The sequence below is a fragment of the Salvelinus namaycush genome, chromosome 8, assembly GCF_016432855.1.
Source record: "Salvelinus namaycush isolate Seneca chromosome 8, SaNama_1.0, whole genome shotgun sequence".
NCBI classification, from domain to species: Eukaryota; Metazoa; Chordata; class Actinopteri; order Salmoniformes; family Salmonidae; genus Salvelinus; species Salvelinus namaycush.
This window is the reverse complement of record NC_052314.1, coordinates 5,119,991-5,264,169: the sequence shown is the minus strand read 5'-3', so window position 1 is coordinate 5,264,169 and position 144,179 is coordinate 5,119,991. Positions and strand designations below refer to the sequence as shown.

Here is a 144,179-nt window from a genome sequence, read left to right as displayed (position 1 = left end):
ATGTGTTCTGACATGCCATCTCTCTCCTCCTGGGGCACCTGCAGCCTCTCCCACAGCTCCTGGATCTTAGTGCGGTAGGAGCTACACACTAGCTCGTTCTCCGTCTTGCGATCCTCCAGCTGAGAATAACATAATAAGTGTGGTCAGGTGTTGTTTTGATGGACAAATGGGCTTCTGTGTTACATTTGTAAACATTTATCTGATTGTTATGTAGATGTATCAAATACCACCCAACGAGAGTGAAAACACCCCAAGAGAAAGTTTAAACTAAAACAGCGCAAGCCTAAAAACAGTCAGAAATTGCTCTTACAATATACAACTTTATTAGTCACATGCACCGAATACAGCAGGTGTAGACCTTACAGTGAAATGCTTACTTACAAACCCCTAAACAACAATGCAGTTTTAAAAAATACGGATAAGAAATAAAAGTAACAAGTAATTAAAGAGCAGCAGTAAAATAACAATAGTGAGACTACATACAGGGGGTACTGGTACAGAGTCAATGTGAGGGAACACCGGTTAGTTGAGGTAATATGTACGTGTAGGCAGAGTTATTAAAGTGACTATGCATAGATGATAACAATAGAGAGTAGCAGCGGTGTAAAACAGTGGAGGGGAGGGGGGGGGGGCAATGGAAATAGTTTGGGTAGCCATTTGATTAGATGTTCAGCAGTCTTATGGCTTGGGGGTAGAAGCTGTTTAGAACCCTCTTGGACCTAGACTTGGCGATCCGGTACCACTTGCCATGTTGTAGCAGAGAGAACAGTCTGAGTAGGGCGGCTGGAGTCTGACAATTTCTAGGGCCGTTCGCACTACCCTCTGTAGTGCCTTGCGGACGGAGACCAGGCAGTGATGCAACCAATCAGGATGCTCTCGATGATGCAGCTGTAGAACATTTTGAGGAGCTGAGGACCCATGCCAAATCTTTTCAGTCTCCTGAGGGGGAATAGGTTTAGTCATGCCCTCTTCACAACTGTCTTGGTGTGCTAAGACCATGTTAGTTTGTTGGTGATATGGACACCAAGGAACTTGAAGCTCTCAACCTGCTCCACTGCAGGCCCGTCGATGAGAATGGGGGCGTGCTCATTCCTCCTTTTCCTGTAGTACACAATCATCTCCTTTGTCTTGATCACGTTGAGGGAAAGGTTGTTGTCCTGGCACCACACGGCCAGGTCTCTGACCTCCTGCCTATAGGCTGTCTCGTCGTTGATCAGGCCTACCACTGTTGTGTCATCGGCAAACTTATATGATGGTGTTGGAGTCGTGCCTGGCCGTCCAGTCATGAATGAACAGGGAGTACAGGAGGGGACTGAGCACGCACCCCCGAGGGGCCGTGTTGAGGATCCCCTCGTCTTACCAGATGCCGCTGTTCCATCTTGCCGGTACAGCGTATAACCAGCCAGCTGTATGTTGATAGTGTCGTCATTCAGGCACGACTCCGTGAAGCATAAGATATTACAGTTTCTACCGTTGGTAGTTTAATCTCCGGCGTAGTTCATCGATTTTATTTTCCAAAGATTGCACATTTGCTAGCAGAATGGAAGGAAGTGGGGGTTTATTCGATCGCCTACGAATTCTCAGAAGGCAGCCCGCCCTCTGATTCTGCCAGTTCGAGGTGAGTAATCGCAGTCCTGATGTCCAGAAGTTATTTTGGTCATAAGAAACGGTAGCATCAAAATTATGTACAAAATAAGTTGCAAATAAACAAACAAAAAAACACAAATCGGTTGGGGACACTTTACTCAATATGGCACATCTTTAAATAAAATGAAGAATTCTGACACAAAATTATAGAAAATGGTGAATGTACATGAAAGCGCTGTATGCCCAGGTCTCACCTGTCCCAGCAGCAGTTGGAGAGCTGCGATGTTGTCGCTGGACAGACAGAAGGCCTCGTCGTCCTCACACACCACGTCCCTCTCAAAGCTGGTGTCTGGCAACTGGTCCAGCTCCTCCATACACACAATGATCTGACGCTTGATACCCACAAACTCACCGTGGCGACGATCCTGGAACATACAATGGAGAGCATAAATCTCAACTTACACAAAGATTGTCTGAATGAACATATAAAACGCAACATTTAAAGTGTTGGTCACGTGTTTCAAGATCCCAGAAATGTTCCATATGCACAAAAATCTTATTTCTCTCAAATTTTGTGCGCAAATGTATTTACATCCCTGTTAGTGAGCATTACTCCTTTGCCAAGATAATCCATCCACCTGACAGGTGTGGCATATCAAGAAGCTGATTAAATAGCATGATCATTACACAGGTGCACCTTGTGCTGGGGACAATAAAGGGCCACTCTTAACATGTTCAGTTTTGTCACACAACGCCACAGATGTCTAAAGTTGAGGGAGCGCGCAATTGGCATGCTGACTGCAGTAATGTCCACCAGAGCTGTTGCCAGATAATTTGATGTTAATTTCTCTACCATAAGCCACCTCCAACATCATTTTAGAGAATTTGGCAGTACGTCCAACCGGTCTCACAACCGAGGACCATTTGCAACCATGCCAACCAAGAAAAACTTTAAACTCATAGAAAAAAATATAACGAAATGGATTTCAAATAATTGAACCCATGTCAGTCAATTTGTTGTTTAAAAAACAAATAATTACATAAATGTTGGTTAATCGCTCAGCACTATTAAATATACATCCGAATTGTATCACTTCATGCCTCTTCAAACATACAGCGCTGCAATTCTCAAATTAATCTAAAATAAATCTGTGTATATTGGGTTTGCTGTGCTTAAGTGACATGCCCACTTTCCTATGTCTATTGTACATCATACCATTCTCAGGGCCCTTAAATTGTTAATTTTACATTTATATTTTAGTCATTTAGCAGACGCTCTTACAGGAGCAATTATGGTTAAGTGCCTTGCTCAAAAACACAGACAGATTTTTCACCTAGTCAGCTCGGGGATTCGAACCAGCGACCTTTCGGTTACTGGCCCAACGCCATTAACCACTAGGCTACCTGCCACGAACCATAAACTGACCCCCCCCCAAATGGATATGTATGAACACCATGAAGGACGATGCAGACATACCTTCTCTTTAGTAAGATCGTTCAGGTAGGAGTGGTAGCGGTCCAGCTGTTCCAGGGAAGGGACAGTGTCCATGTCGATACAGAAGGGAACTGAACACATGATGTCACACAGCTCCCGGTCCTGCTTGTACAGAGTCTTCAGCTCCTTAACTCTCTGACTCTTCTGTTTCATCATCACCTCCAGCCGTGACCGAATGTCCTTCTCCAGCTGCAGCATCGTCCTCCCCTCGTCCTCCTATAGACACATCAAGATGGTTGAAAAGGAACATTAACAAGATGAAACATTAGGATAATGAAGTAACACATGGCTCTACACTGAGCTTTTTCTACAAGGAGCACACGTGAGCCTAATTTGGAAGATGTAGGCGCACACAAAGAAATTCAGGAGCACAATGAAAAATATTTTAGGTAATAAAGCTAGCTTCATTTCTATAGTTTAAAAAAATCCAGGTCACAAAGCAAAAGATACAAGTAAAATATCTTTACTGTAACAATATTGCGTGTTCCAATTTGGATTCTAAAGACAGAAAAACGCATATTTTTCACAAGTTTGTTGCCTCAAAATACAAAAATCTGGAGATGCACTCCTTAGGCTCATTGCTCCATTAGTAGCTAGAAGTAATAAGCTTAACTCAAGTCAAGAGAGAAGTGGACCTCAAAGGGGGATAGTTGAAGCTCAGTGCACAGAACGTCCAGCTCTTTGCGACAGGACTCTATGCTGCTCATCAATCTCTTCCTTAAACTGTCCTCCTCAGTGATCATCATGTCCAGCAAGCCCTAGTAGAATAGAACACACACACAGGTCAAAATACATTCCACTGGTTAATAAGTGAATTATCATCCTGGCTCCAGCTCATTTTGTACTGTCTTGCCATTTGTCAACTACTATGTTCATTGCCATGCATTGTTGTGACAAGGGAGTTTAGTAAGCCACAAGACAGCACAAACAGATCTGGTAGCAGGCTAGCAAACTACCTTAATCATCTTTTGGAATGAACCCAAACTCACTTTGATATGTTTCTTGACTACATCAGTCCTCTGTAGTCGCTGGTCCTCTGGAATGCCTATTTCTTCCCAGATGTCCTTCAACCTGTTCAGAGCTTGATTCAGACATGCTACAGATTCTGCAGCATGGACTTCACTGTAGAGGAAAGTTTTAAGCAGGTGAAAGCATGTCACATAAATGTGTTATGAATGCTGCAGCCTGCAACTACAGGAAATAGTGCAGATCAGATTCACACTCTCCATGGATTATTATGGATTATTGTGTGTGCATTGCACAGCTTGTTGTTGATCAACAGAGTAACTGAGCTGAGTAGGTTCTCGAAAGTGTCAGATGCCACGTAGCTACTGTAGCCAAGTTGTCATGGACATTTTGTCTGATCAGTAGCTGGTTGATTGACATTCCTCTTGGCAGGCTAAACAGGTTAGTCGACTACGTTATTGAGTTGCCAAAACAATCCATCTAGTTAAGCTAGCCACTGTATTTAAAAACATGTTTAGCTAACGTTAGCTCCTCTTTACATACTTTACAGTAACGTCAGCTAGCTAGTTATGGCAGCTTATCATTTTAATATCAAGCGAAGGCGATCACCAAACGGTTAGTTAGCTAGCCAGTCGTGTAGCCCAATTTAGCTAGCCAGATAAAGCTATCTAGTTAGGTACTACAGTAGTAACGTTAGCGTAACTAATGTTAGTTATTACCGACAGGTAACGTTAGCTACTGCAGCATTGTGTGCCAATACTCATTTATTTAACGTTGCTTAGTATGCTATATTAGCTATCTCTCATTATTAGTTAGCTAGCTAAAGTTAACAACAAGCAATGACATCATCCAAACACAGCAACCCACACACAATTTTGGGGGACTAACCTCCTCCTCATGGTTACGTTCCACCGAAAATTTTACCCGTGTTGCCTTAACTAAATACGTCTCTTTTAACACAATACAACAAATGAAAGATTGTTATCTGTGTCCAAGCGTCGTTTGCCGTCTGCGACTCTGTTCAAATTCTGCACCGAAACAATGCCTCGCTTTCTATTGGCCGATATGGAGAACACGTCAAAAAACTGCTTTCTGTGGGCGTGGCCACAGCGTTTGACGACTTGAAGAGCTCACCTTTGATTTTTGTTATTGGGGACAGCAATCATAGCTGAATATTTTATTACCTGAAAATAACATATATTAGCTGCTATAGTTATAATATGAATAGTCATTTTTATTTGAATATATGTCTATAAGCCTCGGCATTACTGTTGAGGCACTAACTAACTACTGTACACTCTAAATAAAACTAAAAGGGATTATTATTATTTGACCCTGCTGGTCACCTATGAACATTTGAACATCTTGGCCATGTTCTGTTATAATCTCCACCCGGCACAGCCAGAAGAGGGCTGGCCACCCCCCATAGCCTGGTAACTCTCTAGGTTTCTTCCTAGGTTCTGGCCTTTCTAGGGAGTTTTTCCTAGCCACCGTGCTTCTACACATTGCTTGCTGTTTGGGGTTTTAGGCTGGGTTTCTGTACAGCACTTTGAGATATAAGCTGATGTAAGAAGGGCTTCATAAATACATTTGATTTGATTTTGATTTGATTAAGACCTGCCATACCCTTTGTTTCCCTGAGATTCGTTCCCTTTTTATCATCTATTGAAGTGATCAGACCGATGAGGAGGTTGAAGGTAGAACATGATAACAGAGGAAAATAATGATTGCTGCCACTCCTCTGCTCCTTCTTTACTCAGGATAGACTAGTGTTTCCATTGTCTTTACTCATGATAGACTAGTGTTTCCATTGTCTATACTCAGGATAGACTAGTGTTTCCATTGTCTTTACTCATGATATATTAGTGTTTCCATTGTCTATACTCATGATATATTAGTGTTTCCATTGTCTATACTCAGGATAGACTAGTGTTTCCATTGTCTATACTCATGATATATTAGTGTTTCCATTGTCTATACTCATGATATATTAGTGTTTCCATTGTCTTTACTCATGATATATTAGTGTTTCCATTGTCTATACTCAGGATAGACTAGTGTTTCCATTGTCTATACTCAGGATAGACTAGTGTTTCCATTGTCTATACTCATGATATATTAGTGTTTCCATTGTCTATACTCATGATATATTAGTGTTTCCATTGTCTTTACTCATGATATATTAGTGTTTCCATTGTCTTTACTCAGGATAGACTAGTGTTTCCATTGTCTTTACTCAGGATAGACTAGTGTTTCCATTGTCTATACTCATGATATATTAGTGTTTCCATTGTCTATACTCAGGATAGACTAGTGTTTCCATTGTCTATACTCATGATATATTAGTGTTTCCATTGTCTATACTCATGATATATTAGTGTTTCCATTGTCTTTACTCATGATATATTAGTGTTTCCATTGTCTATACTCAGGATAGACTAGTGTTTCCATTGTCTATACTCATGATATATTAGTGTTTCCATTGTCTATACTCAGGATAGACTAGTGTTTCCATTGTCTATACTCAGGATAGACTAGTGTTTCCATTGTCTATACTCATGATATATTAGTGTTTCCATTGTCTATACTCATGATATATTAGTGTTTCCATTGTCTTTACTCATGATAGACTAGTGTTTCCATTGTCTATACTCATGATAGACTAGTGTTTCCATTGTCTATACTCAGGATAGACTAGTGTTTCCATTGTCTATACTCATGATAGACTAGTGTTTCCATTGTCTATACTCAGGATAGACTAGTGTTTCCATTGTCTATACTCATGATATATTAGTGTTTCCATTGTCTATACTCATGATATATTAGTGTTTCCATTGTCTTTACTCAGAATAGACTAGTGTTTCCATTGTCTATACTCGTGATAGACTAGTGTTTCCATTGTCTATACTCATGATATATTAGTGTTTCCATTGTCTATACTCATGATATATTAGTGTTTCCATTGTCTATACTCATGATATATTAGTGTTTCCATTGTCTATACTCATGATAGACTAGTGTTTCCATTGTCTATACTCATGATATATTAGTGTTTCCATTGTCTTTACTCATGATATATTAGTGTTTCCATTGTCTATACTCATGATATATTAGTGTTTCCATTGTCTATACTCATGATATATTAGTGTTTCCATTGTCTATACTCATGATATATTAGTGTTTCCATTGTCTATACTCAGGATAGACTAGTGTTTCCATTGTCTATACTCAGGATATATTAGTGTTTCCATTGTCTATACTCATGATAGACTAGTGTTTCCATTGTCTATACTCATGATAGACTAGTGTTTCCATTGTCTATACTCGTGATAGACTAGTGTTTCCATTGTCTATACTCATGATAGACTAGTGTTTCCATTGTCTATACTCATGATATATTAGTGTTTCCATTGTCTTTACTCAGAATAGACTAGTGTTTCCATTGTCTATACTCGTGATAGACTAGTGTTTCCATTGTCTATACTCATGATATATTAGTGTTTCCATTGTCTATACTCATGATAGACTAGTGTTTCCATTGTCTATACTCGTGATAGACTAGTGTTTCCATTGTCTATACTCAGAATAGACTAGTGTTTCCATTGTCTATACTCGTGATAGACTAGTGTTTCCATTGTCTATACTCATGATATATTAGTGTTTCCATTGTCTTTACTCAGAATAGACTAGTGTTTCCATTGTCTATACTCGTGATAGACTAGTGTTTCCATTGTCTATACTCATGATAGACTAGTGTTTCCATTGTCTTTACTCAGAATAGACTAGTGTTTCCATTGTCTATACTCATGATAGACTAGTGTTTCCATTGTCTTTACTCAGAATAGACTAGTGTTTCCATTGTCTATACTCGTGATAGACTAGTGTTTCCATTGTCTATACTCATGATATATTAGTGTTTCCATTGTCTATACTCAGGATAGACTAGTGTTTCCATTGTCTTTACTAGGGATAGACTAGTGTTTCCATTGTCTTTACTCATGATAGACTAGTGTTTCCATTGTCTTTACTCATGATAGACTAGTGTTTCCATTGTCTTTACTCATGATAGACTAGTGTTTCCATTGTCTTTACTCATGATATATTAGTGTTTCCATTGTCTTTACTCAGGATAGACTAGTGTTTCCATTGTCTTTACTCAGGATAGACTAGTGTTTCCATTGTCTATACTAAGGATAGACTAGTGTTTCCATTGTCTTTACTCAGGATAGACTAGTGTTTCCATTGTCTATACTCAGGATATATTAGTGTTTCCATTGTCTTTACTCATGATAGACTAGTGTTTCCATTGTCTATACTCATTATAGACTAGTGTTTCCATTGTCTTTACTCATTATAGACTAGTGTTTCCATTGTCTTTACTCATTATAGACTAGTGTTTCCATTGTCTTTACTCAGGATAGACTAGTGTTTCCATTGTCTATACTCAGGATAGACTAGTGTTTCCATTGTCTATACTCAGGATAGACTAGTGTTTCCATTGTCTATACTCAGGATAGACTAGTGTTTCCATTGTCTATACTCAGGATAGACTAGTGTTTCCATTGTCTATACTCATGATATATTAGTGTTTCCATTGTCTTTACTCAGGATAGACTAGTGTTTCCATTGTCTTTACTCATGATAGACTAGTGTTTCCATTGTCTATACTCAGGATAGACTAGTGTTTCCATTGTCTTTACTCAGGATAGACTAGTGTTTCCATTGTCTATACTCAGGATAGACTAGTGTTTCCATTGTCTATACTCCTGATATATTAGTGTTTCCATTGTCTATACTCATGATATATTAGTGTTTCCATTGTCTATACTCAGGATAGACTAGTGTTTCCATTGTCTATACTCAGGATATATTAGTGTTTCCATTGTCTATACTCATGATAGACTAGTGTTTCCATTGTCTATACTCATGATAGACTAGTGTTTCCATTGTCTATACTCGTGATAGACTAGTGTTTCCATTGTCTATACTCATGATAGACTAGTGTTTCCATTGTCTATACTCATGATATATTAGTGTTTCCATTGTCTTTACTCAGAATAGACTAGTGTTTCCATTGTCTATACTCGTGATAGACTAGTGTTTCCATTGTCTATACTCAGGATAGACTAGTGTTTCCATTGTCTATACTCCTGATATATTAGTGTTTCCATTGTCTAAACTCAGGATAGACTAGTGTTTCCATTGTCTTTACTCATGATATATTAGTGTTTCCATTGTCTTTACTCATGATATATTAGTGTTTCCATTGTCTATACTCAGGATAGACTAGTGTTTCCATTGTCTTTACTCAGGATAGACTAGTGTTTCCATTGTCTATACTCATGATATATTAGTGTTTCCATTGTCTATACTCAGGATAGACTAGTGTTTCCATTGTCTTTACTCAGGATAGACTAGTGTTTCCATTGTCTATACTCAGGATAGACTAGTGTTTCCATTGTCTATACTCATGATATATTAGTGTTTCCATTGTCTTTACTCATGATATATTAGTGTTTCCATTGTCTATACTCATGATAGACTAGTGTTTCCATTGTCTATACTCATGATATATTAGTGTTTCCATTGTCTTTACTCATGATATATTAGTGTTTCCATTGTCTTTACTCATGATAGACTAGTGTTTCCATTGTCTATACTCAGGATAGACTAGTGTTTCCATTGTCTTTACTCATGATATATTAGTGTTTCCATTGTCTTTACTCAGGATAGACTAGTGTTTCCATTGTCTTTACTCATGATAGACTAGTGTTTCCATTGTCTATACTCAGGATAGACTAGTGTTTCCATTGTCTATACTCATGATATATTAGTGTTTCCATTGTCTTTACTCATGATAGACTAGTGTTTCCATTGTCTTTACTCATGATAGACTAGTGTTTCCATTGTCTATACTCATGATATATTAGTGTTTCCATTGTCTTTACTCAGGATAGACTAGTGTTTCCATTGTCTTTACTCATGATAGACTAGTGTTTCCATTGTCTTTACTCATGATATATTAGTGTTTCCATTGTCTTTACTCATGATAGACTAGTGTTTCCATTGTCTTTACTCATGATATATTAGTGTTTCCATTGTCTATACTCAGGATAGACTAGTGTTTCCATTGTCTTTACTCAGGATAGACTAGTATTTCCATTGTCTTTACTCATGATAGACTAGTGTTTCCATTGTCTATACTCATGATATATTAGTGTTTCCATTGTCTATACTCAGGATAGACTAGTGTTTCCATTGTCTTTACTCAGGATAGACTAGTGTTTCCATTGTCTTTACTCAGGATAGACTAGTGTTTCCATTGTCTTTACTCAGGATAGACTAGTGTTTCCATTGTTTGGGGTTTTGATGCATCTTCCATTCCACTCACTGATTTTCTAAGAAGTGCAGCATTTGCAAAGCATATCGTTTATTGTTTTTTTGCTTCACAGACACAAAGATAGAGAGTCAGGAGCAAGATGATGCAACGCAGAACGTGACGACATGTTCAATTAAGTCGAAACATAAACACGTTTAAGGCTACCTGATTTTCTCTGGAGTATCATTTTAAATGTGATTGACATAGAATTACAGTAGACAGTCAAATCAAATCAAATCAAACTTTATTTGCCACATGCGTCGAATACAACAAGTATAGACTTTACCGTGAAATGCTTACTTACAATCCCTTAACCAACAGTGCAGTTCAAGAAGAAGAAAATATTTACCAAGTAGGTTAAAATAAAAAGTAATAATAAAAAGTAACACAATAAGAATAACAATAACGAGGCTATGTACAGGGGCACCGGTACCGAGTCAGGGGGGGGGTCAATGTATGTTGTCCGGTGACGATTTTTATAAATTGTTCAGCAGTCTAATGGCTTGGGGGTAGAAGCTGTTGAGGAGACTTTTGGTCCTAGACTTGGTGCTCCGGTACCGCTTGCCGTGCGGTAGCAGAGAAAACAGTCTATAACTTGGGTGACTGGAGTCTCTGACAATTTTATGGGCTTTCCTCTGACACCGCCTATTATATAGGTCCTGGATGGCAGGAAGCGTGGCCCCAGTGATGTACTGGGCCGTTCGCACTACTACTCTGTAGCGCCTTACGGTCAGATGCCGAGCAGTTCCCATACCAGGCGGTGATGCAACCGGTCAGGATGCTCTCGATGGTGCAGCTTGTAGAACCTTTTGACGATCTGGGGGCCCATGCCAAATCTTTTCAGTCTCCTGAGGGGGAAAAGGTTTTGTCCTGCCCTCTTCACGACTGTCTTGGTATGTTTGGACCATGATAATTCGTTGGTGATGTGGACACCAAGGAACTTGAAACTCTTGACCCACTCCACTACAGCCCCATCGATGTTAATGGAGGCCTGTTCGGCCCGCCTTTTCCTGTAGTCCACGATCAGCTCCTTTGTCTTGCTCACATTGAGGGAGAGGTTGTTGTCCTGGCACAACACTGCCAGTTCTCTGACCTCCTCCCTATAGGCTGTCTCATCGTTGTCGGTGATCAGGCCTACCCCTGTTGTGTCGTCAGCAAACTTAATGATGGTGTTGGAGTCGTGTTTGGCCACGCAGTCGTGAGTGAACAGGGAAAAGTCATTATAACTTTTAGGTTGATGTGTATTGTGTGTATTTTTGTGTATTGTTAGATATTACTGCACTGTTGGAGCTAGAAACACAAGCATTTAGCTACACCCGCAATAACACCTGTTAAACATGTGTATGTGACCAATCAAATTAGATTTTTGATTTGATTGTCCTATTTGCAATGCATATCAGTGAGGGTAGACCTAAACCCAAAGCCTGTATAAAGAGGCATTACATAAACAATCTTTGGTATCCTTAGCGGGGGAAGGGCCTCCTCTCTGTAGTTGAGACTTTCCTCAGTACCTCTGAACTGAACTGGTAGGTCAGTTTCTTCTTGACTTTTTTGATTTCTCCCGTCTTGCCGTAGTTCCGCAGGGCCCTGGCCATCTTCTGGTATGTCATCTTCTTCCTGTTTCCTTTTTGCGTGCCCCATCGATTGGCCAGAGTCTCCTTGTGTTTAGAAGAGAACTGGAAGATTCCTTTCTCTCTTTCCACCCACCACACGCTGTCCTTCATGTCTCCTTTCTTCAGCAGATCCAGGAGGAACTGGTACAGACGGATCTTCCTCTTGCTACCTGGATAGGGAGATATCGTTGGGATATTGGAGATAAGGAATTCATATGGGATTCCATTTTCTCATAATTTCTCAATTTTCAACTAAGGGTAGCTGCACCCCGGAGTAGTGGGCGTGTAGAAAGGAGTGGGTGTGTCAAAAGCGCTCTGCTATAGGTTAGAGGTTTTGACTAGATGGTATACAGTTTATGTCAGAATTGACTTTTCGTAGCTGGTTAGGAGAATTTACGCAGCAGGTTAGGAGAATTAACGTAGCGGGTTATGATAATTAGGGTGAGGTTAGGAAAAGTTTTAGGGTTAGCTAAAAGGCAGAGCGGGTTAGGCAGCGCAGTAATATCTGACCAATTAGCTGCTTGCTTTCAAAACGCACACTCCTTTTGACACACCCACTTGTTTTCACATGCCCATACTCCGGTTAAAATGTATTGTTGGTTATTTTTGGATTATAATTATGATAGTAAATCTTTTGCATTGACAGTGATCCTTGTACGGAATAGGACACTACCCAGACAACAAAACTATTATGGCCCAAATCCAGCCCACATCTACCAGGTATTACGGCCCAGTCAGAATTATGGGCCAGAAGTGGGCCAGATTAGCCATATCAGTCAATCAATCAGTCAGCCAGATCAGTTAGCCAGTCAGTCAATCAGTCAGCCAGTCAGTCAATCAGTCAGTCAGACAATTAGTCAGTCAATCAGTCAGTCAGGCAATCAGTCAGCCAGTCAGTCAATCAGTCAGTCAGACAATTAGTCAGTCAATCAGTCAGTCAATCAATCAGTCAGCCAATCAGTCAGTCAGACAATTAGTCAGTCAGTCAATCAGTCAGTCAGACAATTAGTCAGTCAATCAGTCAGTCAATCAATCAGCCAATCAGTCAGTCAGACAATTAGTCAGTCAGTCAGTCAGTCAATCAGTCAGTCAATCAGTCAGTCAGTCAATCAGACAATCAGTCAGACAATCAGTCAGTCAATCAGTCAGTCAGACAATTAGTCAGACAATTAGTCAGTCAATCAGTCAATCAGTCAGCCAATCAGTCAGTCAGACAATTAGTCAGTCAGTCAATCAGTCAGTCAGCCAATCAGTCAGTCAATCAGTCAGTCAGCCAATCAGTCAATCAATCAGTCAGATCACTCAATCAGTCAGTCAGCCAATCAGTCAGTCAATCAGTCAGTCAGTCAGTCAGTCAATCAGTCAACCAGTCAGTCAGACAATCAGTCAATCAGTCAGTCAGACAATTAGTCAGTCAGTCAATCAGCCAATCAGTCAGTCAATCAGTCAGTCAGACAATTAGTCAGTCAATCAGTCAGTCAATCAGTCAGTCAATCAGTCAGTCAGACAATCAGTCAGACAATCAGTCAGTCAGTCAGACAACCAGTCAGTCAGTCAGCCAGACAATCAGTCAGTCAACCAGACAGTCAGTCAATCAGTCAGTCACTCCGTCAATCAGTCAGACAGTCAATCAATCAGTCAGTTGGTCAGAATTTACTGGAGTCTCCCCCAGAGGGGATATGGTCTCCGTAGTCCTCCTCTCCCTCAGACACCTCCAGGGTGGGGCTGTGGCCCCCAGGTCCCTCCTCCTCTGAGCAGTAGCGGCTAGGGGACACAGGAGCCTGCTGATGGTAATACACTGTACGGCTGCAATAAGGCATCTGTGGAGAAGAATGGACAGATCATTTGATGGATGGTTATACTCTATGTTTTATTTAGCATCTATATGACATATAACACACATTGGGGAGCCATTTTGAGCACAAGTTCTGGATGAAAGTATGGAAACACTCTTTATCTAGGCAGGCCCACTGAAATCGAAATATTTCAAATAAAATTGTATTTGTCAACATGCGCCAAACACAACGGATATTGACTTAACCTTGAAATGCTTGCTTACGAGCCCAACAATGCAGAGATAAAAAAAACAAGACCTTGATTCTGTAGACTTACTATTGTGTTTGCTTTGATTACTCTGTGATTTGGTGACCACCTACACATCTCCTGTATAAATAACCGTTGCTTAGTAGACTGGCCTGAGAGACTGTTGGATTGTGTTACTTTGAAAGTGACAAAATGGGCCGGCATCTCACTGAAAGAGGAAGTAGTGGAAGGTCAACTAAATATAATCTAAAAGCAATTGCCAATAGCACAATGGACAGACAGTCGTAAATGAGAAATACCCTTAAAAGTCCAGGCCAAATGCTTTAGAGACAGATTTTTTTTTTTTACATCGTTCTGTGGGGATTCACTTCTTATCACAAATGCAAAGCCATTCTTCTATAGCCTCCAAAGCCATTCTTCTATAGCCCCCAAAGCCATTCTCCTATAGCCCCCAAAGCATTATCATATAGTCTCCAAAGCATTATCCTATAGTCTCCAAAGCATTATCCTATAGCCTCCAAAGCCATTCTCCTATAGCCCCCAAAGCATTATCATATAGTCTCCAAAGCCATTCTCATATAGCCCCCAAAGCATTATCCTATAGTCTCCAAAGCATTATCATATAGTCTCCAAGTGCATTATCATATAGTCTCCAAAAGCATTATCATATAGTCTCCAAAGCATTACCCTATAGTCTCCAAAGCATTCTCCTATAGCCTCCAAAGCCATTATTCTATAGCCCCCAAAGCATTATCCTATAGCCTCCAAAGCCATTCTCCTATAGCCCCCAAAGCATTATCATATAGTCTCCAAATCATTCTCCTATGCCCCCAAAGCCATTCTCCTATAGCCTCCAAAGCCATTCTTCTATAGCCCCCAAAGCATTATCCTATAGCCTCCAAAGCCATTCTCCTATAGCCCCCAAAGCATTATCCTATAGTCTCCAAAGCCATTCTCCTATAGCCCCCAAAGCCATTCTCCTATAGCCCCCAAAGCATTATCCTATAGTCTCCAAAGCCATTCTCCTATAGCCTCCAAAGCTATTATCCTATAGTCTCAAACGCATTATCCTATAGCCCCCAAAGCATTCTCCTATAGCCCCCAAAGCTATTCTCCTATAGCCCCCAAAGCCATTCTCCTATAGCCCCCAAAGCATTCTCCTATAGCCCCCAAAGCCATTCTCCTATAGCCCCCAAAGCCATTCTCCTATAGCCCCAAAGCATTATCCTATAGTCTCCAAAGCCATTCTCCTATAGCCCCCAAAGCTATTATCCTATAGTCTCAAAAGCATTATCCTATAGCCCCCAAAGCGATTCTCCTATAGCCCCCAAAGCCATTCTCCTATAGCCCCCAAAGCATTATCCTATAGTCTCCAAAGCCATTCTCCTATAGCCCCCAAAGCTATTATCCTATAGTCTCAAAAGCATTATCCTATAGCCCCCAAAGCCATTCTCCTATAGCCCCCAAAGCTATTCTCCTATAGCCCCCAAAGCCATTCTCCTATAGCCCCCAAAGCATTCTCCTATAGCCTCCAAAGCATTCTCCTATAGCCTCCAAAGCCAATTCTCCTATAGCCTCCAAAGCATTCTCCTATAGCCCCCAAAGCCATTCTCCTATAGCCTCCAAAGCATTCTCCTATAGCCTCCAAAGCCAATTCTCCTATACATATTTGATTTAACAGTTGCATTGTACAGTTGGATATGATCAGGCTTTCCTCCCCCACTCACTGCAGTGCCTCAGATGATGTCTCACTATTCTGCTGCTCTTTCCCCTGCTAGGCTAGTGGTCGTGGCTAAACGTACCCTCGCTCAGAAAAAAAGCCCATCTTTGAGCAACCCACTCTCAGCACAGACAACTGTGTAGGCTATCACATAACATCCAGTCCCCTTTCTGTACTCCCTCTCAAATACAGAGAGTATTATCTCTAGATATTGTACATTGTTGATAGTAATCATGTATACCAATATACTATAAAAGGCCTTGGAATCTTTCATCATGGGTTACATGTTAGGCCATCTGTCAGAGTTGCTTTATGCCAATACGTATTTTATATTTTTCACAGCTTTAACACTGTTCTCCTCTGAAATGCCAATTTAATCATACAGTATAAGTTGTCAAGACAATCAGAGACAGAGTATGACTAACCTGTGGGGTTAGGGGTCCCAGTCCTGGGTCTACTAGAGTTGGACTAACCTGTGGGGTTAGGGGTCCCAGTCCTGGGTCTACTAGAGTTGGACTAACCTGTGGGGTTAGGGGTCCCAGTCCTGGGTCTACTAGAGTTGGACTAACCTGTGGGGAGATGGGTAAGTGTCCCAGTCCTGGGTCTACTAGAGTTGGACTAACCTGTGGGGTTAGGGTTAGGGGTCCCAGTCCTGGGTCTACTAGTGGCAGATGGAGGGTGTCGGTATCGGGGTAGCGATAGGGGTGGAGGAGTTGTTGGGAATGGACACTCTGGAGCTCTGTCAGGTGACTCTCTTGTGAGGAAGTTTCCAACAAGTCACTCTGGTGCATGCCCCTGTCAGAGTGGTAGTCCCAACCATGTTCTAAACCATGAGAGAGACATAACATATTATAAGCATTGATACAAGACATTATCAAGGCTCATACATGCTTACAACTAGTTAAAAAGCATTTTACTGTCAGGCTTTTACTGTCAGCATTTACTGTCAGCATTTACTGTCAGCATTTACTGTCAGGCAGTAACGTGTTACCGTAATTTATTTTCAATGAGGACAATTGGAATTTAAATTGTTTACTTGCTAAACTGACTGAATTGATCCCAACCTTATCGGATAGCTATTCAGTATTTAACAAGCTTTATCACCATATTCATAGTGTGTTTTTGCCACCCACCATCGTGAAGTTCTCCAACATTGGTGAGATATGAGTATATCTCTACTGGTGGTCGATAATTCTCGGGTTCATATGCGATTATTCCTTCGGATGCCTTTGGGAAAGAAAGATCTCATTCATGTCAAAAATTGAAGGTAGATTGCAAAAGATTATGTGTTTCAAAGAATGGGTAATTCTATATACTGTAGGCTGAGTACATATCTTACTAGTGAGATATATATAGATATATATACACTACCGTCACTTAGAAATGTCCTTATTTTAGATTTTTTTAAATAATTTTGTTCATTAAAATAACATCAAATTGATCAGAAATACAGTGTAAACATTGTTAATGTTGTAAATGACTATTGTAGCTGGAAACGGCTGATTTTTAATGGAATATCTACATAGGCGTACAGAGGCCCATTATCAGAAACCATCACTCCTGTGTTCCAATGGCACGTTGTGTTAGCTAATCCAAGTTTATCATTTTAAAAGGCTAATTGATCATTAGAAAGCCCTTTTGCAATTATGTTAGCACAGCTGGAAACTGTTTTACTGATTAAAGAAGCAATAAAACTGGCCTTCTTTAGACTAGTTGAGTATCTGGAGCATCAGCATTTGTGTTTTCAGCTTAAACTGGCAGCTTCATTAAATAGTACCCGCAAAACACCAGTCTCAACGTCAACAGTGAAGAGGCAACTCCGGGATGCTGTCCTTCTAGGCAGAGTTCTTCTGTCCAGTGTCTGTTCTTTTGCCCATCTTAATCTTTTCTTCTTACTGGCCAGTCCGAGATATGGCTTTTTCTTTGCTACTCTGCCTAGAAGGCCAGCATCCCGGAGTCGCCTCTTCACTGTTGACGTTGAGACTGGTGTTTTGCGGGTACTATTTAATGAAGCTGCCAGTTGAGCACTTGTGAGGCGTCTGTTTCTCAAACTAGACACCCTAATGTACTTGTCTTCTTTCTCAGTTGTGCACCGGGGCCTCCCACTCCTCTTTCTATTCTGGTTAGAGGCAGTTTGCGCTGTTCTGTGAAGGGAGTAGTACACAGCGTTGTACGAGATCTTCAGTTTCTTGGCAATTTCTCGCATGGAATAGCCTTCATTTCTCAGAACAAGAATAGACTGACGAGTTTCAGAAGAAAGTCCTTTGTTTCTGGCCATTTTGAGCCTGTAATCGAACCCTGTACTCAAGGCCAGTTTTATTGCTTCTTTAATCAGATCAACAGTTTTCAGCTGTGCTAACATAATTGCAAAAGGGTTTTCTAATGATAAATTTGCCTTTTAAAATGATAAACTAGGATTAGCTAACACAGTGTGCCATTGGAACACAGGAGTGATGGTTGCTGATAATCGGCCTCTGTACACCTATGTAGATATTCCATAAAAAAATCTGTTTCCAGCTACAATAGTCTGTTTCCAGTTTCCAGCTACAATAGTCATTTACAACATTAACAATGTCTACACTGTATTTCTGATGTGCTTTTCTTTCAAAAACAAGGACATTTCTAAGTGACCCCAAACTTTTGAACAGTAGTGTGTATATATATATATTTTTTTTTATTTAAACTTTATTTAACTAGGCAAGTCAGTTAAGAATAAATTTGTATTTACAATGACGGCCAAACACAGGCGACGCTGGGCCAATTGTACAATGTAATACACATCTCATTGGATATAAATACAAAGTTTATTATATATTTAACAAAATCATAAAGAACAGCTTGTACATTTTGACAATTTACCAATGTTTTGGTATATTTCACATGTACTTTTAACACATTTCTCAGCCACGTTTGCAACAAATAAAAGATCACACACAAAATACTTACAGATGAAATGATGTAGCTTTCCATCATATGAATGAAGATGACTTTAGAAAAACCTTGTGAGTTTAGCTCCTAAAAAGCACACAGTTACGATTCATGAAATAACTGAGAAATATCCTATGATTTAATTCCCTTGAATTTCTGATTGAATTTCTGATGGAAATCCTTTTTTAGTTTGAATACAATGTTACAGTTGACCACTATCAGATCAAACAGAGCTGAAAAACAATGCTGAGAGCATTAAAAAAACACCATTACTCTACTTCCACTTCTATCACCTTTATCTAATTCCTGACAGTTGCTGATTTGTCAGAGGATGTGAACCAATCATATTCACATTCATGGGTTTGGTCTCACTGTTTTTCTGACGAGATTTTAAACCATGAGTCAACCTATCTTTCAGGATTTTAACTATTATATCTGGTAAATGCACTAAAATAATTGAACATAAAACATGTTTTTACTTGTGGGAGAGTTATAGCAGAGCTACTGTATATAACAGTGATATTCTTTGTAACGGTATTGTCAGTAAATACTTTAAAGCATTGACTTAGATAAGAGGTTATTGTTGAAGAGTTTTGAGAGAAGTCTAAACCAAAAGTGAAGTTGGGAAAAGCGCTTGTTCCCTTTTTTTTAATTAAAGGTCCTGTCCTATATAATACATTGGAGGAAGTGACACGGTGACACAGTGACACATAGAGCTACAGAGAAATGGATTGTATTAACACAGTGAATAAAAGCATAAAGGTCTGCGTGTTATATTACCATTACTAGGCTGTATGTACACTACTGTTCAAAAGTTTGGGGTCATTTAGAAATGTCCTTGTTTTTGAAAGAAAACCACATTTTTTTGTCCATTAAAATAACATCAAATTGTTTAGAAATACAGTGTAGACATTGTTAATGTTGTAAATGACTATTGTAGCTGGAAACGGATGATTTTTAATATAATATCTACATAGGCATGCAGAGATCCATTATCAGCAACCATCACTCCTGTGTTCCAATGGCACGTTGTGTTAGCTAATCCAAGTTTATCATTTTAAATGGCTAATTGATCATTAGAAAACCATTTGGCAATTATGTTAGCACAGTTGACAACTATTGTACCGATTAAAGAAGCAATAAAACTGGCCTTCTTTAGACTAGTTGAGTATCAGCATTTGTGGGTTCGATTACAGGCTCAATATGGCCAGAAACAAAGAACTTTCTGCTGAAACTAGTCAGTCTAAAGAAGGCCAGTTTTATTGCTTCTTTAAGCAGAACAACAGTTTTCAGCTGTGCTAACATAATTGCAAAAGGTTTTTCTAATGATCAATTAGCCTTTTAAAATGATATACTAGGATTAGCTAACACAACGTGCCATTGGAACACAGGAGTGATGGTTGCTGACAATGACCCCAAACTTTTGAACAGTAACACACAAACACATACATACATACATACGAACACACACACACACAAACACATACATACACACACACACACACACACACACACACACACACACACACACACACACACACACACACACACACACACACACACACACACACACACACACACACACACACACACACACACACACACACACACACACACACACACATACACTTAAATGAGGAACTGTGATTGAACTAACAGATTCAATTCCTTATTAGATACATGAGTCATGACAATGAGAAAAACAACTGCAAGCCAACACAACACAAAGATGCCTGTGAACCAAGATGCATGGATTGAATTGTATAGTTACGTACGTGATGGTACAGAAAGACATCATTATTCTCATGATTGGTGGATACACAGTGTTTTGTTTTGAACAGTTGCATCATATTGCTGGCCTCAGGCCTGTTGTTATATTGGTTGTTTTTGGACCCCAGATTATTAAATTTTTTAAACTATATTTTTGTATAAATCTGCTTTATTAAACAAGAGGCTAGTAATCATCAGTAACAGAACCTCCTATTAATGCCAATGTGTGAAGATTCTTGTGTTTTTTCCCGACATGTTGGAGTGTATTTTCTTGTCACCGCAGGAAGTCTGTTAGATCTGCAGAGAACACTGTCTATCTCTTACACAACTCTTAAAGCATCTCCACAGCAACTGTCTCTCAGTACTCAATGGCACCCTATTCCATATACAGTGCACTACTTTTGACCAGAACCCATAGGCACTCTTAGAGGGCTACGTTTGACCAGGGCCCTGTCTCAGTCCCCAATGGCAACATTTTCCCTGTACAGATGTAGGATCTTAATTTCATCATGTTGCAGGACATTTTAAAACTTGTAGTGTATTTGAGGTTTAAAAAGGCTTCTGAAATTTGGGAATTTCCACTTTAAAAATTTCAGACTTGATTTTTCCTTACAAAAAATGCATCAACCCCTACAAATATGTCCAATAATTATAATTCACATAATAATTCACATTTCCTGTTGCTACAGGATTATTATCCTTTTGTAGCAAACTGGCTCAAATTAAGATCCTACATCTGTATAATGCACTACTTTTGACCACGAGCAAAGGGCATTGGTCAAAAGTAGTGCACTATAATAGGGAATAGGGTGCCATAGGGCTCTGGTCAAAAGTAGTGCACTATATAGGGAATAGGGTGCCATTTTGGATGAATAATTTGTCTCAGCTAAACTAATCTTAAATTATGGAAAAACACAGGATGAGGTCAGTTAGAGAAAACCCCTATATGTCTCTCTCTTTCTGTCATGACTCAAAGACACAAGGGTTGCAGGAGCCATGGCAACCAGACTCACCAACCACCAAACAAACACAACACAGCTCATCTCCAGCCATCCCCACAGAAACAAACATGGCTACCTGAAGGGTGGAGAGAAACAAACATGGCTACCTGAAGGTTGGAGAGAAACAAACATGGCTACCTGAAGGGTGGAGAGAAACAAACATGGCTACCTGAAGGGTGGAGAGAAACAAACATGGCTACCTGAAGGTTGGAGAGAAACAAACATGGCTACCTGACGGGTGGAGAGAAACAAACATGGCTACCTGAAGGTTGGAGAGAAACAAACATGGCTACCTGAAGGGTGGAGAGAAACAAACATGGCTACCTGACGGGTGGAGAGAAACAAACATGGCTACCTGAAGGTTGGAGAGAAACAAACATGGCTACCTGAAGGTTGGAGAGAAACAAACATGGCTACCTGAAGGGTGGAGAGAAACAAACATGGCTACCTGAAGGGTGGAGAGAAACAAACATGGCTACCTGAAGGGTGGAGAGAAACAAACATGGCTACCTGAAGGGTGGAGAGAAACAAACATGGCTACCTGAAGGGTGGAGAGAAACAAACATGGCTACCTGACGGGTGGAGAGAAACAAACATGGCTACCTGACGGGTGGAGAGAAACAAACATGGCTACCTGAAGGGTGGAGAGAAACAAACATGGCTACCTGACGGGTGGAGAGAAACAAACATGGCTACCTGACGGGTGGAGAGAAACAAACATGGCTACCTGAAGGGTGGAGAGAAACAAACATGGCTACCTGACGGGTGGCGATGTGCTGAGTTGTTTGGGTATCAATCCTAACGCTATTCTGTTAGAATGTACTGTAAACTCTATCTCGTACTTTATTTATTTGACTATATGGACAGTGAACATACAATTATATTGTGTTGGTTCATGCATTATTATCAAATGTTTGCTCTGTCTCCATCTGCTGGCATCGACTAGTGGACTCGCTAATAAATCCCTCGAGCAATATTGGACAGACCCACAGCAAGAGAGAAATGAACCAAAATACAGGCCCTTCCTGATATAAATCACCGAATGCTTTTTTACAATTTTATATAACGTAATGTTTACTGGTATTTGGTCGTGCTGGGACAATTAACGATAGTATTTGTGATCTGTTGTCAATAATGGCCTAGGATTATATCGTTACACGGTCATCACAGTATTATAATCTTGATGCTGCGGCAGAGAGCGACGACATCCCCCCTCACGAACCATTGATTGCTGTCCAGGGGAAGGAATTATTCAGGCAGCTGGAACCCTCCGGGCGTAGAACAGGAGGAATCTCTTCTAAACCGCACGCTGTGGAACATCATGTCTGCTATGAGGACATTGACGGTGGCGGGACTGTTTTTGTCTTTTTGCGCCTTGGGACTCATAGCAGTCGCAATATGTACTGACAATTGGTACGAGACGGATGCGAGGAGGCACAAGGAACGTTGTAAGAATTATTCCAACAAAAGAAACGACCCTGGATTCATCTATATCTCCAACCAGAATCTACCACTACGTATGCTACCGAAGGAGAATAACGTGGAGAGGAAGGGGTCGAGTGGGGGAGTCCTCCTCCGGGCTAAGCGGCACTTTTTGCCCCCTGCCCCGGCCATGGAGTCCCTCTGCAGTCGGCAGTACAACTCCACCATCTCCGGGCTGTGGAGGAAATGTCATCGAGAGGGATTCGACCTGGAGACAGAGGATCTCATCTTTAAAGGTGTCATCATTTGATCACGTCACACACAATATATTGTTTATATATATATAATGTCAGTGGCATTATAGTCTGTTTACAAGGCGTATTTATGCTCATTGATGTGGTGAATAGAGCGAATCATCATCGGAATTTGAGCTGAGGTGCTATCCGAGGAGCTGAGTGCTGATCTAGCGGTCCGCCCACATTCAAGGCCTACGCAGCAGCAACAACAAGGATTTTCATCCATCATTTCGTAACACAGTGACTTTAATACATTTTATTTTTTAACCTTTATTTAACTAGGCAAGTCAGTTAAGAACAAATTCTTATTTACAATGACGGCCTACCGGGGAACAGTGGGTTAACTGCCTTGTTCAGGGGCAGAACGACAGATGTTTACCTTGTCAGCTCGGGGATTCGAACCAGCAACCAACCTTTCGGTTACTGGCCCAACGTTCTAACCACTAGGCTACCTGCCGCCCCAAAACACACCAATGTGACACAAATGTTGACGTTTGATTTATTTGTGTCATCTCAACGTTGTGTCAGTGTGTTCATGGGGTCATATTGTACTAGAATAGGCCCCACTTGTCTGTATGGTATTCTTGGATTAAAACCTATAGGCTACAGAGCTGCAACTAAGACCATAGGCCAATGTGGGAAAAAACACTGCATATTATAACACTGTATGTGAATATATGTGGTGAAACTATGGTTCATGCTGCTAGTCATTAAAAAAAATGATCAGGTAGGCTACATATGCAAAAAAATATGTGTCATTTCAATATGGCCTCTCCATTTTTTATTTAACCTTTTATTTAAACAGGGAGTCACATTGAGATTTAAAAAATATATATATATTTTCCAAGCGGAGCCCTGTACACATTGAAACTATGTGTTGTTGTTTTTCTTCCTTGTCGGCAGGTTTGGTTCAACGCTGCACACCAATAAAATACTACTACTCTTCTTCAGCCCTGCCCAGACGTCTGAGCACCAATATAACCAAGACTATTGGTCAGGATGAGTGGCATGCACTCCGTAAGTTACCATAATAACCCCCTTTTCTATCTCCATCTGGGGAATTAGAAAGCGTCTACAAAATGGCGCCTGGTCGGTTGGAAATACAGAGGGGTTAATTAAGGGGTGGCTGGGTAAAAACCCCCGTAACACATCTGGGGCACACTTTATTTACATAGTATGGCTATCCGGGCTATCAACAAACTATCTGTTTACAAGCAACTGCTTACTAAGGTTAGGGTTCGGTTTAGAATAAGGGTTAAGGTTAGGGTTCGGTTTAGAATAAGGGTTAAGGTTAGGGTTCGGTTTAGAATAAGGGTTAAGGTTAGGGTTCGGTTTAGAATAAGGGTTAAGGTTAGGGTTCGGTTTAGAATAAGGGTTAAGGTTAGGGTTCGGTTTAGAATAAGGGTTAAGGTTAGGGTTCGGTTTAGAATAAGGGTTAAGGTTAGGGTTCGGTTTAGAATAAGGGTTAAGGTTAGGGTTCGGTTTAGAATAAGGGTTAAGGTTAGGGTTCGGTTTAGAATAAGGGTTAAGGTTAGGGTTCGGTTTAGAATAAGGGTTAAGGTTAGGGTTCGGTTTAGAATAAGGGTTAAGGTTAGGGTTCGGTTTAGAATAAGGGTTAAGGTTAGGGTTCGGTTTAGAATAAGGGTTAAGGTTAGGGTTCGGTTTAGAATAAGGGTTAAGGTTAGGGTTCGGTTTAGAATAAGGGTTAAGGTTAGGGTTCGGTTTAGAATAAGGGTTAAGGTTAGGGTTCGGTTTAGAATAAGGGTTAAGGTTAGGGTTCGGTTTAGAATAAGGGTTAAGGTTAGGGTTCGGTTTAGAATAAGGGTTAAGGTTAGGGTTCGGTTTAGAATAAGGGTTAAGGTTAGGGTTCGGTTTAGAATAAGGGTTAAGGTTAGGGTTCGGTTTAGAATAAGGGTTAAGGTTAGGGTTAGTAGATAGTTATTTGACATTTTACTGCTATTCTGTAGAGCATCTACAGATGGGACTATCCAAATAATGTGTTATCCAAATCAGCCCTTCCCCCGTCCATTAGAATTGAAATATCAATGTGGGCCCTCCCACAATTGTCAAAGATATTGACATCAATTACTCCCAAGAGACATTGAGCACCCTCGACAGTCAATGTGTAATTCCAACTCTTCAGTCGAACTAAAATTGGCACCAAAACAGCAAAATAAATGATTTTATACTATGTTGACGTCTTGATTTCTTCATCCCAAATTCCTCTCTCCCTGCGTAGACCTGCAGAGAATGACAGCCAGTTTCATCGGCATGGCTGTGTCCATCATCCTGTTTGGCTGGGTGATCGGAGCTCTGGGTTGCTGTAAGCAGCATGACCTGATGCAGTACGTAGCTGGACTCCTGTTTCTCATGGGAGGTAAGTTCTGAGAGCACACTATGGACTGCTCTTCTTCATAGGAGGTGAATGAGCAAAGGATGTACACAGAATACATAGCAATACCATAAAGTACCACTAGGGGGGGGGGGGGGGTACAGCATTTGTTATGGAGAGTGAGGCATCATCCTACTGGGCAGACATATGTTGAATCTACCTCTATTCTAGCCCCTATACTCACATCCGATAGGTGCAGTTAAATGTGTTGTTTTACAGCGTCAGCCATAGTAGTACGGCACCCCTGGAGCAAATTAGGATTAAGTGCCTTGCTCAAGGGCACATCGACAGACTTTTCACCTTGTCTGCTCAGGTATTTGAACTAGCAACATTTTGGTTACTTGCCCAACGCTCTAAATGCTAGGATAGGCTAGGCTACCTGCCCTCCCCTCTGATTGGCTAGGTGGGAATGTCACTATAGTGCTTCCACCTATCAAATCCTCTCAGATCTGCAAGAGTGGTTAGGGAGTAGGGACTAGGGACTAGGGTTCGATTTGGAATTCAGAAGTCATTCTAATACCATCGATAAATGCATGAAACAGTCTTGTATATACTCTCTCTCTGTCTCTCTTCCTCTCTCTCACCCTCTTCTCTCCCTCTCTCTCCCTGTCCCATCAGGAACATGCTGTATCATCTCTCTGTGTACATGTGTATCAGGGATCAACTTCCAACTGTCCCGTTATCCTCGCTATATGTATGGGATCCCAGAAGACATCAGTCACGGATACGGTTGGTCCATGTTCTGCGCATGGGGGGGCCTAGGTCTCACCCTATTGGCCGGCTTCCTGTGCACCCTGGCTCCTTCCCTATACCCCCCCGTCCCTCACACTATGGTAGAGAGGCCGCAACGCAAGCCTCGACATGAGAACGGCTGTGTGTGACACCATAGAAATCAAGTACTATTTGAGTTGAATACAGGAGTGTGTGTGACATTCAGTGTCTGCCAGAATTTCCAGTGACAGGACTCTCATCCCTCCTATAAGTCTTATTTCTTCTATGAAAAAGAGATGCTTTTGTGTTCTGACTGGACAGGAGACGTTACCCAGGGACTAAGATCTGTCAGTGCTGTGTGCCTGACTGCACAAAGAAAGAAACAGACAGAAAGACATTGGTTCTGGCTCTCCAGCTGGAGGGGAATATGTTGGGGTCGGATGGTGACTGTTTACTGTAGAGGAATTCAGTTCTTCTTTTCTTCGGTCCTCCTCTTCCTCCTTAAACCCAAAATGTCAACAGTTACAGAATGATCTTTTTTGTCCGATAATGAATTGTTCAGTGTTATTGCTTGCTATTAAAAGAGGAGAGAAGTTACTCTCCTAAAATATCTTCCTGTACCTTTGACCTTTTGATGCTGGTTCTAAAAAATTTAAAAAAGAACACAGAAGAACAATAATAGCCGAACTTTAAGGGACGAATTCTAACTTCTACTTAAGTCTAGTTTTCACTTACTCTCCCATTGATGTCAATGCATGGCCAAGTGAAAATTTGACGTAAGTCCCAAGTTAGGATATACCCCTAGCTAAGTTGTAATAATTTAAAATAATAAGGATGTGTATTATCACATTTTCAAAGGGCAATCGTGTAGTAGTTTTACTGTTTGTACCCATTGAAAACAAAATAATATGTAAATGTCGATTTAGAAAATGTATGTATGTATGCAGGTTTGCTTTTGTGTGTATTAAAAAAAAAAACATGAGCATTAAGATACAAGATTGTATTTGATGGGAAATGTTTTGATGTTCTTGAAGTTTACTGATCATGATAGTACCATCAAGATATTTTTGAAAAATAAAATGATGATACAAACCGTTGCTCTTGTGGTTGTGAATGTAACTATTATACAATAAAAGATAGCCGGTCCATTCAGACTCTGACCCTCTGTGAGAGGACACAGTGATACTGGCCGAGGCAGATCTATGCATCGTATAAATCTGGGCTCCCGAGCGGCGTAGCGGTCTAAAGGCACTGCGTCTCAGTGCTAGAGGCGTCACTATAGACTCTCTGGTTTGAATCCAGGCTGTATCACAGCCGGCTGTGATTGGGAGTCCCATAGGATGGAGCACAATTGGCCCATCGTCGCTAGGGTTGGCCGGTGTTATCACACCCTAATCTGTTTCACCTGTCTTTGTGATTGTCTCCACGCCCCTCCAGGTGTCACCCATCTTCCCCATCATCCACTGTGTATTTATACCTGTGTTGTCTGTTGCCAGTTCGTTTTGTTCGTCAGACCTACCTGTGTGTTTTTCCCTTTGATCCTGGCTTTGCTATAGTTCCTGTTTTCTAGTTTCCCGGTTTTGACCATTCCTGTTTGTCTTGAGCCTGCCGTCCTGCACCTTTTCCCCACCTATCTGGATTACTGACCTCTGCCTGCCCTTGACCTGTCATTTTGCCTACCCCTGTTTGTCACGTCCCTGACCTTATTTCCTTTGTTTAGTCTTTGTTTAGTTGGTCAGGACGTGAGCTGGGTGGGTATATTCTATGTTATGTGTTTCATTGGTTTAGGGTTGTCTAATTGGCCTGATATGGTTCTCAGAGGCAGGTGTTTTACGTTGTCTCTGATTGGGAACCATATTAAGGTAGGCTGTTCTCACTGTTTGTTTGTGGGTGATTGTTCCTGTTCGTTGCGTTCTTTGTTTTATAGGTTCACATGTTCAGGACTGTAGCGTCGTTGGTTTCGTATTGTTTTTGTTCGTGTTTAATAAGTGTTCGAATAAATATGGATACATACCACGCTGCGATTTGGTCCGATCCTTGCTCCTCCTCAGACGAGGAGGATTACGACGTTCGTTACACTGTTTGAATAATAAACTTTTCTACTTCGACACTGTCTGCACCTGGGTCTTACCTTAAACGTGATAGGGGTAGGATGTCGTCGTAAATAAGAATTTGTTCTAAACTGACTTGCCTTAGTTAAATAGAAAAATAATGTATTGGTCAGAGTTAATGTACTGTATACATCACATGGAAGGAGGAAACAGAACAGTTCTAGAGGACTTGTTAACAGCATATTTTAAATGTTTGCATTTTTTGCTCACAATACAATACTGGAGATTTGTGGCTGGCAGGCTGGTATTTCATGTGGCCAGTTCTAAAGTCTACCAGTGTTTCATAGGCCTGTAAATCATGAGGCGATAGATACACCAGTTTATTACTGTTGCGAACACAAGCTGAATGTATAAAAAATGGAAAAATAAATTGGCATATTATTCTCCATGTCCACTGACAGAGAATTTACACATGTATGCAGATTTATATACAAAGTATTTCCCTACAATGACCCCCCCCCCCCCCCCCCCATATTGACAAGAGACACAAGGAAAGTTCTACTTCGCTTGAGTTACAACGTAAACTTCCCATGAAATAAGCCAGATATCTACAGCTGTCTCACTCACTCTACCCCCCCCCCCTCTCTGTGTCTGTCTCTCAAACAGAAGGGGGAACTAACAGTCACTGACCACAACCAAAACAGGTAGGATTTTAGGAGGGGTTCTGAAAGACACTCATTAGCGTGTCCACTGAAAGTTAACTAGCAACAACTGATACCTAAAGACACCCACTAAATCTTCAAAAGAAAAACCCACACACAACTTAGACAGGAGGCAACAAAAAGAAGAAGAGTGGAACAAAACTAAAAACAGGGAAGATCAGATAAAGGATTGTTTTTCTAGAAATCAAATAGGTCCAGCTGTCTTAAGATGTGGCAGCTCCCTATCTTTTGGGGAAGAGGTCTCTGAGGGGTGAGCTGGGGGCCGTGAGTCATGATGTAACGGAAGCCGGAGAGGAAATCGTTCAGTTCTGCCTTAAGGACATGACTCATCCCAATAAACGTCAATCTGCACAGAAAACACAAAGCGCTTACAAGATATCTTTGTTTCGCCTGTCTGTCAAAGTTGTCAGACTATTGTAACGTGTCCACTAAGAATCGGGAAGCAAGTACCGGGAGTGTATTTAATAAATAACTGAACGTAGAACAATACAAACACGAGTAGCGTAACAAAACACAGGAACAGAACTAATAATGCCTGAGGAAATAACCAAAGGGAGTGACAGATAAGGGAGGTAATCAGGAAGGTGATGGTATCCTGAGTCTCATGAGGCGCGTAATAATGAGAACTGGCAGCAACGAGTGCCAGAGGGGTGAGCGGGAGAACTTTTCTCGTTGAGCACATAAAGATAGAGACATTTAAATCCCATGAAGATAGAGACATTTAAATCCCATAAAGATAGAGACATTTAAATCCCATAAAGATGTAACACATATAACATTATTACACCACTACATATCTACAATACAACATGTTTAATACCACCGAACGATCTAGGTCAAATGTTTAACATCACCAAACTATCTAGGTCAAATGTTTAACATCACCAAACTATCTAGGTCAAATGTTTAATACCACCAAACTATCTAGGTCAAATGTTTAATACCACCAAACTATCTAGGTCAAATGTTTAACACCACCAAACTATCTAGGTCAAATGTTTATTACCACCAAACTATCTAGGTCAAATGTTTAACACCACCAAACTATCTAGGTCAAATGTTTAACACCACCAAACTATCTAGGTCAAATGTTTAATACCACCAAACTATCTAGGTCAAATGTTTAACACCACCAAACTATCTAGGTCAAATGTTTAATACCACCAAACTATCTAGGTCAAATGTTTAATACCACCAAACTATCTAGGTCAAATGTTTAACACCACCAAACTATCTAGGTCAAATGTTTATTACCACCAAACTATCTAGGTCAAATGTTTAACACCACCAAACTATCTAGGTCAAATGTTTAACACCACCAAACTATCTAGGTCAAATGTTTAATACCACCAAACTATCTAGGTCAAATGTTTAACACCACCAAACTATCTAGGTCAAATGTTTAATACCACCAAACTATCTAGGTCAAATGTTTAACACCACCAAACTATCTAGGTCAAATGTTTATTACCACCAAACTATCTAGGTCAAATGTTTAACACCACCAAACTATCTAGGTCAAATGTTTATTACCACCAAACTATCTAGGTCAAATGTTTATTACCACCAAACTATCTAGGTCAAATGTTTAACACCACCAAACTATCTAGGTCAAATGTTTAACACCACCAAACTATCTAGGTCAAATATTTATTACCACCAAACTATCTAGGTCAAATGTTTAACACCACCAAACTATCTAGGTCAAATGTTTAACATCACCAAACTATCTAGGTCAAATGTTTAACACCACCAAACTATCTAGGTCAAATGTTTAACACCACCAAACTATCTAGGTCAAATGTTTAACATCACCAAACTATCTAGGTCAAATGTTTAATACCACCAAACTATCTAGGTCAAATGTTTAACACCACCAAACTATCTAGGTCAAATGTTTAACACCACCAAACTATCTAGGTCAAATGTTTAATACCACCAAACTATCTAGGTCAAATGTTTAACACCACCAAACTATCTAGGTCAAATGTTTAATACCACCAAACTATCTAGGTCAAATGTTTAACACCACCAAACTATCTAGGTCAAATGTTTATTACCACCAAACTATCTAGGTCAAATGTTTAACACCACCAAACTATCTAGGTCAAATGTTTATTACCACCAAACTATCTAGGTCAAATGTTTATTACCACCAAACTATCTAGGTCAAATGTTTAACACCACCAAACTATCTAGGTCAAATGTTTAACACCACCAAACTATCTAGGTCAAATATTTATTACCACCAAACTATCTAGGTCAAATGTTTAACACCACCAAACTATCTAGGTCAAATGTTTAACATCACCAAACTATCTAGGTCAAATGTTTAACACCACCAAACTATCTAGGTCAAATGTTTAACACCACCAAACTATCTAGGTCAAATGTTTAACACCACCAAACTATCTAGGTCAAATGTTTATTACCACCAAACTATCTAGGTCAAATGTTTAACACCACCAAACTATCTAGGTCAAATGTTTAACACCACCAAACTATCTAGGTCAAATGTTTAACACCACCAAACTATCTAGGTCAAATGTTTATTACCACCAAACTATCTAGGTCAAATGTTTAATACCACCAAACTATCTAGGTCAAATGTTTAATACCACCAAACTATCTAGGTCAAATGTTTAACACCACCAAACTATCTAGGTCAAATGTTTAACACCACCAAACTATCTAGGTCAAATGTTTAACACCACCAAACTATCTAGGTCAAACAGGGGAGAGGCATTGTGCAGTGAGATGTTTCTTTATCTGTTTTTTTAAACCAGGTTTGCTGTTCATTTGACAAATATGAGATGGAACGGAGGGAGTTCCATGCAATAATTGCTCTATATAATACTTTCTTGATTTGTGCTGGACCTGGGGGCTGTGAAAAGACCCCTGGTGGCATGTCTGGTGGGGTAAGTGTGTGTGTCAGCACTGTGTGTAAGTTGACTATGCAAACAATTTGGGATTTTCAACACATTAATGTTTCTTAGAAAAAGAAGTGATGCAGTCAGTCTCTCCTCAACTCTTAGCCAATAGAGACTGGCATGCATAGTATTCATATTAGCTCTCTGATTACAATGAAGAGCAAGATGTGCCGCTCTGTTCTGGGCCAGCTGCAGCTTAACTAGGTCTTTCCTTGCAGCACGCAACCACACGACTGGACAATAATAAAGATAAGACTAAACTAGAACCTGCAGGACTTGCTTTGTGTGGTGTCAAAAAAGCAGAGCATCTCTTTATTACGGACAGACCTCTCCCTATCTTTGTTAAATCTACAGTACCAGTCAAAAGTTTGGACACACCTACTCATTCAAAGGGTTTTTCTTTATTTTTTACTATTTTCTACATTGTAGAATAATAGTGAAGACACCAAAAATATGAAATAACACATATGGAATCATGTAGTAACCAAAAACGTGTGAAACAAATCAAAATATATTTATATTTTAGATTCTTCAAAGTAGCCACCTTTGCCTTGATGACAACTTTGCACGCTCTTGGCATTCTCCCGGCATTCTCTCAATCAGCTTCACCATAGTTGGCAACATCAAATGGTTTTGTGATGATAAATCAAATCAAATTGTATTTGTCACATACACATGGTTAGCAGATGTTAATGCGAGTGTAGCGAAATGCTTGTGCTTCTAGTTCCGACCGTGCAGTAATATCTAACAAGTAATATCTGGTCTAACCTAACAATTTCACAACAACTACCTTGTACACACAAGTGTAAAGGAATGAATAAGAATATGTACATAAAAATATATGGATGAGCGATGGCCGAACGGCATAGGCAAGATGCAGTAGATGGTATAGAATACAGTATATACATATGAGATGAGTAATGTAGGGTATGTAAACATTATATAAAGTTGCATTGTTTAAAGTGGCTAGTGATACATTTATTACATACATTTTTTCATTATGCCAGTCAGGAGCCGCCCGCCAGTCAGGAGCTGCCAGAGCCGCCCGCCAGTCAGGAGCTGCGAGAGCCGCCCGCCAGTCCGGAGCCGCCCCTCAGTCCGGAGCCGCCCCTCAGTCCGGAGCCGCCCATCAGTCCGGAGCCGCCCCTCAGTCCGGAGCTGCCCCTCCGTCCAGTGGCGCCCTCTAGGATGGTCTTCAGTCCGGGACTCGCTGTAAGGGTCCTCGCTCCAGAGGCGCCACCAAAGCGGGCAATGACTATGGTAGAGTGGGGTCTACGTCCCGCACCCGAGCCGCTGCCATGAATGAGGCCCACCCGGGCTCCCCTTTAGATTAGGTTTTTGCGGCCGGAGTCCGCACCTTTGGGGGGGGGGGGGTACTGTCACGCCCTGGCCTTAGTTATCTTTGTTATCTTTATTATTTTGGTTAGGTCAGGGTGTGACGAGGGTGGTTTGTGTGTTTTTGTCTCGTCTAGGGTGTTTGTACTGTCTAGGGGTTTTTGTAGATTTATGGGGTTGTGTTCATTCTAGGTGTTTATGTAAGTCTATGGTTGCCTAGATTGGTTCTCAATTAGAGGCAGGTGTTTATCGTTGTCTCTGATTGGGAACCATATTTAGGCAGCCATGTTCTTTGGGTATTTTGTGGGTGATTGTTTCCTGTGTCAGTGTTTGTGCCACACGGGACTGTTTCGGTTTGTTCATGTTTATTGTTTTTGTATTTGTGTTCATGTTCAGTTTTCCCTATTAAAACATGGACACCTACCACGCTGCGTATTGGTCCGATCCTTGCTACACCTCTTCAGAGGAAGAAGAGGACGACAGCCGTGACAACTGTGTAGATAGCCAGCCAGATCGCCACCTTAACTGCTGAAAATGCTCTACCTCCTGACGAGCATGAGGGGGCAGTTTAAGTACAATTCTTACGAGCTTGTTTTTCCTGATTTGTAGCTTAAACTTGAGATGTTTTGGGCTGCTGGCGAACTATCACACCTACCAGAGTCTATGGTGCCAATGTCAAGTCATTTTAACTTCTTATGGCTGCAAGGGGCAGTATTGAGTAGCCAGTTAAATCGTGCCCATTTCAAACGGCGTCGTACTCAATTCTTGCTCGTACAATATGCATATTATTATTACTATTGGATAGAAAACACTCTCTAGTTTCTAAAACCGTTTGAATTATTTCTCTGAGTGAAACAGAAGTCATTCTGCAGCACACTTCCTAACTTCATGCTTATACATGGGCAATGAACGTAAGAATCTACGTACACTTCATACACCTTCCCCTGGTTGTCAAGAGGCGGTGAGAGAAGAAATTTCGTGTCTATCTTGGTCTGAGGTGGAATTAAAGCTCTTTGTTTGACGTGACCGTCCATTTCCTGTTTCTGGAGCGTGCGAAAGAGGACATGAATTTGCCTTCTGTTTTGCTCTCGTTATGGACGACTAACATCTCCGTCTTAGATTTTATTTGATACATGTGACCATATCATCGTAACGTATGTTTTTTCAATATAGTTTAATCAGATTATTGAAATTTTTTCGGGAGTTTTGCCGTGTTCCGTTCTCTGACTTTGTTGACGTTGGAGTGATCCGTGCCACTTGGCAAGTGCCCATGCTAAATGAAGAGGGATATTTGCCGTTCCAGATCAAAACAACGACTGTTCTGGACAAAGGACACCTTGTCCAACATTCTGACGGAAGATCACCAAAAGTAAGAAACATTTTATGATGCTATTTCTAATATCTGTCGTGCATGTGAACTGGTCGTGTGCGCCCAAGTGTTTCTGGCTATTGTGGCTACGCTAATATAACGCTACATTTTGTTTTCGCTGTAAAACATTTAATAAATTGGAAATATTGTCTGGAATCACAAGATGCCTGTCTTTCAATTGCTGTACACTATGTATTTTTCAGAAATGTTTTATGATGAGTAATTAAGTATTTGACATTGGTGTCTGTAAATATTATGGCTGCTTTCGGTGCAATTTCTGACTGTAGCTGCAATGTAAACTATGATTTATACCTGAAATATGCACATTTTTCGAAAAAAACATATGCTATACAATAAATATGTTATCAGACTGTCATCTGATGAGGTTGTTTCTTGGTTAGTGGCTATTTATATCTTTATTTGGCCGAATTTGTGATAGCTACTGATGGAGTCAAAAACTGATGGAGTAATAAAAGTGGAGTCTTTTGCTAACGTGGTTAGCTAATAGATTTACATATTTTGTCTTCCCTGTAAAACATTTTAAAAATCGGACATGTTGGCTGGATTCACGAGATGTGTACCTTTCATATGCTGTATTGGACTTGTTAATGTGTGAAAGTTAAATATTTAAAAAAAAAAATCTTTTGAATTTCGCGCCCTGCACTTGAAGTGGCTGTTGTCATAAATGTACCGACGTCGGGCTTGCACGCCAAACAGGTTTAAGGCCCAAAAACAATCACATACAGAAAATGACTACCCAGACCAGGTCAACCCAGCCCTGCAACTGAGGTTACCTTGTAGGGTTGGTGACGTACATACACAGTTCTAGGATCCTGCATACGTTGCAGTGTGTTTACATTTTGTAACGTTATTGAGATGGAAGCAGATATGAAGGAGCGAAGGGAGACGTAGAGAGGAAGACTCTGGAATTGAACCCCTGCCACTAGGACCCGTCTCGAGGCAGCACTATGCTACCACTAGATCAAACTAAAACAAATCATGGAACAGATGAAGTCACTATTCTAGAACCTGCCCAGAGGAACACATGAAGGAAAATCAAGGTATTCAACTGAAGAGGCCATTTTTCCAGACTCAGATTAAGCCTAGTCTAAATCTACAATACCTTTAATTTAAATTCTCTTTTGAGAATTTGTGGAATGACATTTTTTGGGTACAAATGTAAACACACTGCAACATATCCAAGATCCTAGAATTATGTATGTACGTCACCAGCCCTACAAGGCAACCTCAGTTGTAGGGCTGGGTTGAGATGTTCCTGGTAGTGTTTTTCTGTATGTGATTGTTTTGGGGTAAACATAAATAAATACTGGGATTGATAGATACAAAACAACAGTGTTGGGGAAGCTACTCTGAAAATGTAGTTTACCAAGCTACCAATTACTTCCTACTGGAAGAAGTTAAGCTAAACTCAAGCTACCATTAATAAAAATACAGTTTACTGAACTAAAGTTACTTTGAAAAAGTAGTTCACTACATCCAATCTACTTAGCGAAAGATTATCATGTCTCAATCTGAAAGGTTACAGACTACAAATTGTAAGACAGATTCCTCTGGAGTCAGATGTTAACAGAAAGTATAACTTATTATATTAAAAAACAGTAGTGTGTAGTTCCAGTAGTTAGCTACACCGCTACATGGTAAAACAGTAGTGTGTAGTTCCAGTAGTTAGCTACATGGTAAAACAGTAGTGTGTAGTTCCAGTAGTTAGCTACACCGCTACATGGTAAACAGTAGTGTGTAGTTCCAGTAGTTAGCTACACCGCTACATGGTAAAACAGTAGTGTGTAGTTCCAGTAGTTAACTACACCGCTACATGGTAAAACAGTAGTGTGTAGTTCCAGTAGTTAGCTACACCGCTACATGGTAAAACAGTAGTGTGTAGTTCCAGTAGTTAGCTACACCGCTACATGGTAAAACAGTAGTGTGTAGTTCCAGTAGTTAGCTAAACCGCTACATGGTAAAACAGTAGTGTGTAGTTCCAGTAGTTAGCTACACCGCTACATGGTAAACAGTAGTGTGTAGTTCCAGTAGTTAGCTACACCGCTACATGGTAAAACAGTAGTGTGTAGTTCCAGTAGTTAGCTACATGGTAAAACAGTAGTGTGTAGTTCCAGTAGTTAGCTACACCGCTACATGGTAAACAGTAGTGTGTAGTTCCAGTAGTTAGCTACACCGCTACATGGTAAAACAGTAGTGTGTAGTTCCAGTAGTTAGCTACACCGCTACATGGTAAAACAGTAGTGTGTAGTTCCAGTAGTTAGCTACACCGCTACATGGTAAAACAGTAGTGTGTAGTTCCAGTAGTTAGCTACACCGCTACATGGTAAAACAGTAGTGTGTAGTTCCAGTAGTTAGCTAAACCGCTACATGGTAAAACAGTAGTGTGTAGTTCCAGTAGTTAGCTACACCGCTACATGGTAAACAGTAGTGTGTAGTTCCAGTAGTTAGCTACACCGCTACATGGTAAAACAGTAGTGTGTAGTTCCAGTAGTTAGCTACACCGCTACATGGTAAAACAGTAGTGTGTAGTTCCAGTAGTTAGCTACACCACTACATGGTAAAACAGTTATTAATGACTGAAAACACTACCAGGATTTGAATTTAGTTCAACTACCACCAAGCTACTGCAAAATGTAGTTAAATTACTAGTTAAACTACATATAGTTCACTACTCCCAAACACTGCAAAACAAAAATAAATAACACATGAATGTAAAAATATGCTAGTCTTGATAAGAATTGTATCAGTTGGCTTTAAACTGGGCGGTCCAAGCATGATGACGTTTCCTTTCTGAATGAGATCTGTTCAGGTAAACCTGCAACACAGGTAGTCTTGGGATACACCTATATATAGGTATCATTGTAAGGTACAGTCAGCATCTCTGTTTGCCCATATTGTCGGCAGTTAAGTACGTACCTGTTGCCAACTTGAGTTGTTTTCGATTTAATATATATTTTTTGTTGAACAGCTGGGAAATGGTTACCAATAAAGTAAGTATCTGTTGTAGACTAGAGGCATATAGTTGATCTTTCTGTGCTGTGAGGTGGTTTCCATCCTGGTACAGTTTGAGGTAGACTAGCCCGCTGACTAACCGTGCTTAGTCTCTGCTTCATGACAGATACTACTGAGGAATGTTGTACAGATATGTAACGTGGCTATTCAGTTGACATCCTAGCTACGGTACTCTGATCTGATGGTTCTTATATACATCTGAATATTTCAATGATTCAAATGTTTTTTTTTAAGGTTTGACAGAAGCATGCTTATATTGTTAAGCAGACCAGCTGACCAAACAGGGGCTAAAGGTTTTGTGATTCACTTTTTGAAAAATAAATGAACAGGTGTTTAGATTTGGACTTGTTTGATGTTCCTGTGAAGAGAATTGGGTGTTTCAGTCATCATTGTCAATCCCAGAAACAAACTCATAGCTGGGACTGACATAGATCCATGTTTTACAGAGTTTGTAGAGACAGTACAGGTCTATTGTTCTGACAACATGTGTTGAGGCTAGATAAGGCTGTTTTATAACAGCATTGTGTATGGTTGGTTCAATTCAGCCAATGTTACGTCTCCATTGCATGACATGCAGATGTATGTTACTGTGTATTATACTATATACAGCAGTGGAGGCGTCGGCAGTGGAGGCGTCGGCAGTGGAGGCGTCGGCCGCGGAGGCGTCAGCACCGGAGGCATCAGCACCGGAGGCATCAGCGCCAGCTGCGGAGGCGCCAGCCGCGGAGGGGTCAGCAACTGGAGTAGAGGCGTCAATGTGTTATGTGTTATGCCTTAAAGGGCCAATCTCTGATTGCTATAAAAAAATAAATAAAGAGAGCGACACACACTATATATAAAGGCTCCCAGTAATTTATTGGGTAAACCACCGTTTCAGCATCACTGTCTTCTTTAGGGTGATGTCATGAATGCTTGAACCAGGTTATGTAGACAAACAGTGCAATTAGTGCAACCAATGACAATAGTGAGGGGTGTGTCATAGTAATTAGGGTTGTAATTAGGGTGATGAGGATGATTAGGGTGATGAGGATGACAAAGTGAAACTGTTAAAAGACAATACAGCATGTTGAATTTCTGAGGCTATTGTTTTCAACATCATATTGCTACATATTGTACATAGTATTAACATCAACATATAATATTATTTAATTTAATATACAGTATTTCATTGTTTCCATTTCACTTAATCTTTGTAACACGTAATCTTTTGGTTTAAACATAATGCATAACAAGCATCATCAACGGAGGGAACATCTTGGGAGGACGCTGATAAACTGTGGAAATAATATGTTAATTTAGAAATGTATAAAACGAGCATGAGATCAAAGGCAATTTTCAGACCACTAGGGGGCAGTGTTTTTAGATGAGATGTGTTGTCTAGTATGATACACCGTAAGCACAAAACATTAGGAACACCTTCCTAATATTGAGTTGCACCCCCTTATTCTGCCCTCTGAACAGCCTCAATTCCTCAAGGCATGGACTCGACAAGGTGTCGAAAGCGTTCCACAGGGATGCTGGCCCTTGTTGACTCCAATGCTTCACACAGTTGTGTCAAGTTGGCTGAATGTCCTTTGGCTGGTGGACCATTCTTGATACACACGGGAAACTGTTGAGTGTGAAAAACCCAGCAGCGTTGCACTTCTTGAAACACTCAAACCGGTGTGCCTGGCACCTACTACCATACCCTGTTCAAAGACACTTAAATATTTTGCCTTGCCCATTCACCCTCTGAATGGCACACATACACAATCAATGTCTCAAGGCTTATAAACCTTTCTTTAACTTGTCTCCTCCCCCTTCATCTACAATGATTGAAGTGGATTTAACAGGTGACATCAATAAGGGATCATAGCTTTCACCTGAATTCACCTGTTCAGTCTGTTATGGAATGTTCCTCATGTTTTGTCCAGTCATTGTATCTCATTGGTCTGCAGAGCAGCACAGCCACCTTGGGAGAGACATTAGTCAACAGGATGAGATCAGAGATAGCAGGATCATTGGATGCCATCTGATAACAGGGAAAGTGGTCTAAACCTCTGGGTTATGACACACTGCGATTCCAGTACTCCCTAACCCCGTTTAAACCTGGTTCTAACATGCGTCCTGTGTCCAGATCATGTCCACATTCTGATTGTGCCCACCTTTTCAGACAGGTGTAGATGATGAAAAGACGTATTGTGATCCGATTTCGATCAGATCTTATAAGTGTAAACGGACAAGATGAGGAGGAAGGACAGAGCGTTTTAGTGGCAGGTATAAACAGGGTTTTTGTGTCATCACATTCCCTGTCTAGTTATGGTCCAACATATACTGATGGACAGATGGATTCAACTAGAACTGCCATTTAATATGACCCAATGCATGTGGTACTTTACAATCACACAAATGCCATTTAGAAAACCATTGATTATATGTACAGCTTCAGTGAGAAACACAATGTGATTAATTAACTCATTATTGAATGACCTGTTTGGCAGACATGGTATATGGTGTACCATGTATTTACTGCAGTGGATCTAACTTGTGGTTAGTATATCCAGCCCGGTCTCATAGACTAGAAGTAACCTAGTAAACGTACAGATGGTTATTTAATGCAACAATTAATATAGGATGGCTAGTCGTGGTGGATGGGTAGGCAGATAATACCAGCATCTGGCAAACCAAAAGTTGCGAGTTTGAACCTCATCACAGACAACATTTGAACAATTTGCTACTTTGCAACTACTTAGCATGCTAGCTAACCCAAACCCTGTTAGCTAACCCTTCCCCTAACCTTAAACCTTTTAGCTAACCCTTCTCCTAACCTTAACCCTGTTAGCTAACCCTTCCCCTAACCTTAAACCTTTTAGCTAACCCTTTCCCTTTCCCTAACCCTAACCCTAACCTTATTAAAACAAAGATGATTAATGACTACGTGATAAGAGCAGTAACTCCCGTCTCCTACTCACCACCAGTCTAGTTCACTCTATTAAAACAAAGATGATTAATGACTACGTGATAAGAGCAGTAACTCCCGTCTCCTACTCACCACCAGTCTAGTTCACTCTATTAAAACAAAGATGATGTATGACTACGTGATAAGAGCAGTAACTCCCGTCTCCTACTCACCACCAGTCTAGTGCACTCTGTAAAACAAAAAGTCATGAAGAATAACACAGAGCCGATATTTTTCATTTGTTTCGTTGACTTTGTATTCCAAGCACTCCGAGCACCTAGAGTGCAAAATGAGGTGTGTGAATATGAAGTAACATATAATAACATTCCGAGAAGCAGTTGATTTAAAAGAGCCATGATTTATTACAGAAAAAAGGGTGATATCCAAATCTGATTATGTTACATCATATGATCATTATCTTTTTGACATATTCTGGTATGCTTTTCCATAGGGGGGAAGTCATACGAGTGTTCGGTGTTGACATACCTCATGTTAGAAAAACGGATGACATCGTATAGATAGTAAATCTATGGTCTACTGTGCTTCCTCATCAAACACCTTTAGGGGCCGTTTCAGGGACACAGATTAAGACTAATCCTAATCCATTTTTTAATGGAGATTCTCCATTGATCTTGTTACTTAATCCAGGACTAGTCTTAATCTGTGTCTGGGAAACTGCCCCCTGAAGGTGCAAAAATATTTGTTTGTGTGCCGCGACAACTAAAATCATTCTAATTTCCATGTGACCCACCAGATTATTTAATCTTTTGTATTTATATATTTTTTATTCATCATTTTTAACCAGGTGAGTTCTAAAATAATATCAACAAAACAATATTACCACCCAGATTCCAATTTCCAGTCTTAGGACTCCGCATCGTGGAAATTCATCTTTAATTCAGCTTCATAGCGACAACTCCAAAACAACAGCTACAGACACGAATCATTGACTTATAGACTTAAAACAGGTAAGCTCTATTTAATGCAGACTCAACACTAAAAAACAACAAATAATAAATATCTCCTTTGGACACTGTTCAAGATGGATGCTGTAGTCATGGTTACGACATGCATAGATTTCAAATGACCATCCACATCGAAGGGAAGGTGTTTTCAGTCCAATCACATCAAAGGGACAATGTTTGACCATTCCTCAGCCAATCAGTCCCAAAACAAAACAATCCTCAAAAGAATGATCAAATGTGTAAATGTATGATGAGACTGTGTCTTGTATTTACAGCGCCTTCAGAAAGTATTCATACCCCTTGACTTATTCCACATGTTGTTGTGTTAGAGACTAAATTCAAAATGGATTACATATGTTTTTCTCACCCATCTACACACAATACATCATAATGACAAAGTGAAAACATGTTTTTTAGACATTTTTACAAATGTATTGAAAATGAAATACAGAAATATGTCATTTACATAAGTATTCACACCCCTGAGTTAATACATGTTAGAATCACCTTTGGCAGTGATTACAGCTGTGAGTCTTTCTGGGTAAGTCTCTAAGAGATTAATATTTGCACATTATTCTTTTAAAAATTATTCAAAGTTGGTTGTTAATCATTGCTATACAGCCATTTTCAAGTTTTGCCATAGATATTAAGGCAGATTTAAGTCAAAATTATAACTGGGCCACTCAGGAACATTCAATGTTGTCTTGGTAACCAACTCCAGTGTTTATTTGGCCTTGTGTTTTAGGTTATTGTCCTGCTGAAAAGTGCATTTGTCTCCACCGTCTGTTGAAAAGCAGACTGATCCAGGTTTTCCTCTGGGATTTTGCCTCTGCTTAGCTCTATTCTGCTTATTTTTATCCTAAAACACTCTCTAGACCTTAACGACCACAAGCATACCCATAACATGATGCAGCCACCACTCTGCTTGAAAATATGAAGAGTGCTACTCAGTGATGTGTTGTGTTGGATTTGCCCCAAACATAACGCTTTGTCAATTAAGGTGCCACCAACCTCCTGTGAACAGGATGTTTTGTAATATATTTATTCTGTATAGGCTTCCTTCTTTTCACTCTGTCATTTAGGTTAGTATTGTGGGGTAACTACAAGTTTGTTTTCTCTTATCCACATCCTTTAAACTCTGTAACTGTTTTTAAGTCACCATTGGCCTCATGGTGAAATCGCTGAGCAGTTTTCTTTCCTCTCCGGCAACTGAAGGACTCGTGGATATTTGTAGTGACTGGGTGTATTGATACACCATCCAAAGTGCAATTAATAACTTCACCATGCTCAAAGGGATATTCAATGTCTGCTTTTATAGTTTAACCAACTACCAATAGGTGCCCTTCTTTGCGAGGAATTGGAAAACCTCCCTGGTCTTTGTGGTTGAATCTGTGTTTGAAATGCACTGCTGGACTGAGGGACATTAGAGATAATTGTATGTGTGGGGTACAGAGATGAGGAAGTCATTCAAAAATCATCTGAAACACTATTATTGCACGCTGATGAATCAATTAAACTTATGTGACTTGTTAAGCAAATGTTTACCCATGAACTTATTTAGGCATGCCATAACAAAGGGGTTGAATACTTATTGACTCAAGACATTTCAGCATTTCAGCAATTCATTTGTAAAAAATTCTAAAAACAATTTCACTTTGACATTATGGGGTATTGAGTGTAGGCCAGAGACTTAAAATCTAAACTTGATCCATGTTTAATTCAGGCTGTAACACAACGAAATGTGGGAAAAGTCAATGGCTGTGAATACTTTCTGAAGGCTCTGTATATGAGGAAACAAATTAATATTTAGCAAATAATGTTTTTAACTGATATGTTGGACAGTTTATTCTGAGAATAGCAACAGTATAAAAAAAAGAGATAAAACATTCTTGACTATACATGGATGTACTGACTGTATTTGGTTATTTTTTTGATGATTATAATGATATCAACTCTGATTCTCTATATGTGTACCTTTGATACAATAAATTAACCAGCTTTTTAAAAACTTTAATTTAAGGTGCTTAAGCAACTGACCTATAAGTGTTGGTGCATCATAGTCATGCAAATACAGGAGTGCAAAAATATATATTTTTTAAAAGCAGATGAATGTCTATTGATAGCAGCTAAGAAAATATGATACAAAGTTAAATCACATGCCAAACATTCGGAGGACAGCTGAGGAAAAGTGGATTTTTTCTATTTAACGTTCATAGATATATGATTTGTAGATTTCTGGGGAAAAAGCCCATCAGAACAGGGGAGAATGAACAGGAATACTGTTCTTGTAATTATATTTCTATGGTTACATCGCCTTGATTGCAGGTACAGAGAGGTGAACGTCATGCTGGTCGATTGCATTCAGAATCGCTACAAAACATATTATACACAATCATAGATAATAATAATAGATTTGAAAAGAATATACATTGCAAAGTAAACTGGAAAAAAATAACATTTATAGAACGTAAACAGTATATACAATACATAGAAAATGATAACAGTTGAACAATAAAGTAATTTACAAAGTAAGAGTAAGAGTTATTAAAAGTAAGAATTATTAAAAGTAAGAGTTTAATAATTTACAATAAAATTAAAAGTTAAATAATTTACAAAAAAAGTACTACTTTAATAATAAAAGTACAAGTTAAACAATTTACAATAAAAGTGACTAAGTTCTCTAAGTTCAACTGTTGTTTATAATGAAATAGGGCTGGGTCACCTCTAAACAGAGTTTGTTCATAATGAAATAGGGCTGGGTCACCTCTAAACAGAGTTTGTTGATAATGAAATAGGGCTGGGTCACCTCTAAACAGAGTTTGTTGATAATGAAATAGGGCTGGGTCACCTCTAAACAGAGTTTGTTCATAATGAAATAGGGCTGGGTCACCTCTAAACAGAGGTTGTTGATAATGAAATAGGGCTGGGTCACCTCTAAACAGAGTTTGTTCATAATGAAATAGGGCTGGGTCACCTCTAAACAGAGTTTGTTCATAATGAAATAGGGCTGGGTCACCTCTAAACAGAGTTTGTTCATAATGAAATAGGGCTGGGTCACCTCTAAACAGAGGTTGTTGATAATGAAATAGGGCTGGGTCACCTCTAAACAGAGGTTGTTGATAATGAAATAGGGCTGGGTCACCTCTAAACAGAGTTATATTGTTGTTTGTAATGAAATAGGGCTGGGTCACCTCTAAACAGAGTTTGTTCATAATGAAATAGGGCTGGGTCATCTCTAAACAGAGGTTGTTTATAATGAAATAGGGCTGGGTCACCTCTAAACAGAGGTTGTTGATAATGAAATAGGGCTGGGTCACCTCTAAACAGAGGTTGTTGATAATGAAATAGGGCTGGGTCACCTCTAAACAGAGGTTGTTGATAATGAAATAGGGCTGGGTCACCTCTAAACAGAGTTATATTGTTGTTTGTAATGAAATAGGGCTGGGTCACCTCTAAACAGAGTTATATTGTTGTTTATAATGAAATAGGGCTGGGTCACCTCTAAACAGAGTTATATTGTTGTTTATAATGAAATAGGGCTAGGCCACCTCTAAACTACCAAACCAGAGTAATCAAAATCCCATTTCCTAAATCTATCATATTTTGTTCATCTCCAAAGTGCCGAATCCAAAAGGAAAGAGAACGTGTGATTGAATATCTTAACATGTTGGACAAGGGAATGTGATCTTGTGTTCCTGTATGACTCAGTTGGTAGATCACGGTTTTTGCAATGTCAGGAATTGTGGGTTCGTTTCCCTGCTAAATATTATTATATTATCTTAGCCTACTGGCACCTTCACAGATGGTATGTGTCTGTCATGCTCCTGAGATGCTTGTCCTGGAAATCCTCAGGGTTGAAACCATGCTGCTATATTCCAGATCTTTCAGAACATTTCAGAATATCAGAATCGACCACCAAGAAAGGCAGCATCACAAAAGTCAGTCTAGGGCAAGTCACATGGTGACGTCTTCATGATTTTCGCTAATGTTCAGTGGAACGTTCCCAGAACTTCATATTATTTGCTCGGGTACAACTAAACTAATTCCTCTAATTTATGTTGTTGTTTTTCAAACAAGAGATAATTTAATGATCTGACTGTATTTCATATTTGAGGTCAATTTAAGAATGAAAACCAAATGATATTTGGAGCGCTGTTAATGTATTTTGGCATGAAAGTATGACATATGCAGTATAGTGCCTGGATGTTCCTCTCTGATACCCACGACATCCAAGCCACTGGTATGTCTAATCTGACCCAGTTTCCCTATTCCCCATGGGTACTGTTCTAAAGTAGTGCACCCTATTCCCTATGGGCCCTGTTCTAAAGTAGTGCACACTATTCCCTATGGGCCCTGTTCTAAAGTAGTGCACCCTATTCCCTATGGGCCCTGTTCTAAAGTAGTGCACCCTATTCCCTATGGGCCCTGTTCTAAAGTAGTGCACCCTATTCCCTATGGGCCCTGTTCTAAAGTAGTGCACCCTATTCCCTATGGGCCCTGTTCTAAAGTAGTGCACCCTATTCCCTATGGGCCCTGTTCTAAAGTAGTGCACCCTATTCCCTATGGGCCCTGTTCTAAAGTAGTGCACCCTATTCCCTATGGGCCCTGTTCTAAAGTAGTGCACCCTATTCCCTATGGGCCCTGTTCTAAAGTAGTGCACCCTATTCCCTATGGGCCCTGTTCTAAAGTAGTGCACCCTATTCCCTATGGGCCCTGTTCTAAAGTAGTGCACCCTATTCCCTATGGGCCCTGTTCTAAAGTAGTGCACCCTATTCCCTATGGGCCCTGTTCTAAAGTAGTGCACCCTATTCCCTATGGGCCCTGTTCTAAAGTAGTGCACCCTATTCCCTATGGGCCCTGTTCTAAAGTAGTGCACCCTATTCCCTATGGGCCCTGTTCTAAAGTAGTGCACCCTATTCCCTATGGGCCCTGTTCTAAAGTAGTGCACCCTATTCCCTATGGGCCCTGTTCTAAAGTAGTGCACCCTATTCCCTATGGGCCCTGTTCTAAAGTAGTGCACCCTATTCCCCATGGGTACTGTTCTAAAGTAGTGCACCCTATTCCCTATGGGCCCTGTTCTAAAGTAGTGCACCCTATTCCCCATGGGTACTGTTCTAAAGTAGTGCACCCTATTCCCTATGGGCCCTGTTCTAAAGTAGTGCACACTATTCCCTATGGGCCCTGTTCTAAAGTAGTGCACACTATTCCCTATGGGCCCTGTTCTAAAGTAGTGCACCCTATTCCCTATGGGCCCTGTTCTAAAGTAGTGCACCCTATTCCCTATGGGCCCTGTTCTAAAGTAGTGCACCCTATTCCCTATGGGCCCTGTTCTAAAGTAGTGCACACTATTCCCTATGGGCCCTGTTCTAAAGTAGTGCACCCTATTCCCTATGGGCCCTGTTCTAAAGTAGTGCACCCTATTCCCTATGGGCCCTGTTCTAAAGTAGTGCACCCTATTCCCCATGGGCCCTGTTCTAAAGTAGTGCACCCTATTCCCTATGGGCCCTGTTCTAAAGTAGTGCACCCTATTCCCCATGGGTACTGTTCTAAAGTAGTGCACCCTATTCCCTATGGGCCCTGTTCTAAAGTAGTGCACCCTATTCCCCATGGGTACTGTTCTAAAGTAGTGCACCCTATTCCCTATGGGCCCTGTTCTAAAGTAGTGCACCATATTCCCCATGGGTACTGTTCTAAAGTAGTGCACCCTATTCCCTATGGGCTCTGGTCAAAAGTAGTGCACCCTATTCCCTATGGGCTCTGGTCAAAAGTAGTGCACCCTATTCCCTATGGGCTCTGGTCAAAAGTAGTGCACCCTATTCCCTATGGGCTCTGGTCAAAGTAGTGCACCCTAATCCCTATGGGCTCTGGTCAAAAGTAGTGCACCCTATTCCCTATGGGCTCTGGTCAAAAGTAGTGCACCCTATTCCCTATGTGCTCTGGTCAAAAGTAGTGCCCCCTATTCCCTATGAGTCCTGTTCTAAAATAGTGCACCCTATTCCCTATGGGTCCTGTTCTAAAGTAGTGCACCCTATTCCCTATGGGTCCTGTTCTAAAGTAGTGCACCCTATTCCCTATGGGTCCTGTTCTAAAGTAGTGCACCCTATTCCCTATGGGTCCTGTTCTAAAGTAGTGCACCCTATTCCCTATGGGCCCTGTTCTAAAGTAGTGCACCCTATTCCCTATGGGTCCTGGTCAAAAGTAGTGCACCCTATTCCCTATGAGTCCTGTTCTAAAGTAGTGCACCCTATTCCCTATGGGTCCTGTTCTAAAGTAGTGCACCCTATTCCCTATGGGTCCTGTTCTAAAGTAGTGCACCCTATTCCCTATGGGTCCTGGTCAAAAGTAGTGCACCCTCTTCCCTATGAGTCCTGTTCTAAAGTAGTGCACCCTATTCCCTATGGGTCCTGTTCTAAAGTAGTGCACCCTATTCCCTATGGGTCCTGTTCTAAAGTAGTGCACCCTATTCCCTATGGGTCCTGTTCTAAAGTAGTGCACCCTATTCCCCATGGGTACTGTTCTAAAGTAGTGCACCCTATTCCCTATGGGTCCTGTTCTAAAGTAGTGCACCCTATTCCCTATGGGCCCTGTTCTAAAGTAGTGCACCCTATTCCCTATGAGTCCTGTTCTAAAGTAGTGCACCCTATTCCCCATGGGTTCTGTTCTAAAGTAGTGCACCCTATTCCCTATGGGCCCTGTTCTAAAGTAGTGCACCCTATTCCCTATGAGTCCTGTTCTAAAGTAGTGCACCCTATTCCCTATGGGCCCTGTTCTAAAGTAGTGCACCCTATTCCCTATGAGTCCTGTTCTAAAGTAGTGCACCCTATTCCCTATGGGTCCTGTTCTAAAGTAGTGCACCCTATTCCCTATGGGCCCTGTTCTAAAGTAGTGCACCCTATTCCCCATGGGTACTGTTCTAAAGTAGTGCACCCTATTCCCTATGGGCCCTGTTCTAAAGTAGTGCACACTATTCCCTATGGGCCCTGTTCTAAAGTAGTGCACACTATTCCCTATGGGCCCTGTTCTAAAGTAGTGCACCCTATTCCCTATGGGCCCTGTTCTAAAGTAGTGCACCCTATTCCCTATGGGCCCTGTTCTAAAGTAGTGCACCCTATTCCCTATGGGCCCTGTTCTAAAGTAGTGCACACTATTCCCTATGGGCCCTGTTCTAAAGTAGTGCACCCTATTCCCTATGGGCCCTGTTCTAAAGTAGTGCACCCTATTCCCTATGGGCCCTGTTCTAAAGTAGTGCACCCTATTCCCCATGGGCCCTGTTCTAAAGTAGTGCACCCTATTCCCTATGGGCCCTGTTCTAAAGTAGTGCACCCTATTCCCCATGGGTACTGTTCTAAAGTAGTGCACCCTATTCCCTATGGGCCCTGTTCTAAAGTAGTGCACCCTATTCCCCATGGGTACTGTTCTAAAGTAGTGCACCCTATTCCCTATGGGCCCTGTTCTAAAGTAGTGCACCATATTCCCCATGGGTACTGTTCTAAAGTAGTGCACCCTATTCCCTATGGGCTCTGGTCAAAAGTAGTGCACCCTATTCCCTATGGGCTCTGGTCAAAAGTAGTGCACCCTATTCCCTATGGGCTCTGGTCAAAAGTAGTGCACCCTATTCCCTATGGGCTCTGGTCAAAGTAGTGCACCCTAATCCCTATGGGCTCTGGTCAAAAGTAGTGCACCCTATTCCCTATGGGCTCTGGTCAAAAGTAGTGCACCCTATTCCCTATGTGCTCTGGTCAAAAGTAGTGCCCCCTATTCCCTATGAGTCCTGTTCTAAAATAGTGCACCCTATTCCCTATGGGTCCTGTTCTAAAGTAGTGCACCCTATTCCCTATGGGTCCTGTTCTAAAGTAGTGCACCCTATTCCCTATGGGTCCTGTTCTAAAGTAGTGCACCCTATTCCCTATGGGTCCTGTTCTAAAGTAGTGCACCCTATTCCCTATGGGCCCTGTTCTAAAGTAGTGCACCCTATTCCCTATGGGTCCTGGTCAAAAGTAGTGCACCCTATTCCCTATGAGTCCTGTTCTAAAGTAGTGCACCCTATTCCCTATGGGTCCTGTTCTAAAGTAGTGCACCCTATTCCCTATGGGTCCTGTTCTAAAGTAGTGCACCCTATTCCCTATGGGTCCTGGTCAAAAGTAGTGCACCCTCTTCCCTATGAGTCCTGTTCTAAAGTAGTGCACCCTATTCCCTATGGGTCCTGTTCTAAAGTAGTGCACCCTATTCCCTATGGGTCCTGTTCTAAAGTAGTGCACCCTATTCCCTATGGGTCCTGTTCTAAAGTAGTGCACCCTATTCCCCATGGGTACTGTTCTAAAGTAGTGCACCCTATTCCCTATGGGTCCTGTTCTAAAGTAGTGCACCCTATTCCCTATGGGCCCTGTTCTAAAGTAGTGCACCCTATTCCCTATGAGTCCTGTTCTAAAGTAGTGCACCCTATTCCCCATGGGTTCTGTTCTAAAGTAGTGCACCCTATTCCCTATGGGCCCTGTTCTAAAGTAGTGCACCCTATTCCCTATGAGTCCTGTTCTAAAGTAGTGCACCCTATTCCCTATGGGCCCTGTTCTAAAGTAGTGCACCCTATTCCCTATGAGTCCTGTTCTAAAGTAGTGCACCCTATTCCCTATGGGTCCTGTTCTAAAGTAGTGCACCCTATTCCCTATGGGTCCTGTTCTAAAGTAGTGCACCCTATTCCCTATGAGTCCTGGTCAAAAGTAGTGCACCCTATTCCCTATGAGTCCCGTTCTAAAGTAGTGCACCCTATTCCCTATGAGTCCTGTTCTAAAGTAGTGCACCCTATTCCCTATGGGTCCTGTTCTAAAGTAGTGCACCCTATTCCCTATGGGTCCTGTTCTAAAGTAGTGCACCCTATTCCCTATGAGTCCTGGTCAAAAGTAGTGCACCCTATTCCCTATGAGTCCCGTTCTAAAGTAGTGCACCCTATTCCCTATGAGTCCTGTTCTAAAGTAGTGCACCCTATTCCCCATGGGTACTGTTCTAAAGTAGTGCACCCTATTCCCTATGAGTCCTGTTCTAAAGTAGTGCACCCTATTCCCTATGAGTCCTGTTCTAAAGTAGTGCACCCTATTTCCTATGGGTCCTGGTCAAAAGTAGTGCACCCTATTCCCTATGAGTCCTGTTCTAAAGTAGTGCACCTGTCACGTTCCTGACCTGTTTTCTGTTGTTTTGTATGTGTGTGATGGTCAGGGCGTGAGTTTTGGGTGGGCAGTCTATGTTTTCCGTTTCTATGTTGGTTTTGGGTTGCCTGGTATGGCTCTTGATTAGAGGCAGGTGTTTTGCGTTTTCCTCTAATTGAGAGTCATATTAAGGTAGGTTGTTCTCACTGTTTGTTGGTGGGTGATTGTCTCCTGTGTCCTTGTCGGTGTACCACACGAGACTGTAGCGTTTGTTCGGTATTTGTGTAGTCTGTTTTCCCTGTCCGTGCGTTCTTCGTGTTTTATGTAAGTACTCTCGTTCAGGTCTGTCTTCTTCGGTTTGTTGTTTTGTAAAATATTCAAGTGTTCTTCGTGTGTTTAGTTTTGTCTTGTAAATAAAGTTTCATGATGTATTCACAACCCGCTGCACGTTGGTCAAATCCATGCTACTCCTCTTCTGATGAGGAGAAGGAGGAAGCGCGTTACAGCACCCTATTCCCTATGAGTCCTGTTCTAAAGTAGTGCACCCTATTCCCTATGGGTCCTGGTCTAAAGTAGTGCACTACCAAGGGATTAGGGTGCCATTTGGGATGCATATACAGCCACATTCTGAGTGCTTCCAGTAGCCAGTGAGAAAACAGATTATCTGCTTCCAGTAGCCAGTAGCCAGTGAGAAAACAGATTCTCTGCTTCCAGTAGCCAATGAGAAAACAGATTCTCTGCTTCCAGTAGCCAATGAGAAAACAGATTCTCTGCTTCCATTAGCCAGTGAGAAAACAGATCCTCTGCTTCCAGTAGCCAGTGAGAAAACAGATTCTCTGCTTCCAGTAGCCAGTGAGAAAACAGATTCTCTGCTTCCAGTAGCCAGTGAGAAAACAGATTCTCTGCTTCCAGTAGCCAGTGAGAAAACAGATTCTCTGCTTCCAGTAGCCAGTGAGAAAACAGATTCTCTGCTTCCAGTAGCCAGTGAGAAAACAGATTCTCTGCTTCCAGTAGCCAATGAGAAACTGATTCTGTAAATGGAAGAACAGATTTTCCAGTGCGCTCACTGCCCTCCAGTGCCTGTACAGTATAGTTCACTACAGGACTCACATGTTGCTGATGGGTTGGTTTTCTCTACTTGCAGAGCTATCAACAGAGGAAAATAAATGCCAGAATTTGGCAGTTATATTTTCATATTTTTCTTATCACAACATTCCTCCAAATGAAATCCTTGGGGGACAGACAGTTCAGTTTGTTGTTGTAAATCATACTGGAGAAAAATTACAAGAAACATTTTTCTTGCACGTACAGTAAAGCATTTGCAGCAACAACAGGCACGAGTGATGTTTGTGACACATTTTGTGGTTGGTTAAAACTGTAGTAATATCAACACACCATATTCACATACTAGCATCCACAACTCAGGACACAGTCAAGCTCAGCAATATTATAAATACATGTCTAACATTCAGCTCACACAGAATAGAAACGGACTTTGCAGTAACCCAGGCATCAAGACAGGGACGTTGTCTATCCAAGAAAATACAAAAACGAAATGAACCATGCATTTTACATGATTTAAATAGAGATAATTAAACCTCTATCAAACTTCTGAACGGTAACATCTTCCCAGATATGCTGCAAGTTCAACAAATTAACCAAAATGCTTTTAACGAATCAGCATGCTTCGAGGGCAATATTACTTAGTCATTATGCATAAACAACATTATTATTGTCCATTGTTTTTTTTTGTTGGTAGACACGTACATACGTCAATAGAATCACTTAAGCAACAAGAGGAACCACTATCAGTACCACAGTACAGTAGCACAGTCAGGCAGCCACATAGGACAGTGACTGGCCCTTACCAAGTCCATGGAAGACAAACACAGAACACACAGCCGTGTTGTGAACTGCACCGGACCGGACCGGAGTGTCTTATGTCATAGCAGGCTGCTATAGGCTAGCTGCCACATAGAGAAGAGCGACGTAGAAATAGAATGACATAGAAAGGGACAAAGGCCCTCAGACCACAGCAATTTGACGGGTGCACTCAATATGGCCGCAAGTCTTGTCCACCCATTACGGACCGTTGACTTGAATGGGGATGTCCGTTCTAGTCATTCTGTGTCTATGGAGAGTGCTATGAGAGTGAGACGAGAAGAGAGCAGACAGTCAGTAGTGAACTGATCTGCAGCCCTTGTTCTGCATAGTAAACATTACAATTGGATAGGTAGGTCTCTCCCCCCATTCGTAGTCAGGACAACGACACAGGACAGGCGTGACAGGGAACAGACAGGGACTAGGCCTCCTGCTGGATGGAGAGCTGAAAGGAGAGGTGGGGGACAGTAACAGAGATGGGAGCAGGGGACAAGTACGGGGCACAGTAACAGAGATGGGAGCAGGAGACAAGTACGGGGTACAGTAACAGAGATGGGAGCAGGGGACAGGTACAGGGCACAGTAACAGAGATGGGAGCAGGGGACAAGTACAGGGCACAGTAACAGAGATGGGAGCAGGGGACAGGTACGGGGTACAGTAACAAAGATGGGAGCAGGGGACAAGTACGGGGCACAGTAACAGAGATGGGAGCAGGGGACAAGTACGGGGCACAGTAACAGAGATGGGAGCAGGGGACAAGTACGGGACACAGTAACAGAGATGGGAGCAGGGGACAAGTACGGGGTACAGGGAAGGATGGTGGGAGGGCCTCAGGTCTGGTGACAGAAGACGGCCTCTTTGGTGTGCAGAGGGGAACATGTGATCTGAGTGCATATGTTTGTGTGTGTGTGTGTGTTGGTGTGTGTATTAAGTGTACTGTGTGTGTGTGTGTGTGCGTGCGTGCGTGCGTGCGTGCGTGCGTGCGTGCGTGCGTGCGTGCGTGTATATGATTTAGGTGTGCAGACGAGGTACTGTATGTAGTACAGGGGGGACGTAACATAACATGACTAACACTAAGGCCACTCGTGGTGATATCTCCTGCCGTTCTTCTTCCTCTCCTTCTGCAGGTGCTCCAGCTCTGCTTCATACATCATCTCCTGCATCAGGTACTTCTCCCGCCGCATGCGGTCACACAGACTCTTGGGCATGTCTGGGATCAGGTACGCGATGAACGACTTAATGCCAAACACCAGGTGCTGAGGGTGGAAATGGAGAAAGAACAAGACTTTGTTGTCCATTGTCATTTTCAGATCACAGAAAATCAACACAGGCAAACATAAACTCCCTGATGGGTTTTAAGGGATAGGTTCCTTGCTTAAGGGAACATGGGCAGGACATAGCATCTGGGATATCTAGAATCCCCAGAGTACTGGTAAACCAGTTGCAAGCCAATCTCTCTAATCTCAGCAGTATGTGAAGGTACAGTGTCGGGGAAAAGTATTTGCCCACTTTCTGATTTTCAGGTCATTGAATCATACTGCCTGAAACACCTAATGAGTGATCAAGACAGACAGAGCATGGACGTGCTGACGTACCTCGAAGACGATGATAAAGGCTAGTCTTGCAGCCAGGACGTGCCAGAACTGCAGAGTGAAGTCGTATGGTACTGGGCTCCAGGGAGAGGCTCTGTAGTCTCTGTACCTGCAGTATCTATTCTGCTCCTCACTCACGTTCCAGTGCGCGCCCATGTCAAACACCGACAGACTGCTGTTCATGTAGCCTTGCAGACACCTGCCAGGGAGAGAGACGGGGCTCAGAAACCAAGACAAACTGGAAGACATGAACCAAGGAACCAAATCTTGTGTGTGCTAAATAGCTGTCACAAGAGACTAATGTTGCTGTAGAATGGTCTGCCCTTTTATGCAGGGTTGGGTAGGTCACTTTCTAAACGCAATCCATAACAGTTACTAGTTACTTGTCCAAAATTGTAATAATCTACGTAACTTTTTGGATTACCTAAACTCAGTAATGTAATTCCATTTTAGATTTATTTCACCTTAAGAGGCATTAGAAGAAGACACAAATGAATATCACCAATTGAACAACATCTAGTGCATGATAAATACATTTTAAGAGTTTACATAGCTGGCCATAAATGGATGTTCAATTTTACTTTATGGGTTGGTTATGTAGGCTTCTTCTAACACCTTTGCTTTCTACTACCGATAATAATGTGATTAGGCTAGATCTTTACGTTAAAAAACAAAGTCTGTCAGATTTACAGTCATTCCAATTAACTGAACACCCCCTTGATCTTCAATAATAATATGGTGGGAATTACAAACTCTGTTATGGACAGACAATGTATAATCCTTAAACCTGTACATTTCCACTGTCTGTTTCTGTCACGTAAAAAGAAGCAAGTGTTTTTTTCCACTCTTGCGTTTGTGTAACTTAGGAACGCAGCCAAAGACAAAGAGCCGTCTGAGAGTTGCTACAGTTTTCGAACCATCCTGTTCAAAGGGCACAGCTGTGTGGAGATATGAAGAGAACAGAGTCCAGCTTGAGATAGTAACACAACTGGTGTTGTCACTTGTTTGTACACTATGTTCCCACCATGATCTCACACACCTGCTAAACTGCCACGTAGACAAAATAGGTTGTATTTTCCTATAAAAGCTGAGACCCAACTCTTTCGTTCGTTGAGCCTTAACTCTGCACCATTGAGTAATTGTTCATTGCTCCAGATTTGCAAATCTTGTAAAACAATTGTTGTTAGAAGAATCTATAGTCTCTCTTCCTTTCTGGTTAGAATTTCCACGACAATTCTTGGCGACGAGGATGGGATGTCTAACTCCGCTTGCTGATCGTTCCCAGGGGCACTCAAGGTTAAATGCGCCGGGGCCACGTTAGGTGTGGCTCAGGGAGTCCACACTCCACTCAAAGGAGCAGAAGGGACCCGCCATGGACCCAGGAGGGAGCGTCAGTGGACTGATTCGCCATCCCAAACAGACAAAATTCATTAAGAGTGAGACTGTTCTGGGAACAGGTTGTGTACATTAGATCCTTTGTTTAAGAATTTCCATGACAATAGGACTTGGAAATATGGAAATATAGATTAGCCAAATAGCTTTACATGAGCATAACCCAAAATTAAGGATTTATTAGCCTACTCTGTTGTTTATGATTTTGTTGTCATGGAGGACTGATTCATCTCATTGCTTTGAGTTGAAGGGAGGAACTCCCTCAAATTTTTATTCCATAGTCTAGGATCCGCACAATGCAGCCATTGCAAGAGCGCATTTTTCACTGTCTTTCCACTGGTCGATGATTGATAGATAGGAGGCTTAAACTTGTTCAATTCAACCAGTATTGTGTTAAAATACACATATACATTTGTGAACAGCCACCCACAACAACCACAATCCGTAAGGCGCAAATATCTGAATGAGAGAGCAGCAGACCATTTTATGTCAATGATGTATTAAGTGCCTTGCAAAAATGTTATGTAAAACAAAATCCACAGGAGTTGATTATCTTGATCCCTTTCTACTGCAGCTTTCTGCCCCCCTTATTGTATAACTTTTGACCCCACATTTTTTATTGAAAAATTGCTTCTGGTGCTATCCCTAAGATCAGGAAGGCGGCATGTGTCCTCCACCTTCACAAAGGTGGGGACCCTTCTGACCTAGATAACTACTGCCCAATTTCGAAACTAGTGTATCTTGTTTTGAAAAAATATTAAAATCACAAACTCTAAGCTAAGTGTCACGTTCCTGACCTGTTTTCTGTTATTTTTGTATGTGTTTAGTTGGTCAGGGCGTGAGTTGGGGTGGGCATTCTATGTTTTGTGTTTCTATGTTTAGGTGGTTTGTAATTAGCCTTATATGGTTCTCAATCAGAGACAGGTGTTTGACTTTTCCTCTGATTGAGAATCATATAAAGGTAGGCTGTTCACACTGTTTGTTTGTGGGTGGTTGTCTTCTGTGTCTGTGTATGTTGCACCACACGGGACTGTTTCGGTTTGTTCGTTCGTTTGATGTAGTCTGTTCCTGTTCGTGAGTTCTTCGTGTCTTTATGTAAGTTCCATGTTCAGGTCTGTATACATCGTTCGTTTTCTTATTTTGTAGTTTGTTGAAGTGTGTTCGGTTTTCGTCTGTACTTTAATAAACTTCGTTATGTCCAAATATCACGCTGCACTTTGGTCCAATCCCTACTCCTCCTCTTCGTCTGAAGAGGAGGAGGACAGACGTTACAGAACCACCCACCAACCATGGAGCAAGCAGCGTGAGAGGAACCAACAGCAGCGGCCAAAGAACCAGGACTCGTGGACTTGGGAGGAGATATTGAATGGAGAAGGACCCTGGGCTAAGGCAGGAGAGAATCACCGCTCTCGGGAAGAGAAGTAGGCAGCTAAAGCCCAGGAGCGGTGGTATGAGGAGGCAGCAAGGAGACGTGGCTGGAAGCCTGTGAGTAAACCCCAAAAATTTCTTGATGGGGGGGGCTAGAAGGGAGAGTGGCGAAGTCAGGTAGGAGACCTGCGCCCACTCCCTGTACTTACCGTGGAGAGCGAGAGTACGGGCAGACACCATGTTACGCAGTAGAGCGCATGGTGTCTCCTGTACGTGTGCACAGCCCGGTGCGGTACATACCAGCTCCTCGTATCGGCCGGGCCAGATTGAGTATTGAGCCGGATGTCATGAAGCCGGCCCTACATATCTGGCCACCAGTACGACTCCTCGGGCCGGCTTACATGGCACCAGCCTTACGCATGGTGTCCCCGGTTCGCCTACATAGCCCGGTGCGGGTTATTCCACCTCCCCGCACTGGTCGGGCGACGGGGAGCATACAACCAGGTAAGGTTGGGCAGGCTCAGTGCTCAAGGGAGCCAGTACGCCTGCACGGTCAGGTATTTCCGGCGCCACCTTCCCGCTCCAGGTCAGTACCACCAGTGCCTACACCACGCACCAGGCTTCCTGTGCTTCTCCAGAGCCCTGTTCCTCCTCCACGCACTCTCCCTGTGGTGCGTGTCTCCAGCCCAGTGCCTCCAGTTCCGGCACCACGCATCAAGCGTCCTGTGCGTCTTCAGAGCCCTGTACGCACTGTTCTTTCTCCCCGTACTCGCCCTGATGTGCGTGCCCTCAGCCCGGTACCACCAGTGCCGGTACCACGCACCAGGCCTATAGTACGCTTTGAGAGTCCAGTGTGCCCTGTTGTTGTTCCCCGCACTAGCCTGAAGGTGCGTAGCTTTAGCCCAGTACCTCCAGTTCCGGCACCACGCACCAGGCCTACAGTGCCAGAGTCTGCCGTCTGCCCAACGGCGCCTGAACTGCCCGTCTGCCCAACACCATCTGAACTGCCCGTCTGCCCAACGCCGTCTGAACTGCCCGTCTGCCCAACGCCGTCTGAACTGTCCGTCTGCCAAGCGCCGCATGAACTGCCCGTCTGTACTGAGCCTTCAAAGCCGCCCGTCTGTACTGAGCCTGCAAAGCCGCCCGTCTGCCATGAGCCTTCAGAGCCGTCCGCCAGACAGGAGCCGCTAGAGCCTTCCGCCAGACAGGAGCCGCTAGAGCCTTCCGCCAGACAGGAGCAGCCAAAGCCTTCCGCCAGACAGGAGCAGCCAGAGCCTTCCGCCAGACAGGATCAGCCAGAGCCTTCCGCCAGACAGGATCAGCCAGAGCCTTCCGCCAGACAGGATCAGCCAGAGCCTTCCGCCAGACAGGATCAGCCAGAGCCTTCCGCCAGACAGGATCAGCCAGATCCTTCCGCCAGACAGGATCAGCCAGAGCCTTCCGCCAGACAGGATCAGCCAGAGCCGTCAGCGAGCCATGACCAGCCAGAGCCGTCAGCGAGCCATGACCAGCCAGAGCCGTCATCCAGCCATGACCAGCCAGAGCCGTCATCCAGCCATGACCAGCCAGAGCCGTCATCCAGCCAGGATCCGCCAGTCATTCTGGTGTTGCCCCTCATTCTGGTGTTGCCCCTCATTCTGGTGTTGCCCCTCATTCCGGTGCTGCCCCTCATTCCGGTGCTGCCCCTCATTCCGGTGCTGCCCCTTAATCCAGTAGGGTTAATTTGGAGGGTGGTCATTGGGAGGAGGTTAAAGAAGCGGGGATTTATTATGGTGGGATGGGGACCACGCCCAGAGCCTGAGCCGCCACCGTGAACAGATGCCCACCCAGACCCTCCCCTAGACTTTTGGTGGTGCGTCCGGAGTTCGCACCTTGAGGGGGGGGTTCTGTCACGTTCCTGACCTGTTTTCTGTTATTTTTGTATGTGTTTAGTTGGTCAGGGCGTGAGTTGGGGTGGGCATTCTATGTTTTGTGTTTCTATGTTTAGGTGGTTTGTAATTAGCTTTATATGGTTCTCAATCAGAGACAGGTGTTTGACTTTTCCTCTGATTGAGAATCATATAAAGGTAGGCTGTTCACACTGTTTGTTTGTGGGTGGTTGTCTTCTGTGTCTGTGTATGTTGCACCACACGGGACTGTTTCGGTTTGTTCGTTCGTTTGATGTAGTCTGTTCCTGTTCGTGAGTTCTTCGTGTCTTATGTAAGTTCCATGTTCAGGTCTGTATACATCGTTCGTTTTCTTATTTTGTAGTTTGTTGAAGTGTGTTCGGTTTTCGTCTGTACTTTAATAAACTTCGTTATGTCCAAATATCACGCTGCACTTTGGTCCAATCCCTACTCCTCCTCTTCGTCTGAAGAGGAGGAGGACAGCCGTTACACTAAGAGCTTTTTTTTTAAACTTAAAATTATAGGTTATCTGAAATCGGCCTCGACCAGGTGTCTTGCAAATGGTTTGGGAACTATCTGTCAGACAGGACACAAACGTGTGCATTCTGATGGTGTCATGTTACATCAATATAACTACAGGTGTCCCGCAGGGTTTGATTTGGGACCTGTCCTCCTTACCATTTACATACACCTTTCACAGATCATTATTTACACGGGAATCTGCACTGAACAAAAATATGAACACAACATGTAAAGTGTTGATCCCATATTTCATGAGCTGAAATAAAAGAACCCCGGAATTTTCCATACGCACAAAAATAGTATTTCTTTAAAATATTTTGCAAAAATTTGTTCACCTCCCTGTTAGTGAGCATTTTTCCTTTGCCAAGATAATACATCCACCTGACAGGTGTGGCATATCAATAAGCTGATTAAACATCATGATAATTACACAGGTGCACCTTGTGCTTTGGACAATAAAAGGCCACTCTAAAATGTGCAGTTTCTTCACACAACACAGATGCCTCAACTTTTGATGGAGCGTGCAATTGGCATGCTGACAGCGGGAATGTCCCCCAGAGCTGTTAACAGAGAATTTAATGTTAATTTCTCTACCATAAGCCGCCTCCAATGTAATTTTAGAAAATTTGGCAGTACGTCCAACCGGCTGACAGCCACAGACCACATGTATGGTGTTGTGTGGGCGAGTGGTTTGCTGATGTCCCATGGTGGCGGTGGGGTTATGGTATGGGCAGGCATGAGCTACGGACAACGAACACAATTGCATTTTATCAATGCCAATTTGAATGCACAGAGATACTGTGATGAGATCCTGAGGCCATTCATCCGCTGCCAACACCTCATTTTTCTGTATGATAATGCACCACTCCATGTCGCAAGGATCTGTACACAATTCCTGGAAGCTGAAAATATCCCAGTTCTTCCATGGCATACTCTCACCAGACATGTCACCCATTGAGCATGGTTGGGATGCTCTGAACGACGTGTACGACACCGTGTCCCAGGTCCCGCCAATATCCAGCAACTTCGCACAGCCATTGAAGAGGAGTGGAGTGGGACAACATTCCTCAGGCTACAATCAACTACCTGATCAACTCTATGCAAAGGAGATGTGTCGTGCTGCATGAGGCAAATTGTGGTCACACCCGATACTAACTGGTTTTCTGATCCACTCCCCAACAGATTAGGGTTTTATTATTTTATCGGTATTTTACAAATGTTACATCCTGAGAATAAATCACTTTTCTCCAGGGCAACCCGGTACTTCCCGCAAAAACCATAAGTGTCATTCAAAAGCAAATAAAGCATATAAATAATATAAATAGGCCTATGTCTGGATTTGATTAGAGCTTTGATCGAAAATTCAAGCCTGATGCAACCTGAGCCTGATGAGCCATACATTAAATACATTTTACGAGCCCTACATTAACAATATTTAATGAGCCCAAAGACCAAAAAAGTCCAAATGATTGTGCCGTTATCCAATACATATATGATATAAGCTACTGCACATTACACACGACAGAAACACATAAAAGCCTGTAAGTCTAGCTAGCTATATGCTCTCTTGGGTAAATACATTAAACTAGCTCCAGTAGGCTAATATTTTTGAGTGTGAACTGTATTACTGTACAGTATTGTATTATACTGTGTTATATGGACTGGAATTACTCACATCATTCAAACCATGATGAAGCAGAAGAGAACATGAGATTCTCGTCCAGTACATGCGGCCTACAAGGTTACAAGTATAGGCTAATGAATTTGATTTAATTTTGAAATACAATAGGGCCTATTTGTATAATTAGTAGGCTGAACCATATATAACTTTCAGAATATTTTCCTAATGTTATTAGCCTACCTCCCCTTTCTCTCTCCATTGTTGCTTCATTCCTTCCTTGCTTTCAACAGTTAAATGAAATAAGATTCGTTTTCCTTATCTTCATCATTCTAATGAAATCCTTGAATAATATGCTTATTTATGCTTATTTATAAAACCCTCTTATCTTAGGCCTCACTCCCCCCTATCTGAGGTATCTACTGCAGCCCTCATCCTTCACATACAACACCCGTTCTGCCAGTCACATACTGTTAAAGGTCCCCAAAGGACACACATTCCTGGGTCGCTCGTCTTTTCAGTTCGCTGCAGCTAGCGACTGGAAAGAGCTGTAACAAACACTCAAACTGGACAGTTCTCAATGTCTTCATTCAAAGACTCAATCATGGACACTCCTACTGACAGTTGTCGCTGCTTTGCGTGATGTATTGTTGTCTCAACCTTCTTGCCCTTTGTGCTGTTGTCTGTGCCCAATAATGTTTGTACCATGTTTTGTGCTGCTACCATGTTGTTGTCATGTTGTGTTACTACCATGCTGTGTTGTCATGTGTTGCTGCCTTGCTATGTTGTCGTCTTAGGTCTCTCTTTATGTAGTGTTGTGTTGTCTCTCTTGTCGTGATGTATGTTTTGTCCTATATTTTAATTTAAATTTGTTTAAATTTATTTGTAATCCCATCCCCCGTCCCCGCAGGAGGCCTTTTGCCTTTGGTAGGCCATTAATGTAAATAAGAACGTGTCCTCAACTGACTTGACTAGTTAAATAAAGGTTAAATAAAATAAAACATAGGACTATAATTAGATGCATAAGGCTTTCACTTCTCTTCACGAGGATTGAATGGTTATGGGTCTGAATAAATAACTGCTATATAAATATCCACCATCGCGAGTTCGCTCTTCTTTCAAACTACCCGAGATCTATTGGCCGCTGTATTTTGGTATTTGGTATTTTTTGTATTTTATTAGGATCCCCATTAGCTGCTGCTTCCTGGGGTTCACACAAAACATGAAACATGACATAATATACAGAACATTAATAGACAAGAACGGCTCAAGGACAGAACTACATCAATAAAAAATGTATAAAAAAAGGCACACGTAGCCTACATATCAATACCAATACACACACAAACTATCTAGGTCACATGGGGGAGAGGCGTTGTGCCAGGAGGTGTTGCTTTATCTGTTTTTTTAAACCAGGTTTGCTGTTCATTTGAGCAAAATGAGATGGAACGGAGTTCCATGGAATAATGGCTCTATATAATACAGTACACTTTCTTTAATTTGTTCTGGGGACTGTGAAAAGACCCCTGGTGGCATGTCTGGTGGGGTAAGTGTGTGTGTCAGAGCTGTGTGTAAGTTGATTAAACAATTAGGGATTTTCAACACATTAATGTTTCTTATAAAAAGAAGAAGTGATGTAATCAGTCTCTACTCAACTCTTAGCCAAGAGAGACTGGCATGCATAGTATTTATATCAGCTCTCTGATTACAATGAAGAGCAAGATGTGCCGCTCTGTTCTGGGCCAGCTGCAGTTTAACTAGGTCTTTCCTTGCAGCACTCGACAACACGACTGGACAATAATCAAGATAAGACTAAACTACAGCCTGCAGGACTTGCTTTGTGGGAATGTGGAGTCAAAAATGCAGAGCATCTCTTTTTTACGGACAGACCTCTCCCCATCTTTAAAACCATTGAATCTATATGTTTTGACAAAGACAGTTTACAATCTAAGGTAACACCAAGGAATTTCATTTTCTGAACTTGTTCAACAGCCACACCATTCATTACCAGATTCAGTTGAGGTTTAGAACATAGGGAATGATTTGTAAAAATAAAATGCTCTTAGTTTTAGACATGACCAGTTTATTACTAGCCACCCATTCCAAAAACGACTGCAACTCTTTGTTAACAGTTTCAGTGACTTCATTAGCTGTGGTTTCTGATGCGTATTTGGTTGAATCATCAGCATACATGGACACACATGCTTTGTTTAACCTCACTAGGGTAGGGGGCACTATTTTCCCCTCCGGATGAAAAGCGTGCCCAAAGTAAGCAGCCTGTTACTCAGGCCCAGAAGCTAGGATATGCATATAATTGGTAGATTTGGATATAAAACACTCTATAGTTTCCAAAACTGTTACAATAATGTCTGTGAGTATAACAGAACTGATATGGCAGGCGAAAACCTGAGAAAAATCCATCCAGGAAGTGGGATTTTTTTATGTTTGTAGTTTTCCATTGACTGCCTATTCAGTATCCAATTTAAAAAATATATATATATTTCACCTTTATTTAACCAGGTAGGCTAGTTGAGAACAAGTTCTCATTTGCAACTGCGACTTGGCCAAGATAAAGCATAGCAGTGTGAACAGACAACACAGAGTTACACATGGAGTAAACAATAAACAAGTCAATAACATAGTAGAAAAAAAAGAAAAAGAGAGAATCTATATACAATGTGTGCAAAAGGCATGAGGAGGTAGGCAATAAATAGGCCATAGGAGCGAATAATTACAATTTAGCAGATTAACACTGGAGTGATAAATCATCAGATGATCATGTGGAAGTAGAGATACTGGTGTGCAAAAGAGCAGAAAAGTAAATAAATAAAAACAGTATGGGGATGAGGTAGGTAAGTTGGGTGGGCTATATACCGATGGACTATGTACAGCTGCAGCGATCGGTTAGCTGTTCAGATAGCAGATGTTTAAAGTTGTTGAGGGAGATAAAAGTCTCCAACTTCAGAGATTTTTGCAATTCGTTCCAGTCGCAGGCAGCAGAGAACTGGAAGGAAAGGCGGCCAAATGAGTTTTGGCTATAGGGATGATCAGTGAGATACACCTGCTGGAGCGCGTGCTACGGGTGGGTGTTGCCATCGTGACCAGTGAACTGAGATAAGGCGGCGCTTTACCTAGCATAGCCTTGTAGATGACCTGGAGCCAGTGGGTCTGACGACGAACATGTAGCGAGGGCCAGCCGACTAGAGCATACAGGTCGCAGTGGTGGGTGGTATAAGGTGCTTTAGTAACAAAACGGATGGCACTGTGATAAACTGCATCCAGTTTGCTGAGTAGAGTATTGGAAGCTATTTTGTAGATGACATCGCCGAAGTCGAGGATCGGTAGGATAGTCAGTTTTACTAGGGTAAGTTTGGCGGCGTGAGTGAAGGAGGCTTTGTTGCGAAATAGAAATGACTTAGGACTCAGATTGCACTTCCTATGGCTTCCACTAGATGTCAACAGTCTTTAGAAATTGTTTCAGGCTTGTATTCTGAAAAATGAGGGAGTAAAACCACTCTGAATGAGTGGACCCTGGGAAGTCCCAGAGCTGGTCGCGTGCCTTTCTTGATTTTCTTTTATGTTGATGAAGCTATTGTCTGGTTAGTTGAAATATTATTGATTATTATGACTAAAAACAACCTGAGGATTGATTATAAACATCGTTTGACATGTTTCTACGAACTTTACTGATACTTTTGGGATTTTTCGTCTGCCTGTTGTGACTGCCTTTGAGCCAATGGATTACTGAACAAAACGCGCCAACAAAACTGAGGTTTTTGGATATAAAGAGGGACTTTATCGAACAAAACAAACATTTATTGTGTAACTGGGATTCTTGTGAGTGCAACCATATGAAGATCATCAACGGTAAGTGATTCATTTTATCGCTATTTCTGACTTTTGTTACTCCTCTACTTGGCTGGTAACTGTTTGTAATGTTTTGTGTGCTGGGCGCAGTCCTCAGATAATCGCATGGTGTGCTTTCGCCGTAAAGCCTTTTTGAAATCTGACACAACGGTTGGATTAACAAGAAGTTCATCTTTAAGTCGATGTATAACACTTGTATATCTTATGAATTTTTATTAGGAGTATTTCTGTTTTTGAATTTGGCGCTCTGCAATTTCCCCCGGATGTTGGCCAGGTGGGACGGTAGCATCCCACATACCCTCGACAGGTTGATGCCAGTGGCAGGCCATTGGTAAAAATAGAAAAGAATAAAGGACCTAGAGAGCTGCCCTGTGGTACACCACACTTTACATGTTTGACCTTAGAGAAGCTTCCATTAAAGAAAACCCTCTGAGTTCTACTAGATAGATAGCTCTGAATCCACGATATGGCAGAGGTTGAAAAGCCACAACACAAGTTCTCAACAACATGTATGGTTAATAATATCAAAGGCTGCATTGAAATCTAAAAGTACAGCTCCCACAATCTTCTTATTATCAATTTCTTTCAACCAATCAGCCATGTATGTCAGTGCAGTACATGTTGAGTGCCCTTCTCTATAAGCATGCTGATAGTCTGCTGTTAATTTGTTTACAGAGAAATAGCATTGTATTTGATCAAACACAATTATTTCCAACAGTTTTCTAAGAGCTGGCAGCAAGCTTATTAGTCTGGTGGTTGAACCAGTAAAGGCCGCTTTACCACTATTGGGTAGCGGAATTACTTTGGCTTCCCTCCAGGCCTGAGGACAAAGACTTTCCTCTAGGCTCAGATTAAATATATGACTGATAGGAGTGGCTATAGAGGCAGCTACCATCCTCAGTAGCTTTCCATCTAAGTTTTCAATGGCAGGAGGCTTGTCATTATTGATTGATAACAGTAATTTTCCCACCTCTCTCACACTAACTTTACAAAATTCAAACTTGCAATGCTTTTCTTTCATTATTTGTTTTTTTATGCATGAGTATGATGGCTCACTGTTCGTTGTTGGCATTTCCTGCATAAGTTTGCCCACTTTGCCAATGAAGTAATCATTAAAATAATTGTCAACGTCAAATGTTTTTGTGATGAATAAGCCATCTGATTTAACAAAAGATGGAGTTGAATTTGTCTTCTGCCCATTTCATATAAAGTACTCCACATTTTCCCACATCATTCTTCATATCATTGATCTTGGCTTCATAATACAGCTTATTCTTCTTTTTGTTGAGTTTAGTCACATCATTTCTCAATTTGCAATAAGTCAGATGTGCAGCAATACTTATTAGCCACTCCTTCTGACCCATCTCTTTCATCCATACAGTTTTTCAATTCCTCATCAATCCATGGAGCCTTAACAGTTCTAACAGTCAGTTTCTTAACAGGTGCATGTTTATCAATAATAACAATAATAATTTATCAATAATAATAATAATTGGAAGAAGCAATTTCATAGATTCAAGTGCAGCGTCTGGATGCTCCTCATTAATCACATCAGACCAATAAATATTTTTAACATCATCCACATAAGAGTCACTGTCACGTTCCTGACCTGTTTTCTGTTGTTTGGTATGTGTTTAATTGGTCAGGGCGTGAGTTTGGGTGGGTAGTCTATGTTATGTGTTTTCTATGTTGGGTTAATGGGTTGCCTGGTATGGCTCTCAATTAGAGGCAGGTGTTTGGCGTTTCCTCTGATTGAGAGTCATATTAAGGTAGGTGTTTTCACACTGTTTGTTTGTGGGTGGTTGTTTCCTGTGTCAGTGTTTGTTGCACCATACGGGACTGTATCGTGAGTTCGTTTTGTTTGTAGTCAGTACTTGTTCGTTCGTTCTTTGTTACGTGTAAGTTCGTAGTCCGGGTCTGTTGCCTTCGTTTCTTGTTTTGTAGTTTGTTCTAGTGTTTTGTCAGTGTTTCGTCTGTTTAATAAATTCAGTATGTCTTCATCACCCGCTGCGTCTTGGTCCGTTCAATCACCACAAGACGAACGTTACAGTCACAGCAAAATCTATTGTGTGATAGTGTTATACACTATTTTAGGCCCAACTTTTGGAACTTTGGCTTTCCTGGATATAACCACTATATTGTGATCACTACATCCAATGGGTACGGATACAGCTTTAGAACAAAGTTCTACAGTTTTAGTAAAAATGTGATTGATACATGTGGATGATCTTGTTCCTGTAGTGTTTGTAAACACCTGGTAGGTTGATTAGTAACCTGAACCAGATTACAGGCACTGGTTACAGTGAGAATCTTCCTCTTGATGAAAACCAGTCAATATTCAGGTCCCCAAGAAAGTAGACCTCTCTGTTTACATCACATACACTGTCAAGCATTTCACACATTATTTAGATACTGACTGTTAGCACTTGGTGGCCTATAGAAACACCACAAAATAAAATGCTATAGATGTGCCAAGTGAACCTGCAACCACAACACTTCATTAACACTTGACATAAGATCTTCTCTAAGCATTACAGGGATATGGCTCTGAATATATACAGCAACACCTCCCCCATTAGCATGTATGTCTCTTCTATAGATGTTATATCCTTGTATTGCTACTGCTGTATCATCAAATTAATTATCTAAGTGGGTCTCAGAAATGGCTAATATATGAATGTTATTTGATGTCAGCAAGTTATTGATTTCATGAACCTTATTTCTAAGGCTACATATATTAATATGGAATATTTTCAGCCCTTTCCTGGTTAGCTTATCAGAGATAGACATAATATGGAAAAGAGCAAAACAGCAAGATAAAAAAAATATATACATTCAGCAGTCCTTAATCAATTGGTGTGTGTGTGTGTGTGCTGGAGGGTTGAAGCTATGAACCCATAGGCGTGGCTCCCTCATCTATTCCAGGCTTCTGGGAGGGAGAGTGGGCAATAAGCCTGTCATAGCGTATGTAAGCAATGTCCCCGCGCCCTCTGGCAGCTTTCATGGCTCAGTTCTTTCCTCTTCTGGAGTACAGCTTCAGGATAGTCCTCGTTGAGGAAGATATACATTCCTCTCAAGTTCTTTAACATTTAGCAAACAAGAGCTTACAACCCTTTTCGAATAGTCTATTGGTAAACGGAATGATATAAAATTATGTCCAGCAAGCTATTCTAGTCTAACTTGTCCTGCATGGGACTCCAAGAGTTAAGGAGTGTTGTTTAATGAGAGAGGCCAGCGAAGCACAGGTGCTTGTGTATTGTGCAAAAGACAGAGTGTAACATCCTGACCAGAGTTCTTATGTGTTTTGCTTGTTTAGTGTTGGTCAGGACGTGAGCTGGGTGGGAATTCTATGTTGTGTGTCTAGTTCGTCTGTTTCTGTGTTCAGCCTAATATGGTTCTCAATCAGAGACAGCAGTCAATCGTTGTCCCTGATTGAGAATCATATATAGGTGGCTTGTTTTGTGTTGGGGATTGTGGGTGGTTGTTTCCTGTCTCTGTGTTTGTATTCTGCACCAGATAGGTCTGTATCGGTTTGCCACTTTTGTTATTTTGTATTTGTTTAGTGTTCACTGTAGTTTTTGTTAATTAAACATGTTGAGCACTGGCTACGCTGCGTGTTGGTCCGATCCCTGTTTCACCCCCTCTTTTAGTGAAGAGAGGGAAGGCTGCCGTGACAGAACCACCCACCAAACCCGGACCAAGCAGCGTAGCAACGGGCAGCAACGGCAGCAGCAGCAGCAGCGGGACCAGGAGAAATGGACTTGGGAGGACGTATTGGACGGAAAGGGTTGCTACACATGGGAGGAGATCCTGGCTGGTAAGGATCGCCTTCCATGGGAACAGGTGGAGGCAGCTAGGAAAGCGAAAGCAGCTGAGAAGGGGAACCGGTGTTATGAGGGAACACGGCTGGCCAGGAAGCCCGAGAGGAAATCCCAAAAATGTCTTGGGGGGGGGGGGGGGTTAAAGGGTAGAGTGGCGAAGTCAGGTAGGAGACCTGCGCCCACTTCCCATGCTTATCGTGGAGAGCGGGAGTACGGGCAGACACCGTGTTATGCGGAAGAGCGCACGGTGTCTCCTGTACGTGTGCATAGCCCGGTGCGGGTTATTCCACATCCCCGCACTGGCCGGGCTAAATTGAGCATTGAGCCAAGTGCCATGAAGCCGGCTCAACATATCTGGCCTCCAGTACGTCTCCTCGGGCCGGTGTACATGGCACCAGCCTTACGCATGGTGTCCCCGGTTCGCCTACACAGCCCAGTGCGGGTTATTCCACCTCTCCGCATTGGTCGGGCTACGGGGAGCATTCAACCAGGTAAGGTTGGGCAGGCTCAGTGCTCAAGGGAGCCAGTACGCCTGCACGGTCCGGTATATCCGGCGCCACCTTCCCGCCCCAGCCCAGTACCAACAGTGCCTACACCACGCACTAGGCTTCCTGTGCGTCTCCAGGGCCCTGTTCCTCCTCCACGCACTCTCCCTGTGGTGCGTGTCTCCAGCCCAGTACCACCAGTTCCGGCACCAGTTCCGGCACCACGCACCAAGCCTCCTGTGCGTCTCCAGAGCCCTGTACGCACTGTTCCTTCTCCCCGCACTCGCCCTGAGGTGCGTGCCCTCAGTCCGGTACCACCAGTTCCGGCACCACGCACCAGGCCTATAGTGCGCTTTGAGAAACCAGTGTGCCCTGTTCCTGCTCCCCGCACTAGCCTTGAGGTGCGTGTCTCCAGTCCGGGGCCACCAGTTCCGGCACCACGCACCAGGCCTACTGTGCGCCTCAGCAGGTCAGAGTCGGCCGTCTGCCCAACCCCGCCTGCACTGCTCGTCTGCTCAACGCCGTCTGCACTGCTCGTCTGCCCAGCGCCGTCTGAGCTGCCTGCCTGCCCAGCGCCGTCTGAGCCGTCCGTCTGCCCAGCGCCATCTGAGCCATCCGTCTGCCCAGCGCCATCTGAGCCATCCGTCTGCCCAGCGCCATCTGAGCCATCCGTCTGCCCAGCGCCATCTGAGCCATCCGTCTGCCCAGCGCCATCTGAGCCATCCGTCTGCCCAGCGCCGTCTGAGCCATCCGTCTGCCCAGCGCCGTCTGAGCCATCCATCTGCCCAGCGCCGTCTGAGGCATCCGTCTGTCCCGAGCCATTAGAGCCGCCCGTCTGTCCCGAGCTGTCAGAGCCGTTCGTCAGTCAGGAGCCGCTAGAGCCGTCAGTCAGGAGCCGCCAGAGCCGCCAGCCAGTCAGGAGCTGCCAGAGCCGCCAGCCAGTCAGGAGCTGCCAGAGCCGCCAGCCAGTCAGGAGCTGCCAGAGCCGCCCTCCAGTCATGAGCCGCCCTCCAGTCATGAGCTGCCTTCCAGTCATGAGCTGCCACTCAGTCATGAGCTGCCTTCCAGTCATGAGCTGCCTTCCAGTCATGAGCTGCACTCCAGTCATGAGCTGCACTCCAGTCATGAGCTGCACTCCAGTCATGAGCTGCACTCCAGTCATGAGCTGCACTCCAGTCATGAGCTGCACTCCAGTCATGAGCGGCCTTCCAGTCATGAGCGGCCTTCCAGTCATGAGCTGCCTTCCAGTCATGAGCTGCCCTACAGTCATGAGCTGCCACTCAGTCATGAGCTGCCACTCAGTCCGGAGCTGCCACTCAGTCCGGAGCTGCCACTCAGTCCGGAGCTGCCATTCAGTCCGGAGCTGACATTCAGTCCGGAGCTGCCATTCAGTCCGGAGCTGCCATTCAGTCCGGAGCTGCCACTCAGTCCGGAGCTGCCACTCAGTCCGGAGCTGCCACTCAGTCCGGAGCTGCCATTCAGTCCGGAGCTGCCTCTCTGTCCGGAGCTGCCCCTCTGTCCTGAGCTACCTCTCTGTCCTGAGCTACCTCTCTGTCCTGAGCTACCTCCTAAATCATGTGGGGGCCTTGGGGAGGATTCTTAGGCCAAGGTCGTGGGCGAGGGTCGCCACTCAAAGGACGCTAAGGAGGGGGACAAAGACAGCGGTGGAGTGGTGTCCTCGTCCACCGCCGGAGCCGCCACCGTGGACAGATGCCCACCCAGACCCTCCCCTTGAGTTTTAGGGGTGCGTTCGGAGTCCGCACCTCAGGGGGGGGGGGGGGGGGGGGGGGGGGGTACTGTAACGTCCTGACCAGAGTTCTTATGTGTTTTGCTTGTTTAGTGTTGGTCAGGACGTGAGCTGGGTGGGAATTCTATGTTGTGTGTCTAGTTCGTCTGTTTCTGTGTTCAGCCTAATATGGTTCTCAATCAGAGACAGCTGTCAATCGTTGTCCCTGATTGAGAATCATATATAGGTGGCTTGTTTTGTGTTGGGGATTGTGGGTGGTTGTTTCCTGTCTCTGTGTTTGTATTCTGCACCAGATAGGACTGTTTCGGTTTGCCACATTTTGTTATTTTGTTCGTTGTAAGTGTTCACAGTAGTTTGTTAATTAAACATGTTGATGTTGGTCCGATCCCTGTTTCACCCCCTCTTCTAGTGAAGAGAGGGAAGGCCGCTGATACACAGAGGCTATAAATTAGGAGCTTATTATACATAACCCATCATTAATTAGCTACATATAAGGCTAATACTGCATTGAACGTATGACCTGAAAGAGGTAGGCTGAGACATCTATTTATAGGCCTATATATCAATCTAGAACAGCATGATCTATTTTGAATGCAATTTGAATGGAATTGATGGAGAGAGAGAGAAAGACTGCGAGAGAGTGCTCGCTCGTGCACCGATTTAAAGCAACAATATAGGAGTTAAAGCAACGATATAGGAGTTAAAGCAACGATATAGAACTCTGCAGCAGCTGCAAAAAAAAAAGAAAAAAGTATCTTGACCCCTGAGAACCAGATGGAGATGGGTAAATTAGACACGCATCCGGTCTTTATATGACTGTAGCATGCCTATGTAGGTCTACCTCTCACAATCAAAAAAGTTCCCATAATGACATACTGAGATGGGCAGTCAGTCCCCACCCTGAGCGTTGATATGTCATCATGCAGTGACCAGAGAGAAGGCCGAAGATAATCCAGATATACACTTTGCATATAATTTAACAGTTTCATTTCACGTCACGCTGTTCATATAAATAATTTATTGTAATTGACTGGTTTCTCACAGTTATTCATCCCAGGAAAAGGGGGTGGTTTTGGGTGGTAAATCTCGGTAACCAGTTCATCCGACCCGGTAACAGACACATATCTCTATTCCTAGTGTAAGGCCTAATGAATCTATTTTAATTGACTGATTTCAATTGACTGTAACTCAGTAAAAAATGATTGCATGTTGCGTTTATATTTTTGGTTTAGTATTGTTAGATTCTGGGTAAAACTCGGAACATTGTTGTACTCAGAAGGATAGTATCTAACAGTGAAAGAGACGGGTGGAGATCTTAGAACATAACAATTTCACTGAGGGAGAGAGAGTAATGTATAACGTTTACATTATGTCAGGATATGTTACTGTTAAGCCATCAGGGATGCTCTGGGAGGAGAAGATACACAGTCTGGTATCAATCACCATGACAGCCTTGAGTTGGGGAGGAGTGAGCACTTTGGGGTAGCGGTCAGGTCAGATGAAGTGAGGAAGAACAGATATCACTAAGGTTCTGTCTAGCGACAGAGATGCATTGGCTGTTCAGATGTGGAGGAGGAGACTTAGTATAGGAGAAAGGGTTAAATATCAGTGCTTGTGTGAAATGTAATTTGTCTGAATGCAGCTGTATTGACCCTTTGGGAAGAATTGAACTTGGTTAAGCTTCTCTAGTGTCCGTTGAGTTATTTACTCTGAAAATAAGAACCTAACAGATGGCGTCGTCGGCAGGATTCACCACGATTTGTAGTCAAACCAAAGAGTCCAGATCAGTGGAGCAGGAGCTGGCAACAAACAAGGTAGGTACAGTTCCTATACCTGTTTCTGCTCCTTTTGACATCTTGGGGAGATGAGAATCGTAGGCTGAACAATTATAGGACACGGACCTGGAGAGCCTGAGTTTAATACGGTAGGCCCATTGCGTAACGACCGGTCGTAAATATCTGGTATAGGGTAGGTTCCATAAGGATAGGTCCCGAGTGGAGGTTTTCCTCTGCGAGATTCAGGAGTGACAATACAGTGAAGCGTAGGTTCCGTATTAGGATAGGTCCCTAGTGGGGGTATTTCCGTGCGAGATCTGTAAAAGGGACACAAGTCCCAGTTGCAGTGAGTTTTTGTAAGATGAGAGTTATAGAAGATAGTGAGTTAAAAAAACAAAAAGGAAAAATAAGATATTTGAACACTGATGTACGTGTAGTAGCAGTATCAACATGGAGAGAGGTTGGTTTATGCCCTATGGGGAGGGGGAACCATGAAAGATTGTGGAAATAGGAAGAAAAGTGTGAATAATTTTGTTAATATGGGTTATCAATAACAGTGATATTTGAGGCAAGACAGGAATATGACATTAAGTCATTCGTATTCTCCAGTAATACATTTGCAGACACTATAGTATAGGTTCTAATACAAGGTATTAAGTGCCGTGACCAATTAATAGGTACAAATACTATAACTATTATCTGGGGAAGTGGGTAGCGCTACCTTGGAAAATAGTTAATAGAAGGTGACTATTATAGACGGAAGTGAAGAAAGCTAAAATACCCTGAACACAGTCGGGAGAGGGTTGGGAATAATAACTACAGATGGCCCCGATTCTCCAAGCGGAGCTAGAGGATTTTGATAAAGCCAGAGTCACTGAAAGAAGCGCACGAGCATTCTACCAATTCGGCTCGAATATGGGGATAATAGTAGAGAGAATGATTAATTTCAGCTTTTATTTCTTTCATCAAATTCCCAGTGGGTCAGAAGTTTACATACACTTAATTAGTATTTGGTATCATTGCCTTTAAATTGTTTAACTTGGGTCAAACGTTTCAGGTATTCTCCACAAGCTTCCCACAATAAGTTAGGTGAATTTTGGTCCATTTGTCCTGACAGAGCTGGTGTAACTGAGTCAGGTTTGTTTGCCTCCTTGCTCAGTTCTGCCCACAAATGTTCTATAGGATTGAGGTCAGGGCTTTGTGATGGCCACTCCATTACCTTGACTTTGTTGTCCTTAAGCCATTTTGCCACAACTTTGGAAGTATGCTTGGGGTCATTGTTCATTTGGAAGACCAAGCTTTAACTTTCTGACTGATGTCTTGAGATGTTGCTTCAATATATCCACATCATTTTCCTCCCTCAGGATGCCATCTATTTTGTGAAGTGCACCTGTCCCTCCTGCAGCAAATCACCCCCACAACATGATGCTGCCACCCCTACTCTTCACGGTTGGGATGGTGTTCTCCTGCTTGGAAGCCTCCCCCTTTTTCCTCCAAACATAACAATGGTCTATATTTGTTTCATCAGACCAGAGGACATTTCTCCAAACAGTACAATCTTTGTCCCCATGTGCAGTTGCAAACCGTAGTCTGGCTTTTTTATGGTGGTTTTGGACCAGTGGCTTTACATTTACATTTAAGTCATTTAGCAGACGCTCTTATCCAGAGTGACTTTCAGGTTATGTCGATATAGGACTCGTTTTACTGTGGCTATAGATACTTTTGTACCTGTTTCCTCTATCATCTTCACAAGGTCCTTTGCTGTTGTTCTGGGATTGATTTGCACTTTTCGCACCAAAGTAAGTTCATATCTTGGAGACAGAACGTGTCTCCTTCCTTAGCGATATGACGGCTGCGTGGTCCCATGCTGCTTATACTTGCGTGCTATTGTTTGTATAGATGAACGTGGTACCTTCAGGCGTTTAGAAATTGCTCCCAAGGATGAACCAGACTTGTGGAGGTCTACACTTTTTTTTCTGAGGTCTTGGCTGATTTCTTTTGATTTTCCCATGATGTCAAGCAAAGAGGCACTGAGTTTGAAGTTAGGATTCCCAGATGGCACGGATTATGGAGTCATTGTAAGTTTTACACTTAAGACATGACTCTGCCGTTGTGCTGTAGAATTTGTGAATTGAGTCTGTTGTATAATAAATTCTATACATTAGTTTTTACTGGATTAAGCTAGTTAATAACTCTCATTTCATTAGGTAGCCTCCAACTTTTCCTCTGTCTTGCGCCAACATCAGTTCTTTTAAGTCTTGGTTCTAATAGTTTATATTTTGTTTCTAAGATATTGTCAGTTGGATAAGCTCTCTGCAAAGTTTTGTATATCTTACCTATCACATAAACATTATTTTCTGACTCAAATAAGATTCCCTCAAGGTTTCTCTGATGTCCAAAAGATTGTAAAATCGGCATTTTGTAACATGTCGATTTTACATTAAGTTACATGTATCAACACAAAAAATCTCTTTTTCATTCTGTAATGAAAATAAATGTATTTCCTGTTACCAATTCGCTCGAATAAAAAAAAAGCGCTGGACTCTTACCAACTGAGCCACAACAACCAACTAATATTGTAACACAAAGTGTCCCTGTAGAATGGTCAGGGAATTCTTTAACGAACAGACAACACAAGGTATACTCTGACTGGAGAAATTGGACCTACTTCTCGTGGTGGTACTCCTTGTCCACACAGGGTCCGTATCTGAACGCGTAGACGAAGCGGGGGATGTAGTCGGAGGTGATGGCGATGACGAAGGCGTTGGTGATAACAGCCAGCACGCCGATCCCCTCCAGGATACCATACCAGATACCTGATGGGAACACAGGAGCGCATTACGCAAAAATGCTTTTACTCTCAATATACTTCTACTCTCTCTAGCTATCTTTACCAGTAATCTAAAAGCTACTATGGGGGAGGAAGTGTTCAATTCTCAACTAACAACAGATACTTTATGTCTCCGTCGATCTCACACGCTATTGGTAAAATCCCTGCCTCCAATTGCACCTCAGGACAGTTTCCCCATCTGATTAGCATTGTGTAATACACTTAACATATAGAAGCAATAACTGACCTATATCTGTTTGCGTATTACTGACCTATATCTGTGGCTGTATCACTGACCTATATCTGTGGCTGTATTACTGACCTATATCTGTGGCTGTATTACTGACCAATGTCTGTGGCTGTATTACGGACCTATATCTGTGTCTGTATTACTGACCTATATCTGTGGCTGTATTAGTGACCTATATCTGTGTCTGTATTACTGACCTATATCTGTGGCTGTATTACTGACCTATATCTGTGGCTACTGACCTATATCTGTGGCTGTATTACTGACCTATATCTGTAGCTACTGACCTATATCTGTGGCTGTATTACTGACCTATATCTGTGGCTGTATCACTGATCTATATCTGTGGCTGTATCACGGACCTATATCTGTGTCTGTATTACTGACCAATATCTGTGTCTGTATTACTGACCTATATCTGTGGCTGTATTACTGACCTATATCTGTGGCTGTATTACGGACCAATATCTGTGGCTACTGAGCTATATCTGTGGCTGTATCACTGACCTATATCTGTGGCTGTATTACGGACCAATATCTGTGTCTGTATTACTGACCTATATATGTGGCTGTATTACGGACCAATATCTGTGGCTACTGACCTATATCTGTGGCTGTATTACTGACCTATATCTGTGTCTGTATTACTGACCTATATCTGTGGCTGTATCACTGACCTATATCTGTGGCTGTATTACTGACCAATGTCTGTGGCTGTATTACTGACCAATGTCTGTGGCTCTGGCAGGCATGGGTCTCCTCCACTGGGTGACAAACTTGTAGGCGTCCAGTCGTATCTCGATGATGTTGTTGAGCAGAGCCAGTAGAGGAGCCAATGGGAATGCAGCCACAAAGATCGTGGTGAAACCAAACTGGAGAACTGAGAAGAAGATGAGCAGGAGGAAGTAGAAGCATAAGAAGCAGAAAATACATGGTTATAATGGTGGGTTTGAACATCCTGTGGTTGACCTCAGTATTTGTATTTATATTTATTATGGATCCTCATTGCCAAAGCAGCAGCTACTATTTACGGGGTTCAGCAAAATTAAGGCAGTTTAAACAATTTAAAAAACATTACAATACATTCACAGATTTCACAACACACTACCATTACCGCATATCTACAGTACAAAATCCATGTCTACGTGTGTGTATAGTGCCTATGTTAGCGTGTGTGTGTATGCATGTGGTTGTGTCTATATTTGTGTTGATTCACTGTCCTCACTGTTCCACAAGGTGTATTTTTATTAGTTATTTAAAATCTGATTCTACTGCATCAGTTACCTGATGTGGAATAAATGACTAAATGAATAAAGTTCCATGTAGTCATGGCTCTATGTAGTACTGTGCGCCTCCCATTGTCTGTTCTGGACTTGGGGACTGTGAAGAGACCTCTTGTGGCATGTCTTGTTGGGTATGCATGGGTGTCCGAGCTGTGTGCCAGTAGTTCAGACAGACAGCTCGGTGCATAAATACAAATAGTGATGAAGTCAATCTCTTCTCCACTTTGAGCCAGGAGAGATTGACATGCATATTATTAATATTAGCTCTCTGTGTACATCCAAGGGCCAGCCGTGCCGCCCTGTTCTGAGCCAATTGTAATTTTCATTAGTCCCTCTTTGTGGCACCTGACCACACAACTGAACAGTAGTCCAGGTGCAGCCTGTAGGACCTAGTTGTTGATAGTGCTGTTAAGAATGCAGAGCAGCGCTTTATTATGGACAGACTTCTCCCCATCTTAGCTACTGTTGTATCAATATGTTTTGACCATGACAATTTACAATCCAGAGTTACTCCAAGCAGTTTAGTCACCTCAACTTCCTCAATTTCCACATTATTTTTCACGAGATTTAGTTGCGGTTTAGGGTTTAGTGAATGATTTGTCCCAAATGCTTTTAGTTTTAGAAATATTTAGGACTAACTTATTCCTTGCCACCCACTCTGAAACTAACTGCAGCTATTTGTTAAGTGTTGCAGTCATTTCAGTCGATGTAGTAGCTGACATGTATAGTGTTGAGTCATCTGCATACATAGACACACTGGCTTTACTCAAAGCCAGTGACATGTCATTAGTAAAGATTGAAAAAAGTAAGGGGCCTTGACAGCTGCCCTGGGGAATTCCTGATTCTACCTGGATTTTGTTGGAGAGGCTTCCATTAAAGAGCACCCTCTGTGTTCTGTTAGACAAATAACTCTTTATCCACAATATAGCAGGGGGTGTAAAGCCATAACATATACGTTTTTCCAGCAGCAGACGATGATCGATAATGTCAAAATCTGCACTGAAGTCTAACAAAACAGCTCCCACAATCTTTTTATCACCAATTTATCTCAGCCAATCATCAGTCATTTGTGTAAGTGCTGTGCTTGTTGAATGTCCTTCCCTATAAGCGTGCTGAAAGTTTGTCGTCTTTTTGTTTACTGTAAAATACCATTGTATCTGGTCAAACACCATTTTTTCCAAAAGTTTACCAAGGGTTGGTAACAGGCTGATTGGTCAGCTATTTGTATTTGTATTTTGTATTGACAGTTTTTAACAATCACTTTGGCACTAATTTCAGAACCTTGTGTTCATTTTTCAAAACTCTAGACACAAAACTCAAAACGGTCATCACTTGTAACACAGGCTGTCCAATGTTCAAAACATTGCATTGTTCATTCATATCTTTAAAGAAACCTTGCACTTGCAGAATCATTGGTTCAAATAACTCATTTATCATGAAATACCATAGGAACATTAATTCAGATCACCCACACACAAGATACCAATAGTTTCACTGTGTAGTTGTTCGTACAATCATTAAATATTGTAGTACAAAATATGTGATAGATGTTTCATTATGCTACTACACGTAAATATATCACTGTAAAAGGACTAGTAGAGAGAATACTACAGACACAGTGGAATCATTGAAAAAAATATGACATTTATTGATGAAATACAATAAAATCACTCATAGGTTTCTTTGAATCAAAGCAAAAATAATTAGCTACAAAAAAAGAAAAAACATTTAAAGGTAAACTACAGTGTTCCTCACCTGGCTTACTGTAAAAAGCTAAACAAAAGATTGATTACTGTACTTCTATATTTCCATCAACCTTGTCATTGTGGATTTGGCCACAGGTTCTCATCCACATCACAATGGATGTTTTCATTAGCCAAACATCTTGGGAAGAATCTTCGGGCGAATCCAGGCCTGACACTGGTCTGCCGTGATGTCATTGCATGCGTCATCCATGGCCTGGAGAAGGGTGGCTTGTCCGTGAGGGCGCCTATCATGTACCTTCCACCTCCATGTGGAGAGGTAATGTCAAATCTGAAAACATGGTCTGGAAAAGTGGTAGATGGGACCATAGAAACAGTGTCTGATAAAGAATGATGATGAAATATTACATTCATAGATAATGTAGTCCAATTGGTTCATGTTCCACGGTAATTGGTGTCAATGGATCTCGTTATTCTGAAACTTTCATGATCTAAACATGGAATATTGTTTGTCAGTTTCCATAAAACTATGCATTAAGAGTAATGCAACAGTTACTTATCATTTTGATCAGTTGTATCAATTGATAGTTAGATCATTGTAATGAAATGAATAGACAGTCATTTCAGATGTAATGTGTGAATTTCATTTTGAAATGGTAATACTTTGATGTTAAGTCATTTTGAACAGGTGATTTTAGTTCAATGAACAAATGATCTTAGCTTTATGTGTATTGTATCCAAGCAATTGGAAAAAGTGTTGGAGTTTTGAAAATCTTTCATTTTGATCATTGGTTGTGAGTTTTGTGTCTAGAGTTTTGAAAAATGACATCAATGTTCCTAGAAGGCCAGCATCGCGAGGTCGCCTCTTCACTGTTGACGTTGAGACTGGTGTTTTGCGGGTACTATTTAATGAAGCTGCCAGTTGAGGACTTGTGAGGAGTCTGTTTGTCAAACTAGACATTCTAATGTAATTGTCCTCTTGCTCAATTGTGCACCGGGGCCTCCCACTCCTCTTTCTATTTTGGTTAGAGCCAGTTTGCGCTGCTCTGTGAAGGGAGTAGGACACAGCGTTGTACTACTCCCTTGATGTCCACTGTGTGTGGCAGGCTTACAATGATGGCAAAAAACAACATTTGAGAGTGCGCTGACCCTGGTGCTAGAGGGGTTACAGCTAGAGGTTGAATGTTTGAAGGGGTACGGGAATATGAAAAGCTTGGGAACCACTGTACTACTCTGTGGTAACATAGCTAATATGTCTTACCCATCTCCATGTACTCATCTACTACTCCGTGGTAACATAGCTAATATGTCTTACCCATCTTAATGTACTCATCTACTACTCCGTGGTAACATAGCTAATATGTCTTACCCATCTTAATGTACTCATCTACTACTCCGTGGTAACATAGCTAATATGTCTTACCCATCTTAATGTACTCATCTACTACTCCGTGGTAACATAGCTAATATGTCTTACCCATCTCCATGTACTCATCTACTACTCCGTGGTAACATAGCTAATATGTCTTACCCATCTCCATGTACTCATCTACTACTCCGTGGTAACATAGCTAATATGTCTTACCCATCTCCATGTACTCATCTACTACTCCGTGGTAACATAGCTAATATGTCTTACCCATCTCCATGTACTCATCTACTACTCCGTGGTAACATAGCTAATATGTCTTACCCATCTTAATGTACTCATCTACTACTCTGTGGTAACATAGCTAATATGTCTTACCCATCTCCAGGTACTCATCTACTAGTCCATGGGCGTTCATGGGCTGCAGGTTCCAGTCTATGTCCCACTGAGGAAGCTGTACTTTGATCTCCACATTCTGTCCCCCTCGTGTTCTCTCTTCCTTCTCTGTCTGCTTGATCTTCCTCCGAGACCACCAGTTCTGCAGCAGACTGGAGAGTTAGAGAGGGGGGTGAGAGACAGAGACAGAGGGAGACAGAGAGACAAAGACGGAGATTGAGAGAGAGACAAAGACAGAGATTGAGAGAGAGACAGAGATTGAGAGAGAGACAGAGACAGAGAGATACATATATTGAGAGATATTGAGAGAGACAAAGAGAGAGAGAGATCATTGTGGATTTGGCCACAATCTCATTTTTATATTGTAAATAAGCTTTGGCAATATGTACATTGTTACGTCATGCCAATAAAGCAAATTGAATTGAATTGAATTGAATTGATTGAGATAGTCAGAGAGATATTGAGAGAGATTGTGTGAGAAAGAGACAGAGACAGAGAGGGAGAGAAAGAGAAAGAGACAGAGAGAGAGAGAGAAAGAATGAGAGAGAATGAGAGAGAGAGACAGAGACAGAGATTGAGAGAGAGACAGAGATTGAGAGAGATTGAGAGAGACAGAGAGACAGAGAGACAGATCTGTAATCTGCAATCTAAGCCCTGCACTCTTCAATATTTACATCAATGAATTGGCCACTATTCTAGAAAAATTCTTGGCCCCTGGTGTTAGTCTCCACAGTTCAGAGGTTAAATGCCTTGTCTTCGCAGATTACCTATGCCTTCGGTCACCCACAGCACATGGCCTACAGCAGAGCCTGGACCTGCTAGAGCAGTACTGCCAGACCTGGGCCCTGGCAGTAAACCCCAAAAATACTAAAATAATGATTTTCCAGAGAAGATCCAGATCTCAGGGAATTAGACCAAACTTCTCAATTGGTTCAAAATATATAGAGTACTGCACACACTACAATTACTTAGGTTTAAAAATAAGCTCAACTGGACACCTTAATGAGGCAGTGAATGAACTGAGAGAGAAAGCATGCAGGGCATTCTACGCCATTAAAAAGCAAATTCAAATTGAAATACCTATAAAAATTTGGCTAAAACTAATTGAATATGTCATTGAACCAATTGCACTTTACGGCAGCGAGGTATGGGGTCCACTTGCAAAACAAGATTTCATCAAATGGGACAAACACCCCATTGAAACCCTGCATGCAGAGTTCTGTAAGATTATCCTACATGTCCAGAGGAAAACTACAAACAATGCATGCAGGGCAGAATAAGGCCAATATCCACTAATAATAAAAACTCAAAAAAGAGCAATTAAGTTTTGGAAACATCTAAAATACAGTGACACCCTCTCATTTCATTACCAAGCCCTGCAATGCCAAGAGCTGAGCAAAGAAAAGAGTCCCCTCATCCAGCTGGTCCTGGGGCTGAGTTCACAAACCTGTTCTACTAAATCACTGAAGCCTCAGGACCAGAACATCCAATCAATCAGGATAAACCAAATTACAACACAGTCAAAACAAAACTACATTGCTTATTGGGAAACACAAGCACAAACACAAAGCAAAATGCAGTGCTATCTGGCCCTAAATCGACAGTACACTGTGGCTAAATATTTGACCATGGTTACTGATCAAAACGTTAGAAAAACCTTGACAAAGTACAGGCTCAGTGAGCACAGCCTTGCCATTGAGAAGGGTAGACACAGGAAAACCTGTCTCCCTGTAGAGGAAAGGCTGTGCAACCACTGCACAACAGCAGAACCTGAGACGGAGCTGCATTTCCTGACAACATGTCAAAAATATAAAACAATTAGAGAGTGTCATTTTCCCAAATTTGAAACCCTTGTTCAAGGTTTCAAAGACCTCTCTGATGAGGATAGGCTACCCGTCCTGTTGGGGGAGGACGCAGAGAGCTGTGGGTTTCAAAGACCTCTCTGATGAGGATAGGCTACCCGTCCTGTTGGGGGAGGACGCAGAGAGCTGTGGGTTTCAAAGACCTCTCTGATGAGGATAGGCTACCCGTCCTGTTGGGGGAGGACGCAGAGAGCTGTGGGTTTCAAAGACCTCTCTGATGAGGATAGGCTACCCGTCCTGTTGGGGGAGGACGCAGAGAGCTGTGGGTTTCAAAGACCTCTCTGATGAGGATAGGCTACCCGTCCTGTTGGGGGAGGACGCAGAGAGCTGTGGGTTTCAAAGACCTCTCTGATGAGGATAGGCTACCCGTCCTGTTGGGGGAGGACGCAGAGAGCTGTGGGTTTCAAAGACCTCTCTGATGAGGATAGGCTACCCGTCCTGTTGGGGGAGGACGCAGAGAGCTGTGGGTTGGCAGCGCACTACATTGCTGCCTGCCATAAATTGAGGGACAGTGTCTGACAGACCAATCAACCTGCACATGTACTCTACTGTATGTTTATTGTTATTGTTGAATGTGTTGGTTATTTTGATACTTGGTTATTGTTGTCACTGTTGTCCCGTTGACAATTTTGATTCTCATTTTATTTATTTTTATATTGTAAATATCCAAAATAAGCTTTGGCAATATGTACATTGTTACGTCATGCCAATAAAGCAAATTGAATTGAATTGAATTGAGAGAGAGAGAGAGAGCGAGAGCGAGAGCGAGACAGAGACAGAGAGAGACAGAGATTGAGAGACAGAGAGAGAGAGAGACAGAGAGAGAGAGAGAGAGAGAGAGACAGAGATTGAGAGAGAGACAGAAAGAGAGAGAGAGCGAGAGCGAGACAGAGACAGAGAGAGAGAGAGACAGAGATTGAGAGACAGAGAGAGACAGAGAGAGAGAGAGAGAGAGACAGAGAGAGAGAGAGAGAGAGAGAGAGAGAGAGAGAGAGAGAGAGATTGAGAGAGAGACAGAAAGAGAGAGAGAGAGAGCGAGAGAGCGAGAGAGCGAGAGAGAGAGACAGAGAGACAGAGTAATTTGACGGTCCTTACGGGTATCCCAGCTCCATGAAGTTGTTCCAGATTTGTTTTAGTACCATGATGACTCCCATTTGTAGACACAGATCGATCAGACAGCCACTGGGGTGGCACTGAACGAAAGAAAAACAATAAAAAATATATATAAATTACAAAATGACTCATTAAAAATCCCATTGTTGTGGCATTGAATAAAATAGATCAAAATAAAACAGTCAAAAACATCTATATTCATATTTAACTTCCTGCTTTATAATCAGTATAATCAGTAACAGGGAGCCTTCATAAATCACTAGTTAAATTACACCTCAAACGGGTGATGCCTGCTACTCATTTCAAGCTCATTGTGAGAGTTTTTAGCACCGTTATAAACCATAATTACAGAAATATTCAACGGTGAAATCTTACGTCAAAGGAATCGTTACATTTTATGTAAAAGTGTTCATTAAAACGAATATGACAATGAGGAATCTCTCTATTATTTGTTGTAAAATCTGCAGTCAAACGGAAAGGTTATAACCATCTCTATCAGCGTTGAAATAATATCATTGGAGGTGTCCCAATATGGTACCCTATTCTCTTCCTAGTGCACTACTTTAGACCCTATTCTCTTCCTAGTGCACTACTTTAGACCCTATTCTCTTCCTAGTGCACTACTTTAGACCCTATTCCCTACATAGTGCACTACTTTAGACCCTATTCCCTTCATAGTGCACTACTTTAGACCCTATTCCCTACATAGTGCACTACTTTAGACCCTATTCCCTTCATAGTGCACTACTTTAGACCCTATTCCCTTCCTAGTGCACTACTTTAGACCCTATTCTCTTCCTAGTGCACTACTTTAGACCCTATTCTCTTCCTAGTGCACTACTTTAGACCCTATTCCCTACATAGTGCACTACTTTAGACCCTATTCCCTACATAGTGCACTACTTTAGACCCTATTCCCTTCCTAGTGCACTACTTTAGACCCTATTCCCTTCCTAGTGCACTACTTTAGACCCTATTCTCTTCTTAGTGCACTACTTTAGACCCTATTCCCTACATAGTGCACTACTTTAGACCCTATTCTCTTCCTAGTGCACTACTTTAGACCCTATTCCCTTCCTAGTGCACTACTTTAGACCCTATTCCCTTCCTAGTGCACTACTTTAGACCCTATTCCCTTCATAGTGCACTACTTTAGACCCTATTCCCTACATAGTGCACTACTTTAGACCCTATTCTCTTCATAGTGCACTACTTTAGACCCTATTCTCTTCCTAGTGCACTACTTTAGACCCTATTCCCTTCCTAGTGCACTACTTTAGACCCTATTCTCTTCATAGTGCACTACTTTAGACCCTATTCCCTTCATAGTGCACTACTTTAGACCCTCTTCCCTTCATAGTGCACTACTTTAGACCCTATTCCCTACATAGTGCACTACTTTAGACCCTATTCCCTTCCTAGTGCACTACTTTAGACCCTATTATCTTCCTAGTGCACTACTTTAGACCCTATTCCCTTCCTAGTGCACTACTTTAGACCCTATTCCCTTCCTAGTGCACTACTTTAGACCCTATTCTCTTCCTAGTGCACTACTTTAACCCTATTCCCTTCCTAGTGCACTACTTTAGATCCTATTCTCTTCCTAGTGCACTACTTTAGACCCTATTCTCTTCCTAGTGCACTACTTTAGACCCTATTCCCTTCCTAGTGCACTACTTTAGACCCTATTCTCTTCCTAGTGCACTACTTTAGACCCTATTCTCTTCCTAGTGCACTACTTTAGACCCTATTCTCTTCCTAGTGCACTACTTTAGACCCTATTCTCTTCCTAGTGCACTACTTTAGACCCTATTCCCTTCCTAGTGCACTACTTTAGACCCTATTCCCTACATAGTGCACTACTTTAGACCCTATTCCCTTCCTAGTGCACTACTTTAGACCCTATTATCTTCCTAGTGCACTACTTTAGACCCTATTCCCTTCCTAGTGCACTACTTTAGACCCTATTCCCTTCCTAGTGCACTACTTTAGACCCTATTCTCTTCCTAGTGCACTACTTTAGACCCTATTCCCTTCCTAGTGCACTACTTTAGATCCTATTCTCTTCCTAGTGCACTACTTTAGACCCTATTCTCTTCCTAGTGCACTACTTTAGACCCTATTCCCTTCCTAGTGCACTACTTTAGACCCTATTCTCTTCCTAGTGCACTACTTTAGACCCTATTCTCTTCCTAGTGCACTACTTTAGACCCTATTCTCTTCCTAGTGCACTACTTTAGACCCTATTCCCTTCCTAGTGCACTACTTTAGACCCTATTCTCTTCCTAGTGCACTACTTTAGACCCTATTCTCTTCCTAGTGCACTACTTTAGACCCTATTCTCTTCCTAGTGCACTACTTTAGACCCTATTTCCTACATAGTGCACTACTTTAGACCCTATTCTCTTCCTAGTGCACTACTTTAGACCCTATTCCCTTCATAGTGCACTACTTTAGACCCTATTCCCTTCCTAGTGCACTACTTTAGACCCTATTCCCTTCATAGTGCACTACTTTAGACCCTCTTCCCTACATAGTGCACTACTTTAGACCCTCTTCCCTACATAGTGCACGACTTATGTCCTGAGCACTCTCTAGGGAATAGAGTGCTATTTAGGACACAGCTCTGTTTTTATTGTTGTTGTGCTTCCTGACTCCACTCACCTCCTCCAGTCTCCATCTGTTAAACAGTTTATTATATTTCCCTGGTCTGCCGGCGAACCTAAACACAGTCAGAGGGAAGACACTGGCTTATAAAACGACTCTATTATCAGGACAGTTCAATAAACGACTAACTCTGAGCTGGGGGGGGGGGATTGAAACGTACACAGAGCTCGTTGTAGAAGTTTAACCAAAGTTTTCAATGAGACACAGACAACTTATTTGGTGAATCAACTTACTCAGGGAATCTGAAAAATCATGAAATTGTAAAATATATTATGTAATAACTGAAAATAACGAGGGCACCTTGTAGAACTGTCTGTTGCAATATTTATTGAGACGTTGTAATATTTACCTTCCAAGGAAGAATGCAATATAGAAGGTAGAGCTGTTCAAGTTTACAAACTGGAAGAGAAACATCTTGAGAGCAAAACTGTTCTCCCACTCTGACTCAGTCCGTGGGTGTTCTACAGAGAGGAGGAGAGAGAAAGAGAGAGAGCGAAACAGAGAGAGAGAGAGAGAGAGAGAGACAGAGAGAGAGACACATAGATAGAGAGAGAGACAGAGAGAACAGAGAGAAAGAGAGAGACACAGATAGACCCAGAAAACAGAGAGACACAGAGAGACACAGAGAGAGAGACACAGAGAGAGAGACACAGAGAGAGAGACAGAGAGAGAGACACAGAGAGAAAGAGAGAGAGACAGAGAGAGAGAGACACAGAGAGAGACATAAAGACACAGAGAGAAAGAGAGAGACAGAGAGAGACAGAGAGAGAGACAGAGAGACACAGAGAGACACAGAGAGAGACAGAGAGAGAGACAGAGAGAGACACAGACAGACACAGAGAGAGAGACAGAGAGAGACAGAGAGAGACACAGAGAGAAAGAGAGAGACAGAGAGAGACACAGAGAGACAGAGCGAGATACAGATACAGAGAGAGACACAGAGAGAGACAGAGAGAGATACAGAGAGACACAGAGAGAGATGTTGACATGGACCTCCGAAGCGTAAGATACTGAAGCAACAAAATGAACACGTGCATCTTCAGGAGGATCTTGAGGGGGTAATAATTACCTAAATTTGTGAGCAGATAGGCCACCTTTTCATATACCTGATGAAAGAAATACAGTAACATTTGAAAAATAGCCTGTTGCCAGTTGTTATGTGAGACATGAAGATGATATGTGTATTACGTAATCGGTGAGACAACAAGCATCACAAAATAAGCATCTTGTACAGTGAACAATAAGAAAACTCCCTCTGAAAACGGTTATACTCTGTATTTTATAACTCTGCAAACTGCAAAATATACGTTTATGTAACATAAAATATTACTGTGAATCATTTATGTAACACCTGTTGGACTTAAAATACTGTTTGACTGAGCGTATCAGATGGCTTGGCTTGGTTTGGCAAGACACCCACCACATTCACAGACATGGTGATCGTGAAGATAAAATCTGATTGTGGATCAGTAATGCAACATTTTACTGTATGAATGTGTATATCCAGTGGGCTGGTTTGGCCATGATCATGAAGATAAAGGCTAAGTCTCCAATGACACCCTACGCCCGAGTGGCGCAGTGGTCTAAGGCACTGCATCTCAGTGCTTGAGGCTGTCACAACAGACACCCTGGTTCGATTCCAAGGCTGCATCACAACCGGGCGTGATTGGGAGTCCCATGTGCACAAACAATTGGCCCAGCGTCGTCCGGGTTTGGCCGGTGTAGGCCGTCATTGTAAATAAGAATTTGTTCTTAACTGACATGCCTAGTTAAATAAAGGTTACTTTAAAATATATAGTATACTACTTTTGAACGAGAGTATATATAGTATACTACTTTTGAACGGTAGCATTAAATAGTATACTACTTTTGAACGGTAGTATATATAGTATACTACTTTTGCACGGTAGTATATATATTATACTACTTTTGAACGGTAGTATTAAATAGTATACTACTTTTGAACGGTAGTATATATAGTATACTACTTTTGAACGGTAGTATATATAGTATACTACTCTTGATCAGGGCCCATAAGGAAAGCAATAGGGTGCCATAACGTTTTTATGTTCTATTCCATTCCATTCTATCTATGGATTCTATTCCATTCCATTCTGTCTATGGATTCTATTCCATTCCATTCTATCTATGGATTCTATTCCATTCCATTCTGTCTATGGATTCTATTCCATTCCATTCTATCTATGGATTCTATTCCATTCCATTCTATTTATGGATTCTATTCCATTCCATTCTATCTATGGATTCTATTCCATTCCATTCTATTTATGGATTCTATTCCATTCCATTCTATCTATGGATTCTATTCCATTCCAATCTATCTATGGATTCTATTCCATTCCATTCTATCTATGGATTCTATTCCATTCCTTTCTATCTATGGATTCTATTCCATTACATTCTATCTATGGATTCTATTCTATTCCATTCTATCTATGGATTTTATTCCATTCCATTCTATCTATGGATTCTATTCCATTCCATTCTATCTATGGATTCTATTCCATTCCATTCTATCTATGGATTCTATTCCATTCCATTCTATCTATGGATTCTATTCCATTCCATTCTATCTATGGATTCTATTCCATTCCATTCTATCTATGGATTCTATTCCATTCCATTCTATCGATGGATTCTATTCCATTCCATTCTATCGATGGATTCTATTCCATTCCATTCTATCTATGGATTCTATTCCATTCCATTCTATCGATGGATTCTATTCCATTCCATTATATCTATGGATTCTATTCCATTCCATTCTATCTATGGATTCTATTCCATTCCATTCTATCGATGGATTCTATTCCATTCCATTCTATCGATGGATTCTATTCCATTCCATTCTATCGATGGATTCCATTCCATTCTATCTATTCTATGGTTTAGTTTGGCCAGACACCCACCACATTGAGAGACATGATGATCATGAAGTTGATACAGACGCCGGTGCCAGAGGTGGCAAACTGCCAGTTCTTCTTGACAAACTCCCAGTCGAACGATGCAAACTTCTCCATGGCAATCAGTCGGAACACCACCACCGCAAACACTGCAGTCAGCACCAGAGAGATCTGGGGAGTGGACACACACATACACACACACACACACACAGATAGAGAGTGGCGGAGGAGAGAGAGAGAGAGAGAGAGAGAGAAAAAGAGAGAGAGAGACAGAGAGAGACAGAGCGAGAGAGAGACAGAGAGAGAGAGACAGAGAGAGAGAGAGGCAGAGAGAGAGAGGCAGAGAGAGACAGCGAGAGACAGCGAGAGAGAGAGGCAGAGAGAGACAGAGAGAGAGGCAGAGAGAGACAGAGAGAGAGAAAGCGAGAGACAGAGCGAGAGACAGAGTAAACGTGAGAGAGAGAAAGAGAGAGGCAGAGAGAGACAGAGAGAGAAAGCGAGAGACAGAGAGACAGAGAGAGAGAGACAGCGTGAGAGAGAGATAGAGAGAAAGAGAGAGAGAGAGAGTAAATATATCTGTCATCATTACAGTATCTTCTGAGGATGCATGTTATGAGGCTAGCAGTATTTTAAGCAATAAGGCCTGAGGAGGTGTGATATATGGCCAATATACCACGGCTAAGGACTGTTCTTAGGCAACACAGAGAGTCTGGATACAGCCCTTAGCCGTGGTATATTGGCCATATATATCACAAACCCCTGAGGTACCTTATTGCTATTATAAAATGGTTACCAAGATAAATAGAACAGTAAACAAGTGTTTTAACGTCATACTGTTGCGTCAAATGCTGTTTCAGCCAATCAGCATCCAGGACCCAAACTACCTGGTTTATATAATGGGTCTAGTCTGGGATTGTGTGTTTACGATGCTTATTGGTCATATTGGTAAACAGTGAATCATCGTTACGTGTCTCGGTCTCTAGACACTTCCTATTGTTGATGAGTGTTGAGGAAGGTCGGGAAAACAATCCCCAACAACAGTCACTGTTTCCAGAGCGTCTGTTGTATTTCTGGCTCCCATCCACCAGGGGGTGGTAGTAGGCTGCTAGAAGCTCATTGACGTATTACACATTGAAAAGGTGGTAAACAAGTAAACAGCATTCCAGGATTGGGGTCAGTTACATTTCAATTAATTCAATTTAGAAAATAAACCAAAATTCCAAATCCAATTTTCTTCATTGCTTTTCAATTAAAGCATTGAAGTTTACTTTCAGAATTGACTGAATTGAAATGGAAACGGCCCAAACCCTGCAGTGTGTACACTGAGGACAGATCCACAGTACAGCCTGATGACTCGTGATGACATGGTCTTACCATGAAGAAGATGCCGGACACAGAGACCATGAGTCTGCTGAGTTTGTCAGTGAAGGGTTGGAATGGCTCCGGCTTGCCAGAGATAGGGTTTACTCTCTCTACTCGGGAGTACTTGGCTTCGAACTGGGGCCGCAGATTCTCCTGGGACAAACACACATACACTCCAGTATATCATACCAATAACTCTGATATTTCTGACTGGTCCAATCATAGATACCCCCTGACCCAGTCAATACTGGGACCGTATCATAACTACAGTAGTATGTGCTCATGACAAATCATATTGATCAACCAGACATTGCTGACTGAGTAATGTCTGAATAGTAGTGTTCATACAGAACCAGTCAACAGATTGGACACACCCTAGTCATTCCAGGGGTTTACATTATTTTGACTATTTTCTACATTGTAGAATAATAGTGAAGACATCAAAACTATGAAATAACACATATGGAATCATGTAGTAACCAAAAAACTGTTAAACACATCAACATATATTTTATATTTGAGATTCTTCAAATAGCCACCCTTTGCCTTGATGACAGCTTTGCACACTCTTGGCATTCTCTCAACCAGCTTCATGAGGTAGTCACCTGGAATGCATTTCAATTAACAGGTGTGCCTTGTTAAAAGTTTATTTGTGGAATTTCTTTTCTTCTTAATGCACTTAAGACAATCAGTTGTGTTGTGACAAGGTAGGGGTGGTATACAGAGGATAGCCCAATTTGGTAAAAGACCATGTCCATATTATGTCAAGAACAGCTCAAATAAGCAGTCCATCATTACTTCAAGACATGAAATTCCATCAATCCGGGAAATTTCAAGAACTTTGAAAGTGTAGTCGCAAAAACCATCAAGCGCTATGATGAAACTGGCTCTCATGAGGACCGCCACAGGAAAGGAAGACCCAGAGTTACCTCTGCTGCAGAGGATAAGTTCATTGGAGTTACCAGCCTCAGATATTGCAGCCCAAATAAATGCTTCACAGAGTTCAAGTAACAGACACATCTCAACATCAACTGTTCAGAGGAGACTGAGTGAATCAGACATTCATGGTCGAATTGCTGCAAAGAAACCATTAATAAAGGACAACAATAAGAAGAGACTTGCTCGGGCCAAGAAACACGAGCAATGGACATTAGACCAGTGGAAATGTGTCCTTTGGTCTGATGAGTACAAATTTCTAATTTCTGGTTCCAACCGCCGTGTCTTTGTGAGACGCAGAGTAGGTGAATGGATGATCTCCGTATGTGTGGTTCCCACCGTGAAGCATGGAGGAGGAGGTGTGATAGTGTGGGAGTGCTTTGCTGGGGACACTGTCAGTAGTGTATTTAGAATTCAAGGCACACTTAACCAGCATGGCTACCACAGCATTCTGCAGCGATACGCCATCCCATCTGATTTGCGCTTAGTAGGACTATCATTTGTTTTCAACAGGACAATGACTCAACACACTTCCAAGCTGTTTAAGGCCTATTTGACCAAGAAAGAGAGTGGAGTGCTGCATCAGATGACCTGGCCTCCACATCACCCGACCTCAACCCAATTGAGATGGTTTGGGATGAGTTGGACCGCAGAGTGAAGGAAAAGCAGCCAACAAGTGCTCAGCATACGTGGGAACTCCTTCAAGACTGTTGAAAAAGCATTCCAAGTGAAGCTGGTTGAGAGAATGCTCTCATCGAGGCAAAGGGTGGCTACTTTGAAGAATCTAAAATCTAAAATATATTTTGATTTGTTTAACGCTTTTTTGGTTCCTACATGATTCCATATGTGTTATTTCATAGTTTTGATGTCTTCACTAATATTCTACAATGTAGAAAAAAGTAAAAATAAAGAAATACCCTTGAATGAGTAGGTGTGTCCACACTGTTGACTGGTACTGTAAATGTACATGTCTTTGACATATCATATTAATATACCAGATATTGCTGACTAACCTCTTACTCTACCCAATCAATAGTTTCTAAATGACTTGACCGTATCATACGTTACATAATGACGTTATGTAGTAGTATTGTAGTAGTAGTATACATTACAAGAATCACATGATATCATATTAATAAAGCAGGTATTGGTGGATAGACCAACCTCTTCCTCCTCCCAGTCGATGAGGTCCCAGTCATAAGTCAGCTCCGCCCTCCTCCTCTTCCAGAACTCCAGGAACACCGTGGCTACAAGGACAACATTCCAACAGAACACGGATCAATCAACATTCCATGGAATGACTGAATTGATTTATTCCAGTATATAGAAAATAGAAATAGGTTAATATAATTGCAATGCAGCTTGACAGACAGAGAGTTCGAGTTACATATTGTCTCTTGGGGTTCCCCGACGTCTCTTGGCGGTGTCCAGCGTCGATATTTTTGACAATTTTGGGAGGCTCCACATTAATATTTAAATTCTCGAGGGGGAATAACTCAATGGCATATTCCCTAAACACAGAAACATTGGATACACAAGAGAATTATGGTGATTTCTAATACCGATGCAAATAGCAATATTTTGAATCGGCAGCAGAATTGGGCAGAATTTGAGTCTTTCTATGCCTATTTAATTTAGCAGTCTACTGTTCAGGATATAGTTTAACATAGATTGACCCACTTCTCTGTTTAAAGAGGAGTAGAGGAGGAAGAGCAGCCAATCAGATGGGCCGACCCATATTTCATCTGAGCCTCATGTGCTGCAGGGCTGTTGCTTCCTGCTCGTCTACACTGCCACTAGAAAACTCTGCAACTGTAACAACCAGTCTGATTGGACCTAGACTTGCTGTCCAGGTGTACACACATTTTTTCCATACTGATGAACGAGACTTGGAAAGATGCCATTACGAGGCCAGACGGGTCTACTGTACCCGAGACACACCAGTCACAACAGAGGCTTCATTTACTGTACCCCAGACAAACCAGTGGATGGATCTATAGTACAGTGTGTTTGGCTGCAGCAGCCTACAGTGAGTTTCCTATTGATCGTAATGAAGTCAGGGCCTCGGTCCCATAAGGCACCCTATCCTCATGGTCGATGGTCCCTGGTCAAAAGTAGGTCACTATAAAGGGAAAAGGGTACCATTTGGGACAAATCCTGGATGTTTTCTATTTCCTGTCCTGGAGGTGTGGACAGAGCTGAGGGAAGATTGCTTTGGATGGGTGTTAAGAGAATGATGCTGGGACACAGTCCAACAGGAGCGGTGTTAGCTAACATCAGTGTGAGACTGTACTGCGTGGGTGTTTCCTCTCAAAGAGCACATGAACGCACACACACACACACACACACACACACACACACACACACACACACACACACACACACACACACACACACACACACACACACACACACACACACACACACACACACACACACACAGGCAGGCAGGCACAACTTCTCCCTCCTGGGTGTTTCATTACTAATTACTATTAGACTTAATTAGTAGGGGAGACTGGGAAACAAAGTAACAGTTGTAGAGTTTTACTTACAATTAAAATAATATTTGAGGTAGATTCATAATACTTTTATACTAACAACATACATGTATTTGCTACAGTTACACACTGTAACAAAGTTAATTATAATAAAATAATAATAATGTTAATTGTAACAGCCTGCGGGGTTAATTGTAACAGGCTAAAGGCTTAATTGTAACAGGCTGCGGGGTTAATTGTAACAGGCTGCGGGGTTAATTGTAACAGGCTGCGAGGTTAATTGTAACAGGCTGCAGGGTTAATTGTAACAGGCTGCGGGGTTAATTGTAACAGGCTGCAGGGTTAATTGTAACAGGCTGCAGGGTTAATTGTAACAGGCTGCGAGGTTAATTGTAATAGGCTGCGAGGTTAATTGTAACAGGCTGCAGGGTTAATTGTAACAGGCTGCGGGGTTAATTGTAACAGGCTGCGGGGTTAATTGTAACAGGCTGCGGGGTTAATTGTAACAGGCTGAGGGGTTAATTGTAACAGGCTGCGGGGTTAATTGTAACAGGCTGCGGGGTTAATTGTAACAGTCTGCAGGGTTAATTGTAACAGGCTGCAGGGTTAATTGTAACAGGCTGCGGGGTTAATTGTAACAGGCTGCGGGGTTAATTGTAACAGGCTGCGGGGTTAATTGTAACAGGCTGAGGGGTTAATTGTAACAGGCTGCGGGGTTAATTGTAACAGGCTGCGAGGTTAATTGTAACAGGCTGCGGGGTTAATTGTAACAGGCTGCGGGGTTAATTGTAACAGGCTGCGGGGTTAATTGTAACAGGCTGCGGGGTTAATTGTAACAGGCTGCGAGGTTAATTGTAACAGGCTGCGGGGTTAATTGTAACAGGCTGCGGGGTTAATTGTAACAGGCTGCGGGGTTAATTGTAACAGGCTGCGGGGTTAATTGTAACAGGCTGAGGGGTTAATTGTAACAGGCTGAGGGGTTAATTGTAACAGGCTGAGGGGTTAATTGTAACAGGCTGCGAGGTTAATTGTAACAGGCTGCGGGGTTAATTGTAACAGGCTGCGAGGTTAATTGTAACAGGCTGAGGGGTTAATTGTAACAGGCTGCGGGGTTAATTGTAACAGGCTGCGGGGTTAATTGTAACAGGCTGCGAGGTTAATTGTAACAGGCTGCAGGGTTAATTGTAACAGGCTGCGGGGTTAATTGTAACAGGCTGCGGGGTTAATTGTAACAGGCTGCGAGGTTAATTGTAACAGGCTGCGGGGTTAATTGTAACAGGCTGCGAGGTTAATTTTAACAGGCTGCGGGGTTAATTGTAACAGGCTGCGAGGTTAATTGTAACAGGCTGCGGGGTTAATTGTAACAGGCTGCGGGGTTAATTGTAACAGTCTGCAGGGTTAATTGTAACAGGCTGCAGGGTTAATTGTAACAGGCTGCAGGGTTAATTGTAACAGGCTGCGGGGTTAATTGTAACAGGCTGCGGGGTTAATTGTAACAGGCTGCGGGATTAATTGTAACAGGCTGCGAGGTTAATTGTAACAGGCTGCGAGGTTAATTGTAACAGGCTGCGGGGTTAATTGTAACAGGCTGCAGGGTTAATTGTAACAGGCTGCAGGGTTAATTGTAACAGGCTGCGGGGTTAATTGTAACAGGCTGAGGGGTTAATTGTAACAGGCTGCGAGGTTAATTGTAACAGGCTGCGGGGTTAATTGTAACAGGCTGCGAGGTTAATTGTAACAGGCTGCGGGGTTAATTGTAACACTATCTTCAAAGGTAAAAATCTTCCAAATATCAGTTTGAAACTGACATCTAGATGAAAATACACAACTTTGTTTTATATGTACAGTACCAGTCAAAAGTTTGGACACACCTACTCATTCAAGGGTTTCTACATTATAGAATAATAGTGAAGACATCAAAACTATGAAATAACACATATGGAATCATGTAGTAACCAAAAAAGTGTTAAACAAATACAAATTTATTTTAGATTTTAGATTCTTCAAAGTAGCCAACCTTTGCCTTGATGACAGCTTTGCACACTCTTTGCATTTTCTCAACCAGCATCATGAGGTAGTCATCTGGTATGAATTTCAAAGAACAGGTGTGCCTTGTTAAAAGTTAATTTGTGGAATTGATTTCCTTCTTAATGCGTTTGAGCCAATCAGTTGTGTTGTGACAAGGTAGAGGTGGTATACAGAAGATAGCCCTACTTGGTAAAAGACCACGTCCCTATTATGGCAAGAACAGCTCAAATGAGCAAAGAGAAACGACAGTCCATCATTACTTTAAGACATAAAGGTCAGTCAATACGGAAAATGTCAAGAACTTTGAACTTTGTTTCAGAGGAATGGAAGACCCAGAGTTACCTCTGCTGCAGAGGATAAGTTAATTAGAGTTACCAGGGTGGCTACTTTGAAGAATCTCATATCTAAAATATTTTTTGACTGGTTTAACACTTTTTTGGTTACTCCTTGATTCCAGTTGTATATTTCTTAGTTTTAATGTCTTCACTATTATTCTACAATGTAGAAAATAGTGAAATTAAAGAACCCCTTGAATGAGTTGGTACACTACCGTTCAAAGTTTGGGGTCATTTAGAAATGTCCTTGTTTTAGAGAGAAAAGCACATTTTTTTGTCCATTAAAATAACATCAAATTGATCAGAAATACAGTGTAGACATTATTAATGTTGTAAATTACTATTGTAGCTGGAAACGGCAGATTTTTTTAATGGAATATCTACATAGCCGTACAGAGGCCCATTATCAGCAACCATCACTCCTGTATTCCAATGGCACGTTGTGTTAGCTAATCCAAGTTTATCATTTTAATAAGATAATTGCTTTTTGTGCAAATGGAACATTTCTGTGATCATTTATTTCAGCTCATGAAACATGGGACCAACACTTTTTACATGTTGTGTTTATATTTTTGTTCAGTGTATCATAAAAGGGCTTTATAAATACATTTGATTTCTACTTTTCCACAGCAGTAATAGAAAAGGCTGAGAGAAAGAGAGAGAGAGAGAGCGAGAGAGGCCACAGAAAAATACCAAATAATCTCTTTACCTACCCCATATTGCCATAAAGATAGCAAAGAACACAGTTCCTCCATTGTCGAAGAGATGGGTCACCTGCAAAAAAAAAACATTGATCTACATAAACAATTTTCTTCCAGTTCTATTCATTGTAATTGGTTAATAATCAGTCAATCCAGGATTTTGCGATTCTGTGCGTGAAGATTTTTTTTTTTGCTGAATCAATTCCCCGCATATTATGTGACTGCTTGAAAATTTCACCAATCAGGGCACAATAACCACAAAAACAAAAAACTGTAAAATCATCACAATATTACACATAAAACTGTTTGATCATCACACTCCAACATGAGGGCTGCAATATAACCAACCACCACACTTTTACAGCATGAAATTGTTAAATAAAGTGACACGTCAACACAATGTCCTGCCCGTCAGCGCATATCTGTGACAAATTGGACAAAACATCTACCAAATGTCAGAACTGCAGTGGAAAAAGAAAGCAGACTCATCAAAAGTGTTTGCATGACTGTCGCTTTGTATAAAAGCCTCTGGTAGACGGCATATTGTTATTATTACCTGCTGAAATGGGGCGCCATTACTCGAACATTTACAATATAATATCACAGCAAAACAAAACTGATTGTAAGGATGTCCTTTCAACCAGTTTGCCCACTTCACTTCTGCATGTAAATATATCCACATCACATCCACATACGTTGTGACAGGTCATACAGCCGTTAAACCCTTCAAATACAATTCTGGACCTTGAAGACACTTCCAATATTTTTGTTCTTTCTTCCTCTCTAATTAGAGACTGATTTAGACCTGGGACACCGGGTAGGTGTGATTCATTATCAGGCAGAACCTAAAAGCAGCAGTAGTCAGCAGTAGTCTGGACCTCATAGGGTAAGATTTGAAAAACCCTGCATTAAAGCATTCCTGTCATGACTGCTCAGCATAGCCTAACAATAACATGCATCAACTGTTGTGTGATTGATACATTTTACATTTGACATTTTAGTCATTTAGCAGACGCTCTTATCCAGAGCGACTTACAGTAGAGTGCCTACATTTTTTTTATTACATTTACATTACATACTGAGACAAGGATATCCCTACCGGCCAAACCCTCCCTAACCCGGATGACGCTATGCCAATTGTGCGTCGAACAGGCTGCGACAGAGCCTGGGCGCGAACCCAGAGACTCTGGTGGCGCAGCTGTTCTATTCTGTTCTATTCCTATTCTATTCCACCCTGTTAGCTCAGAGTGAAATATAATAGCTGTGTCTATGCAAAGGTCAATTAAATGCTCATCGCTCTTAACAGTTTGAGATCGCCAACATAAATGTGCTAGCTAGCCACACAACATTTGGTGGCTTCCGAGATTAGTAAGATCCCTGAGGAATTAGAGCTAACAGGTTTAAAAATAGAACGCTATGCTGGTATGCTGTAGGTGTAGAAGTACTGTAGTAAACAGAAGTACTACTACAGTTAACTAGTACTATTTCTCTCCCAGAGTATCAATCACACAACAGTTAACTAGTACTATTACTGTCCCCGAGTATCAATCACACAACAGTTAACTAGTACTATTACTGTCCCTGAGTATCAATCACACAACAGTTAACTAGTACTATTACTGTCCCTGAGTATCAATCACATAACAGTTAACTAGTACTATTACTGTCCCTGAGTATCAATCACACAACAGTTAACTAGTACTATTACTGTCCCCGAGTATCAATCACACAACAGTTAACTAGTACTATTACTGTCCCTGAGTATCAGGGGCCTCCCGGGTGGCGCAGTGGTCTATTGATACTCGGGGACAGTAATAGTACTAGTTAACTGTTGTGTGATTGATACTCGGGGACAGTAATAGTACTAGTTAACTGTTGTGTGATTGATACTCTGGGAGAGAAATAGTACTAGTTAACTGTAGTAGTACTTCTGTTTACTACAGTACTTCTACACCTACAGCATACCAGCATAGCGTTCTATTTTTAAACCTGTTAGCTCTAATTCCTCAGGGATCTTACTAATCTCGGAAGCCACCAAATGTTGTGTGGCTAGCTAGCACATTTATGTTGGCGATCTCAAACTGTTAAGAGCGATGAGCATTTAATTGACCTTTGCATAGACACAGCTACTATATTTCACTCTGAGCTAACAGGGTGGAATAGAACAGAATAGAACAGAATAGAACATAATAGAATAGAACAGAATAGAATAGAACATAATAGAATAGAACGGAATATAATAGAACAGAATAGAACAGAATATAATAGAACAGAACAGAATAGAATAGAACAGAATAGAACAGAATAGAACAGAATATAATAAAATAGAACAGAATAGAACAGAATATAATAGAACAGAATAGAACAGAATAGAATAAAATAGAACAGAATAGAATAAAATAGAACAGAATAGAACAGAATATAATACAACAGAATTTAATAGAACAGAATAGAACAGAATAGAACATAATAGAATAGAACAGAATAGAATAGAACAGAATAGAACAGAACAGAATAGAACAGAATATAATAGAACAGAATTTAATAGAACAGAATAGAACAGAATAGAATAAAATTGAACAGAATAGAACAGAATATAATAGAACAGAATAGAACAGAACAGAATAGAATAGAACAGAATTTAATAGAACAGAATAGAACAGAATAGAACATAATAGAATAGAACAGAATAGAATAGAACAGAATATAATAGAACAGAATAGAACAGAATATAATAGAACAGAATAGAACAGAATAGAATAAAATAGAACAGAATAGAACAGAATATAATAGAACAGAATTTAATAGAACAGAATAGAACAGAACAGAACATAATAGAATAGAATAGAACAGAATAGAACAGAATATAATAGAACAGAATAGAACAGAACATAATATAATAGAACAGAATATAATAGAACAGAATATAATAGAACAGAATTTAATAGAACAGAATAGAACAGAACAGAACATAATAGAATAGAACAGAATAGAACGGAACAGAATAGAACAGAATATAATAGAACAGAATAGAACAGAATAGAATAAAATAGAACAGAATAGAACAGAATAGAACAGAATAGAATAGAACAGAATAGAACGGAACAGAATAGAACAGAATATAATAGAACAGAATAGAACAGAATATAAAATAATATAATAGAACAGAATATAATAGAACATAATATAATAGAACAGAATAGAACAGAATATAATAAAATAGAACAGAATAGAACAGAATATAATAGAATAGAACAGAACAGAATAGAACAGAATAGAACAGAATATAATAGAACAGAATTAAATAGAACAGAATAGAACATAATAGAATAGAATAGAACAGAATGGAACAGAATAGAATAGAACAGAATAGAACGTAACAAAATAGAACAGAACAGAATAGAACAGAATAGATTCATGGTCTAATTACTGACCTTTGCATAGACACAGCTGTCACTGAGTTTCCAGGTGTTGCAGTTCTCCTCACACATAGGACACATGATAGTAGTGTTGGCCTCACAGATCTCTTTACTGAAGAGACAGACATAGGAAAACTTCATTAACATTTGAATCAGACATAGAGATCAGACATAAAGAGATCGAAATGTATTAAAGTTAAGGTTACGGGTGTTAAGTTTAGGTTTAAAGTTAAGGTTAGGGGTGTTAAGTTTAGGTTTAAAGTTAAGGTTAGGCATGTTAAGTTTAGGTTTAAAGTTAAGGTTAAGGGTGTTAAGTTTAGGTTCAAGGTTAGGGGGTTAGGGGTGTTAAGTTTAGGTTTAAGGTTAGGCTTAGGGTTAATGTAAACCCTTTCAAATCTGCAGGTTGTATACACAAGCTGTCAGATCAATAACAATATCATTGAGAGTTGTGGGGTGTCCTGACTGGCACCCTAATCTCTTTATAGTGACATGACTTTTGACTAGGGCCCATAGGCTCTGTTGTGCACTATAAAGTGTATAGGGTATCATTTGGGATGCCTATAAGGGCTCGGGTCAAAGGGAAGAGGGTATCATTTGGGGTGCCTATAAGGGCTCGGGTCAAAGGGAAGAGGGTATCATTTGGGATGCCTATAAGGGCTCGGGTCAAAGGGAAGAGGGTATCATTTGGGGTGCCTATAAGGGCTCGGGTCAAAGGGAAGAGGGTATCATTTAGGGTGCCTATAAGGGCTCGGGTCAAAGGGAAGAGGGTATCATTTGGGGTGCCTATAAGGGCTCGGGTCAAAGGGAAGAGGGTATCATTTAGGGTGCCTATAAGGGCTCGGGTCAAAGGGAAGAGGGTATCATTTGGGGTGCCTATAAGAGCTTGGGTCAAAGGGAAGAGGGTATCATTTGGGGTGCCTATAAGGGCTCGGGTCAAAGAGAAGAGGGTATCATTTGGGACGCAGAAGCTCCGGTGTGGTGTGTCCTGACTGACCTGACTTGGCTGGTGTCCATGGTAAGGAATCCGTAGAGGAAAACGAGGAGACCCACAAGAGCTGCCGGGATCAGCATGCCAGTGTACCAACCCAGCCAGGCAAAGTACAGCCCAATCTTCTCCCCAAAGTAACGCCTGGAGAGGAGAGTCCAATGAACAAGATAAATTAGCATACGCTAATCCCAACATGGTCGATCTTTAAATTCAGACCCAGCTGTATTTGCCTGGCAGTCAACAAGTACCTGTAACCAACCAGGCAAGGAACAGGCGTGGCAGGGAACAAATACTTTGTAACCAACCAGGCAAAGAACAGGCGTGGCAGGGAACAAGTACCTTGTAACCAACCAGGCAAAGAACAGGCGTGGCAGGGAACAAGTACTTTGTAACCAACCAGGCAAAGAACAGGCGTGGCAGGGAACAAGTACTTTGTAACCAACCAGGCAAAGAACAGGCGTGGCAGGGAACAAGTACTTTGTAACCAACCAGGCAAGGAACAGGCGTGGCAGGGAACAAGTACTTTGTAACCAACCAGGCAAGGAACAGGCGTGGCAGGGAACAAGTACTTTGTAACCAACCAGGCAAAGAACAGGCGTGGCAGGGAACAAGTACTTTGTAACCAACCAGGCAAAGAACAGGCGTGGCAGGGAACAAGTACTTTGTAACCAACCAGGCAAAGAACAGGCGTGGCAGGGAACAAGTACTTTGTAACCAACCAGGCAAAGAACAGGCGTGGCAGGGAACAAGTACTTTGTAACCAACCAGGCAAGGAACAGGCGTGGCAGGGAACAAGTACTTTGTAACCAACCAGGCAAGGAACAGGCGTGGCAGGGAACAAGTACTTTGTAACCAACCAGGCAAAGAACAGGCGTGGCAGGGAACAAGTTCAATAAAGAGGATAGATTAGCAAAAACTCCCCGACATGGACTGATTCAATTGGACCCCCTAGCGGCAGCAGGTACAGCGTTGGCCCAGTAACGGAAAGGTCACTGGTTCAAATACTCGAGCTGACAAGGTGAAAAATCTGCCGATGTGCCCTTGAGCAAGGCACTTAACCCTAATTTGCTAAAACAACACATTTCACTGCACCTATCTGGTGTATGTGACAAGAAAACACCATTGTTTGACTGACAGGAAATAAGTCCATGAATTAAAATAAGTATATTATGCACATATGGCGTGCTTCTACTGTAGGTGGATGGACGAGAAAACTATTCATAGAAAGTAAAGGAATTCCACCACATACAAGTAGGTGATCTTGGATGCACAACTAACAATTTTAATGCATCTCACACCAACATTTTGTCAATAGACCTTCATCAGGGTTGAACGAGTCCAACGAAAAAGATAGACTAGCAAAAAACCTCCCGGCTAGGCGATGAACTTTAAACTGGACCTATTCAGAGTTACACCTACTGTACAGCTGTATTTCAGTTGTGTTAAATGCAGAGAAAATATGTCCAATGAACAAGAAACCTTACAACTGGAGTGGACTTCTAAATTTTTACTTGTTTAGACCTAGTTGTATGAAATGCAGAGGAAAGAAGTCCAATGAGAAGACAGATTAGCAAAAACTCCCCGGCCCCCCGTGGTTGTGAGTCGACTTTTAAATTGGAACAGATCAGACCTGGCTACTCTATTTAATTCAGAAACGACTTCTGAGAAGGAAAGTTCGCCTGTGGAGAGGTTTATTCCTGAAAAATGACATGTCTGGAGCCAGAGAGGAGAGCCCGGGCTCATAATACAGACTCCACACACATACACAAAGGCACACACACACACCACACACCTGATAAGGTCGAGAGGCTGGTACTTGTACCACATGCCCCAACGAGCCCACCTCTCGTACAGCAGGTGTCTGTGGTTCTGGGCCCCGTGGGTCTTAATAGGGTGTCTGCTCTTGTATCCACCCTGAAAAAAGAAGTACAGAACACAATTAACATTACTGGAAGACAGGTACTGTATATAGTGATGCCTAGCCTAGTTCATACTGTATGGTGCTGTAGCCAACTCTTCTATAGCCGTCCAGGGACAGAAACAGAAAACGCAGAGAATTCACACGAGTGAAAGAGACAGGTAAACGTATATATTGTATATTACTGGGAGACAGGTAGACACTAGCCTAATCCCATACTTTTGTATCCACCCTAAAACAGAAGCAAATAGCCTTATGTAACAGGTGGAGTTCTGAATAAATCAAAACCTGCCGACTACGCCACATGAAACACACCCAACAAGGGGTATGTCTAGACAGTATTTATACAGTGCCTTGCAAACGTATTCATCCCCCTTGGCGTTTTTCCTATTTTGTTGCATTACAACCTGTAATTTAAATGGATTTTTATTTTTATTTCATGTAATGGACATATACAAAATAGTCCAAATTTGTGAAGTGGAATGAAAAAAATTACTTGATTCAAGTATAAAAAATAAAAAACTGAAAAGTGCATATCTATTCACCCCTGTTGCTATGAAGACCCTAAATAAGATCTGGTGCAACCAATTACCTTCAGAAGTCACATAATTAGTTAAATAAAGTCCACCTGTGTCACATGATATCAGTGTATTAACCTGTTCTGAAACGCCCCAGAGTCTGCAACACCACTAAGCAAGGGGCACCCCCAAGCAAGCGGCACCATGAAGACCAAGGAGCTCTCCAAACAGGTCAGGGACAAAGTTGTGGAGAAGTACAGATCAAGGTTGGGTTATAAAAAAACTTGGGTTGGGTTATCAGAAACTTTGAACATCCCACAGAGCACCATTAAATCCATTATTAAAAAATTGAAAGAATATGGCACCACAATAAACCTGCCAAGGGAGGGCTGCCCACCAAAACTCACGGACCAGGCAAGGAGAGCATTAATCAGAGAGGCAACAAAGAGACCAAAGATAACCCTGAAGGAGCTGCAAAGCTCCACAGCAGAGATTGGAGTATCTGTCCATAGGACCACTTTAAGCCGTACACTCCACAGAGCTGGGCTTTACGGAACAGCGGCCAGAAAAAAAGCTATTGCTTAAAAAAAATAATAAGCAAACACGTTTGATGTTCGCCAAGAGGCATGTGGGAGACTCCACAAACATATGGAAAAAGGTACTCTGGTAAGATGAGACAAAAATTTAGCTTTTTGGCCATCAAGGAAAGCGCTATGTCTGGTGCAAACCCAACACCTCTCATCACCCCGACAACACCATCCCCACAGTGAAGCATGTTGGTGGCAGCATCATGCTGTGAGGATGTTTTTCATCTACAGGGACTTTGAAACTGGTCAGAATTGAAGGAATGTGGCTAAATACAGGGAAATTCTTGAGGGAAACCTGTTTCAGTCTTCCAGAGATTTGAGACTGGGACAGAGGTTCACCTTCCAGCAGGACAATGACCCTAAGCATACTGCTAAAGCAACACTCGAGTGGTTTAAGGGGAAACATTTATATGTCTTGGAATGGCCTAGTCAAAGCCCAGACCTCAATCCAATTGAGAATCTGTGGTATGACTTAAAGATTGCTGTACGCCAGCGGAACCCATCCAACTTGAAAGAGCTGGAGCAGTTTTGCCTTGAAGAATGGGCAAAAATCCCAGTGACTAGATGTGCTAAGCTTATAGAGAGATACCCCAAGAGACTTGCAGCTGTAATTGCTGCAAAAGGTGGCTCTACAAAGTATTGGCTTTGGGGGGGTGTGAATAGTTATGCATGCTCAAGTTTTCTGTTTTTTTGTCTTATTTCTTGTTTGTTTCACAATAAAAAATATTTTGCATCTTCAAAGTGGTAGGCATGTTGTGTAAATCAAATGATACAACCCCACCCCCCAAAAAATGTTAATTCCAGGTTGTAAGGCAACAAAATATGAAAAATGCCAAGGGGGTGAATACTTTCATAAGCCACTGTATTTTAATAATTTAGCAGACTCTCTTATCGAGAGAGGCTAACAATGTTCTTACCTCGTGCGGAGGAAATGCAGCCTCATATGTCCCATTGCCCAGTAACCTATTGATACCTACAATAGAAGAACAAACACACTTTATTAGAAGCACTAATAGAGACTGGAAAAATCAAGTTATAATTCAAAACATATTTATTTCCCTTCCCAAGACTCAAACATTGCCAGACTCCCAATCACCATTACGCATCAGCCTCCAATGAGGATTCTATCTAAAACGTCCACAGTTCTAGTAATGATTATAATAATTATAATAATGATTATTATAATGCATTATATAAGAGAGAAGCTCAATGATGAGCTAGTTATGTTCGATAGCATTATCCCCCCCCTGGTGTGGTGATAAAAGTTTGATTAGGTTCTCAGCTTCTTGCACTAGATAATTGTGTCCTCTGTTAATTTCGGACGGAGCATAGTCTCAGGAATCCTAAACCTAAGGCTAACTGCATTAGCTGGGTATGCTGCTGGAACATTGTTAATTGTGGGAGGCAAACCGTCTCCCTAGGGAGACTAGGTGGAGTATGGTGGGTGTCTGTAGCAGGCTAGTCACAGTATAGCCTGGAAAACAAAATGAGGGGTATACTACAAAAACAGGAACAATGAGTTAGCCAGGTAACTTTGATAAACAAACAGAAATCATTTTTGAATTTTCTGATTCATTAAAAAAGCTAGACATTAGACCATGACCATGTCAAGCGCATCTTTCTAAAAAAAATAAAAAGTAATTTCATAATATTTTGGCAAGTTAGCTGGCTAACTCCTTGGTCCTGCTTTGTAATATATCCCTTTGATATGCTTAGTTTCAGAGAATATCAGCTTGATCACTAGAAGCTGTTGATCCCTTTAAGCGGAAGTGCACTGTACATAGGCCTACAGCAGACTCCCTTTAGCCATGGAGAGATAACACTTAGCTCTATTATCAATGGATGAAACGCTGAGACAATGCAGCATCGTTACCACGGAGACGACCACAGACACATAAGATCACAACGGTCAACAAGCAACACTACACGGAAGGACAACATAGTAAAACAACACAATCAACATAGACATTTGTATTTCATTTTTATGTCTCACTTTAAATAATAAACTGTGTTGATTATTTCAATGGAGATATACTGTATTAACGTGTGTCAATGTGTCACTGTATAATACTACAGATAGTACGGGTCTCTCTTGTACAAATACATTTTTATCTCAATCAGACTAACCTGTATAAAAAAAGGGATTTTATATCAATGAGACTAACCTGTATAAATAAAGAGATTTTATATCAATGAGACTAACCTGTATAAATAAAGAGATTTTATATCAATGAGACTAACCTGTATAAATAAAGAGATTTTATATCAATCAGACTAACCTGTATAAATAAAGAGATTTTATCTAAATGAGATTAACATGTATAAATAAATATCTATGCAAAATATGAATAATCTGAAAGTAGAAAGTGTATATATATTGCTACAGGTATCCAACTGTTACAGGTATCCAAGTCAATAAAACGACAGGGGATGTCAACAACATTAAGTCCAGACCGTTTCTACTGGCTCTCTGCCCAGGATCTCTGCTACAAAAAGTCTCAGAGTAAAAGGGTGCTGGTCTAGGATCAGTTTAGCCTTTTAGATCAGAACGAATAAGATGACATGGACAGGAGGGATCTGATCCTAGATCAGATTGTATCAGATTTTATGGAGAGGGGTGATTTGGTCCTAGATCAGATTGTATCAGATTATATGGAGAGGGGGTGACCTGATCCTAGATCAGATTGTATCAGATTATATGGAGAGGGGGTGACCTGGTCCTAGATCAGATTGTATCCGATTATATGGAGAGGGGGTGACCTGGTCCTAGATCAGATTGTATCAGATTATATGGAGAGACGGTGACCTGGTCCTAGATCAGTACTCCTACTCTGAAGACAAGACAGATTTTGAATACGGGCCCAAATGATGCCACCATCACATCACCAACACAGATACGCACCTTCCCAGAAGCTCACAGACTGAGAGATCAGTCTCCGGTCATGGTGACCATAATAATTTAGTAGAGACTCACAACATAGAGGAGGAGCTGTTGAGACAATGGAGGACAGAGGACGTAACTAGCAAAACGCTCTAGACAGACAGAAACACTATAGTATATTGGTGGGGTGTAGGGGCTGTCCTATTGCGGGTTATATTGTGTTATATACAGACAGACAACACAGTGGCGGACACGTAACTAGAAAAATGCTCTAGACTGAAACACATTAGTGGGGACTGGGGATCATTTTATTTTGGGTTTTAAGGGTTAAGGTTAAGGGGACCTCTTGCAATATATAAGAGACTTCACAATAACAAGTGCTTTCTATCATATGAAAGCATGCTTTTACTGTACACACAAACAGGTTAACATACAGACCGATATTAACAAAAAGAGGATGGACATGGACATGGGACAATACATGGATGGATGACAGTCCAACTATCCATGGAGGCAAGGCAACCTAGCTTGGTCTTCCATGCAAAGGGTCTAGCCTGATCTTCCATGCAAAGGGTCTAGCCTGGTCTTCCATGCAAAGGGTCTAGCCTGATCTTCCATGCAAAGGGTCTAGCCTGATCTTCCATGCAAAGTGGAAGCTTTTATAAACGCTAATATAACTATGATATATGCCGCTTAGCAGGCACTTTTATCCAAAGTGACTTAAAGATTTGAGGGCATTGTTGGTATCTAGTCATATTTTTGTTCAATGTAGTATCTAGAAGTACCTACTAGTATCTAGTAGTCATATATAGTAGCAGTATCTAGTAGTAGTATCTAGTAGTAATATCTAGTAGTAATATCTAGTAGTAGTATCTAGTAGTAGTATCTAGTAGTAATATCTAGTAGTAATATAGTAGTAATATCTAGTAGTAATATAGTATTAGTATCTAGTAGTAATATCTAGTAGTAGTATGTAGTAGTAGTATCTAGTAGTCATATAGTAGTAGTATTTAGTAGTAATATCTAGTAGTAGTATCTAATAGTAATATAGTAGTAGTATCTAGTAGTATCAAGTAGTAATATCTAGTAGTAGTATCTAGTAGTAGTATCTAGTAGTAGTATCTAGTAGTAGTATCTAGTAGTAATATCTAGTAGTAGTATCTAGTAGTAGTATCTAGTAGTAGTATCTAGTAGTAATATCTAGTAGTAATATCTAGTAGTAGTATCTAGTAGTAGTATCTAGTAGTCATATAGTAGTAGTATTTAGTAGTAATATCTAGTAGTAGTATTTAATAGTAATATAGTAGTAGTATCTAATAGTATCAAGTAGTAATATCTAGTAGTAGTATCTAGTAGTAATATCTAGTAGTAGTATCTAGTAGTAGTATCTAGTAGTAGTATCTAGTAGTAATATCTAGTAGTAGTATCTAGTAGTAGTATCTGGTAGCAGTATCTAGTAGTAGTATCTAGTAGTAATATCTAGTAGTAGTATATAGTAGTAGTATATAGTAGTAGTATCTAGTAGTAATATCTAGTAGTCATATAGTAGTAATATTTAGTAGTAATATCTAGTAGTAGTATCTAATAGTAATATAGTAGTAGTATCTAGTAGTATCAAGTAGTAATATCTAGTAGTAGTATCTCTGGGGTGATGAATAACGCTTCACCATCTGGCAGTCCTACAGACGAATCTGGGCTAGACTGTAAACTCTCCTTCCAGACTCATATTAAACATCTCCAATCCAAAATTAAATCTAGAATCGACTTCCTATTTCGCAAAACAAAGCCTCCTTCACTCACGCCGCCAAACATACCCTCGTAAAACTGACTATCCTACCGATCCTCAACTTCGGCGATGTCATTTACAAAATAGCCTCCAACACTCTACTCAGCAAACTTGATGCAGTTTATCACAGTGCCATCCGTTTTGTCACCAAAGCCCCATATACCACCCACTACTGCGACCTGTATGCTCTCGTCGTCTGGCCCTCGCAACATATTCGTCGCCAGACCCACTGGCTCCAGGTCATCTATAAGTCTTTGCTAGGTAAAGCTCCGTCTTATCTCAGCTCACTGGTCACGATAACACGCGCTCCAGCAGTTATATCTCACTGGTCATCCCCAAAGCCAACACCTCCTTTGGCCACTTTTCCTTCCAGTTCTCTGCTGCCAGTGACTGGAACGAATTGCAAAAATCGCTGAAGCTGGAGACTTATATTTCCCTCACTAACCTTAAACATCAGCTATCTGAGCAGCTAACCGATCGCTGCAACTGTACATACCCCATCTGTAAATAGCCCATCCAATCTACCTACCTCATCCCCGTATTGTTTTTATTTACTTTTCTGCTCTTTTGCTCACCAGTATTTCTACTTGCACATCATCATCTGCACATCTATCACTCTAGTGTTAATTTGCTGAATTGTAATTACTCCGCTACTATGGCCTATTTATTGCCTCACCTCCTCAGTGCACACACTGTATATAGACTTTATTTTTTTCTATTGTGTTACTGACTGTACGCTTGTTTATTCCATGTGTAACTCTGTGTTGTTGTTTTGTGTCGCACTGCTTTGCTTTATCTTGGCCAGGTCACAGTTGTAAATGGGAACTTGTTCTCAACTAGCCTACCTGGTTAAATAAAGGTTAAATAAAAAAATCTAAAAAATGTAGTAGTAGTATATAGTAGTAGAATCTAGTAGTAATATCTAGTAGTGGTATATAGTAGTAATATCTAGTAGTAATATCTAGTAGTAGTATCTAGTAGTAGTATCTAGTAGTAGTATCTAGTAGTAGTATAATAGTAGTATCTAGTAGTAATATCTAGTAGTAGTGTCTAGTAGTAGTATCTAGTAGTAGTATATAGTAGTAACATCTAGTAGTAGTATCTAGTAGTAGTATCTAGTAGTAGTATCTAGTAGTAGTATCTTGTAGTAGTATATAGTAGTAATATCTAGTAGTAGTGTCTAGTAGTAGTGTCTAGTAGTAGTATCTAGTAGTAGTATCTAGTAGTAATATCTAGTAGTAGTATATAGTAGTAATATCTAGTAGTAGTATCTAGTAGTAGTATATAGTAGTAGTATATAGTAGTAGTATATAGTAGTATTATATAGTAGTAGTATATAGTAGTAATATCTAGTAGTAGTATATAGTAGTAGTATACAGTATTAGTGTCTAGTAGTAGTATCTAGTAGTAGTATATAGTAGTAATATCTAGTAGTAGTATATAGTAGTAGTATATAGTAGTAATATCTAGTAGTAGTATCTAGTTGTAGTATCTAGTAGTAATATTTAGTAGTAATATCTAGTAGTAGTATCTAGTAGTAGTATCAAGTAGTAGTATATAGTAGTAATATCTAGTAGTAATATAGTAGTAGTATCTAGTAGTAGTATCATCTAGTAGTAGTATCTAGTAGTAATATAGTAGTAGTATCTAGTAGTAGTATTGGTAAGAGGAGGAATGTAAGCTAAGGTAAATGTTCTAGCAAACATTGTCAACATTTTCCTGTTTTAGCCGGACACTACTAAGCAATAATCCTTTAGCATGTCTGATTCAGTGACGAGATCGGTATGTGTGTGTGTGTGTGTGTGTGTGTGTGTGTGTGTGTGTGTGTGTGTGTGTGTGTGTGTGTGTGTGTGTGTGTGTGTGTGTGTGTGTGTGTGTGTGTGTGTGTGATGTGTAGTTCATCCCTTGGCAGGAGTAGGTCTCTCTGACAGTTAACGTCATCCTCTGATTTCAGTACTACATTAGGTCACGTGCACGGCGGAGGGGATTTGAAGAGGATTTGTCACTCATTTGGCACGCTCTGATCTTATTGGTTGAGGAGGCATGGAGAGGTCACAGTATTATAATATTACATAGAGCCCTTCAAGGCCAAACTCTAATCAGCAAACAAGTAACAGGGCAAACAGACAAGAGGTTTGAATGAGAGGGACAAGCCTAGTCCCAGATCTGTTTGTGCCGTCTTGTTCAAGACCAAAGGAGTCGGCAAGATAGCACAAACTGATCTGAGACTAAGGGAGAGATGGATGGTTTGAGAGAAAGGAAAGTCTGTGGATTAACATGGTCCCCAGATCTGTTTGTGCTGTATAGCTAATGCTTTGCCTAAATATCATATCTTATCCAACTCCTATGGCCATCGCTATACAGCACAAACCGATCTGGGATCAGTCTGTGGAAGGGAGAGAAAACAACAGCAACATTAGACAGAATGATAGGTCATGGAGTAGACTAAAGGATCAGCTAGCATTGGAAGAATACCAACTACAGTGGATTACATTTTAATCAACCCACACCAACACAACAAGTCCTGCATTATAAAATACATTATAATTGCCCCCACAACTACTCTCAAATCCCAGAGGCATAAATAACTAACCAAATCCCAGAAGCATAAATAAGTAACTATAACCCAGAGGCATAAATAACTAACCAAAGCCACCATAAATAACTAACCAACGCCACCATAAATAACTGACCAAAGCCAACATTAATAACTAACCAAATCCACCATAAATAACTAACCAAATCCAACATAAATAACTAACCAAAGTCACCATAAATAACTGACCAAAGCCACCATTAATAACTGACCAAAGCCACCATTAATAACTGACCAAAGCCACCATAAATAACTGAACAAAGCCACCATTAATAACTACCCAAAGCCACCATTAATAACTAACCAAATCCACCATTAATAACTGACCAGTCACCATCAATAACTAACCAAAGCCACCATTAATAACTGACCAGTCACCATAAATAACTAACCAAAGCCACCATTAATAACTAGCCAAAGCCACCATTAATAACTGACCAGTCACCATAAATAACTAACCAAAGCCACCATTAATAACTAACCAAAGCAACCATTAATAACTGACCAGCCACCATAAATAACTGACCAAAGCCACCATTAATAACTAACCAAAGTCACCATTAATAACTAACCAAATCCACCATAAATAACTAACCAAAGCCACCATTAATAACTAACCAAAGCCACCATTAATAACTAACCAAAGCCACCATTAATAACTGACCAAAGCCACCATTAATAACAAACCAAAGCCACCATTAATAACTAACCAAAGCCACCATTAATAACTAAACAAAGCCACCATTAATAACTGACCAAAGCCACCATTAATAACTAACCAAAGCCACCATTAATAACTAATCAAAGCCACCATTAATAACTGACCAAAGCCACCATTAATAACTAACCAAAGCCACCATTAATAAATAACCAAAGTCACCATTAATAACTAACCAAAGCCACCATTAATAACTAACCAAAGCCACCAAATTCTAAATTATAGATGTCCTTATCTTTCCTTCCTTAGTTTCTAGAGAGCCAAATGGTATTCAACAGAATGTCCCCAAAGGATTTGAAACAGCGAGCCACGTGACGATGGACACATAGATAAATGACACAATTCAAACGAGACAAATGTGATCAGCAGGACAGAGGAAAACAGAAAGAAGACAGACAATTCATACGTTTCACTGTATTAGCTAATGCCTTCCCTTTCTTAAACATCTCGACCATTGACCTGTTTAGAGTATAATGTATTGTAGTACTAGATATATGGTACTGGATATATAGTACTGGATATAGTAGTACTGGATATATAGTACTGGAAATATAGTACTGGATATAGTAGTACTGGATATATAGTAGTACTGGATATATAGTACTGGAAATATATAGTACTGCATATTCAGTACTATATATCCAGTACTACTATATCCAGTATTACTACATCCAGTACAATATATCCAGTACTACTATATCCAGTACTATATATCCAGCACTACTATATCGGTACTATATATCCAGTACTACTATATCCAGTACAATATATCCAGTACTACTATATCCAGTACTATATATAAAGTACTACTATATCCAATACTATATATCCAATACTACTATATCCAGTACTATATATCCAGTACTATAAATCCAGTACTACTATATCCAGTACTATATATCCAGTACTACTATATCCAGTACTACTATATATCCAGTACTACTATATCCAGTACTATATATCCAGTACCATATATTCAGTACTATATATCCAGTACTACTATATCCAGCACTATACCCAGTACTATATATCCAGTACTACTATCCAGTACTATATATCCAGTACTATATATTCAGTACTGGATATAGTAGTACTGGATATATAATGCTGGATATAGTAGTACTGGATATAGTAGTACTGGATATATAGTACTGGATATAGTAGTACTGGATATATAGTACTGGACATATAGTACTGGATATAGTAGTACTGGATATATAGTACTGATATATAGTACTGGATGTAGTAGTACTGGATATATAGTACTGGATATAGTAGTACTGGATTTATAGTACTGGATATATAGTACTGGATATAGTAGTACTGGATATATAGTACTGGATATATAGTACTGGATGTAGTAGTACTGGATATATAGTACTGGATATAGTAGTACTGGATATATAGTACTGGATATATAGTACTGGATATATAGTACTGGATGTAGTAGTACTGGATATAATTGCACACAGGCCTACAAGCCCTCAGTCCAGCCTCTCTCAGCCTATTGCGGACAGTCTGAGCACTGATGGAGGGATTGTGCGTTCCTGGTGTATCTCGGGAAGTTGCCATCCTGTATCTGTCCCGCAGGTGTCATGTTCGGATATACCGATCCTGTGCAGGTGTTGTTACACATGGTCTGCCACTGCGAGGGCGATCAGCTGTCCGTCCTGTCTCCCTGTAGCGCTGTAAGACAGGTCCTCACCAGACATCACCGGCAACAACGTCACCTATGGGCACAAACCCACCGTCGCTGGACCAGACAGGACTGGCAAAAAGTGCTCTTCACTGAGAAGTCATGGTTTTGTCTCACCAGGGGTGATGGTTGGATTCTCGTTTATCATCGAAGGAATGAGCATTACACTGAGGCCTGTACTCTGGAGCGGGATCGATTTGGAAGTGGATGGTCCGTCATGGTCTGGGGCGTTGCGTCACAGCATCATCGGACTGAGCTTGTTGTCATTGTAGGCAATCTCAACGCTGTGCGTTACAGGGAGGACATCCTCCTCCCTCATGTGGTACCCTTCCTGCATGCTCAACCTGACATGACCCTCCAGCATGGCAATGCCACCAGTCATACTGCTCATTCTGTGCGTGATTTCCTGCAAGACAGGAATGTCAGTGTTCTGTCATGGCCAGCAAAGAGTCCGGATCTCAATCCCATTGAGCACGTCTGGGACCTGTTGGATCGGAGGGTAAGGGCTAGGGCCATTCCCCCCAGAAATGTCCGGGAACTTGCAGGTGCCTTGGTGGAAGAGTGGGGTAACATCTGTCGGGGTTCGTTCCTTGTTCCTTTTCAATCATTGGCTCATTTGTGAAATTAGCATTCAGACAATATCTTTAAGTAAATCAATCAAAAACCTTTATTAACGCAATTGCAGACAGAAGTTGACAACAGGAACATAGCACGCATGTTTCCGAGTTAGTTCTGCAAAATAGGAAAGGGTCCAAGTTATTTTATTAAGCCTGCAGTCACTGCCTATGTCATTACCTTCTACTCATGAGACCAAACCCATGCACACACAGCTATACAAACAAGAGTTTCAGTGTTATCTAAAGGCTCAGCAGTAAATGTCCACTCACCAAGTTGATTTATAGTGGAATGTCTGACTAGTCTCTTATCTCTTTCACTCCCCTGCAGAGTTCTGTCTCACAGTCACACATCTCTCAGACCATTTCTTTATAAGAGGCAGAGACTAGAAAAGACTAACAATATTAAACCTTATAATGCATATATATTGTTAATCTGTAGTCTAGGACCCTATACATGTAAGGAGGAGGGGTCTTATAACCCCTCCCCTTCTATTAATACAACATAAGCATAATCAATTATTATAATACATCAAACATTTGGTACACCCCCTATCATGACCCCAAGGTGAACCCGACACATCTCACAGCAAAAACTGGCAAATCTGGTGCAGTCCATGATGCATGGAGTACTTAGATGCACTGCAGTACTTAATGCAGCTGGTGGCCACACCAGATACTGACTGACTGATTTTGACCCCCCCCCCCCCCCCCTTTGTTCAGGGACACATTATTCAATTTCTGTTAGTCACATGTCTGTGGAACTTGTTCAGTTTATGTCTCAATTGTTGAATTTTGTTATGTTCATACAAATATTTACACATGTTAAGTTTGCTGAAAATAAACACAGTTGACAGTGAGAGGATGTTTCTTTTTTTGCTGAGTTTATATTGGATATACAGTATGTATATGTACCATCACGTTGAACTGTAGTATTATTGGATTATCATTCACAGTCACTGTATTTCAGATGTGCATTGTAAAATACTGCATTTTGTTTTGTACAATGAATATTGAGTCTACACAGGGTGTTTCAAAGCCTAAGATGCAATAAGATTTAAGGACAACCCCCAATATATAAAGTAGATAGATAGATAGATAGATAGATAGATAGATAGATAGATAGATAGATAGATAGATAGATAGATAGATAGATAGATAGATAGATAGATAGATAGATAGATAGATAGATAGATAGATAATGTAGCTCCGTACCCATCTTAGACTTCCCGTCCTCATACTTGGTGCGTTGGAGAACATGGTGGACTATTCTGCTTCTGGTGGAGTTGGAGAAGAACGTATGTCTGTTGTTGATGGTAAAACTGAGAGAAGAGAGAAAAACAAACAAACAAGTCATCATTGTCTTTTATAGCAAACGGAGGATGTGGGAATAGAACCCCGGTCACTGGCGTGAAAGGCAGTCCCACTATGCATCGCCCCAATAGGGTTAACCTACTTGGGGGGGGGGGGGGGGGGGGGTTGTAAAGTGGCTCATTAGCAAGGATTTGCTAAAGAATTATGATACAGTACACATTATCATCCATTCTAGACAGCAGAGTTTGATAGGTTACTTTCTTTTTTTTGTAATCAGTTACAGTTAGTAGTTACCTGTCCCAAATGTTAATCAACAATGTCATTTTGGGATTACCCAAACTCAGTAATGTAATTGGATTACTTTCATTTACTTTATGATTACTTTCCCCCTTAACAGGCATTATTAGAATAAGACAAAAAAGATCCATCGAAACGGATTTGGTGTGTTGTCATAGTGGTCTCTGACTTGTGGTCAGACTCGCTCAGGTGGAACAAACTTAAAACTTGGGTATTTTTTCAACGCTGAATTGAATGTCTTTGAGAAAACTGAAAGGTGTCATAATGATTTTTTTCTCTCGCAAACATCCTTTCTGAATTTAAAAGTAATCCAAGAAGTAATCATCTAGTTTTTCTAAAGTGTCTGCTATCAGTTAATCGCCAAGCCTGCTAGACAAGAATCCATATTTGTAAAACTGAGGAGAGAAGAAACCAACAACTAAGATCTTATAAAAAGGCAGTCTGCACTCAATCACATTCTTAAAACATATCAATAACTCATCTAATAAACTTCCCACTAAAATAGCACTAAAATAGCAAAGCTTACCAGGACCAGCAAATGTTTATTTGATGTTTTTTAATCCAAGAACAAAGTTTGTCAAAGAGATGAGGAGATGAAAACAAAATGGCAGAATGAGACGAGATGAAAACAAAATGGCAGAATGAGACGAGATGAAAACAAAATGGCAGAATGAGACGAGGAGATGAAAACAAAATGGCAGAATGAGACGAGGAGATGAAAACAAAATGGCAGAAAGAGACGAGGAGATGAAAACAAAATGGCAGAATGAGACGAGATGAAAACAAAATGGCAGAAAGAGATGAGGAGATGAAAACAAAATGGCAGAATGAGACGAGATGAAAACAAAATGGCAGAATGAGACGAGATGAGAACAAAATGGCAGAATGAGACGAGATGAAAACAAAATGGCAGAAAGAGATGAGGAGATGAAAACAAAATGGCAGAAAGAGATGAGGAGATGAAAACAAAATGGCAGAATGAGACGAGATGAAAACAAAATGGCAGAATGAGACGAGATGAAAACAAAATGGCAGAATGAGACGAGATGAAAACAAAATGGCAGAATGAGACGAGATGAAAACAAAATGGCAGAATGAGACGAGATGAAAACAAAATGGCAGAAAGAGACGAGGAGATGAAAACAAAATGGCAGAAAGAGACGAGGAGATGAAAACAAAATGGCAGAATGAGACGAGATGAAAACAAAATGGCAGAATGAGATGAGGAGATGAAAACAAAATGGCAGAATGAGACGAGATGAAAACAAAATGGCAGAATGAGACGAGGAGATGAAAACAAAATGGCAGAAAGAGACGAGGAGATGAAAACAAAATGGCAGAATGAGACGAGGAGATGAAAACAAAATGGCAGAATGAGACGAGGAGATGAAAACAAAATGGCAGAATGAGACGAGGAGATGAAAACAAAATGGCAGAATGAGACGAGGAGATGAAAACAAAATGGCAGAATGAGACGAGGAGATGAAAACAAAATGGCAGAAAGAGATGAGGAGATGAAAACAAAATGGCAGAATGAGACGAGATGAAAACAAAATGGCAGAATGAGACGAGATGAAAACAAAATGGCAGAATGAGACGAGATGAAAACAAAATGGCAGAATGAGACGAGATGAAAACAAAATGGCAGAATGAGAGGAGGAGATGAAAACAAAATGGCAGAATGAGACGAGGAGATGAAAACAAAATGGCAGAATGAGACGAGGAGATGAAAACAAAATGGCAGAATGAGACGAGGAGATGAAAACAAAATGGCAGAATGAGACGAGGAGATGAAAACAAAATGGCAGAATGAGACGAGGAGATGAAAACAAAATGGCAGAATGAGACGAGGAGATGAAAACAAAATGGCAGAAAGAGACGAGATGAAAACAAAATGGCAGAATGAGACGAGATGAAAACAAAATGGCAGAAAGAGATGAGATGAAAACAAAATGGCAGAAAGAGACGAGATGCACACAAAATGGCAGAAAGAGACGAGATGAAAACAAAATGGCAGAATGAGACGAGATGAAAACAAAATGGCAGAAAGAGATGAGATGAAAACAAAATGGCAGAAAGAGACGAGATGAACACAAAATGGCAGAAAGAGACGAGATGAAAACAAAATGGCAGAATGAGAGGAGATGAAAACAAAATGGCAGAATGAGACGAGATGAAAACAAAATGGCAGAATGAGATGAGGAGATGAAAACAAAAGAGTTAAGAAAGGGAGATTAGGGGTTGTCATAACAGAACCAGGTACCGCTGCTGTAGGCTGTATTATAATAGCCCTTATCATGTCCTCCTCTACTCTCCAATGCAGCCTATACAAACACACATCATAGAATACAAATAACCCAGTCTATCTATTCTATCCCTATTCACAAGCTGTTAGAGATGTGTGTGTGTGTGTGTGTGTGTGTGTGTGTGTGTGTGTGTGTGTGTGTGTGTCTGTGTGTGTGTGTGTGTGTGTCTGTGTGTGTGTCTGTGTGTGTGTGTCTGTGTGTGTGTCTGTGTGTGTGTGTCTGTGTGTGTGTCTGTGTGTGTGTAACCCACTGGTGCATGCGTGCCCTGCTGAACGGGGCTGTGTAGCAGTCTGTCTCCTCTAGGTCAGGTAAGAGTTAGGGTTAAGGTTAGGAGGTTAGGTTAGGGTGTTAGGTTAGGGGGTTAGGTTAGGGTTTAGGTTAAGGGGGTTGAAGTATAGAACCTACTGGTGCATGCGTGCCCTGCTGAACGGGGCTGTATAGCAGTCTGTCTCCTCTAGGTCAGGTAAGGCCTCTTTGTCCAGCTTCATGGGGTTCCTGGGTAACCAACTCTTTATCTGACGACACCTCAGATGGAACCGGCTGCAGTGAGAAACAACAGAAAATAGAGGATTAAAGAATTAATTACGAGGATTATCCTAGAGACTGTTGTGTTTGCTCGGTGATAAAAATTTGTAGTTAGTCTGGCTCAACCAGAGTAAACTGACTCACATTAGTGTCACAATGACATACATTAACTGTTTATACTTTCTACACAAACAGTATGTTATAGTCCTATAATTACAACGGTCTTTCTGAACCTTCCTAAACATCTCCGTCGGGAGACTGCGTTATTATGAGTCATTTGTTTTGCAGACACTTTACTTTATTCAGGGTGACTTATTGGGCTTAACAGAGCTTAAATCGCTCATTCTTACACACAACAGAACATGTTTAAATAGAAGGATAAACTAATCCTGAACTAATTAATAAAATCCTGAATTAAGTCCTCTGGGGTAGAGCTAGATGACAGTTTGACCCATTCACCCTCTGTGATTAAATGACAGTTAACCTCTTCCATGCTTTGTTTAGAGAGTACAGAAGTAGAGGGGGAGATAGGCAAGTAACTCCCTGATGGTCAATAATGTCTGTATCTTAAAACAGTTAGATCATCTAACTCCCTGATGGCCGATGATGGCTCCATCTTACAGTTAGATCATCTAACTCCCTGATGGCCGATGATGGCTCCATCTTACAGTTAGATCATCTAACTCCCTGATGGCCGATGAGGGCTCCATTTTACAGCCAGATCATCTAATCCCCTGATGGCCGATGATGGCTCCATCTTACAGCTAGATCATCTAATCCCCTGATGGCCGATGATGGCTGAATCTTAAAACAGTTAGATCATCTAACTCCCTGATGGCCGATGATGGCTGAATCTTAAAACAGTTAGATCATCTGATCATGGCCGATGATGGCTCCATCTTACAGCCAGATCATCTAACTCCCTGATGGCCGATGATGGCTCCATCTTACAGCCAGATCATCTAACTCCCTGATGGCCGATGATGGCTCCATCTTACAGTTAGATCATCTAACTCCCTGATGGCCGATGATGGCTCCATCTTACAGTTAGATCATCTAACTCCCTGATGGCCGATGATGGCTCCATCTTACAGTTAGATCATCTAACTCCCTGATGGCCGATGATGGCTCCATCTTACAGCCAGATCATCTAATCCCCTGATGGCCGATGATGGCTCCATTTTACAGCCAGATCATCTAACTCCCTGATGGCCGATGATGGCTCCATTTTACAGCCAGATCATCTAATCCCCTGATGGCCGATGATGGCTCCATTTTACAGCCAGATCATCTAATCCCCTGATGGCCGATGATGGCTCCATTTTACAGCTAGATCATCTAACTCCCTGATGGCCGATGATGGCTCCATTTTACAGCCAGATCATCTAACTCCCTGATGGCCGATGATGGCTCCATCTTACAGCCAGATCATCTAACTCCCTGATGGCCGATGATGGCTGCATCATAAAATAACAACTAGAGCTCTCATCTTGAGAGAACAGAGTCACTCCAGCTGTGCTGAATGCTGCCGAAAGTGTATTTCATTAGAAGTGCTCTGCAGTGCTCAGCCAGTCGGCTCAGCAGCAGACTGTGTGTCACGATCGTCTTGAGGATAATGAGTGGACCAAGGCGCAGCGTGTGAAAAATACATCTTCTTTTATTGGAAGACGAAAAACGAACGAAAACAAAACAACAAACAGACGAACGTGAAGTGGCTCCCTTAAATATGGCTCCCAATCAGAGACAACAATAAACAGCTGTCTCTGATTGAGAACCAAACCAGGCAACCATAGACTTTCCTAAACCTCTACACTTAACACAACCCCATACACTCTACAAAACCCCCTAAACAATACACACACCCTAAACTAGACAAAACACACAAACATCCCCCATGTCACACCCTGACCTAACTAAACTAATAAAGAAAATCAATATAACAAAGGCCAGGGTGTGACACTGTGGCTGAACTTTATGATCACACTGAAAATCCACTTACCTGCCCAGAGTTTTGCTCTTCCAATCTGTAAAGTAACTTTTCTTTCTGAAAGATAAATAACAATAAATGAGATATTGTGGGATGGGTCGAAGAATCCAACAGATCAAGCCATACAAATAGTCCTAATGCTTTATTGAATGTGCTGTTGTTATAGATGTTTGATTAGCAGTTATTAACGCTTATGTCGTGCATTATAATGCATTATGTATAGCTCATAACCCTTATAAATGTGTTTATAATGCATTATGAAGAAGGTATTCTTATGAAGTGCTACCTGAATGGCATTCTGATATTCATCTGCTCAGCGTATTTACAAAGAGTGTCCCACGGAGCATGGATCTTCACAAACATGATGTCGGTGTTGGTCAGAGACGGCTTTCGAGAGGGCACAAAACTAGAAATTAGCTTGTGACAAAAAACTAGTATCTAACAATCTGATGACAATATTTGAGAAAATACTTACGAGTGTCATAAACTTATCATTTACCAAATAGATAAATAAAAGCTGTTAAAACAAATTCAAGGCATTGTCAAAAAAATGTGTTTCACACTAGTTTCTGTAACCAGATAGAAAGACAAAGAGTCATGAATACAGAACTGAAGGGAGAATATGGGAAAGAGTACGTACTAAACTCTGCAAAAAAGGAAACGTCCCTTTTTCAGGACCCTGTCTTTCAAAGATAATTCATAAAAATCCCAAAATAACTTCACAGATCTTCATTGTAAAGGGTTTAAACACTGTTTCCCATGCCTGTTAATTTTTATTTTTATTTTATTTTATTTCACCTTTATTTAACCAGGTAGGCCAGTTGAGAACAAGTTCTCATTTACAACTGCGACCTGGCCAAGATAAAGCAAAGCATTGCGACAAAAACAAACAACACAGAGTTACACATAAACAAACGTACAGTGCAAAAGAGCAAGAGGGTAAGTAATAATATGGGGATGAGGTAGTTGGGTGTGCTATTTACAGGTACAGTGATCGGTAAGCTGCTCTGACAGGTGATGATTAAAGTTAGAGAGGGAGATATAAGACTCCAGCTTCAGTGATTTTTGCAATTCGTTTCAGTCATTGGCAGCAGAGAACTGGAAGGAAAGGCAGCCAAAGGAAGTGTTGGCTTTGGGGATGACCAGTGAAATATACCTGCTGGAGCGCGTGCTACGGGTGGGTGTTGTTATGGTGACCAGTGAGCTGAGATAAGGCAGGGCATTACCTAGCATACACTTATAGATGACCTGGAGCCAGTGGGTTTGGCGACGAATATGTAGTGAGGGCCAGCCAACGAGAGCGTACAGGTCGCAGTGGTGGGTAGTATATGGGGCTTTAGTGACAAAACGGATGGCACTGTGATAGACTACATCCAATTTGCTGAGTAGAGTGTTGGAGGCTATTTTGTAAAAGACATTGCCGAAGTCAAGGATCGGTAGGATAGTCAGTTTTACGAGGGTATGTTTGGCAGCATGAGTGAAGGAGGCTTTGTTGCAAAATAGGAAGCTGATTCTAGATAAAATGTGGGGGAGAAGCTTTATGTGAGTCTGGAAGGAAAGTTTAACCAGACACCTAGGTATTTGTAGTTGTCCACATATTCTAAGTCAGAACCGTCCAGAGGAGTGATGCTAGTCGGGCGGGAGGGTGCGGGCAGCAATCGGTTGAAGAGCATGCACTTAGTTTTACTTGCATTTAAAAGCAGTTGGAGGCCTCGGAAGGAGTGTTGTATGGCATTGAAGCTCATTTGGAGGTTTGTTAGCACAGTGTCCAAAGAAGGGCCAGATGTATACAGAATGGTGTTGTCTGCGTAGAGGTGGATCAAAGAATCACCAGGAGCAAGAGCGACATCATTGATGTATACAGAGAAGAGAGTCGGCCCGAGAATTGAACCCTGTGGCACCCCCATAGAGACTGCCAGAGGCCCAGACAACAGGCCAGCCCTGAAGACGGCTGCACAGTATTGTTTTTTATCAATGGCGGTTATGATATCGTTTAGGACCATGTTCATTAATTAAACCATAAACAATTAATGAACATGCACCTGTGGAACGGTCGTTCAGGCACTAACAACTTACAGACGGTAGGCAATTAAGGTCACAGTTATGAAAACTTAGGACACTAAAGAGACTTTTCTACTGACTCTGATAAACACCAAAAGAAAGATGTCCAGTGTCCCTGCTCATCTGCGTGAACGTGCCTTAGGCATGCTACAAGGAGGCATGAGGACTGCAGGTGTGGCCAGGGCAATAAATTGTAATGTCCTTACTGTGAGACGCCTAAGACAGCGCTACAGGGAGACAAGACGGACAGCTGAACGTCCTCGCAGTGGCAGACCACGTGTAACAACATCTGCACAGGATCGGTACATCCGAACATCACACCTACGGGACAGGTACAGGATGGCAACAACAACTGTCTGAGTTACACCAAGAACACACAATCCCTCCATCAGTGCTCAGACTGTCCGCAATAGGCTGAGAGAGGCTGGACTGAGGGCTTGTAGGCCTGTTGTAAGGCAGGTCCTCACCAGACATCACCGGCAACAACATTGCCTATGAGCACAAACCCACCGTCGCCGGACCAGACAGGACTGGCAAAAAGTGCTCTTCTTTGACGAGTCACGGTTTTGTCTCACCAGAGGTGATGGTCGGATTCACGTTTATCGTGGAAGGAATGAGCGTTACACTGAGGCCTGTACTCTGGAGCGGGATCGATTTGGAGGTGGAGGGTCCATCATGGTCTGGGGCGGTGTGTCACAGCATCATCGGACTGAGCTTGTTGTCATTGCAAGCAATCTCAACTCTGTGCGTTACAGGGAAGACATCCTGCTTCCTCATGTGGTACCCTTCCTGCATGCTCATCCTGACATGGCCCTCCAGCATGGCAATGCCACCAGCCATACTGCTCGTTCTGTGCCTGATTTTCTGCAAGACAGGAATGTCAGTGTTCTGCCATGGACAGCGAAGAGCCCGGATCTCAATCCCATTGAGCACGTCTGGGACCTGTTGGATCGGAGGGGCCGAGTCAAGACCAAGACCGGAGGCGGTAGGGGGCTGAGTCAAGACCGAGACCAGAGGGGGGAGGGGGCCGAGTCAAGACCGAGAGCGGAGGGGGCCGAGTCAAGACCGAGACCGGAGGGGGGGGGGGGCCGAGTCAAGACCGAGACCAGAGGGGGGAGGGGGCCGAGTCAAGACCGAGAGCGGAGGGGGGAGGGGACCGAGTCAAGACCGAGACCAGAGGGGGTAAGGGGCCGAGTCAAGACCGAGAGCGGAGGGGGCCAAGTCAAGACCGAGAGCGGAGGGGGCCGAGTCAAGACCGAGAGCGGAGGGGGCCGAGTCAAGACCGAGACCAGAGTGGGTAAGGGGCCGAGTCAAGACCGAGAGCGGAGGGGGCCAAGTCAAGACCGAGACCAGAGGGGGGAGGGGACCGAGTCAAGACCGAGAGCGGAGGGGGGAGGGGGCCGAGTCAAGACCGAGACCGGAGGGGTTGGGGGGGACCGAGTCAAGACCGAGACCAGAGGGGGTGGGACCGAGTCAAGACCGAGACCAGAGGGGGTGGGGGGGTCCGAGTCAAGACCGAGACCGGAGAGGGGGCAGAGTCAAGACCGTGACCGGAGTGGGGGCCGAGTCAAGACCGAGACCGGAGGGGGGAGGGGGCCAGAGTCAAGACAGAGACCGGAGGGGGGCGAGTCAAGACCGAGACCGGAGGGGGGAGGGGATCGAGTCAAGACCGAGAGCGGAGGGGGGAGGGGGCCGAGTCAAGACCGAGACCGGAGGGGTTGGGGGGGACCGAGTCAAGACCGAGACCAGAGGGGGTGGGACCGAGTCAAGACCGAGACCAGAGGGGGTGGGGGGGTCCGAGTCAAGACCGAGACCGGAGAGGGGGCAGAGTCAAGACCGTGACCGGAGTGGGGGCCGAGTCAAGACCGAGACCGGAGGGGGGAGGGGGCCAGAGTCAAGACAGAGACCGGAGGGGGGCGAGTCAAGACCGAGACCGGAGGGGGGAGGGGATCGAGTCAAGACCGAGAGCGGAGGGGGGCGAGTCAAGACCGAGATCAGAGGGGGTGGGGGGGTCCGAGTCAAGACCGAGACCGGAGGGGGGAGGGGGCAGAGTCAAGACTGAGACCGGAGGGGGCCGAGTCAAGACTGAGACTGGAGGGGGAGGGGGCAGAGTCAAGACTGAGACTGGAGGGGGAGGGGGCAGAGTCAAGACCGAGACCGGAGGGTCTGGGGGGGACCGAGTCAAGACCGAGACCAGAGGGGGTGGGGGGGTCCGAGTCAAGACCGAGACCGGAGGGGGGAGGGGGCAGAGTCAAGACCGAGACCGGAGGGGGGAGGGGGCCGAGTCAAGACTGAGACCGGAGGGGGCCGAGTCAAGACTGAGACCGGAGGGGGCCGAGTCAAGACCGAGACCAGAGGAGGGAGGGGGCCGAGTCAAGACCGAGACCGGAGGGGGCAGAGTCAAGACCGAGACCGTAGGGGGCAGAGTCAAGACCGAGACCAGAGGGGGTGGGGGGGTTTGAGTCAAGACCAAGACCGGAGGGGGGGGGGGGGGTTCCAATTGAGTCCAATTCAAGACCATAATAAGAGTTCAAAATCCTTCAGAACAACATTTGGGATTCTCACTTGAGTGGGTTGAGTCACTGACGTGGTCTTCCTGTCTGGGTTGGCGCCACCCCTTGGGTTGTGCCGTGGCGGAGATCTCTGTGGGCTATACTCGGCCTTGTCTCAGGATGGTAAGTTGGTGGTTGAAGATATACCTCTAGTGGTGTGGGGGCTGTGCTTTGGCAAAGTGGGTGGGGTTATATCCTGCCTGTTTGGCCCTGTCCGGGGGTATCATCGGATGGGGCCACAGTGTCTCCTGACCCCTCCTGTCTCAGTCTCCAGTATTTATGCTGCAGTAGTTTATGTGTCGGGGGGCTAGGGTCAGTCTGTTATATCTGGTGTATTTCTCCTGTCTTATCCGGTGTCCTGTGTGAATTTAAGTATGCTCTCTCTAATTCTCTCTTTCGGAGGACCTGAGCCCTAGGCCCATGCCTCAGGACTACCTGGCATGATGACTCCTTGCTGTCCCCAGTCCACCTGGCCGTGCTGCTGCTCCAGTTTCAACTGTTCTGCCTGCGGCTATGGAACCCTGACCTGTTCACCAGACGTGCTACCTGTCCCAGACCTGCTGTTTTCAACTCTCTAGAGACAGCAGGAGCGGTAGAGATACTCTCAATGATCGGCTATGAAAAGCCAACTGACATTTACTCCTGAGGTGCTGACCTGTTGCACCCTCGACAACTACTGTGATTATTATTATTTGACCATGCTGGTCATTTATGAACATTTGAACATCTTGGCCATGTTCTGTTTCCTAGCCACCGTGCTTCTACACCTGCATTGCTTGCTGTTTGGGGTTTTAGGCTGGGTTTCTGTACAGCACTTTGAGATATCAGCTGATGTAAGAAGGGCTATATAAATAAATTTGATTTGATTTGGTCTGGTCTGGAGACTGCACTAGAGACCGAGACACTCAATATCTGGTCTGGAGACTAGAGAACGAGACACTCAATATCTGGTCTGGAGACTAGAGAACGAGACACTCAATATCTGGTCTGGAGACCGCACTAGAGACCGAGACACTCAATATCTGGTCTGGAGACCGCACTAACGAACGAGACACTCAATATCTGGTCTGGAGACTAGAGACCGAGACACTCAATATCTGGTCTGGAGACCGCACTAGAGACAGAGACTATGTGGACTGGAGTACTACAACACCAGATATTTCCTGTATACTATAGTATATTAGAGCATGTAGGTCTACCCTACCTCTTTCTCCAGCATCAGCCCCTCAGCTCTCAGGTTCCTCTCGAAGGTGACTCTCTTTTCCACCAAAGGACTGGACTTCTTATAGACCAGGATGTAATCGATACGCTTCTTCCCATCTCTGAACAGCAGACCGGACGGCTGCCCCGGGTTGGTCCCCTACGGAAATATGTGTTTATCAGTAAACCTGATTAGGGTACCTACATAAGGCATTCATAACCCATTCATAAGCTGCGTAACTGTGAGACATTGGAAAAGATTGGTGCAATGTCATTCTGGTTATTGGGTGAGGGTGTGTGTCTCTGTGTGTCTATGTGTGTGTGTGTGTGTATGTGTGTGTGTGTGTGTGTGTGTGTGTGTGTGTGTGTGTGTGTGTGTGTGTGTGTGTGTGTGTGTGTGTGTGTGTGTGTCTATGTGTGTGTGTCTATGTGTGTGGGTGTCAATGTGTGTGGGTGTCAATGTGTGTGTGTGTGTGTGTGTGTGTCTATGTGTGTGTGTGTGTGTGTGTGTGTGTGTGTGTGTGTGTGTGTGTGTGTGTGTGTGTGTGTGTGTGTGTGTGTGTGTGTCTATGTGTGTGTGTGTGTGTGTGTGTGTGTGTGTGTGTGTGTGTGTGTGTGTGTGTGTGTGTGTGTGTGTGTGCGTGTATGTGTGTGTGTGTGTGTGTGTGTGTGTGTGTGTGTGTGTGTGTGTGTGTGTGTGTGTGTGTGTGTGTGTGTGTCTATGTGTGTTTCTGTGTGTGTGTGTGTGCCTGTGTGTGTGTGTGTGTGTGTGTGTGTGTGTGTGTGTGTGTGTGTGTGTGTGTGTGTGTGTGTGTGTGTGAGCATGCATGTGCATGGGGTACCAGAAGCGAATCTACGCGTGCCTCTAATTTAGCTCGGGTGGCAGGTTTCTGAATGAGAAACGACTCGTCTGTCCTTCCTGCCTCGTACGTACTCGCTTCTGCCTCCTCCTCGTAGTGGTCCTTGACAGCTTCTGCCAGACCTAGACGGACCGAACGAGCAGTGGTCAGGACATATAGTTACTGTAGCTATAAAGGTAATGCTTGAACATTGCTATTCCTTCTATACATAACGGTCGTTCACAGACAAACACAGTAGACGAGGTGTTGAAGTGAACAGGACAGGGAGCACAGTGCTAGACTGTGCCGTTTGGCAAACCCTATTATCCCCATATGCCTACACTATGGGAATTGCAGTCACAACCTTAGCATTGTTAGCGCTGCACTCTAACCAACTGGTAATGTAGTTACCTGCATTTTGTTTGGCTTCAATCAAATCTAATCACATTTTATTGGTCACATACACATGGTTAGCAGATGTTATTGCGAGTGTAGTGAAATGCTTGCGCTTCTAGTTCCCAACAGTGCAGCAATATCTAACAAGTAATATAAAATTTAAAAAACGTAATACACACAAATCTAAGTAAAGGAATGGAATAAGAATATATACATATAAGAATGAGCAATGTCAGAGCGGCATAGGCTAAGATGCAATAGATAGTATAGAATACGGTATATACATACGAGATGAGTAATGCAAGATATGTAAACATAAAAAATAAATCATTCTCTCTACTATTATTCTGACATTTCACATTCTTAAAATAAAGTGGTGATCCTAACTGACCTAAAACAGGGATTTTTTACTCGGATTAAATGTCAGGAATTGTGAAAAACTGAGTTTTAACGTATTTGGCTAAGGCGTATGTAAACTTCCGACTTCAACTGTACATATGAGATGAGTAGTGAAAGATATGTAAACATTATTAAAGTGACCTTTATAACAAGCAATGTCATGTATGGAGGTGGCAGAAAGGTCCGTGTTAATACTGTGAAGCGTTTCTACTCTAGGGCTTCGTCTCAAATGACTCCCTATTCCCTAACAAGTGGTGCACTACTGTTGACCAAATGGTCCATAGAGCTCTAGTCTAAAGTAGTGCACTACATAGGGAATAGGGAGTCATTTGGGACACTATCCCCCCTATGGAAGCATCTGTGGGGGGGGGGGGGGGGGGTAAAGGATGAGTGGGAGTTCAAAGCTAAATCATGTCAGTCGTTCTGCCATCGCCGGAGTCTGAAAGAAGTCTGGAAGCTTTTATCAGTTTTATTTAATCCAAACGAGGGGGGATTTTCACACAGAGCTCACAGCTCCTTAGGATCCTCTCAATTTTTAGCGATGACCCAAACGTGACCTCGAGAGAGACGGGGAGCGTTAGTTCCACGAGTCCTGCATCATGATCGTATTTTTAACTAGCCTTCGTCACAGATCTGACGGCACAAACGGATCTGACACCAGGGTGTATTTTTCTCTGCTCGGATCGTGCTCAGAATAGACAGAGGCTGTTACCTAGACAGTGCACTACTTTCGACCAGAGCCCTAGGTGCAAAGTAGTGCACTATGTAGGGTAATAGGGTGCCATTTAGGATGCACAGAGACTTCTGAGTCATGCTAAACTACTCATTTGAATGTGAATGGTCTTTTGAGTGAATTCTCCTACTGCTACAGATTTCATCATCAGAGATGAATGATTTATTTTCCTTCTCCCTACTGCAGTGACATTTAACTACTCCACAGAGTCTCAATGTGGTGTGTTTCTCACCACACCGCTGCATAGTTTTCCCCCTCAGTGGTGACAGCCTTCATCAGCAACCGTCACATGACACCTCCCTACCTCCTGAAGCTGTCTCACAATCATTTCAAATTCATATTATGTGTAAGCATGTCACGCCCTGACCTGAGATATCTCTGTTTTCTTTATATTTTGGTTAGGTCAGGGTGTGACTAGGGTGGGTACGTTAGTTTTTGTATTGTCTCGTTTTTTTTTTTGTATGTCTAGGGTTTTTGTAGGTCTAGGTGATTTGTATGTCTATGGTGGCCTGATATGGTTCCCAATCAGAGGCAGCTGTTTATCGTTGTCTCTGATTGGGGATCATATTTAGGTAGCCATTTTTCCCTTTGGTGTTTGTGGGTTCTTGTTCTATGTTTAGTTGCCTGTCTGGACTATTCATATAGCTTCACGTTTCGTTCGTTTTGTTGTTTTGTTAGTTTGTTCAGTGTTCTTTCTTTATTAAAAGAAGAATGTACGCATACCACGCTGCACCTTGGTCTCATTCATATGACGAACGTGACAAAGCAGTCACTGCCACGATGAAAATCTATGTAAAAATAGCAGATTTTGTCATGGTTCTGGATGGTGGTTCATTAACCCCTATGTCTAAGCTTAACCTCTGGATCTGCCAATTGAATATCCACTTCATATTTTCTAATACGGTACTTAATAGAATTATACAGTCTGCCAACAATGAATAAAACCCCTATAACATGTTATCACAGGGGTTCAAGTAACAACAACAAAAAATCCCATGACTGAAACTTAAGTCGATCTCAGGTCGATTGTCTGCGGGGGGGGGGGGCAAAATGACCATCATGCTTTTAGGGAAAGAGGATCAATTTTGTACATGTTTTAAACTGCGGGTTTAACCAATTCCAGTCATCTTGCTTAGGGATCATTTTTTATGTAGAAGGACTGAGAAGCTCAGATCTGGAGACTTTTTAAAATGAGGACATCCTACTTCAAAATTAAAAATTAAAAATTAAAAGTATGATGCTGACATCATCTAAAATATAATATATATAATATAATTATAATATATATATAATATTAATATAATATAATATATATATAATATATATAAGATAATATATATATAATAATAATATAATATATATTCCAGAAATGAGCACATATTGGAAAAAATATGTATAAATATTATCATCAGATGTGCTATTAGCAAAAGGCATTATTAACTGTAGCCAACTGATGCAACATAGTGGCTATAAATAGAAAGACAGAAGCATGGGATTGGTCCATCTGTATTTACCTCCATTGGACACAATGATGTGTATAAACCCTGGATGACTGACAGGGGGGAGCTGTACTGAAGCCACCGCACAGCCATCTTAGTACTCCTCATTTGTAAAACATGTTTGGAAGCCTTATATAAATACATTTATTAATGTTTAGTCTACATTATTTTTTGACACGTTTATTCTCTTACAGACACTTAAATGCATACTTTTAAATTAGATTATGTGAACTAAACATACAAATAATCTTTAAAGTATTCTTTTCAGAGAGTACTAATGTTACTGTCTGCACTACAACAACAACCATTCTTATATACATGTCATTTAGTCCTTAATTGAACATTTCATTGAAACACTGTAGAATTCCATTCATTCCTATGGTGGACTGCTTCTACTGGGGAGTCCCAATATGGCCGACCGGTGGCTTCAAAGCCTCTCAATGGCCAATACATAGCGTCAGCAAACCAGGGTTTATACACATCATTCATTGGACACAACATCCTGATTGTTATTATTCATTATTATTTTGAAATTATTATTCATTATTATTCACTCAAATGTTTTAATTTGGTTGGTTTCTGGCCAACAGTATCTGCACACCTGCTCGTCGAACATTTCATTACAAAATCATGGTCATTAATATGGTGTTGGTCCCCCCTTTTTTGCTATAACAGCCTCCACTCTTCTGGGAAAGCTTCCCACTAGATGTTGGAACATTTCTGCGGGGACTTGCTTCCATTTAGCCACAAGAGCATTAGTGAGGTCAGGCACTGATGTCGGGCGATTGGGCCTGGCTCGCAGTCGGCGTTCCAATTCATCCCAAAGGTGTTCGATGGGGTTGAGGTCAGGGCCAGTCAAGTTCTTCCACACAGATCTCAACAAACCATTTCTGTATGGTCCTCGATTTGTGCACGGGGGCATTGTCATGCTGAAACAGGAAAGGTCCATCCCTTGGCACTATGCATTGGGGCATAGTGCCAAACCCAGTCCATCGCACTGCCAGATGGTGAAGCATGATTCATCACTCCAGAGAACGCATTTCCACTGCTCCAGAGTCCAAAGGCAGCAAGCTTTACACCACTCCAGCCGACGCTTGGCAATGCGCATGGTGATTATAGGCTTGTGTACGGCTGGTCGGCTATAGAAACCCATTTCATGAAGCTCCCGACAAACAGTTTTTGTGCTGATGTAACTGGTGTGAAATTGCTAGCTAGTTAGCTGGGTGCGCGCTAATAGCATTTCAATCGGTGACGTCACTCACTCTGAGACCTTGAAGTAGTTGTTCCCCTTGCCATGCAAGGGCCGCGGCTTTTGTGGAGCGATAGGTAACAATGCTTCGTGGGTGTCAGTTGTTGATGTGTGCAGACGGTCCCTGGTTCGAGACCAGGTAGGGGTGAGGAGAGGTACGGAAGCGAAACTGTTACACTGACATTGCTTCCAGAGGCAGTTTGGAACTCGGTAGTGAGTGTTGCAACAGAGGACAGTTTATTTTTACTCGCTTCAGCCCTCGGCAGTCCAGTTCTGTGAGTTTGTGTGGCCTACCACTTCGCGGCTGAGCCGTTGTTGCTCCTAGACGTTTCCACAGCTCTAGCAGGGCAGAAATTTGACAAACTGACCTGTTGGAAAGGTGGCATTGTAAGTCACTGAGCTCTTCAGTCACTGAGCTCTTCAGTACGGGCCATTCTACTGCCAATATTTGTCTATGGAGATTGCATGGTTGTGTGCTCAATTTATACACCTGTCAGCAACGGGTGTGGCTGAAATATACTTTTGTCCATGTAGTGTTTGTCATTGCCCTTTTAAGACGTCATTGCCCCTGTAAGAGATCTGTTGCGCCTAAAGGGAAAGGGAAAGGGGGATACCTAGTCAGTTGTACAACTGAATGCATTCAACTGAAATGTGTCTTCCGCATTTAACCCAACCCCTCTGAATCAGCCATGTGTTAATGATGTCACCCCCTCAATTTTAGGAGTAGAAAAATAAACGTGGCAGCAATAGAAAGCTGGGATCCAAAACTGCTTTCAAAAGTGATTTTCCTGCGATTGCATTCAGAATTGTCATAAACAAATCTTACATGACGGTGCATTAAGTACCAGTCTATTCAGTGGATTATGTACTCATGATATGATGAACAGTAAACAGTCCGTGATAAACAGTAGAAATTATAGTGCAGAGAGAGGACCATCAAGATTATTCATGATGCTGTGGCTGACAATGTTAATGGTCTCCCCCTGCATCACACCACAATGACCTCGTTAGATGATAATGGTCTCCCCCTACATCACACCACAATGACCTCGTTAGACGATAATGGTCTCCCCCTACATCACACCACAATGACCTCGTTAGACAATAATGGTCTCCCCTGCATCACACCACAATGGCCTCGTTAGATGATAATGGTCCCCCCTGCATCACACCACAATGGCCTCGTTAGACGATAATGATCTCCCCCTGCATCACACCACAATGACCTCGTTAGATGATAATGGTCTCCCCTGCATCCCACCACAATGGCCTCGTTAGATGATAATGGTCTCCCCCTGCATCACACCACAATGACCTCGTTAGATGATAATGGTCTCCCCCTACATCACACCACAATGACCTCGTTAGACGATAATGGTCTCCCCCTGCATCACACCACAATGACCTCGTTAGACGATAATGGTCTCCCCCTACATCACACCACAATGACCTCGTTAGACGATAATGGTCTCGCCCTACCTCACACCACAATGACCTCGTTAGATGATAATGGTCTCCCCCTGCATCACACCACAATGACCTCGTTAGACGATAATGATCTCCCCCTACATCACACCACAATGACCTCGTTAGACGATAATGGTCTCCCCCTACATCACACCACAATGACCTCGTTAGACGATAATGGTCTACCCCTGCATCAACCCACAATGACCTGGTTAGACGATAATGGTCTCCCCCTGCATCACACCACAATGACCTCGTTAGATGAATGATCTCCCCCTACATCACACCACAATGACCTGGTTAGACGATAATGGTCTCCCCCTGCATCACACCACAATGACCTCGTTAGATGAATGATCTCCCCCTACATCACACCACAATGACCTCGTTAAACGATAATGGTCTCCCCCTACATCACACCACAATGACCTCGTTAGACAATAATGGTCTCCCCCTACATCACACCACAATGACCTCGTTAGACAATAATGGTCTCCCCTGCATCACACCACAATGGCCTCGTTAGATGATAATGGTCTCCCCCTGCATCACACCACAATGACCTCGTTAGACGATAATGGTCTCCCCCTGCATCACACCACAATGACCTCGTTAGATGATAATGGTCTCCCCCTACATCACACCACAATGACCTCGTTAGACGATAATGGTCTCCCCCTGCATCACACCACAATGACCTCGTTAGACGATAATGGTCTCCCCCTACATCACACCACAATGACCTCGTTAGACGATAATGGTCTCGCCCTACCTCACACCACAATGACCTCGTTAGATGATAATGGTCTCCCCCTGCATCCCACCACAATGACCTCGTTAGATGATAATGATCTCCCCCTGCATCACACCACAATGACCTCGTTAGACGATAATGATCTCCCCCTACATCACACCACAATGACCTCGTTAGACGATAATGGTCTCCCCCTACATCACACCACAATGACCTCGTTAGACGATAATGGTCTACCCCTGCATCAACCCACAATGACCTGGTTAGACGATAATGGTCTCCCCCTGCATCACACCACAATGACCTCGTTAGATGAATGATCTCCCCCTACATCACACCACAATGACCTGGTTAGACGATAATGGTCTCCCCCTGCATCACACCACAATGACCTCGTTAGATGAATGATCTCCCCCTACATCACACCACAATGACCTCGTTAAACGATAATGGTCTCCCCCTACATCACACCACAATGACCTCGTTAGACAATAATGGTCTCCCCCTACATCACACCACAATGACCTCGTTAGATGATAATGGTCTCCCCCTGCATCACACCACAATGACCTCGTTAGATGATAATGGTCTCCCCCTACATCACACCACAATGACCTCGTTAGACAATAATGGTCTCCCCCTGCATCACACCACAATGACCTCGTTAGATGATAATGGTCTCCCCTGCATCACACCACAATGACCTCGTTAGACAATAATGGTCTCCCCCTACATCACACCACAATGGCCTCGTTAGATGATAATGGTCTCCCCCTGCATCACACCACAATGACCTCGTTAGATGATAATGGTCTCCCCCTACATCACACCACAATGACCTCGTTAGACGATAATGGTCTCCCCCTACATCACACCACAATGACCTCGTTAGACGATAATGGTCTCCCCCTGCATCACACCACAATGACCTCGTTAGATGATAATGGTCTCCCCTGCATCACACCACAATGACCTCGTTAGACAATAATGGTCTCCCCCTGCATCACACCACAATGACCTCGTTAGACGATAATGGTCTCCCCCTACATCACACCACAATGACCTCGTTAGACGATAATGGTCTCCCCCTGCATCACACCACAATGACCTCGTTAGACGATAATGGTCTCCCCCTACATCACACCACAATGACCTCGTTAGACGATAATGGTCTCGCCCTACCTCACACCACAATGACCTCGTTAGATGATAATGGTCTCCCCCTGCATCACACCACAATGACCTCGTTAGACGATAATGATCTCCCCCTACATCACACCACAATGACCTCGTTAGACGATAATGGTCTCCCCCTACATCACACCACAATGACCTCGTTAGACGATAATGGTCTACCCCTGCATCAACCCACAATGACCTGGTTAGACGATAATGGTCTCCCCCTGCATCACACCACAATGACCTCGTTAGATGAATGATCTCCCCCTACATCACACCACAATGACCTGGTTAGACGATAATGGTCTCCCCCTGCATCACACCACAATGACCTCGTTAGATGAATGATCTCCCCCTACATCACACCACAATGACCTCGTTAAACGATAATGGTCTCCCCCTACATCACACCACAATGACCTCGTTAGACAATAATGGTCTCCCCCTACATCACACCACAATGACCTCGTTAGACAATAATGGTCTCCCCTGCATCACACCACAATGGCCTCGTTAGATGATAATGGTCTCCCCCTACATCACACCACAATGACCTCGTTAGACGATAATGGTCTCCCCCTGCATCACACCACAATGACCTCGTTAGATGATAATGGTCTCCCCCTACATCACACCACAATGACCTCGTTAGACGATAATGGTCTCCCCCTGCATCACACCACAATGACCTCGTTAGATGATAATGGTCTCCCCCTACATCACACCACAATGACCTCGTTAGACGATAATGGTCTCCCCCTGCATCACACCACAATGACCTCGTTAGACGATAATGGTCTCCCCCTACATCACACCACAATGACCTCGTTAGACGATAATGGTCTCGCCCTACCTCACACCACAATGACCTCGTTAGATGATAATGGTCTCCCCCTGCATCCCACCACAATGACCTCGTTAGATGATAATGATCTCCCCCTGCATCACACCACAATGACCTCGTTAGACGATAATGATCTCCCCCTACATCACACCACAATGACCTCGTTAGACGATAATGGTCTCCCCCTACATCACACCACAATGACCTCGTTAGACGATAATGGTCTACCCCTGCATCAACCCACAATGACCTGGTTAGACGATAATGGTCTCCCCCTGCATCACACCACAATGACCTCGTTAGATGAATGATCTCCCCCTACATCACACCACAATGACCTGGTTAGACGATAATGGTCTCCCCCTGCATCACACCACAATGACCTCGTTAGATGAATGATCTCCCCCTACATCACACCACAATGACCTCGTTAAACGATAATGGTCTCCCCCTACATCACACCACAATGACCTCGTTAGACAATAATGGTCTCCCCCTACATCACACCACAATGACCTCGTTAGATGATAATGGTCTCCCCCTGCATCACACCACAATGACCTCGTTAGATGATAATGGTCTCCCCCTACATCACACCACAATGACCTCGTTAGACAATAATGGTCTCCCCCTGCATCACACCACAATGACCTCGTTAGATGATAATGGTCTCCCCTGCATCACACCACAATGACCTCGTTAGACAATAATGGTCTCCCCCTACATCACACCACAATGGCCTCGTTAGATGATAATGGTCTCCCCCTGCATCACACCACAATGACCTCGTTAGATGATAATGGTCTCCCCCTACATCACACCACAATGACCTCGTTAGACGATAATGGTCTCCCCCTACATCACACCACAATGACCTCGTTAGACGATAATGGTCTCCCCCTGCATCACACCACAATGACCTCGTTAGATGATAATGGTCTCCCCTGCATCACACCACAATGACCTCGTTAGACAATAATGGTCTCCCCCTGCATCACACCACAATGACCTCGTTAGACGATAATGGTCTCCCCCTACATCACACCACAATGACCTCGTTAGACGATAATGGTCTCCCCCTGCATCACACCACAATGACCTCGTTAGATGATAATGGTCTCCCCTGCATCCCACCACAATGGCCTCGTTAGATGATAATGGTCTCCCCCTGCATCACACCACAATGACCTCGTTAGATGATAATGGTCTCCCCCTACATCACACCACAATGGCCTCGTTAGATGATAATGGTCTCCCCCCGCATCAACCCACAATGACCTGGTTAGACGATAATGGTCTACCCCTGCATCAACCCACAATGACCTGGTTAGACGATAATGGTCTCCCCCTACCCTCACACCACAATGACCTGGTTAGATGATAATGGTCTCCCCCTGCATCACACCACAATGACCTCATTAGACGATAATGGTCTCCCCCTACCTTAACCCTCTACGGCCTCATTAGAACTACAGTTGTGGGTTTACTTCCTGCAGGAATCACATACACACTAAAACTGCATGCACTGCAAGTCGCTGTGAATAAAAGCGTCTGCTGCTTTCATTTTTGGTGTTTATACATGTATAGATCTCCGTCAGGCTGTGGGAGGACAGAGACAGACGGACGGACAAACAGACCAATCGACCAACTGACAGACCGACCGACTGATCGACCAACTGACCTGACCGACTCACTGACCTGTCTTGGAGGAGATGAGGGTGCAGGAAGTGCTGTGACTGTGGGACAGAGGTTGGGTGTGTTGTGCCTGGATCTGGCAGTGGTCCTGGGCCTGGTGCTGTAGCCAGGGGTCAGCCAGCTGGGCCTGGTCCTGAACCTGGAGTTGAGGCACTGACTGCAGATGGTCCTGAGGTTAGAGGTGGAAGAAGACATATATTTAGCTGAGAATCGCGATTAAAATATAAAATCTGTGTTAAAAAAAATACTAGAAAAGACTATAAAAACAGTAGAATGAGGAGCGGAAGCAGGGCACTAGCTCAACCCCTCTCTTTGCATGTTAAGTGCAAGTCTATGGGTCAAATGTCCCCTCCCCGTTCTAAATGAGAAAGATGCTAAATCTAACTTTGGAATTGGAATTTGTTTTACTTTCTGAATTGACTGGTCAACCCTGATCGTGACCTAATTATGGTGATAAAATTCCTGCCTGTGGGTGTGTCTGGGGCTTGTTGTCGGGGGTGAGGGGCATGGACAGGAAGTGGTTGATGTTCTGTGGGTGGGTTTGGCTCTGGGCCAGGCAGGGCAGGCTACGACGGGACGGCTTCAGGGTCTTCTCCTTCAGGATCTCACTGATGCTTGTGTGCATGCCTGGAAAGAGGGATAGGGGGAGAGTTTAATTCATGAATTAATTAAATTGTCCAATGTGAATCAGAGTTTTTGCTGTCTTGTGTTGTTCCCCTAACCCAGACACCATCATAGGCTGGGAGCAGCACAGGGTCAACTGCTTGGGTTAAGTTGCTCAAGGGCACAATGGCAGTAAGTCAATGGCAATTATAGTAGTTAATGGCAGTAGTTATTTTACCTTTATTTAAAGTCAGTTAAGATCAAATTCTTATTTTCAATGACGTCCTAGTGGTTTAACTGCCTTGTACAGGAGCAGAACAACACTGCACCTTGTCAGCTCGGGGATTTGAACTTGCAACCTTTCGGTTACTAGTCCAACGCTCTAACCACTAGGCTACGCTGCAGTAGTTAATGGCAGCACCCTGAGATTCTGATACCATCAACCCTCTGCCTTATTTTCCCTTAGGGTTTGAACCGGCATTTCTCCAGTTCCTGTCCTGCTTCTCGAGGTTACCACCGCCCCTCTGAGAGGAGAGAGGGGGGTGTCGGAGAGACAGTGGTTTGGACCGGCATTCCTCCAGTTCCTGTCCTGCTTCTCGAGGTTACCACCGCCCCTCTGAGAGGAGAAAGGGGGGTGTCGGAGAGACAGTGGTTTGAACCGGCATTCCTCCAGTTCCTGTCCTGCTTCTCGAGGTTACCACCGCCCCTCTAAGAGGAGAGAGGGGGGTGTCGGAGAGACAGTGGTTTGGACCGGCATTCCTCCAGTTCCTGTCCTGCTTCTCGAGGTTACCACCGCCCCTCTAAGAGGAGAGAGGGGGGTGTCGGAGAGACAGTGGTTTGGACCGGCATTCCTCCAGTTCCTGTCCTGCTTCTCGAGGTTACCACCGCCCCTCTGAGAGGAGAAAGGGGGGTGTCGGAGAGACAGTGGTTTGAACCGGCATTCCTCCAGTTCCTGTCCTGCTTCTCGAGGTTACCACCGCCCCTCTGAGAGGAGAGAGAGGGGTGTAGGAGAGACAGTGGTTTGGACCGGCATTCCTCCAGTTCCTGTCCTGCTTCTCGAGGTTACCACCGCCCCTCTGAGAGGAGAGAGGGGGGTGTCGGAGAGACAGTGGTTTGGACCGGCATTCCTCCAGTTCCTGTCCTGCTTCTCGAGGTTACCACCGCCCCTCTGAGAGGAGAGAGAGGGGTGTAGGAGAGACAGTGGTTTGGACCGGCATTCCTCCAGTTCCTGTCCTGCTTCTCGAGGTTACCACCGCCCCTCTGAGAGGAGAGAGGGGGGTGTCGGAGAGACAGTGAGTGAATAGGAGGAGGGCGGAATGACTCCAATCACTCAGGGGTCCCTCCTGTCAAGGAGTCAGGGTTTCATGGTGTCATGGTGTCATGTCATGGTGTCATGGTGAAATGGTGACACTGTGTCATGGTGATATGGTGTCATGGTGACATGGTGTTATGGTGACATGGTGTCATGGTGACACTGTGTCATGGTGACATGGTGTCATGGTGAAATGGTGACACTGTGTCATGGCGACACAGCGACACGGCGTCACAGCGACACGGCGTCATGGTGACATGGTGTCATACTTCAAGTAGGAGTGTATTACCGTCAGTGTACCCTCAACCCTGCCATCAAATCACATACCAACACAATAGTACTTCATGTTGGAGTATATCAGCATCAGAGCCGTACATCTACTACTACTCTCCCAACAGCATCAGTATACACTCAGTGGACAGTTTATTAGGTACACCGCCCCGTTCACGAAAATGGTTCGCTCCTACAGACAGCATGAGTCCATGGACCCGTCCTGCCTGGTGTCAACGGTACAGGCTGGTAGCAGTAGTGGTGTAATGGTGCAGGAATGTTTTCCTGGAAAACGGTAGGTCCCTTGATACCAATGCATTGCAATCTAGCGAGAATGTTCAGCTAATTATAACAGTTATTTAAAGTACAGAATCAGGGCCAGTATTGTCACAGTAGGAGTGCTGATATAGGATAAATTTGACCTTCATTTAGATTAATCATAATGAATACGATTATATGGATTAGAGGGGACCTAATCCTAGATCAGCACTCTGACCAACACTAATTTATAAAAGCAATATTTTATTATCTGGTGTTATTATCATGGCTGTTACAGGCAGCGGTCAGCTGCAAGGTTATTATGACATCACAGAGATGAGTGTGTGAACGGATGAAGGAATCATAGAATGTATCCCAAATGGCACCCTATTCCCTATACATAGTGCACTACTTTAGACCAGAGCCCTATTCCCTATACATAGTGCACTACTTTAGACCAGAGCCCTATTCCCTATACATAGTGCACTACTTTAGACCAGAGCCCTATTCCCTATACATAGTGCACTACTTTAGACCAGAGCCCTATTCCCTATACATAGTGCACTACTTTAGACCAGAGCCCTATTCCCTATACATAGTGCACTACTTTAGACCAGAGCCCTATTCCCTATATAGTGCACTACATTAGACCAGGGCCCTATGGCAGCCTATTCCCTATATAGTGCACTACTTTAGACCAGAGACCCTATGGACCCTGATCAAAAGTACTGCATTACATGAGGAATAGGGTTCCCTTTAGGACACAAACAATGACCCCCCCCTCAGTGCCTGCCATTTTATCTAACGTCCTCAGACCAGACGCAGTGATACTGTCTGACTCTACCATCCTACCAGACACAGTGATACTGTCTAACTCTACCCTGACTCTACCATCCTACCAGACGCAGTGATACTGTCTGACTCTACCATCCTACCAGACACAGTGATACTGTCTAACTCTACCCTGACTCTACCATCCTACCAGACACAGTGATACTGTCTGACTCTACCATCCTACCAGACACAGTGATACTGTCTGACTCTACCATCCTACCAGACACAGCGATACTGTCTGACTCTATCATCCTACCAGACACAGCGATACTGTCTGACTCTACCATCCTACCAGACACAGTGATACTGTCTGACTCTACCATCCTACCAGACACAGTGATACTGTCTGACTCTACCATCCTACCAGACACAGTGATACTGTCTGACTCTACCATCCTACCAGACACAGTGATACTGTCTGACTCTACCATCCTACCAGTGATACTGTCTGACTCTACCATCCTACCAGACGCAGTGATACTGTCTGACTCTACCATCCTACCATCCTACCAGACACAGTGATACTGTCTGACTCTACCATCCTACCAGTGATACTGTCTGACTCTACCATCCTACCAGTGATACTGTCTGACTCTACCATCCTACCAGACACAGTGATACTGTCTGACTCTACCATCCTACCAGACGCAGTGATACTGTCTGACTCTACCATCCTACCAGACACAGTGATACTGTCTGACTCTACCATCCTACCAGACACAGTGATACTGTCTGACTCTACCATCCTACCAGACACAGTGATACTGTCTGACTCTACCATCCTACCAGACACAGTGATACTGTCTGACTCTACCATCCTACCAGACACAGTGATACTGTCTGACTCTACCATCCTACCAGACACAGCGATACTGTCTGACTCTACCATCCTACCATCCTACCAGTGATACTGTCTGACTCTACCATCCTACCAGTGATACTGTCTGACTCTACCATCCTACCAGACACAGCGATACTGTCTGACTCTACCATCCTACCAGACACAGCGATACTGTCTGACTCTACCATCCTACCAGACGCAGTGATACTGTCTGACTCTACCATCCTACCAGACACAGCGATACTGTCTGACTCTATCATCCTACCAGACACAGTGATACTGTCTGACTCTACCATCCTACCAGACACAGTGATACTGTCTGACTCTACCATCCTACCAGACACAGCGATACTGTCTGACTCTACCATCCTACCAGACACAGTGATACTGTCTGACTCTACCATCCTACCAGACACAGTGATACTGTCTGACTCTACCATCCTACCAGTGATACTGTCTGACTCTACCATCCTACCAGACACAGTGATACTGTCTGACTCTACCATCCTACCAGACACAGTGATACTGTCTGACTCTACCATCCTACCAGACACAGTGATACTGTCTGACTCTACCATCCTACCAGACACAGTGATACTGTCTGACTCTACCATCCTACCAGACACAGCGATACTGTCTGACTCTACCATCCTACCAGACACAGTGATACTGTCTGACTCTACCATCCTACCATCCTACCAGACACAGTGATACTGTCTGACTCTACCATCCTACCAGACACAGTGATACTGTCTGACTCTACCATCCTACCAAACGCAGTGATACTGTCTGACTCTACCATCCTACCAGACACAGTGATACTGTCTGACTCTACCATCCTACCAGACACAGCGATACTGTCTGACTCTACCATCCTACCAAACGCAGTGATACTGTCTGACTCTACCATCCTACCATCCTACCAGACACAGTGATACTGTCTGACTCTACCATCCTACCAGACACAGTGATACTGTCTGACTCTACCATCCTACCAGACACAGTGATACTGTCTGACTCTACCATCCTACCAGTGATACTGTCTGACTCTACCATCCTACCAGACACAGTGATACTGTCTGACTCTACCATCCTACCAGACGCAGTGATACTGTCTGACTCTACCATCCTACCAGACACAGTGATACTGTCTGACTCTACCATCCTACCAGACACAGTGATACTGTCTGACTCTACCATCCTACCAGACACAGTGATACTGTCTGACTCTACCATCCTACCAGACACAGTGATACTGTCTGACTCTACCATCCTACCAGACACAGTGATACTGTCTGACTCTACCATCCTACCAGTGATACTGTCTGACTCTACCATCCTACCAGACGCAGTGATACTGTCTGACTCTACCATCCTACCATCCTACCAGATACAGTGATACTGTCTGACTCTACCATCCTACCAGTGATACTGTCTGACTCTACCATCCTACCAGTGATACTGTCTGACTCTACCATCCTACCAGACACAGTGATACTGTCTGACTCTACCATCCTACCAGACGCAGTGATACTGTCTGACTCTACCATCCTACCAGACACAGTGATACTGTCTGACTCTACCATCCTACCAGACACAGTGATACTGTCTGACTCTACCATCCTACCAGACACAGTGATACTGTCTGACTCTACCATCCTACCAGACACAGTGATACTGTCTGACTCTACCATCCTACCAGACACAGTGATACTGTCTGACTCTACCATCCTACCAGACACAGTGATACTGTCTGACTCTACCATCCTACCAGACACAGCGATACTGTCTGACTCTACCATCCTACCATCCTACCAGTGATACTGTCTGACTCTACCATCCTACCAGTGATACTGTCTGACTCTACCATCCTACCAGACACAGCGATACTGTCTGACTCTACCATCCTACCAGACACAGCGATACTGTCTGACTCTACCATCCTACCAAACGCAGTGATACTGTCTGACTCTACCATCCTACCAGACACAGTGATACTGTCTGACTCTACCATCCTACCAGACACA

The 144,179-nt window shown here is 42.5% G+C and overlaps 4 protein-coding genes across 7 annotated transcripts in view; 1 reads left to right on the top strand and 3 right to left on the bottom strand.

Moving 5' to 3' along the window:
- The window catches only part of LOC120052323 (protein regulator of cytokinesis 1-like), a 12,607-nt gene extending 7,527 nt beyond the window's left edge, over nucleotides 1–5,080 (bottom strand). For 3 of the 4 annotated variants that reach the window (XM_038999164.1, XM_038999165.1, XM_038999166.1), the window contains exons 1-6: nucleotides 4,937–4,947; nucleotides 4,072–4,204; nucleotides 3,718–3,840; nucleotides 3,065–3,298; nucleotides 1,842–2,012; nucleotides 1–119 (exon numbers count right to left, since the gene is read on the bottom strand). The exon at nucleotides 1–119 is cut by the window's left edge and continues 31 nt beyond it. In XM_038999164.1, the coding sequence (XP_038855092.1) occupies nucleotides 1–119; nucleotides 1,842–2,012; nucleotides 3,065–3,298; nucleotides 3,718–3,840; nucleotides 4,072–4,204; nucleotides 4,937–4,947 (791 nt within the window). Of the gene's footprint in view, nucleotides 120–1,841; nucleotides 2,013–3,064; nucleotides 3,299–3,717; nucleotides 3,841–4,071; nucleotides 4,205–4,936 lie in introns of all 4 variants that reach the window. The other variant, XM_038999163.1, reaches the window with a different exon arrangement.
- Nucleotides 5,081–11,566: 6,486 nt separating this feature from the next.
- LOC120051733 (transcription factor PU.1-like) lies at nucleotides 11,567–19,019 on the bottom strand. The gene is made up of 5 exons (XM_038998618.1): nucleotides 18,750–19,019; nucleotides 16,937–17,030; nucleotides 16,427–16,626; nucleotides 13,698–13,860; nucleotides 11,567–12,210 (listed from the first exon to the last, which is right to left on the bottom strand). The coding sequence occupies exons 1-5, from the start codon at nucleotides 18,774–18,776 to the stop codon at nucleotides 11,891–11,893; spliced, it is 804 nt and encodes a 267-aa protein (XP_038854546.1). The 5' UTR covers nucleotides 18,777–19,019; the 3' UTR covers nucleotides 11,567–11,890.
- A 3,433-nt stretch (nucleotides 19,020–22,452) lies between these two features.
- LOC120051732 (transmembrane protein 178B-like) lies at nucleotides 22,453–27,415 on the top strand. The gene is made up of 4 exons (XM_038998617.1): nucleotides 22,453–23,220; nucleotides 24,124–24,237; nucleotides 25,460–25,597; nucleotides 26,231–27,415. The coding sequence occupies exons 1-4, from the start codon at nucleotides 22,824–22,826 to the stop codon at nucleotides 26,491–26,493; spliced, it is 912 nt and encodes a 303-aa protein (XP_038854545.1). The 5' UTR covers nucleotides 22,453–22,823; the 3' UTR covers nucleotides 26,494–27,415.
- A 26,345-nt stretch (nucleotides 27,416–53,760) lies between these two features.
- Nucleotides 53,761–138,659, bottom strand: ano3 (anoctamin 3). The gene is given in 26 exon segments (XM_038998555.1): nucleotides 53,761–53,943; nucleotides 54,283–54,478; nucleotides 69,087–69,112; nucleotides 75,455–75,576; nucleotides 76,568–76,720; nucleotides 80,574–80,743; nucleotides 83,549–83,646; nucleotides 86,231–86,288; nucleotides 86,583–86,694; nucleotides 87,303–87,339; nucleotides 89,164–89,328; nucleotides 90,532–90,672; nucleotides 92,620–92,702; nucleotides 97,030–97,090; nucleotides 100,452–100,548; nucleotides 101,431–101,565; nucleotides 103,217–103,338; nucleotides 105,365–105,420; nucleotides 115,954–116,060; nucleotides 119,061–119,180; nucleotides 121,165–121,224; nucleotides 121,454–121,554; nucleotides 126,985–127,140; nucleotides 127,823–127,962; nucleotides 138,038–138,203; nucleotides 138,501–138,659. Coding segments are annotated over 26 exon segments (3,024 nt in total).
- Between the last annotated feature and the right edge of the window lie 5,520 nt (nucleotides 138,660–144,179).

What these genes read in the sequence shown, in the direction of transcription:
- LOC120051733 (XM_038998618.1), bottom strand. Translation starts at nt 18,776, where the DNA reads ATGATGGAAAGCTACATCATTTCATCT. An exon ending in AAAGCTACATCATTTCATCT is followed by an intron (nt 17,031 to 18,749) that starts GTAAGTATTTTG and finishes TCTTTCCCAAAG; the next exon opens with GCATCCGAAGGAATAATCGC. An exon ending in CCCTAACCCTAACCCCACAG is followed by an intron (nt 13,861 to 16,426) that starts GTTAGTCCAACT and finishes TCTTCTCCACAG; the next exon opens with ATGCCTTATTGCAGCCGTAC.
- LOC120051732 (XM_038998617.1), top strand. Translation starts at nt 22,824, where the DNA reads ATGTCTGCTATGAGGACATTGACGGTGGCGGGACTGTTTTTGTCTTTT. An exon ending in GGATGAGTGGCATGCACTCC is followed by an intron (nt 24,238 to 25,459) that starts GTAAGTTACCAT and finishes CTCCCTGCGTAG; the next exon opens with ACCTGCAGAGAATGACAGCC. An exon ending in ACTCCTGTTTCTCATGGGAG is followed by an intron (nt 25,598 to 26,230) that starts GTAAGTTCTGAG and finishes CTGTCCCATCAG; the next exon opens with GAACATGCTGTATCATCTCT.